Consider the following 144,179-nt stretch of genomic DNA (forward strand, 5'->3'; position numbering starts at 1 on the left):
CTTCTTCTCCTTCTCCTTCTCCTTCTCCTTCTCCTTCTCCTTCTCCTTCTCCTTCTCCTTCTCCTTCTCCTTCTCCTTCTTCTGTCACTCTTAGCCGAGTAAGATTGCCTTCCATAAACACGGTTTTAACCAGGGGTCCGTAAGTGACTGTGGAGGCCAATTCTGGATCCACACGTCCTTCCACAGTGGGGACATTGGTTTCCAGGAGTTGATCACGGTGTGGATTTGTCAAGCGTGCCTTCCTCTTAGCACAGCATCTCTCATGTATATATATAAACACACCATTCCTCCAATATTGTCCCACATTCTCCCAACAGATGAAAAACCTCAATCTGTTAGTAGTGTAAAAATGTGGGTGGAAAATGAGTATTACCAGTGAAATTGGGGGAGTTAGTTTAAGAAGCCAGGCCTTCCAAACCAGAAGACTAGATGTCGGGAAAGATTTGTTTCTTACTTCTTAGCATATGTCCCCCTGTCTGAACCACCTTAGAATTCTAAAGAAACACACAAAGCAGATCCCACAAATCTGAAGTCTGCCCATCAATGGTGTTGTGAATAGATGATTGGACTTGGTCCAGAGAGACACAGGTTCAAATCCTCCCTCATCCATAAAGTTTACTGGGTGACCCGGGATTCGTGGCTTACTCTTAAACTAACCTCATGTCACAGGGATACAGTGAGGATAATATTCTAATATAGGCTGCCTTGAGCTCTGAAGAAGTGGGTTACATGTGTAACTAAGACTATGTACGCACTATAGCTTTAGAGCACATTCAAAGCATATTATACAATCATAATGTGCAATGCAGGAATTCTTTCCCTCAAATAGTTCCAGGAACTATAGTTTGTGAAATATTGCTGGAAATTGTAACTCCCTGAGGGTTAAACTGCAGCGCCCAGAATTCTTTGATGAAAAGAATGTGCTTTGAAAAGGTATATTGTGCACACAGTCTAATAATAATAATACTAATAATACTAATAATAATACAGTCCCTAGTTGTTCACAGAACACAGTCTCTAAACAGCTCATATCCTTTGGCATATGCTTTTTACATCTTCTTTTAAAAAAACCCTGGGGCATCGTTTTAGTCATTCCCCAAAGCGTGCTGTTTCAACTGTGTGGTTTAATCAGGTCCCTTTCCACTAGGACAAGGGTGAATTGTAATCAAGGCAAACTGCTATAAGGTCACTCTCCTTGCCTTGGTTTCCTGCGTTTAGAACCTACTATCTGAAACAATTTGTTTAATCTCCGCCTCTTTGGTATTCCAACCAATTTATAAAGCAGCTTTTGGGACATGACGCAAAACGGCAGTTTTAAAGCCACAGATCCTTCTAGTAAATCTGTAAGATTAAGCACCTCACACCCGCAAGAGTGTGTTCCTTGGGATGACAGAATTATGGCCCCGGGATAAATCTGATTTCATAATCCTGCTTAGTCTACATTGATCTGGATAAACAGAGGCCCATCAGCTGAGAGGTTAGCATGACTTAGGCAAAAGGGAGTTTTTAACTGTGAACACATTTTCTTCACAAAAGGGATGGGAAAGTGGCAAAGGATGTCAACCTAAATGTGAGTTAAATGCAAGTGTTTCTCCCTTCTCAGTCATTCTCAACAGTCTTCTTAGTGTCAAAATTACAGGAAATAATTTTGCGACTGTGCAGAGAAGGACCCTCCTTCCTCAAATTAAGAGATAAATAAAAGAAAGCAGGTGAAACGAGATTTTGAAGGGAGACAGCAGAGTTGAAGGGGTCCCGTGCTGTTTGGTGATGCACCCATCAACACAGCCATTATAGATTAGCTCTCATGGCAGGAGGATGCAGTTTCTCAGACACATATATCCAGTGCCCCCCCCCCCCCCGAAAAATAGATGCTGGTACTCACCATGAAATTGTTACAGTAAATGTCATACTTTTTAACCAGGAAAATAGAGGTGCTTATAGTCACCATGAAGTGTGGGGTTCTGGTTGTATTGCAGTATAACAAGAACTATTCACAAAATACACATCTACCAATATGATGGTTTCTATGCATCAATGTCTAACAGACAAAGCTGCTGAAATACATTACTGGAAGCCCCTTCAAATGTTGCATTCAAATGTTGAATGTAAAATAATAATAATAATAATAATAATAATAATAATAATAATAATAATTTATTCAAGCCTTCTGGGAGTCACTGATGCTTGAAAGAAAGGATGTTAATTTAGGTTATCAGCTCTGGAGATTTTCAGAATCTCCGGCACAAAATCATACCGCAGATGCCTTTTAATTTTGAAAGCAAGAAAGACAGTGGTGTCGGACCCAATATATATCTACTTTAAAGGTAAAGGTAAAGGGACCCCTGACCATTAGGTCCAGTCGTGACCGACTCTGGGATTGCGGCGCTCATCTCGCATTATTGGCCAAGGGAGCCGGCGTACAGCTTCCAGGTCATGTGCCCAGCATGACAAAGCCGCTTCTGGCAAACCAGAGCAGCACACAGAAACACCGTTTACCTTCCCGCTGTAGCGGTACCTATTTATCTACTTGCACTTTGACATGCTTTCGAACTGCTAGGTTGGCAGGAGCTGGGACCGAGCAACGGGAGCTCACCCCGTCGCGGGGATTCGAACCGCCAACCTTCTGATCAGCAAGCCCTAGGCTCTGTGGTTTAACCCACAGCACCACCTGGGTCCCTATATCTATTTTAAAAATTGCATAATGGCAAAAGTGTTAAGCATGACTCAGTCACACTTAATATGCATTTGCTGATTTCTCTCCCCCCCCCCCGGCAGCTCTGAACAGAAGCAATATGGGGCATATGCTCATACAAGGCTTTAGCTTATTGTTATGTTTCTATTTTATATTCCATTTTCTCTTTTACTTCTATTTCGGTAGCTTCTTCCACTTGGTGGCAAAAGTACTGGAAAATGACTCTCCGCCAACAGATTCCACCCACCATTACTCCCACAAGCAGATCTCATAAGAAGATGAAACACATTCTTCTTGCTAGCTTGCAGAACAAAAAAATCAAACAAAATAGGAGACAGAACCTTAGTGAAGAGAAGAGAACAGAATAGTAATGCAGGCTGCTGAAATATGAGCTATTATCAAAAATATTTGGTTTTGTGGGGATCCTTTAAAAATGAAAAATCTTTTCATTATTTTTTTTAAAAAAACCAGAAATTAGTTTTCTGGATTTACACTGCAACTGTATACCAGCTGTATGCTTGCGGGTCTCACAGTATGTTAGAACTGGGTAGAAGACAACTTGTTTAGGCTTATAGACAGATGCTGGAAACCTGCAATTAGCTATGGTGTTGTGTGGCAATGTCCCTCCCTCCCCAGAAATAAGGAACAAGACACAGTGAAATAGGTTTAAGTGGGTGAAAAGGCCACAACTTTATTGGTTTCGGATGTTGAGCAGTATTGGCATTGGCATTGGCATTGGACCCTAACCCGTGTGTTACAGTCCGGGAGAAATTAACCACCAGAAAGGAGCCCAGTGATGTACATCTACCGAGACACCTCCTGTGGCCACCGTTGGGGGGTGCTATAAGGCCCTGACCTCCGTAGGCTCAGGACAAAGCTACCGCCCCCGGAAACACTTTAACGGGATTAAATCTCCAATTTCGGGCAGAGGATGATGTAATCTGCCCCCCCTTCTTTATTTATGCGAACTTCCAATGCCTAACCGCCAAACCAAGTTGTGACGAATTGCTATGAGGTAGGCAAAAAAACCAGTTTGGCTAATCCAAGCGGAAAAAGTCCTCCCCGGCCAACCAAGGCGACCAACCGAGGTCCATAGCAGCGTCGACCTAACCTGCCTAACCTAAAGGGCAGGTGGGTGGGTGATCTGATCGCTCCAGGTGCCGGGGTAAAGAGAGGCAGCGTTCCCGCCTCCGGCCCAATTTAAACGCGAGGAGACCCCGCCTCCCGGGCGACCCTATTGGCCGGCCGAGGTATGACGGAGGCGGGAATCCCCATCTTGCGAGAGGGCTGCGCACACAGCCCCCTCGCGAGAGTTGAGACGGGCCAAGCCCACAACACCACCTCCGCGAAAAGGCGGAAGTAGTTTTCTCAGTGCATGCTCATCCTCCTGGGGAGGGAGGGCATAACTTAGTAGTAGAGCATCTTATTTGCAAGCTGAAGTTCTTAGGTTCAACACCTCTATGTAGGGCTGGGGGTCCCCTGTCTGAAACTATGTGAACCAGGAAATACTGCATTGCAGGTACTTTAGCTACATCATGGTGTCACGAAGGCACAAATCAGTGTCTGAATGCAAGACTTTTAAAAGCGTTGGTCCCAGTACAGTGGGTGGCATTCAGATTCTACCTTAGGGACGCAGGGGTGCTGTGGTCTAAACCACAGAGCCTCTTGGTCTTGCTGATCAGAAGGTTGGCGGTTTGAATCCCCATGAAGGGGTGAGCCCCCGTTGTTCAGTCCCAGCTCCTGCCAACCTAGCAGTTCAAAAGCAGACCAGTGCAAGTAGATAAATAGGTACCGCTGCTGCAGGAAGGTAAACTACACTTCCGTGTGCTCTGGTTTCCATGGTTTAGTCATGCTGGCCACACGACCAGGAAAGCTATCTGGTGGACAAACGCTGGCTCCCTTGACCTAAAGCGAGATGAGCGCCGCAACCTCATAGTCGCCTTTGACTGGACTTAACCATCCAGGGGTCCTTAACCTTTACCTTACCTTCTACCTCAGGCTGCAAAAAGGCAGTTTACATTCTATATTTAAGTGCTGAATTCAAGTCCTGAAAATGGGTCTACTTGCATTACTGAATGCTCCCCCCCTCATTTTGAACCATGCAGAAGTACCTGGAGAAGATTGACGAAGCAGCTCATGTCAATCAATGTTTGATAAGCCAACAGAAGCAGATCCAGGCTCCTCATTCTTATCTCAAAGTCCCTGCCTGAATCAGACTCCCCTGTTGCAAGATTTGGTTTTATGGATGGTGAAAAATGATTTCCTGACGTCTTAAAAAACATGCTCTTTTTCCTGTTTTGATGGAGGAGAAAAACCCCATGTATTTCATTAAAATGGAAACTTTTGTCCCAGTGCTATGCAGTGTATCACTTGATCAAGATTTCTTTTTTGGAAAAAAAAATCTTAGCCAAGATGTTTTCCCCAACAGAAACATCTTGTGTTTGGGAAGGAGGAGGTGGGGTTGAGGAAAGGAAGGTTGCAATTAAGAAATTCCAGTCTCTTCTCTCTGAAAGTAAGAATTAAACACAAATGAAAGGCCAGGTAATGGTTGATGGAACATTCAAGCATGAATCACAAATGCAGCACGCACCCCAACCAAACATGGTGGGCTTGCTGATGTGCAAAGTTGCTCCGTGGCACAAAATTGCAGCTGGTAGCATGGAGAGCTATGAATTCACTGTAGTAACTGATTGAGTATGTACAAGCATGAAGTCCCTAATGGAGCTGGATGGTTCAAACATAAAGGGTTTGCAAAAATATTTCTTAGGTCAGAAAGCATGGCTATCATATCCTTCATAAAGCAGGGGTGGCCAACATGTAGCTCTCCAGATGTTGCTCCAGACTACAATTCCCATCAGACCCAGCTAGCACGTCCAATGGTCAGGGATGTTGGGACTGGAAGTCCAACATCTAGAGGACTACACAGGTTCATCACTCCTGATGCAAATCAACAGTAGACAACAGGACAGCACAGCAGCTTCACTTTCAGGATACTTCTTGCAGAAGATGCTGCTGTTCAGATATGTTTCCTGCTGTAGCTGTTCCTTTCGGAAGAAGCTACCTGAGAAGATAGGTCCACTTTTGACCCACATCCCATCATTTGTTCCACTCCGATAGGAGACTTCGCAGTCAAGCAGAGAATTACTGCAATAACGGCCTCCTGCTTTTATTGCTCTTGACCCCAAAGTAATAAGCAGTGGGTGAAGAACAAACGCTGTTTTCTGGGTACCACTTCAGTCAAGTAGAGTGGGGAGCAATGACACCACCTTCTTAAGGCGTGAGATTATTAAACTCCAAATTAGACAACATCAACATTTTGGTAAGCAGCTCTTGAGATGATTAACTTTTGTCACTCACCACTAACGTCTATTATCGGAAGATGTGACCCTGCAAAAATTAAAATCCACTACACATCCCAGATGTGTCTGTTTGTAGCTGAGGGAGGGGTAGGAGGAGAAGGTGCCTAATCAGCTGAAGGTTAATTTCTGGTTAAACTGGGTCTGGACTGGAAAACTATGGCAGTTCAAGATTTACATACTAATGCACCGTCTGGGTTTCCAAAATATGACTGACTTTGTTGCTCCAGTTCTGTCTCACCTTATATGTGATAAAGGTGGAGGTAAGGCTATACTGTATCACATTTCTCTTGGGCCATTAGTAACCCATGACTGAGAACACTGAGTGAGGAAGTTACAGAATTTCACAGCTAGAGTCTTCTTTTAAGGAATTGCTTGTCTTTCTGGTTTACCCCACCATGTTTTTTTTTTTAAAGATTTCACAATTCCAAATGTTAATCTGTTTTTTAAAAAAGTATTTGTTGTTGTTAAAGAGAGCCAGTGTGGTGTAGTGGTTAAGAGCGGTAGACTCGTAATCTGGGGAACTGGGTTCGCGTCTCCGCTCCTCCACATGCAGCTGCTGGGTGACCTTGGGCTAGTCACACTTCTCTGAAGTCTCTCAGCCCCACCCACCTCACAGGGTGTCTGTTGTGGGGGAGGAGGGGAAAGGAGATTGTTAGCCGCTTTGAGACTCCTTCGGGTAGTGATAAAGCGGGATATCAAATCCAAACTCCTCTTCTTAAATTCCCATTTATGCTTGAGTGCATCTGACATATTTAAGCAGTGTCTATATGTGAGAGAGTGAAGTGAGTGGAATTGAACTCCAATGAAATTCTCGGCTGCAGTGGGATCCCACCATGGAGGTAGACTATAAATTGGAGGCAACAGCAGTGGGTATTCCTCTTGTAATTTTTTTTTTTAATGTAACATTCTTCAAGGTTAAGAGAGTTTGTGTGTTCACAGACAGCATGGATGTGTGAAGTAAACAGCATGAGACTGGTGTTCCATGTTGACAATTGCTAGCATTAAAAAAATAGTAATGCTGACAATGTGAGAAACTTTTGTGTGAAAGTTTCTGTCATAGCTGCCAAGTTATCCCTTTTTTTAAGGGATTTTCCCTTATGCTGAATAGGCTTCCTCGCGAGAAAAGGGAAAACTTGGCAGCTATGGTTTCTGTTTCCTTGGCTAATTGAATATGAAAGGGAGTGCTAATTAAAGGTGCTTTCATATCAAATCCCTAGATTCTGTTGGAACCAGCTAAGCACTCAACAGATCTGTCAATTTCAGGTTCTTTCATCTTCTCATTTCCCCTCTTCTGTTCTCCACATTTCCACATTCCTCACAAAAACTCAGCATTGTTTTAGAACAGGTTTCTCCTAACATACACTCATATATTCAATTTTGCATAATATATACATTTTTATGGAACAATTTCTTTTATTATAATGCATCTGTGTATGGTATTTTCACTAATATATGCATACTCATGCAAACTAACACACAGTTGTGGGGAACCTTTTCAACTGTAGGGTCGCCATATTTTGAAGAGCAAGAAAGAAGACACATTTGCCAACTTCTATTTTTAACTATGGATTGCTAAGACGACTCTACTGTAGGGACCCAGGTGGCGCTGTGGGTTAAACCACAGAGTCTAGGGCTTGCCGATCAGAAGATCGGCGGTTGAAATCCCCACAACAGGGTGAGCTCCCATTGCTCGGTCCCAGCTCCTGCCCACCTAGCAGTTCGAAAGCACATCAAAGTGCAAGTAGATAAATAGGGACCGCTCCGGCGGGAAGGTAAACGGCGTTTCTGTGCGCTGCTCTGGTTTGCCAGAAGCAGCTTTGTTATGCTGGCCACATGACCTGGAAGCTGTCTGCGGACAAACGCCGGCTCCCTCGGCCTATAGAGCGAGATGAGCGCCGCAACCCCAGAGTCGGACATGACTGGACCTGATGGTCAGGGGCCTCTTTACCTTTACCTTTACTTTTAACTATGGATCGCTAAGACGACTCTACCCATGAAAAAGAGGATATGTCCTGGAAAAAGAGGACATATGACAACCCTTATCAGGATCTGTCTCACAGGCTAAATATGACAGGTGGGTGATGCCACCCATCTGTCAATTGCATGGCATCGTTGTTACATCACATGATTGACAGGGGGATGGGATACCTGCCTGTCAAAATCTCTAGGACTTTGTGAGCCATCCTACTTAACAGGGGAGCATGGGAGTGTCACAAAGGACTCTGCAAGTTTTCTCACTTTATGCACATCCTTTGCTTGGAGATAGGGGTGGAAAGGCGCGCCAATTTCAGTCCTCTTATTTTCTCATTTTGCTAATCTTAAATCCATTTTTCCACATTTCAGTAGTTATTTCTCTCTGTGTGTTTTATTTTTTTTAAAAAAATCGTCATAAAATAATAGATTTGGATCCCTGTATTATACAACGAAAAGGGCAATTAACCTTTACATTTTGCCGATTCATTCGGATGCGTTATAAGAAGCTCTGATTACATATCCAAAAAAATGTTCCTCCACCTTTAACAGTTGCATGATAGTGATTATCAAGTGATTTTAATATTTGTTAATGGAAGTTTTGTTTTGTTTTGTTTTAAAGAGAAGCATATAAATGATCAGCGCTACCTCAACTGTTTGCATGAGTTGGCTTGAAAGCTTGGGTGAATGCCTAAATCAGAATACAGAGAAGTTAAACATCCAAGAGGGTAGCAGGAACCAATAGTCTCTCTCTCTCTCTCTCTCTCTAAAAAAAGTATCAAAGAAAACCATTTTAATGCTCATATTTCCTCATCCTTTCTCTTCCCCACTACTTTAGTGATTAACATCTTTTTTCCTAAAGTGAAAGCTTGACAGCAAATAAAGGGGGCAATGAATGTTTGGGACGACGTGCAACATTAACAGCCTTGTAAAAATTAAATGACGCATTACTTGCACATTATTGCTGAACTGGCACTGCACACTTTTGCATAATGCACATGCCTTCCACTTTATTCAACGTTTTCCAGTCAAGAAACAGCTTCTGATTCTTGCAAAAGTTTCCAGTGAAATTGTGCACTTCTATAACTTTTCTCTAGCACACTATTTTTCCTCTCTTGTGTCTCTCTCTAAATCTTTAAAATGGATACCAACTCTGGCCATTAGGAGCAGAGTTGATCTATTTATAACACAACATAGACTACTAGCCAAATAGCAGCAGTAATTTGATAATCATAGCAAGTAAATCTAAAAGATTAGGAGATCAAACTGTCCGAAGGGAAGAAGATCTAAATTAGCTAAAATGCAGGTGGGTAAAGATGAACAAGAATAAACATTTTTGACTAGTGGTATGCTTAATGTTCACATACCTTTTTTTCCCTATCACTGAGAATTTCCGAGACCTGCAAAAAAGCATGTTCACTGCAAGTGATTATCGCACTTTGTTGCAACATCACAGATCGGTATAATCATGGTTACAACAAAGTGATGTTGCAGCAAGGATCTCACACTCCTTCACACTCAGTATTGGCTATGTGACAACATCATGAAGCCAGTTCGGAGCAAAGACAGTGCTTGCTCTGAATGGGCAAAAACGTTTTCATGCCTGTTCAGAGCCCTCCCCACAAAAAGTTTCTGAAGGGGCTGCTTTTCATAGGAGACAACAGTGTTCTTAGAAAGTCTTTCCCCAATTTCAACTCTGACTTTATTTTTACCATTAATCACCCGACAGAGTGCAGATAACAAAATTTAAAACAAGGGGCAAAGGGAAAGGGCACAGAGATCTCATTTTTGAACTTTCAATTAGATGACTTTATTTTACCATTAGTCACCCGACAGAGTGCAGATAACAAAATTTAAAACAAGGGGGCAAGGGCACAGGGATCTCATTTTTTGAACTTTCAATTAGATGCAGAACTGGATGAGAACATACCTTTCTTGGTGTGGCCTAAATATACCCTTGAACCAAATACCTTTGAAGATTTACCTTAAAGATGGGAGGAATGTGATCGTTTTAACTACGACAAGTGTGTCCGTGTTAGATATTTGTAAGTCCTGCAGTGCTTTGTGTCATTTTTCTATCCACGTCTTTCCATGTAATGTAAACCACCTGGAGCTGAGTGTGTGGGATGGAGCATTAAATGCTATAGAAAGGCTGCTCTGTCCCACAGAGGAAAGAGAAGCCGGGTGGTGTAGGAGGCAGGAGGAGTGTGCAGTTTATCACACATGCAGGTTGGAGGGGAAAGAGTCGAGATTTCCAGCTCTGAAATGGTGTTTGCTTATCTTCATGAGAACCGATAACTGTACCGTACTGAGAATGCGAAATCTAGAGGCTACATTTCGTTACGACTCCTTTCTCTTGTGTGGCTTGGAATAATAGAATCTCCCTTCCTCAGGAACAGGAATGTAGGAGAGGCTCGGAAAAGAGGCAGAAAGCAGAGGTAGAGACCGAGAAGGGTCACCTGCATAGCCCTACCCAAAGGAGGCTCAAAGTAAGCCATAGGCAAATCTGTCAATTTTCTGCCCGTGTCACCTTGGCACATCCTTACCCATAATTCTGTTCTCCTCCGTGCCTGCATCTAATCTGTGGGATTTCAACACAAGCTCCTCTCAAAACATTTATTTAAATCGGCGTTTAAAATGTATTCAAGTGTGGATGTTTTCTGGGGTTTTAGCAGTTCTAGGGGGGGGGGGGAAGGTGCCAGTATTCCCCATCAATACTTTTAAACACTTTTTAACAACAACCAACAACAACAACAACAACAATTTATTATTTATACCCCGCCCATCTGGCCGGGTTCCCCCAGCCACTCTGGGACGGCTTCCAACAAAATATTAAAATACAGAAATCGAAGAAGAAGAAGAAGAAGAAGAAGAAGAAGAAGAAGAAGAAGAAGAAGAAGAAGAAGAAGAAGAAGAAGAAGAAGAAGAAGAAGAGGTGCTGGTATTTTGTACCCTTGTGTACCCCCTTGTTCAGTTAGCACTTAATATTTTGAAGGGGAATGGGTGATCAGGGCTTTGCTCTCGAGATGATGGAGGCGTCCCAGAGCAGTCGAGTTCTCCACTGTGAGAAAGGGCAGTCCGCTTAGATGCATTTCCAAAAAAGAACTTTTTAATCATGAGCATGCTAATTCCACCTTTTGGAAATTAACAGAAGTAACATGCTTCCTATAGGATGGATGAATCAGCTGAGCTGCCTCATTCAAGGCCGCCTGCAATGCCCAGCTGTCTGCAGAAAAGGGAGCTGAGGAGGTGTTTCTGCAGCACATGGTGGAATCATAGAATCGTAGAGTTGGAAGAGACCACAAGGGCCATCCAGTCCAACCCCCTGCCAAGCAGGAAACACCATCAAAGCATTCCTGACAGATGGCTGTCAAACCTCTGCTTAAAGACCTCCAAAGAAGGAGACTCGTTACTGACAGAGGCCAAGAGTTGACCAGACAGTAGTCTTAGGAGTGTGTTTAACACTCAAGTACTAGGCCAGGCATCCCCAAACTGCGGCCCTCCAGATGTTTTGGCCTACAACTCCCATGATCCCTAGCTAACAGGACCAGTGGTCGGGGAAGATGGGAATTGTAGTCCAAAACATCTGGAGGGCCGAAGTTTGGGGATGCCTGTCCTAGGCAGTCTTTCCATGTCACTGTATAGCATAACCCAGACCCTCCAAGTGTCCCTATTTTCCTGGATTTACAAAAACCAACCCAGTTTCTGATTTGATCCTGAAATGTCCCACTTTTCCTCAGGATTTCCCTATTTCCATCAGAGAAACGTTGGATGATATGGAGTTATGTGACCCCCCCCCCCCGAGCCAAGGGTTTAAGTAATTATACAACCTTTAGAAGTCCTCTGAAAGCAGCCCTGTATAGGGAAGTTTTAAATGTTTTATTATGTTTTTATATATGTTGGAAGCCATTCTGAGTGACAGCAACAACCTAGTCAGATGGGTAGGGTATAAATAATAAAGTTGTTGTTGTTGTTGTTGTTGTTATAGAATAAGATGTCCCTATTTTCATCAGAAAAATGTCTGGAAATGGGACTTCCTTCTGAGTGGACTTAGTTACGATCGCAGCCCTAAGTCTCAGTATTTCACAGAATGAAGAAAAAGTGCTAGGGGGGAAAGGCTAAGGATTTACTGTGTGCTGATACACATGACAGAAGCCACTTGTATAATTAGTGAAATGAAAGTCTGGTTTAGATAGTGGTTCGCCACCCCCACCCCATTTCACATTTGGCAGTCAAACAAATTCTGGCATGGGAGAAGCCTTTATTTTAAGTTGCTATTCAAAATCCTTTCTTTTTAGAGGGCTTTTGCTAGAACATGTATCAGCTGGAAATGATGTGGCTATTTTTAGGAGTCATTTATTTCTTCTTGAAATAAGAAGGGGTGGGGGAAATAGCTGCACATGCTATTTGCAATCATCCTTGATCACAGGGATGATATAAGAAGGCACTTGGTGTATAGCACGTTGCCATCCGAGTGCCTTTGGCAATTTCTGCACTTAGCTCATTGATTATTTCCTTCCACCAAGAATGGACCGACTTCTCCCCAGAAGGCTTTGAACATTCTATCCTTCTGTGGTGTTCAGGTCTCCTGAATGGACACTCCACTGTTTTTCAATCAGGTAGGTTTCCCCCCCTCTTTTTCATTTTATTCACCAATCCTGTCAATGCTTTCTCCTGTTGCTACTGCATCGTCCATCTGCATACAAACCTTCTCTAAATCTTCCTTTACAAAAAATGCATATAAATGTACAACTTTGCAGAGATAGTTCCGTGCAATACCAATCACTGCATTTGTGGGTCTCTCAGGCGACTTCCACCATCACTTCCTAGGAGCCTCACAGCTCAACCCTACACAGGAGTAAACGTAAGTCTCATGAGTTCAACAGGACCTACTCCCAGGTAAGGGTACATAGAATTGTAGCCTTTGCTTTTTAAAACAAACAAACAAACAAACTCAAAAACAAAAGAAGAGGGCATGAGGTCTCATGGTTAGGAAAATAAATCTGGAAAAACAAGATAGCAGCGGAGCATGCTTCCCAAAATGGGGGGAAATGGTGGAAAGGCTGTTGTCATCTAAAACTGCACTCAGCACCACAAGTGCTGCTGAAGGAAAGGAGTTTTGGGGAGCTGCCTGTGGCATTTGGGGGATCATTCCTAAAGCACAGCACCATCGGACTACAGTAGTGACAATTTTGGGGGACAGGTGTATTTCTTTGGTCATTCCCCTTTAGAAGAAGGAGATTATGAAAGTGATTTCCCCCTTGGGTCACTGCATAGAGGTGTGTGGGACCTTTGGTCCTCCAGATGTTGCTAAACAACAACTCCCATCACCCCTGGCCATCAGCCATGCTTGCCGGGCCTGATGGGTGTTCTCATTCGGCAACGTCTGGAAAGCCAAAGGTTTTCCACAAAGGAGATTGCTCTGTGTTTTTTTTTTAAAATGTAAAACCTCTTTTGGGGAACGAGATGTGTGGCTTTCAAAAGCACCTTCCCCAGCTCCACGTCAATGCGGCCAGGGCAATCCACCATTCCTGTGTACTATTTATTTTGTAAACCCTGCATATACAATAGTAACCATATGTGCTAGATAGTATGGCACGTCTGTGTGCTTAGAATAAGCTGCCAAGTGCACAGGTGTGTCAGGCTAGCTGATGGAGATTTAACCTGAAGCCTAACATCTGAAACTTGGGACCATAGCTGTCAAGTTCTCCCTTTATTTAAAGAGAAATTCCCTTATGCTGAATAGGCTTCCTCATGAGAAAAGGGAAAACTTGACAGCTATGCTCAGTACTGACATAGCCACCTTAAATATTGGGGCCAGAGAAAGCAGTAGGCCATGCTGTTGACCTAAATTATGCTCACCAGGTTCTCTCCTTAACCTGTGCTACTAACTTTAGCCTTTCATAAACTAATAGACCCACCTTAGGCTCTGTCTCACCCAAAAGGGATCACATATATATCTTAATTCGCTCTGGAGGTCCATTCTGAAGCTGAAACCATTCTTAATCTGAGGTACCACTTTAGCTAATGGGGCCTCCTGCTGCCGCCGTGCGATTTCTGTTCTCATCCTGAGGTAAAGTTCTTAACCCAAGGTACTACTTTCAGGTTAGCGGAGTCTGTAACCCAAAGTGTTTGTAACCCGAGGTCACACACACACACACACACACACTTCTCTGAGGACCAATCCACTTCCTTTGTTTCTTGATGAGGTGGCCTCATCACATTACATGTCTCTATGCTCCAATTCCGCTATTACCCAACATCTCCCTAAGGGAATACCATTCTCCTTTCAGCTACAAGTCCTTAAAATGCCCAGTCCACACATTGCTTGCCTGCCTTTTACTTCAAAGATTTATATTGGGATTGCCAGATTGAATACCAGGTTGGCTTATGGTGCCTTTAATAGCTGTGCCTCAGGAAGAATCTCTGAAAATTGCCCTTTACACACACACACACACACACACACACACACACACAGAGAGAGAGAGAGAGAGAGAGAGAGAATGGAACATTTGTCTTTTCGAAGCATCTGTTAAATACAGACACACACACATTTGTAGGGCATGGTAGCCATATGACATACTTTACAAAGGACACTCCTCTATTTAGGGGTTGTCCAATCTAAGTCCAGTTTAAAGACAGAGAACCATCCATAAGACTGGAGGGCAGAAGTTGCCCATTAACAATGAACACACAAACAAGAGGTCTATGTTTCCAGGGTCACCTTCTCCCTCACCATGATGAGTTGCATTCAATTTCCATTTAAATTATCATCATCTGTGCATATAAAGAACATCAATAATGTGTTTTATTATGCACTTGGGAGTATGCCCTCTTCAGCTCAATGAAATATGCATTTGATCAGGATATAAGGCTGCAATCCTAGTAACGTTTATTAGACGTAGGGTGAAAAAGAGGTTGGGGGTTCCTGTGCCTTTAATACTTGTGCAGAAGAGGAAAGCTACACCGACTGAAATCCCCCTTTTGTGCAACCATTAAAAGTGCAGGATACTTTTAATAGTTAAAAACTGGCTACCCTTACCTAAAGTCCAACCGACATATCTGAGACACGCAGCTTTGTAAACATACTGCCATGGATATTGCAAAGACCATAGTTATGAAACTGAAATTCAGACACACCCCTCTTTCTGACCAATCCAACAGCCTCCACTCATCGCCACCCACCCACCCCGATTCCTTCCGGTACTTCACCTGGGACAAAGGCAAGCTGAAACATTTTACCTTTGCTCATGCTGTCCTCCTAAGGAGGGGAAAGTCCATTAGCAGCAACGGAGCAGTTTATTCCTGTCAGAGCCAGACTTTTTAATAGGTGTTTGAATGTTAACTGTTGCTTGCTGTCAACAGAAGGCCCTTCGTAAAGACTCATTAGGCACCAAGTGGCTGGCTCTCAGTGTAGCTGCAGGGCGTGAGCACAGAGCCTGATCTCGGTTTGTGCGCCGAGAAGCAGAGGAACGGCATTAGCAGTAAAGAGCCTGGTGCCCCTTGAAGGCCCTTCAGGATGGAACCAAATGTTTTATTGCAGAATATTTCCTAGAAAACCATTCCTGGATTGCGAAAATTACAGTTTAACTAGAGAGTGGGCTAGAAAGAGTTTTGATTAAATGCACTGCTGCTTCTCTCTCTCTCTCTCTCTCTCTCTCTCTCTCTCTCTCTCTCTCTCTCTCTCTCTCTCTCCCCCCCCCCTCTCCCTCTCCCTCTCCCTCTCCCTCTCCCTCTCCCTCTCCCCTCCCATTCAGTTTGGGTGAAAAGGCTTCAGAACTGCAACATAGACAAGGGCAACCCCCCCCCCCGTGCCATAGAGAATTGAGGATTTGCTTTTACCTTCACTGAACATTTGCTTTTACCTTCACTGAACATAGGAAAGAGGGAATATTAATAACAGCAACAACAGTAATAGGCTCTGTGGGATTCACTGGGCTGGACTCTTAAAAAGTGTGTTTTAAGGTGCTTTACATATTGTTATATGGGACCCAGGTGGCGCTGTGGTTAAACCACTGAGCCTAGGGCTTGCTGATCAGAAGGTCGGCGGTTCGAATCCCTGTGACGGGGTGAGCTCCCGTTGCTCGGTCCCAGCTCCTGCCAACCTAACAGTTCGAAAGCACGTCAAAATGCAAGTAGATAAATAGGAACCGCTACAGCAGGAAGGTAAACGGCGTTTCCATGTGCTGTTCTGGTTTGCCAGAAGCGGCTTTGTCATGCTGGCCACATGACCTGGAAGCTATACGCCGGCTCCCTCGACCAATAATGCGAGATGAGCGCGCAACCCCAGAGTCGGTCACGACTGGACCTAATGGTCAGGGGTCCCTTTACCTTTACCTTTACATATTGTTATAGAATTGGGGGGGGGCATTTAGAAATTACTACATGGTAGGATTTTGATTAAATTGGGATAGGGATGAAAGTACAAACTGCAGAACTGTGCCAGGCAAGGAATGCCTGGGCTGGCTTATGCAAACTAGCCTGGCCACCCTAGCAAAGGGCAAATCTGTTAACGTGACAAAAAGGGGTTGATGGGCCTTCTGAGAGGAATCCTTTGGCCTGGGGAGACAGGTGTTGTCAGGGTGATGGGGTATGTGTTTTAAAGTGACAGCAAATGAGAGTTTTGAGCAAGGTGTTCTGGGAAGAAGGAGGAAGATGGGGATTCATCTTGGGCAGGCTGGCTGCAGGCTGGCTGGGAGGGATGCCTTGCACTGCTGTGGGGGACGAGCCCCTCTTGAAATGACCGTGCTGTAAGATCTGGACTCCCCCCCCCCCCCGGTGCAGACTGAAGGTGTAAGTAGGTGACTAAACCATATTTCTTAAAGCTACAACAGTCTCTGCTGTGTCTCAGTTCTCCAAAGGAACACAGACCCTGGGTGGGTGCCTGGAACCTCATAAACTATTGCTACCACTCAGCAGAGAGGGAGGGGTGGAGGCACCCAACTTTTGTAGCAATAAGTTATTGCAGAAGTTCTTTCACATTATCATTTCCATATTGCAGATGAGGGAAGGGGAAAGTGATACTGTCAGAATGGCTTACTGAAGGTCACTTGTTGAGTTCCTAGGCATGGTTAGCCCCTACACGGCTAGATCTCTGCAACAATGCTGTTGCCGAATCACAGGATTGAGCAGGGTCTAAAGCAGGCACCCCCAAACTGCGGCCCTCCAGATGTTTTGGCCTACAACTCCCATGATCCCTAGCTAACAGGACCAGTGGTCAGGGATGATGGGAATTGTAGTCTAAAACATCTGGAGGGCCGAAGTTTGGGGGTGCCTGGTCCAAAGAGAACTAGACGCCAGCAACCTCCATCCACAGAAATACTCCAATAAAACAAGAAGCAACCCAAAGCCCAGACAAAGGAACCCTGAATCCAATCAGTTAATTAGGGGCAGAAAGCATGACAGAGATGAAGAAAGGCAGGGGAAAGGCCAGGCCAATGCAGAAGAACCCCATCCCCATGCTTTCCGGTGGTGGCACCAAGGTCCCTAGCACAGAGCCCGCTAAAATCAAATTAAGGACCTCGGAGCCACTGCCCCGTGTATTCCGCTTCCCCTAATGAGTCCGTTATGAACTCCAGGCGAAACATGTCTTTGTGGTCAAAGCAGCAAAGCAGTGAAGGCAACACTCAAAACCACCATGTTTCCAAATTAAGGGCTTCAAAGCTGCTGCACTGTGTTTTCCCCCTCCCCTAATGAGCCCAATGTGAAGTATACAGCACAAAGAAGCGGAACCCCAGGCTCAGTGCCCCTCCGCAGCCAAGGCAGCCAAGGCTGGGGAGGCCAAGCCAGAAACCGCTGCTATCCCATGCCTTGCTGTCAGGCTCTTCAGAACACACCATGTACCAGCGACAGACGGCGAGGAAAGCACAGGCCAATCATTATAATTATAATTTTATTATTTATATGCCGCCCATCTGGCTGGGGTTGCCCAAACCACTCTTGGCGGCTGCCAACAAAATATTAAAAACACAGTGAAACATCAGTCATTAAAACCTTCCCTGAACAGGGCTGCCTTCAGATGCCTTCAGATGTTTATCTGCGTGACATCTGATGGGGAAGGCATTGCACAGGGTGGGTGCCACTACTTAGAAGGCTAACCCAATAGGGCTGACTGATTTTGCCATGCTGCAGTGATCCCAGAGATGTCAAGGAAAAAGGAAGACCTGGGGGAGGGGCAAATCATTACCGGGACGTGGCCCCCCAAGCCTATTGGCAAAAAAAGAAGAAGCCACATAGTCAGAAGCAGATGTCCCCTCCCCTCAGAAGATAGCCAGACGTGACTTCCTTCTTCATAGGGATGGAGCAAACCCACCTTCAGCTAATGATGTGTATAAAAAGCACTATCTGGGTTTTAAGATCCTGAGGAAATGCAGCCAATGGGAAAATGAATTATGTGATCTGTAATCATTGTGCAAGTATTAGGGATTCCCATGCTCTTTTGTGCTGCTAAGACACTGCTCTAGCTTCTTTCTGTTGTAACCCCCTTGGCCACAGACGATACCCATGAAATCCGAGCTCACTAGAAATGTTCCATAGATATGGTCAACAGAGAAATACATTTGTGTAACTGGAGGCACAAACAGTTCTGTCTTATGCCACCGATACACAGCACCCCACTGAAAAACTGAAATCGCTGCAAGGCATCTGAAATGGCAAGAGATCTCGTGCTCCACTGTTGTCTCTAGCAGACTTTACTTTCATGCTTAAACAGCCAATGATGCTTTCCATGGATAGATATAGCTCTTGTTGGATGGAACCATTCAAACTGCAAGGTGAAGCATTGCTGTTCAAAGGGCTGTACCATGAAAAGAAGGGTTGTACCATGCAGATCTCCAAGTGTCCCTATTTTCCAGGGATGCAGATTCTTATTGGCAGATTCCCAGGAAGTGGTATTCAGAAGCATAGTTCCTTTGACCATGACACCTTTACCTAACTGCAAGCCTTACTGGATACCGTGGGACTTATTTCCACATGAACATGCACAGAGTTGTACCGCAAACCAGAAACCAATGCTCAAGTGGGAGGTGAAGGCAGAGATGGAACAAGCTAAGTGAGGCTTTCAGAAGAAGGCAAATGGTTTTTATGATGGAAGGGAGAAGGCAACTCAGAAAGCAATGATGATGATGATGATGCCCCAAGTTTTTAGGACCTGAGGAGAATCTCCCCTAGTAGGGAAGGAGCTGTACAGGCAGGGTTTTTGTGTGTTTTTTTAGCAGAAACTTGGGAGAACTGAGTTCCTTTACCTTTTTAAAATTAAATATATTTTTGTCACATATACACCCAATGCCTGAGCTGAAAATCTACCCATATCTTTAATCAATAAAGTTGTGGCCATTTCTAATCCAGATCATTGTCTGCTTGAGTTTATTAATCTCACCTTACATTTAACCATTGCCCGGGGTAGGGTATGGCACTGCAACTGGGCCCACAACAAACAAACAAGCAAGCAAACAAACAAACTTTGTGGTGAGTTCCCCAACCTTTCCCCCTCCAGAAAAAAAAGCACTGTGTACAGGAATCTGCTACCTAAGGAATGAGGTGGCATTCCCTTCCAATGAGCCTATAATGCAGCCCAAACTCCATAATCTACCATTTTATACAACCCCAAACACAGGGATAATATGCACAAGTATTAGCAGACACTCAACATACTCGTTTTGTTTCCTATCCTTGAGTAAAACAAGTCTGTCTTCACTTTAATCAAACAGAAAGCACTCGGAAAGGAGCTAATCGCAGCTACCCAGTGGTGGTTTGCACAGAATTATATTAAAGTGCCAGAGCTACAAGACTAATATACTTCTAAACATGTTTCGTTTTATTAGACTTAGCACAAGGGTTTGTACGGTTCCAATGATCTTTAATGGAGATTAGTCTAAATGGAAAATGTGTTTTTTATTTAAGCAACTAAAACACAACAGGCACTGCCGCGCTGGGGATTGCTGAGAGCACTGCTTCGGCATTCCGAGGCCAAAGCGAGAGCAATTTATGCATTCTGCAAAGGGTTATAACCCCTTTGGAATACAAGGCCTGGTGTGTCCGTATGGCAGTTATGGAATGGAGACTGTAATTCAGTTCCAATGTGCGTATTATTCACTATGTATCATCAACCCAGGTCTGACATAATTGACCATGAGAGACAATGCTTCAGTAGGATCCAGAACTAATGAAACTGTAATCTGCTTGGTCATTTCATCGGATTTCCTCCCACACTATTAGATCACACTATCTCCGATAGTCGGTTGATAGAAATAAAATGCATATAATAGTAATAATAATAATAATAATAATAATAATAATAATAATAATATTGTTTATACCCCACCTATCTGGGTGGGTTTCCCCAGCCACCCAAGGCAGCTTCCAGCACATATAAAAACATAATAAGATATCAAACATTAAAAACTTCTCGATAAAGGGGTGCCTTCGGATGTCTTCTAAAAGTTGTATACTGTAGCTCTTTTTTTCCTTGACATGTGTGTGTGGGGGGGGGGGGGAAGGCTTACAAACCTCCAATGAAGGAGAGTCCACAACCTCCAGAGGGAGACTGTTCTAATGTTGAACAGCTCTGACAGTCAGAAGGTTCTTCCTGATATTTAGATATTTGGAATCTCCTTGCGCATGTAATTGTGCAATGTATTGGTGCAACCATCTCCTTGGTAGCAGAAAAGTAAATGAGCACTGATGAGCAACCAAAATGGTCAAAGGCCTGGAAATGATGCCTTATGAGGAACGGCTTAGGGAGCTGGGTATGTTTAGCCTGGGGAAGAGAAGATTAAGGGGTGATATGATAGCTATGTTCAAATATATAAAAGGATGTCATATAGAGGAGGGAGAAAGGTTGTTTTCTGCTGCTCCAGAGAAGCGGACACGGAGCAATGGATTCAAGCTACAAGAAAGAAGATTCCACCTAAACATTAGGAAGAACTTCCTGGCAGTAAGAGCTGTTCGACAGTGGAATTTGCTGCCAAGGAGTGTGGTGGAGTCTCCTTCTTTGGAGGTCTTTAAGCGGAGGCTTGACAGCCATCTGTCAGGAATGCTTTGGTGGTGTTTCCTGCTTGGCAGGGGGTTGGACTGGATGGCCCTTGTGGTCTCTTCCAACTCTATGATTCTATGATGGGTTATCTCCAGGTGCACCTGCCTCCAGATCCTTGATTATCTCCAAGTTTGCATACAGCATTCAGTGCCGAATGTGATGAGTCAGGATTCTAGCTCCTCAGAATGGCTAGGATGCTCTAGTGTAAACCCTTATTTGTGAGCACAAGGTATCATTTCTGCTAAAACTAGGTTTCTAGAGTAGAAAGGACAACTAACGTAACTTGCTGGGAACATTGATTTTATTGTTAAAAGGCATCATAAATATCCGAGTGAACAATGAGGAACCTTGCCCGGAATTCTTAAAACATTTTCCACTGGTCTTCATTCTTGTTTGCGTATTAGATGTCAGCTTTTATATTTCTCTGTTCAGTACAGAGCTCCTAAATGCCTATCCAAGGGTAATACATCATTATTATTATTTTGTGAAAAGTCCCAACGCATAGAGACTCGTCGTACTATCACAGAAGTGTTGATTCAATCAAAGCTGAGCAATCAGATTGACTTGGAAAAAGTAGCTTATTGAACATGCGAGATTACTTAAATTTGTGGGGTTTGAGCCAATAGCTTATGAAAGTTGCATCCTGATTAGATGCCACACCTCCGAAATAGTGAGTACAAGTCCACCCCACCCACTCGTTGCTTGTTTTGATATGATCTTTTGAAAAAGGGGGTGGGACCTAAAAGGAATATTTACTTGTTACATAAAAACACAGCGCAGTGATTATTTTTGTGCAGCAGGGATCTGCTAGCTTCTCAAGAATCACAATGATCCTTTTTAAAAAGTTTGAATGCGTTGCTAGTGAGGAGCCACGGTATAGCCATGTTTTTAAATATTTTGGATTATTCATTTATATAATTTTCATGGAAGGGATATGGGTGGCTCTGTGGTCTAAACAACTGAGCCTCTTGGGCTTGCCAATCAGAAGGTTTGAATCCCCATGACAGAGGGAGCTCCCGTTGCTCGGTCCCAGCTCCTGCCAACCTAGCAGTTCGAAAGCACGCCAGTGCAAGTAGATAAATAGCTACTGCTCCGGCGGGAAGGTAAATGACGTTTCTGTGTGTTGCACCGGTTTCGCCAGAAGCGGCTTAGTCATGCTGGCCACATGACCCAGAAAAACTGTATGCAGACAAACGCCGGCTCCCTCAGCCTGTAAAGTGAGATGAGCGCCACAACCCCAGAGTCATCTGCGACTGGACTTCACTGTCAGGGGTCCTTTACCTTTTGCCTATTCTTTTCATATTTACCAAGAGCGCAAGAATGAGCAATGCACGTGAAAATGTTTGTGCTTATACAAAATTCATGGAAATTTATTTTAAAATGTGGAGTTCCGCTCAAAATCTTTGGGGGACGTAATTTCTACTTTATGACTTGGAATGTAAATTTTAAATGGTGGAAGAATCTCTACCTATGCAGCTGAGAAGCTAAGACAGAGGCTGCTTCATCGCAAAGATCCTTTAGTGCTGCAGATGTACATTTCCAATCAGCTAGAATTAAACCAGTGGCTTCACCCATGACTTAGGTGGATGCAATCTAATGGGCAGAATCTGTAGAGGAACTTTGTTGAATGGAATTTACTTGTGCGTACAGAGAAAGGGGGGGGAGGAACCAAATATCCCAGGACTACAACTCCCATCATCCCTGACCATTGGCTATGCTGACAGGGGCTGATGGGAGTTGGAGCCTAACCATCAGTGTCACAAGCTCCTTTTTTCCCCTGTCCCAAATCCCTCTCTAGGGTTTACTCACAAGTAAGTCTGCTACAGATCCTGCTCATTTGATTGCAGCAATAGTGGCAATATCCCTGATGAATAGCTAATTGTCTCTTAATTACACTCCTCCTGTTCTCAGCAGCAGTTGGGGCTTTAATTACTGCTATCCTTTTTTTTCTTCCCCTCCCTTTTTTCTGTTGCGATCACGAAAGAGAGATACAAAGGGGAAATGTTATTTATTAGCATTATTAGTATCACCTCTGAAAAATGAATGGCAATTCTGAGAAGGGGGGTAGAGCACAAGCATCCACTGGTTACAATCTAAACAGATATTCTGTGTGAAAAGACAGGAAATGGGGAAACTGTTCCAACTTTCTTCAAAGAGTCCTCTGCAGTTACTTTCATTCCTACATTTGCAAGCTGATTTGACTCTCTAGAGTGTAGCCTGCCTTCTTCACTCTTCCTCCCCTGGTTAGCAGTCCCACAGCCAACTGCATCACTGTGCTTAGAGGATCAACAGCCTGGCTGGGTTTCTTTAGTTTGGAAAAAAATGGCCTACATCCCTCTGAGTAAGAGCTGCTTCAAAAAAACAAACCAACCAAGCTCTAACATTGCGTATCGTTCTCTTACTAGCATTCCCTAATTGCTTCTAGGGATTGTGAATGATACCTCTGGCCAGATTGCTTTTAGTTGTTTGAAGCATTAAAGTTTTCAAACTATATGAAGCCTTTCAGCCAGGAAGCACAGAGCAAAATCTTAAACTTCAATCGAAAGTGCAGTTAAATATCAAAGTTCAGTTATTCAAGCGTAGCCTGCAATCCTAAACCCACTTACCTAATAATAATAATAATAATAATTTATTATTTATTCCTTGCCCATCTGGCTGGGTTTCCCCAGCCACTCTGAGTGGCTTCCAACAGAAGTACAATAATTTATTAAACATTAAAAGCTTCCCTAAACAGGGCTGCCTTCAGGTGTCCTCTAAAAGTCTGGTAGTTGTTTTTCTCTTTGACATCTGGTGGGAGGGCGTTCCACAGGACGGGTGCCACTACCGAGAAGGCCCTCTGCCTGGTTCCCTGTAACTTGGCTTCTTGCAGCGAGGGAACCGCCAGAAGGCCCTCGGCACTGGACCTCAGTGTCCGGGCAGAACGAAACATGCATGCACACGAAAGCTCATACCAATGACAAACTTAGCTGGTCTCTAAGGTGCTACTGGAAGGAATTTTTTTATTTTGTTATGACTACGCAAGACCAACACGGCTACCTACCTGTAACCACTTACCTAGGAGTAAGCCCCACTAAGCCTCTGAGGAGGCTTTATGAAGGCTTGTATAGGCAGTGTTTTTTTCCTGGGGTATGCAGGGGTACGCATATCCTTAAACATTTTGTGAATCTAAGTTTGGCCTCATTGAGGGGCAGTATTTCAATATAAGTAGGAAATGAGAGTACCCCTAAACATTTTTTAAGGAAACAAGCACTGTGTGTAGGATTGTTCAAAGCTTGCTCAAAGATAAAAGTAATTGAGGTAGATTTAACGAGACTGTCTCAGTGACCAGATGACTCAGGTTTGTTCCTGTTGTTTTTTAAAAGATTTTTTGAACGTTCTGAAAATATACTTTTTGCTAATTCAAGCCTACTTCTATTCCCACAGGCATGTGACCCATCAATAACTTTCAATGTAGTCTAATTATTATAATGCAAGTTCTTTATTAAAGAGTGCCTAGAGTATATTCAGATAAATGGACTCCATCGCGTCTTCAGAATGTTACTTATGTAGCGGATCCTGGACTTCTGCCATTTATTTCATGAGCTAGAGCTATGCAGTCTTTACAACATCAACGTAAGACTTTTATTGGAGCCGTGAAAAGGTTGTTGTCTACAGCCTTGTGATGTGCTATAATTCTTTATACAGTTAATTCCCTTCCCAAACACAGCTTATTGAAGTGTTTCTGGAGCAGGTACCAACTGGGCATGTTAAATGCACCTGGTAATGATGTAAACAGAATGAATTAGGAACTATTAGGACTCCCAACATGGCACAGGATACCTGGTCCTCAATGTCTTTCCCTCTATATTCATAAAAAGTCAGATAAAGATGTGTCCCCGTCTATGGTTTCCTTGTGATAAGCCATGGGTGTGTGTGGCATACCTGCCAAGTTCCATCCTGAGAAATAAGGGACTGGACCGGAAGTAGCAGACCGGAAGTAGTGCTGCCGCCATTTTGGAACTGGGCGGAGCATGCTCAGAAGTGACTTTTGATGCTGCTCTGCCCTGTTCCAAAATGGCTGCCACACCAGAAGTTGCGCTGCAGCCATTTTTGAAACTGGGCAAAGCAGCATCAAAAGTCGCTTCTGAGCATGCTCCGCCCAGTTCCAAAATGGCCGCCGCGCCAGAATAAACCGGGGAAAAACAAAAAAAACAGTTTTTTTGGCTGGGAACAGCTGGAAAAACGGGGGTTTCCCGGGGAATACGGGAGACTTGGCAGCTATGGTGTGTGGTCTACCAGAAGAATGTTGCTTGGGCCCTGGCAGTGGTACATATGGTGGTCCCCTCCCCATTTTATCCGCACAAGAACCTCATGAGGTAGGGTAGGCTGAGAAATAGTGACTGGCCAAAGGTGATCCATTGAGCTTCATGATATGAATCTGATCTCCCATATGATAGTTCAACACTTGGACCACTGTGCCACACTGGCAGTCCTGTGTGTTCCTGCAGGTAATCTTGTGAGGCCCAATGAATAACTTGGACAGGGCCATAATACTAAATGGGCCCTCTGCAAAGCTGACCAAGTGGTAATGTTCTGTGAGGATTAGCCAGGGGCTAAATATGAAAAAGCAGAGACATCACCTTGCCGACAAAGGTCCGTATAGTTAAAGCTATGGTTTCCCCAGTAGTGATGTATGGAAGTGAGAGCTGGACCATAAAGAAGGCTGATCGCCGAAGAATTGATGCTTTTGAATTATGGTGCTGGAGGAGACTCTTGAGAGTCCCATGGACTGCGAGAAGATCAAACCTATCCATTCTTAAGGAAATCAGCCCTGAGTGCTCACTGGAAGGAAAGATCCTGAAGCTGAGGCTCCAATACTTTGGCCACCTCATGAGAAGAGAAGACTCCCTGGAAAAGACCCTGATGTTGGGCAAGATTGAGGGCACTAGGAGAAGGGGACAACAGAGGATGAGATGGTTGGACAGTGTTCTCAAAGCTACCAACATGAGTTTGACCAAACTGTGGGAGGCAGTGGAAGACAGGAGTGCCTGGCGTGCTATGGTCCATGGGGTCACGAAGAGTCGGACACGACTAAACAACAATTATGGAAGAATCCAACAATGAAGTTGCTTTTCTTAACCTGTCTCAAAGGACAGATGGAAGGAATGAAGTTATGACTGAGACGCAAGTGGGGGCTGGTGCCCATTGGTACAGAAAGCAGGAAGGCCAAAAATAGGTGGAGGTGAAGCCAGTGAGAGATGGAAGAAACTAATTCTAGTTTTGTCTCCATTCTCCTCACTTTTGAGTTCTACAAGGGCGATGCTGAGATTAAAGAGGAGGAAGCTTGCATGTAATGCAACCAGCACCCCACGGACTGGTTGGAAGATAGAAGGCAGACAGGTGGGGGCTGGTTGAGGGCAGACTGTGGTTGGTGGGGCAGTGCCCCATGCTCCCTATGGGATGAGGCTGTGCTGGACATGAGGAAGAAACAAGTGAAGAGTCACTCTTTCCTCACAATTGCTAGGCATTTTGTTGTTGTTCCCTGTCTTGTTCCAAAGTGTCCTTCAACTCAAAGCTCAATCCCAAGTTATGAGGCTACTATAAAGCTTCAGAAAATGGACTATATGGTGGTGGAGTAAATGAGGGTTGTCGTGTGAGCTGGGTTCATGATGACGCCATCGTACAACAACTGCCAGTGGCAAAGTCTACTTGGTGCCACGCAAGCCACACCCTCCCTCCACTTCAGTGGATTATATGAACTAGCTCTGCCTCACAAATGGAGATGATCAAAACTTATTCCTGACATTATTCTTTTCTGCCCCATGAGTCATTTGAAGACAGGTGGGAGAACTTCAGAAGCAGCCCATTTGTGGTATCCCTGCAAACAACCTATCTCTTGACTAGCTTCTCTTTGGTCATGTTTCATCTGTGATTACGTGGTATGGTTAAAAAAACACACAATGCCACTCAATCTGCCAGCTCTTCTGTTGTTCTGATGCCCGCTTGGTTTTCTTGGAAGAAGAAAAAATCAATTTTTCTTTAAACATGTAAGAACTAATGGTGCTGCTGAGCACAGCTAACCAACGCCAGCTAGTCACTCTTAGGTATTAATTAAGATGTTATGTGGGTTCATTAGACGGAACACTGGGAGATAAATCCATTTCTGAGGACAGTGAAATCAATGGTGGCCTCGAAGCTACGTCAAAGTGTGGGCCTGGGGATATGGAACTTTCCAAGGGTCAAGACAAGGTCTTTGCAGTTCCACTTTCTCTTCTAGTTGCTTTCATTGATTAATTATTTCCCCCTCTTCAAGGACGTTAATTCTGAAGTAGGGATGAAGAGTTCATTCCATTTACAGTTTTCATGTGTCCTTTCATAAGTCTGTTCCATCCTGCTTCCACATTGATCTGTCTGAAAAATGTTGTTTAAATCCGAATTGAACATAAGTTGGACTAGATGTCCTAAGCGACCTCTCTACGTCTACCCAACCCCAAGCAATTTATCTTGGGAAAGGGGCATATAAAGAATGGACTAACCATTATGTGCCTGGATGGCTCAGTTGGTTAGAGCGCGGTGCTGATAATGCCAAGGTTGCAGGTTCAATCCCTGTATCGGACAGCTGCATATTCCTGCATTGCAGAGGGTTGAGACTAGATCAGTGGTTCCCAACCTTTTTTTGGCCATGCCCCACCTAAGCATCTCTAAAATCCTAATCCCCCGATTTATAATTCTTATTATTCAAAAAGTGAACTCCTATTCATGTGGAGGAAGCCCAAAAGGCCATGAACTGTTAATAACTCATTCTCGAATTGCTCCCCTTAAAAATCAAATTGCCCCCCTCCTGTGGGGCATGCGCCCCATGTTGGGAACCACAGGACTAGATGATCCTCAGAACCCCTTCCAACTCTACAGTTCTATGATTTGTAAAGCAGACCCATGAAGCTGCTAATTAGCGAAACAGAAACTTCAGGAGCACCTAATTGTGAGTCTCCTCCATCTTGACTGGTTAGGTGGCTCTCCGTATGAGGCAGGTATTCCCATATGCTCCATGAGGGGAATGGAAACCAGGTGTAAAGATATGGAAAGGGGCTGGTTCAGAACCATAATGAGGAAGATAGAGCAGGGAGGGGAGAGAAATGAGACAGATAGCCAATAGCACAAGTAACTGGTTTAATTTCCAGTCAGTGTGTTATGCACATGCTGCGCAACTGCAGCTTACAAAATGAGAATGCTCATCTGCAATATTTCCCACCCCCCAATTTCCCCTTTTCCAATACGATTTTCTTTTCTTTTTATATCTTGCGTGCGTCGTCGTTAGCGCTGCCTTTGTAGTGGTACAGGCTCGTCTTTCCTACAGGCGCGACGTTGCCAGGGAGAGGCACCCGGCACTGCGTGGTAATTAAAGCCTTTGTAGATCATGCATATTTTAATTATGACTTGTTTTAATGTTGAAAGTATTGACTCAAGCTGCCCACATGAGACACAGCCACACATTCCATGAGGGCCGGCAGTGACGGCCAACACATTCCTCAAGAGCCCCAAATATTAAACAGACATTTGCTCGTTTTGAGCCTTGTCTGTTTCTAAGCATGTATAAATCAAGCTGTGTAATGGGTGTGCGGAGAGAAAAGCCTCCCATATGTTGGAAAGTTGAACCAAAGCACTAAGAGTGGCAAAGAGCGGTGGCGACACTAGAAGAGGGGGAGAAAACCCACACGCTGTTTTGTACGGAATATGAGCGCACCTTGTCTTTATTAAGGGACAAGCAGAGGCTGGCTTTCCACTAACTTCCAGCTCGATTCCCCACGGGGATCCAAAAAGTTCTCGAGTTTCGACCTGCACAATGGCAACATTCTAAGCTCTGTTGAGGTTGGGGAAGGTTTGGGGGTTTTTTTGGTTAATGAAAAGGGGTGTCAAATAACACAGACGTGCCCTAGACAAAACAAGATGTGTAGACAGGATGGAAACATCTCAATCTGACCATTACCTGATAGAGAAGGAATATGTGTCTACTTAAAAATAAAAATAAAAATACAAAAGTTCCAGGAATGGAAAATTCCCTGCCTATGCTTCCTACTCTTTTTTTGTTATGCTGACCAAGGTGGGGAGGATTAGATTTCAGCTGCCAAAAGAAATATCGTCTGTATGCTACTCATTCTCGAGAAGGAGAACGCAGACACACAGACCTTTTCCAATTCCCGTCTTTCGTATTTTTCTCTCACGTAATGCCAGTCAGCCAATGGCAGGCACCACAAACCGGGTTCCCAACTGAATGAAGTATTGCAGGGGCCCAGGTAATCAATCACATGACACGTGCATTCACAACATTTGAGTGGCAATGTCCACCAATTTTGCGGTGTCCTGGCCCCCTCAAATATTTTATCATTAATCATTAATCAACAGAAAGTGAAAGCAAATAAGGTGCCTTGCATAATGGCTTTTGGCAAAGCTAGCTACTTTTTTCAAACTCTGTGTAAGAATTATTCTTTACATATTTTAGGGAGAATTCAAAATATTTTATTAGAAATTGCAAAAGAAAATTCTGAGAAAGCCTAAATCCCCCATAGAAAAATCGTGTGTGTGTGTGTGTGTGTGTATTACAAATAAACAAAAATGTGAAGTAGTTTAATTAACTTCTCTTTGTACAATAAAAAAGAGCTACTTGAATGAGATGTGGGCCTAGGGTACACTTGACAAATAGGCTACCAAGCTATGATGCAGCACACAAATCAATTATTTTGCAATTCTTTAATTTACTGAATTGCACATTAATCCAAAAGTCAGTCACCTTGAACAATTCCAAATTAATGCGCCTAAATCATAGGACTACAAGGTCCTGAGGCATGTTTTAACTCAAATAATCTGACTTCATGGCTTCAGTGATAAACCAACTTTGAAATCCTTATCAACAGGTATCTTCCACTTTCAGTATTGATGCTGAATATTGTTAAGCATTCTTTTTTAAAAATAGAAGGACACAAAATTCTATTGTTTGCAAAAAAGGAAATTGTAAAGGAGATGAGTAATATCAGCATTATCTACTAAAAGAAAATGTGAAGTAGTTTTACTAACTTCTCTTTGTACAACCAGAAGAGATGTGGGCTTTGGGTGCACTTGGCAAATAGACTACCAAGCTATGCTGGAGCAAACAAATCAATTATTTTGCAATTCTTTAATTTGCTGAATTGCACATTGATCCAAAAGACAGTCACCTTGAACAATTCCAAATTAATGGAATTTTTGTTGTTGTTGTTGTTGAATAGGACGTCTCTGTTTTCAACGGAGAAATGCTGGAGGATATGAGATCGCATGATTGGTTACACCAGCAAACCACCTCAGCTTTGTAAACCAACATGAAGTTTGATTGAAGTAAAGCAGGGGTCAGCAACCTTTTTCAGCCATGGGCCGGTCCACCGTCCCTCAGACCATGTGATGGGCCGGACTATATATTGGGTGTGTGTGAGGTGAACATATTCCTATGCCCCACAAATAACCCAGAGATGCATTTTAAATAAAAGCACACATTCTACTCATGTAAAAACATGCTGACCGTCCGCAGGCCAGATTGAGAAGGCGATTGGGCCGCATCTGGCCCACGGGCCTTAGGATGCCTACCCCTGAAGTAAAGGTTTCACCGAGCATTCAGTCTGCATGGCCAATAACCTTCCTCAGGCTAGAGGCCGTGTGTGTTCCTTTAGCAGGTTCCAGCTTCCACACAGGAAGAGTACCATGCTCAGGCTGCACCTGTGGCGTTTTCTTATTAAGGTGGCCTGAATGCCCTGCCTCCATGTCTTGAAACAGCAGGTAAGGGTTTTGGGGGACTGCAAGGGCTAAGTCCAACCCCTGCTGACCATCAAGGCCACCCCAAGACATTTGCTGCTTGGGGCAGCAATCAGGTGAGTGGCCTGTCACTTGAATCTTAATTTCAACTCTGGGGATGTCAAAGCATCCTCCATTGCACCTGAGTGGAGCTAAGGAGATTCCACAAGCTCAGGGGGTGCATGACAGGCTGTGTGGCACACATTGCTCTGAAACCCAACGGAGGTGAAATGACAGGATGCTCAGAGACTGTGATTTCATGGTGTGTTGAAGCTGAACAGAAGCATTGGTTGGTTTGATTACAGCGGTACCTTGGTTCTCAAACTTAATCCTTAAGTCCGTCCAAAACCAAAGCATTCCAAAAGCAAGGCTTGTTCTCCCGTAGAAAGTAATGCAAAATGGATTAATCCGTTTCAGACCTTTAAGAACAACCCCTAAGACAGCAATTTAACATGAATTTTACTATCTAACAAGACCATTGGTCCATAAAATGAAAGCAATACACAATGTACTGCAGACACACATCAATCAATCAGTAGCTGAACTGGGTTCCACACAGTCACAAAAACAAAACAAAAAGAGCCGCAAAAACAAAAACGCAAAATAAATAGCACAAACAGATAGACGTCAGCGTAACACTCAAAACGGAAGTGTGGCACTCAAAACGGAAGTGTAACACTCAAAACGGAGCACGTTCGGCTTCCGGAAAAAGTTCACAAACCGGAACACTTACTTCCGGGTTCAGGGCCAGCCCTATGGCCAGGCTAGGTGGCACAGGGCGCCACGCAGCTGCGCCCACCCGCCTGCCCGCCGCTCCGCCACACAGCAGCGCCCTGGGCAGCCCGTCCGCCCGACGCGCTGGGAAACGGGGCGGGGGGGGGCACCGGAGGGACCCGTCGCACCACGGCACCAGGGCGCCAGAGGTGCTTAAGATGACCTTGTCCGGGTTTGCAGTGTTTGGTTCCAAGTTGTTTTGAGTACCAAGGCATTTGAGAACTAAGGTACCACTGTATTTAAATCTATATGCTGCTTTTTCGTTAAAAATTATGTTCAGAGTGGCTCGAAACAGAATAACCAACAATTATGCTAAATCATCTCAAAACATAACCGTTTTGTTTTGTTTTGTTTATATGCCACCTTTATCTTACAACGATCTCAACGTGGTGTACCTGGTTCTCCTCCCCCCCCTCCCCATTTCATCCTCACAACAACAATCCAACAAATAACTTGGTCTGATTATTATCATTACATTTTAAAGTCATCACAAAATTATCGGCCATTAAAACAGATCAGTTAATGACAAATATAATACACATTCCAATAGGGCTACCATAGGCATAATCCTAGGCATGTTTTATCATTTATGTTTTGGATTTTGGTGGAAGCGCAGTGCCTTGAAGCCATGCTGATTTGTCACCTCTTTGCTTTAATCAGCTAAGTCGGGTCCTCCATCATGGAGGGCACATGTTGTGGTGAGATCACCAGAAACTGCCTCCCTGTTGTGGGGCGGGACCGTTTGGATGGCCACAACACCCCGTTGGTTGCCCCTCTGTTGCTGGGGCAGAAATTTGGTCAGTTGGGTTGGCTATTGGCTGCTGTGGGGCTACTTAAGCTGCTGCATGGTGCTGGAGAGTTTTACTTTCTTGTGATGTGCAGCGGATCACCCGCCCTCCTCTCCCTATATTTGGGTTGTTCTTATGGCCTTGCTATGCCTGTCTAGGGGCCGTCTGTTTTTGGAGCAGGGGCCTGGTAGGAATTTTGGCATTTGGCCGATTGGCTGGTGCCACTTGGTTTTTGCCTACCGGGTAGCAAATTGTCACAACTTTGTAAGGTTGGCAGTTAGGTATTGGTTCAATGATTTGGGGAGGGGACGTGGTTGGCTGTGCCTGCCCTTCCATTGCTGCTGCTGCTGCTGGGGAATTCCGTTAAAGGAATCCAGGGTCTCGCCTTGCTTTTGTCCGAACCCTGTCAAGGGGCTAGGGCCACGTCAGAGCCCCTGGGAGCATATGGGGTGAGTTGTGAGATCGAAGCACTTCTCGCTCCCCCTTCTCTTGCTTTCTCTTGCTTTCCCTTACTGACATATGGTGATGCCCAGTGACAGTCCTGTTCCTGCCACCGTGCAGGTTCAGGTAGTCTGGAACCAATGCCTAAGCAACCACTCACATGCTGTGATCAATAAAGTTGTGGCCTAAATTTAATGCCAAAAACCTTAAACTAAATTCTTTGTCTATTGCGTCTTCATTTGGGGGTGGTTTTAGGGGGTTCTTCACACACAATGATGAAATCCATTCCACCACCATCCTTCCCACTGTAAGCACCCAGGACAGACATGAGAAAGAGCTTGTGTGTTATGTGCAATTTGGAGCAAAGAAGTAACTAGAGAGGGTTGGAAAAAAATTGATGCACACCAAGAGTTTTGCCCTGTCACGAAACATATACAGTAATAACAAGAACCTAGAAAAGCAATGTAAGATAATATTCTGCTTTTCCATAAATCCGTCAGTAGGCATGGCTGGGATCAGCTGTCTGGGAATGTCTGTCTGGATAAAAACGTCAGCATATGCTTTGAAACCTGTTTGGTGGAAATAAATACTGTAAATACTTTTATGTGTTTCTAATTATCTTTTTCCCCCTTAATTTACAGTCAAACCTCGGTTCCCAAATGCCTCCGTTTTGGACCGTTTCGGCTCCCAAACGCTGAAAACCTGGAAGTAAGTGTTCCGGTTTTCAAACATTTTTCGGAAGTCGAACATCTGACGCGGCTTTCACTTGAGTGCAGGAAGCTCCTGCACCTAAACATTCCACCTAAACATTAGGAAGAACTTCCTGACAGTAAGAGCTGTTCGACAGTGGGATTTGCTGCCAAGGAGTGTGGTGGAGTCTCCTTCTTTGGAGGTCTTTAAGCAGAGGCTTGACAGCCATCTGTCAGGAATGCTTTGGTGGTGTTTCCTGCTTGGCAGGGGGTTGGACTGGATGGCCCTTGTGGTCTCTTCCAGCTCTATGATTCTATGATTCAATCGGAAGCCGCCCCTCAGTTGTTAAACATTTTGGAAGCTGAATGGGCTTCTGGAATGGATTACAGTACTTTCGACAACCAAGGTTTGACTGTATTTTGAAGATTTATATATCACTTCACACCATAGCTGTGGTTCACCATTAATGAGCCATAAGCACAAAACAAGCTCTTAGCGTGTTGGGAAATGTATTGTTTTTAGCAGGTATGCAGTGCTTTTTTTTTCTTTAAAAAATGTTTAGGGGTACTCTCATTTTGACTTAAGGAAATCACCATTTTATAGTTCAAATCAGGAAAAATAAATACAATTAATGGACAAAAGTACAAAGGTTCACAAAATGTTTAGGGGTATGCGTACCCCTGCGTCCCCCCAGAAAAAAAAAGCACTGGCGGTATGTCTGAACTTAGTGTCTGAAGGTTCTTGCGTTCCCCCTTCTGGAGCCGACCTGGCACTGATTAACTGTTCCATTTAATGCACCACCCTACTTAATAGTAGCTTAACCCCTTCCTTTTGCCTGCTCTGGAAATTTCCACTCCAACCTAGGGCAAACAGAGGAAAGAAAGAGGAATAAAAAAGAGAGCTCTTTTGAGATGACTTTTCCCTTTAGTGACTTTTCAATAGGTAACACCAAACCAGGTATTTGTATTATGAATGGTTGTTGGATTTTTGTTTTTCTTGACCCAGGAAATCTTTCTCTTTTTCACAGGGTGTTGAAATCCTAGCCTGAATGTGCTCCAGTGACTTTTGTGAATGTTTCAGCACACGGTTTTTTTAACGGGGTGGGCATGGCGGCAAGCAAGCGGGCTGCCTGTCACCTGATTCTCAAGATGCCAGGAGCGACCTAAGCAGATTCCTGGAGCTAGATTACAGCTGCAAATTGGGGTAAATGTTTAACTGGGGACTTTGGAGGCTGTGGCTTTGGAGATGTCTGATCCTTAACGCAACCCTTGTTTTCTTGTACAGTTTCATGATTGCAGGCGTGGAGGTAGCAAAGGGACAATGGTAAGTGGCTTCATATTTGATATCGCTGCTCCTATTACATATATAAATTTGACGCCGATACCAGTGTTTTCCTGAGTGGCATTCTCTATAAAGAAACAGCAGAACATCAAAACTTTGTCAATATTCTCCCGGGGAAAAGAAGGCAATGTTTTAGCACAGAGAAAAGGGCAAGCACCTTGATTGACATGAAAGGTTTTGGAGGGCGTTGTTGATTTGATTTACCTGGCATCTGTAGTGGTTTGTCTCTTGGACCAGGCTGGTTGAAAGCTCTGAAGTTGAGCTCTTGCCATTAGGAGGATCTCTCTCACCTGCAAATCGACTTTGCTCTTACAAGGAAGCTGCTGTAATCCTGGACATTTTATGGTGGGAAACAGATGCATACTGAGGAAACCTGCCTCTTAAATACATAGGATTGATTCTGAAGGAATGTGTTTCCTCTACGCACAGATACTCTTGGAGTAAATCAGTTGAGAACTGCTTGAATATGAAATCCACATGGGTTTTTGAAAGGTTCATAATCAGGAGCAAGCAGGAAATCTAATCTAATGCAATGAAAACAATAATAGAGACTGTGATGTGATGCTAAAACAAGGGCTTCATGTGAGTGAGATCCTAATGGCAATGTTAACATTTTCCATATGTGTTCCTCTGTAGGTATTTTTCCATGGGGGAAAATGTTCCATTGCAATGGGCGCCTAATGTTTTCTTTCTTTCTTTCTTTCTTTCTTTCTTTCTTTCTTTCTTTCTTTCTTTCTTTCTTTCTTTCTCTCTCTCTCTCTCTCTCTCTCTCTCTCTCTCTCTCTCTCTCTCTCTCTCTCTTTTTCTTTCTTTCTTTCTTGCTGAGGGGTGGGCAGGACAGTTAACAACCCATACAGGCAAGCCTCAGTGCAGAAACTCTCCTCGAGAAATATTTGTGGAGAGTTAGTGGAGACCCCTATTCCTCAGAGTTACAATTCCTGATTCTCCATCCCTCTTCCCAGGGAAGTCTGAGCATTGTAACTCTGTGAGAGGAATAAGGGCCTCCTCATGATGCTCAGCACTGTTAACAAACTATAGTTCCTGGGATACTTGACAGGGAGGATCAATGACTGTTTAAAGTGGCATGATACTACTTTAAATCTATAGAGCAGATGAGGCCTATTTCTAGTGTTGCCTGCCTTCTATGAATCAGCACAATGAATCAGTCTTTTTTTTGCCATTTTGCCTTCTATGAATGGCTGCCCAGAAATCTTTGGGCACCTGAGCAAGGCCAGTCCTACCATGAGGCAAAGTGATGCAGCTTCCTCAGGCGGCAAATTCTGAGGGATGGACAATGACTAGAAAGATGTGCCATGTGGCAATCTGAGGTGAGCCATCTTGGGTGGCCACAGGGAGCAGGAGATCACAATCTGGCTTCAGTGTCCGTGGCTTCCAACTTGGCTTTGGGTCAGCCAAAGACACAGCCAAAACCAAAGCTAGGGAGAGCAGTAACAACGCCTCCTGGAAAGTCCAATTTTCACATATGCTCTCAGTGAAAAAGGGGGTGTCCCTCAAAGCAGCTGCATTGCTACTGGTCTCCTTCCAACCTAGATCTGTGTTGGGAGCCATTAGTCGGACATCTTGCCTCAGGCACAGGGCCAGCTCAATATATTTTGGCACCTGAGGCAAACTACAAAATGGCATCCTCTCAGGGAAGAAGGGGTGAGTGAAGATCTACCTCAGGAACAAGGGGAGGAGAGTAAAGCTCTACACTGGAATCTGATGTCTCTGTAGATCCTGCTGCCTGAGGTGGTCTCCTCACCTTTCCTCATGAGTGGACTGTCCCTGCCGGTGGTGGTGTGGAGGTTGGGGCTTCTGAGTGACAGAGGAAAGGGTTTCTGGACAGGCCTGAGCCTCAGCACCTCTCTTCTTAAACATGCATTTCAAACTTGAATTGCTCTGTAGGTCAGAAGGGGTGGGTGGGAACTGAACAAATAGCTATCTGCCCATTTAAAGCGATGTCTTCAACAGTCGTTGTTGGGTTTGAAAAGCCCATTAGGTTTCAGGATCTTCACTCCCATTTGTTCCATCCTGGGTAATTGCTGTTGGTGTGGGAAAATAAGAAAAGTTCTTTGTAGGTCATCACTTGGCAGCTAAAGAGGTCAAGTACAGCTCAAAGCTAACATGGTAATCAGCATGATTTTGGGCAAAGTGGGGCAGAAACGCCTTTCTCCTCATGCATTCTTTCTGTTTGTGAGCGTGAGCAACACAGAAGATGAGTTCTACTGATAAGAACTTGCCTGCTGTGACAATGACGGCTGAAGCTTTATGTCAAGGGTGGATTCGGATAAATCTGCTATGAATTCACATATAAAACCCAAAGGGGTAATTTCGAAAGCAATTTTTCCTTCAGAATTAAAGTAACTGTTAACAGCGAGTTTTTCCTCCAGCTCTTTAGAATTCTTAAAAGTCAATTAATATAGCTCAACCATCAATCTGTATTCTAGGTGAGTTGTTGGGTAAATTAAACGTGACTTAAGATAAAGATGGTATCATACTCCTATCATTCATTAGTGCCTTAAATGGGTTCCTCTTCTACTCTTTTATACCTGTTAGCACTCCACTTTCTATGAAAAGATTCAGGGCAGCAGTGAAAATCATTACTCTTCTACCTACTTTTCAGAAAGAAAATATTCCTTTAAAGCCAATTCTGTCCAGTGTGACTCTGTCCTGGGGGTGGGGTGGGAACACCATTTTCTGCAGTGCTTCAGGCTACGAAATGTCTTGGAACAGCCCTGCTTCAAAGCAGAGACTTTTAGGTAGGCTTGACCTTCTAAGTCCTTTTTGTTTCTTCATGAACCGTCTCTTTTCTGGGCCACCACAGTCTCACTTCATTCAGTCTCACTTCATTCACATTTTCCACTGTAGACAGGGCAAGCTTATAGAAATCTACTCAGAAGCAGATTGCACTGGTTTCAGTGGTGCTTACTTCCAGGAAATGGGTTTGGGCCAACTTAACCGTTTTCTGCTGTTGACCTTTCCTCTTTTCCCTATCCGTGATCTGGGATTCACATTCGGCAGAATGAGGTGCTAATTGAGTGGCGAAATAAGAGTGCTGAGGTGATAAAATTGGCTGGATCAGTTCAGGTAGTGGTTGGGGGGGGGGAATCACCTTTTAACATTCTTCATTTTTTTAAAAGGAAAAAAAATAAGAAACTAGTACAGCAAAGAACAAACTGGGATAGGACATTTCTCCCTGTTTGGTTGGTGTCAGAGGGTCTTCGTGGCTACTCTAGAGTAACTCTGCTTGAGTCCTGTTTGTCTTTAAAGACTTTTATTGTGCATGGTATTTACAGTGCAGAGATCGCTTAAAACATGACCTCTCAGTCCAAACCAGAATCCGGCAATGGCGTACGTCTGTTCCTATGCCAGCAAAGTAGTCGGGGCACCCCAAAACGCCTCCCCCTTGACCTGCGTCACAATGCTCTCCTTAACTCTTGCGTCGGAAGGAGCGATGCCCTCTCAGCCTCCTCCTGGCCAAAGTGGTGCAAAGGCTCTCCAGCATCCCAGAGCCCTTGCCTACATCTCTCCTCCCCTGGGCTTTCCCATCGCTGCTCTCTCCCTCCGAGTCTCTCCCTTCCCCCCTGGCTGCTTCAAACCCACTGCACTGGACGTTAGGATGATGGGGGCTGGCTCCCTGTAGGGAGTCACCCTTACAGTTGGCCTCTTCCTCTCCCATCTTGCAGCAAGCATAATAGTGGGAAAGCAATACAACAGCTTTCTCCATCTGTACTCCAGTCCATTCTATCATCTTAGGATTCTGCCTTCTGAGTCTGCATAGACTAGACTGGTGTCAACTTGCAAGTGATCTGAACAGAAATGTTTAAAAGCAGCTTCAACTGCCCCATCTTTTTCATTGATATGCACAATAGGCCTTTCTGAACCCAGTTAGGTGGAACCCACTGAATTCAGTGGGTCTTACTTTTGAGGAAGTGTCTCTTGGGCTGTTGAGATCCATAGCAATGTCACTTCCAAGAGGCATCTAGGCGAAAGTGCCTTGACCTGGCTGTTAACCCAAAGTCCATAAAAGCCAGTGATCACCAATAAAAAGTAGCCTCTGAAGCACTTCTTAATAGATGAGCCGTACGCAGAACAGTCCATGCCAAAAGAGCGGGATTTCACACTTGCCTGTCTGCCTGGGGGTATATTTAGCAATTTGAATGCTCGTGATTTGATGAACAGTTGCTGCCTCATGGAACAGATGGCTTGCGAAATGATCTCTAGGAAGGCTATATAAGGTCAAACGCCAAATGTCCTTTCTCACATTTAATAGCACCGACATGAATGCTGAGTTTGGAAAATGGTGCTTGTAAGGATGAGGTGCCAAAACTTTCTCAGCTTTGGAAACAATGCAGTCCCGCTCTGGCATTTCATTTTTAATAGCTTGTTGCCATGTTTTTTATCACACTGTGGTAAGTAGGCTGGATCTGGCAAGTGGGTAAGAGACTACCAGCTGACTAGACCTGATCTGGGATGCCATCTGTATACAGAAGCCTCTTTTAGGGGGTGAATTCTCTTCTCTGGACTTTGATACAGGAGTCTACCACATCTCTTCATTCTCTGGTGAAGAACAATTCCCCACCATGTGTTCTGGTGAACATGAGAAAACGAAATCATCTTGATTTTTTTTTTTTAGTTTTAAACTCTTTCTTGCCCTCTTCAAATGAAGCTTTCCTGACAAGCTCCTCAACTTAAAATAGTCATCTTGATGTAGTCACAAGCAATCTTTCCCCTAGAGGAAATAATCATTCTTGATCAAAAATGTCATTTTTTGAGGGAGGGGGAAAGAAGTAGGCTCCATCACATAATTTATGAACAGAATCATCTGACACTTGATAGTAACAGAGAATTCTAACTTCTAGTGAAATTACTGGCTGCCAGTAAAAGATAATTCTTATGCAATCATTCCAGCAAAAGAAAAAAGGGAGGGGGGGGTGCAGGGAGAAAAAATGAAATGAAATATTCTGCATGTAATCTATTAGTCTATTGTACTTTCTTTCTTTCTTTCAAAGTAATTGTGCAATAATGATAGTTCAGTAGCTGTCAAGCGTTGATCATGGGCGTACCCAGGATCAAAACTAGGGGGGGGGCAAGGGGAGGGGCCAAGGCACGGAAGGGGAGGGGCCACAAAGTGGGCGGGAACAGCGAACTCGCGCTCCGCTGGGCTGTGCCCCTCCCTAGAAGCAGGGCTGGTGGGCGGAGGCAGAGCCCAGCCCAGCGGAGCGCGAGTTCAGCGTTCCCGCCCGCCGCGCCGCGCTCCCTGGTTCCCCGCCGCGCTTGGCCTTGCCTGAGGGCGCGCCGGGGAGCTGGAGGGAGGGTGCGGCGCGGTGCGGCGGGAATGGCGAACTCGCGCTCCGCCGGGCTGTGCTCCGCCTCTGCCCACCAGCCCTGCTTCTAGAGTAGGGCAGCTGCCCTAACTTGCCGAATGGTGGGTACGCCCTTGGCGTTGATGATGTTTATTTGCTATGCAAATTAAAATTAAGTCAACTCAAAAATGGTTCTAAATTGTTGCAATTCTTGTCAATAGACTTGGTCTTTGGGGCTTTGAAATCCTGAATCACAGCCTATGTTCTGGAAACGGGGCTCCCGCAGGACTTGACATGAAATCATAGAATTGTAGAAATGGAAGGGACCCTGAGGACCATCTAGTCCAACCCCCTGAAACGCAGCTGCCCCATACAGGGATTGAAACTGCAACCTTGGCATTATTAACACCACACTGCAACCAACTGAGCTATCCATGCACTGAAATGAAAGTTACTTAAAATGAATGGAGATTATGCAGCTGTAACGTTTGTTGGGGTCATCCCTTTAACTGCTGGGAAAAAATATTGTTAAGGTTGGCAGGATTTTATTGTTATTTGGCTTTTTTGTACTTTATAACTTATAGAGGCACCCACAATGCATGATCCCAATCAGCCTTGTTAAGGGGTCGAGAGATTGAGATAGAACAGCTGGCTGTGCTGTGGACAGTCAAAGGGATTTTTAAGGGATTTACTCATCATCATAGAAATCACATACTGTCTTGTCTTTCTCATTTAGTCTAATAGAGGAGGGATCTATTCCTTGCTGCTGCTCTTTCCCTCGGGCAAAAATGCCATTATAATAGCTGTGCCAGTTTCGCTCCTGTTGCTGTGGCAGAGCTGATCGGAATATTTTGCAGCAAAAGAAGCTTCTGCTGAAAGCGTTTGCGCTCATTAAAATAAACCAACGCTGACAGTGTACACACTTACACATTTAGAGCACAAAGCAGTAGTTTATTTGACATACACAATGCAGAATTCTTTGCAGTCATCCTCAATGTGCTGCTTTTAATCCAGACATATTCTAGATCAGGCATGCCCAAACTTCGTCCCTCCAGATGTTTTGGACTACAATTCCCATCTTCCCCGACCACTGGTCCTGTTAGCTAGGGATCATGGGAGTTGTAGGCCAAAACATCTGGAGGGCCGCAGTTTGGGGATGCCTGATCTTCAGCCCACAAGGGTGGGTGTGGTTATTCGAAATGTGTTTCGATATCCTCCTCTCGGTGAGGTTTTCCATGCCTTCTCCATGCCCTCAAACACAATAGAGAAGTAGTTGTTGTGGTTTTGTTGTACACCCCCACCCACAACAACACTGGGCAGGTATGACTGCACCCCCTAAAGCTGGGGCCACTTCCATCTGTTATCAGTGAAGTCAATATGGGCTACTGAGTGGGCACTTCTGGAGAACCACAGCCAATTGCAGATCTCTAACAGGTGGCGCTGTGGGTTAAGCCACAGAGCCTAGGGCTTGCCGATCAGAAGGTCGGCGGTTCGAATCCCCGCGACGGGGTGAGCTCCCGTTGCTTGGTCCCAGCTCCTGCCAACCTAGCAGTTTGAAAGCACATCAAAGTGCAAGTAGATAAATAGGCACCTCTCCGGTGGGAAGGTAAACAGTGTTTCGGTGCGCTGCTCCGGTTCGCCAGAAGCAGCTTTCTCATGCTGGCCACATGACCCGGAAGCTGTACGCCGGCTCCCTCGGCCAGTAAAGCGAGATGAGCGCCGCAACCCCAGAGTCATCCGTGACTGGACCTAATGGACAGGGGTCCCTTTACCCTTTACCTTTAATGCATGTTGGGGGTGAGGGGGAAGGCTTCTTTGTCATGCTAATACATTGCATTTTTACAGAAGCATATAGCACATTGTATGCATGCTATCTAATGGAAGAGGTGGAATGGCTTTTAGATCTGAAATTCTGTGGTCATTCACAAATCTGCTCACAACAAACCTGCTCACAAATCACACAGTAAAGCCAGTGTTGTGTTGTGGATAAATAATATCAGACTAGGACTGTAGGGGCTGAGGTTCAAATCCCTACTGTCGTCAAGTTCGCTGAGTGATCTCAGGCCAATCATTATCTCTATGTCTAATCAACCTCATAGGGCTGTTGTGAAAATACAAATGTCACATCTGCTTTGGCCCTTAGCTGCAGGGTTGTCGATATTTCAATAGGTTCCATAAAGTTTGGACCAAATACCCTATCAGCAAAGCCTCTGTTGAAAAGCAGGGCCATCTTCTTCGCAGCCTCTTTCTCACCGCAGATCAACTTATGCTTTCACAAATAGAAAGTAGATATACACCACACACACACACGATTGCAGAGCAATGCAAATAAGTGAACATGGCTAGTTAACTTAGTGGAAAATTTCCTCTTGATACCAGATACTGCAAATAGAGCAACCGATTGTTAAAACAGATCCCCTGCAACATCTGTCAGTGAAGCTTGTCAAACACATTTTGCTCAGAGCTTGAAACAAGGCAATGGAAAATAGGAATTAAATCAGAAGGAAATTATATATATAAAACCGAAGAAATTTTAAAAATCTTTCAAAAATATTATGAAATTTTATATCAAAAAGAAGAAAATTCCCCCCAACAAATTGACGATTTTCTAAAGAAATATAAATTACCAAAGATCTCAAAAGAAAAATTAAGCCAATTAAACAATGAAATAACAATCTTGGAAATAACAAATGCAATTAAAGATATGAAAAAAGGGAAAACCCCAGGCCCGGATGGGCTCCCAATAGAATTTTATAAGGAGCTACAAGAAGCATTATTAAATCCGTTAAAAGATTTAATGAATTTGATTCTCCAGAGAGGTAGTATACCTCAATCATGGAAAGAAGCTCAGATAACATTAATACCGAAGCCACAAGCAGATTTGGATATCCCAGGCAACTATAGACCAATTTCACTCCTAAATAGTGATTATAAAATTTTTACTAAAATAATAGCGAAAAGATTAAATAATATTCTTGAAGAAATTATTCATAAAGATCAGGTAGGGTTCATAAAGGGAAGATATGCTAAAGATAATATCAGAACAGTGGTAAATATCCTGGAATGTTTAGAGGACAGAAGAGATAAAAAAGCAGCCCTTCTTTCCATTGATGCGGAAAAAGCCTTCGATAGGGTATCATGGCTTTTTATGACAAAAACATTAGATAGTTTAAATTTAGGAAAGAAAATGGATAACGCAATCAAGGCAATATATAAAACGCAAGAAGCCAGAATATCTATAAATGGCAAATTAACAGACAAATTTAACATTATGAGGGGCACCAGACAGGGATGCCCCCTATCTCCAATTCTTTTTATAATTACTTTAGAAATTCTATTAAAAAATATAAGAGAAGAAGAGAAAATTAAAGGAATTGTAATTGGAAGGAAAAAATTTAAAGTAAAAGCGTTTGCCGATGATGTAATAGTAACTACTGAAGACCCTGTCGAGGGCATCCCCGCAGCAATGGAAAAGATAAGAGAATTTGGAGACCTAGCTGGCTTTAAAATAAATCTTGAAAAATCAAAACTCTTAGTGAAAAATTTGGAGGGGAAAGAAAAAATAGAACTTCAAGAAAAAACTGGACTAAAAATAGTAAAAAAAAATAAAATACCTGGGAATTCAAACAACTGTAAAAGGAATCGACTTAATACAAGAAAATTATAAGGAGATTTGGAAAACAATCAAACAAAAGCTAGAGGTATGGAACAAGTTGAAATTGTCTATATTGGGGAGAATATCAGCAATTAAAATGTTTGTGACCTCAAAGATGAATTATTTGTTTCAAAATTTACCTATATTAGGGGATCAGAAAAAAATATTCAAAGATTGGAAAAAGGACATCGCTAAATTTGTTTGGAACGGAAAGAAACCTAGAGTAAGATACAAAATTATGATAGATTCTAGACAGAGAGGGGGGTATGGTCTACCAGATTTAGAAAGTTACCATGACGCGGCAGCGATATGGTGGATTAAAGAATGGATTCAACTTAAAGATACTGACCTATTAGACCTGGAGGGACAAGGGCTGGGATTCGGCTGGCATCATTATATGTTAAAGGAAAAAATAGTTAAAAGGAATACTTTCATGTATAACATCATTCGAAAATCGCTATACTTAACATGGCAGAAATATAGAAGATATTTCGAGCCCAATACACCCTGGTGGATTTCACCATTAGAGGTAGTTGCGGTGAGGAGAAGGAACATGGAATCAAATTGGCCGACATACAAAGAGTTATTAATTCAAAAAGACGGGAATTGGCAGTTAAAAGAATATTCGGAAATAAAGGGATTATTAAACACTTGGCTAGAATATTTTCAAATAAATCAAAGGCTACAAATTGACAGAAAAATAGGATTTAATAAAGAACCATCCAAATTAGAAGAAATATTATTGGTGAATAAAGATAAATTTATATCAAATTTATATCAAATCATTTTAAAATGGAAAACAGAGGAGGAAATGACCAAAGATTATATGATAAAATGGAGCCAAGATATAGGACAACCAATAATAATGAAGGATTGGGAAAGTCTTTGGAAAAGAGATCTTTATTTCACACCAAATTACGATTTGAGAGAAAATATATTAAAGATGCAAAGCAGATGGTATATTACACCAATTAAAATGGCCAGATTCTACCCGGGGTCAAGCAACATCTGCTGGAAATGCAACCAAGAAGTAGGAACTAACATACATATGTGGTGGAATTGTAAGATAATCAGGGTGTATTGGGATTCGATTTATAAGGAATTAAAGAAAATGTTGAAGTACTCATTTAAGAAATGCCCGAAACTATTCCTTTTGGGGATGATGCCCAATGATATCAAACCCAGTGATAGATGCTGTGTCAGCTATGCGGTAGCCGCTGCGAGAATACTAATTGCAAAAAACTGGAAAACCACAAGCGCCCCCAGCAAAGAAGAATGGCAAGGAAAACTTCTTAACTATTATAATTTGGCGATAAAACACGATGAAATCAGTAGTAAAAAAAACAAAGAATCCAAAAGTAATTGGAAACCATTTCTAAATTATTTGCAAAAAAAGTTAGAAATTCCACAAATTTTTTTGGATATTTAAAGGGCTCTTTAATAAATAAAGCTAGCAAACAAGGATATAAAGAAAATTTAAATGAAATTATGTAACATCATAAAACCGTAAAGTAAGGTATGCAGAACAACCAAAAGGAATAGTGGGATGAGTTTAGAAACGGTTGTGAAGTCAACGGGTGGGTTAGGGGGGGGAGGGATTTGAGGGGATATAATCGGGTGAGAACGGAATAAGAACAATGTAACTATTAGATGTATTACTCATTTTATGGTATTGACTGTATATAATAAAGTTTTCTATAATAATAAAAAATTAAAAAAAAAAAAATAGGAAGATTAAACACAGATTAGACCAACCTGCTTTGTGCAATTTAGTCTCCTTGATTGCATATGTTTACCTTACCATAACAATCGCATCAGTTTAATAAAGCTCATTCATATGAACCTAATTTATATTTTGAGCCGGGTGATGCTCATATTAATATTTTTAGTTAGGCCATGCTTTGCATTGGAAAACTCCATCCTAGCTATTCTCATTTCTTCTTATCTATGGCAGTTAATTTCAATAAGTAAGAAATCACTATCCACCCATCTGGTCTATACTGAAGCTGAGTATATACCGATGGAAAAGCGTCTCCCCATTCATGTTAATGAATAACATTTATAGAATGTGGATTAGATCTGAAGGCTAGGAGGACCAGGCAGTTTATTTATATGGAGCTGCTGCTACTGAAAAGAAAGATATCTTAGCTTCAAGAAATAGTGGCTTTGATAACTTGAAGTATTTTTTGTCAGTTGCGACTGGTGTGCCAGTTGAAATCCTTCAAAGACATAGATTGACGGGCCACTATTATCTGTGTCCTGGGAGCTTCTTGTTTAGATTATTTCAGTGTGTGTTGTACATAAGGCTGTCTTTGAAGACTGTTTGGAAATGTCAGAATATATCAGTACAATAATAATTAACTGGGCCTAAGTGTTTGGTGCATCTCACTCTAGTTTTGGAAGAGCTACATCATCTGCCAGTCCATTTCCGGACAAGATTAAGAACCTAAGCAGGTTGGAACCAGGATAGCTTAAAGACTGCTTCTTCCCACGTGAATCTGCTCAGTTACTGAGATCAACCTCAGAGGCCCTACTTGGTGTCCCTATTCCCCACCAGCCCCTCCATTTGGAGCAAGGCAGAGAGGGGTCCTTTTCAGTTGTGGTTCATAGGAATTTAGGCCTTTGGTCTATCTAGCTCAGTATTGTCTACAGTGACCAGCAGTGGATTGCCAGGATTCCACACAAGGAGTCTCTCCTACAGTAGGATCTCCTGCATGCAAGGCAGATTCTCTGCCAGTGAGCTATGGTTTCACACAGTCATCTGATTGGCCATTCTGATAAAAAGGATGCTGGGGTATATGGGCCTTTGGTTTGATCCAGAATACTTTTATTGTATTATGATCACCTATGGCCCTCTCCCAGAAGGAGCATCTCCACCCGCATCGTTCAGCCCAGACACTGAGGTCCAGCTCCGAGGGCCTTCTGGCGGCTCCCTCACTACGAGAAGTGAGGTTACAGGGAACCAGGCAGAGGGCCTTCTCGGTAGTGGTACCTGCCCTGTGGAACGCCCTCCCATCAGATGTCAAGGTAATATACAACTATCTGACTTTTAGAAGAGATCTGAAGGCAGCCCTGTTTAGGGAAGGTTTTTAATGTTTGATGTTTGATTGTGTTTTTGATATTCTGTTGGAAGCCACCCAGAGTGGCTGGGGAGGCCTGGTCAGATGGGCGGGGTATAAGTAAATAATAATAATAATAATTATTGTTATTATTATTTATTACTATTATTCAGTCTTTCAAGGTTCGATCATCTTTGGAACTCCTCCCCAGTAAGGACACTGTCCATATTTCTTCATTTGGGTATCAGGTGAAAACATTTTAATTTGCTCAAGGTTTCTTGAATTTCCTTTTTTTCCTTTTTGACTTTTAGCTATTTAGGCTAAAAGGATTGCTGAGGATGAAACAATGTTTTGAGATTCACTGTTGCTCATCAGCTTCTCAGCATGTGATAAGCTTTCATTCTCCGGCTGTGAAGGCCTCTCTTTTCCAGGCTCTAAAGAGATCTGCACATAATAATGTATGTGTCAATGTTGTGTTTATCGTGGCTTGCTTGCTATTATGGTGCTGAAAGGATAGCGCCTGCTCCTAAAATCTGTCAGGGTATAGACTCGGGAGTAGCTAAACATCCTGCTTATTTGTTGATAGAACTAAATGGAGCCTGTATTATAGCTCCAGAGGAGTGAAATTTACTTTACACATTCTTATGCCAATGTGTTTTTTTGGAGGGCATCCGAGGACATAGCCTTGCCTAATATGTTGCAATATTTGGTTAGAGAATGCTGCTTCACCTATATGAGAGCAGAAGTTCCCAGAGGTTTCTTGGTTAAGCATGTATGCATTATTTTAAAATTCAATGAAATTTCTAGCTTTGTGGATTTTTTCTTTTTCTTGTTTTTCCCCCCTTTTTTATTCAATTGGAAATTTAAGTATATGTAAAGCCATGATAAATGTTAAAGGAATAAGGAATGGATATAGAAATGGAAAATACAATGAACATAGAAACGGAAAAACTTAATAAAAATCATTGCAGAGAAAAAGAAAAGAAACAAAGGTGCAGTTTTTTCAGAAACAAAATCTTCTATGAGCTTTCCCTGTCGTGGGCTTTGATTCGAAAGACCAATGTATTGGTTAAGAAAAATAATAATGCAATGCAAACTTCTTGGGCTTGCACCACTTTAGAATGAAGAAGAAGGATTTGCTCCTGCAGATCAAAAATACCCTTCTTCCTTTTTTGCTAGCTTTTCATGGGTAAGCTTTTGCTCACTGTTTTAACTTGCAGCATTTAAACATGCAGTTTCAGTAATATCAGAATTAATTCTGTAACCTATGTGTCATCATTCAGATTAGCACTGCCGTTGTATAGTTAGTGTGGGAAACCTATGGCCCTCCATATGTGGTGGTATCCCTGACCGTTGGCCACGAGGGCTGGGGCTGGTTGGTGATGGAGTCCAAGAAGTCTCCCACTTCTGAACTGAAGTACCGTTCCTTCCCAAAGTTCATCACTACTAAGATCCGTTGACTTTATTGGTGGCTGGATTGGGCCTTAATACTTTACTGGAAAATTGAGCTTTAAAAGGGCTCACCGCCGACAGAATGTAAACGACAAAGGGGTCATGCAAATAAGCCTGTAAAGAAACTCAAATTGACACACAGTTTAAAAATAACGCGTGTAAAAATAGGAATACAAGTAATATGAAAGGTTAGGATCTAATTGATTCATACAAAAGGTCTCAGTGGTGCCTACAAATATTGGTGTAATCTTTTTCCAAAGCTGTTGAGCAGAAATAGCCTATTATGCAACTCAGTGGAAAGCCATTCCATCTCACTGAACGTGTAAAATGTTCCGTCCTTCACCCCTTCTTGGTTTTTTTAGCTGTTGACGCTGTTCACCCGAGACTATGCTACATCTTTATCACTTAGTGGCTGCATCTACCATGCCTTTGACCACAGAACTGAATTGATAATATTTGTGCATTAAAACAGTTATCCTTTCCCAGGTGTTAATCTTTGCTCGAGGCTGTAGACTGATAAATGGTTTGTACAAAATGAATGCCAACGCCTACACTTGGCACAAATATAAAGCAAATTGACATTAGATTTTAGGTGTTAAATGTCAATAACATTTCACCCCTTCACAATCCACAGTGTGTATACACGAAGTTTCGACTGACTGATAATAAAATTGCGCAGATAGAAAAGGCAATCAAACCCATTGTTTACAAGGCTGCTACAACAGAATGATGAATAGGAGATGTGAGCTGGGAGTTTTATTTAATGTGGTCAATGAGTCCTTGGACATGGAGAGAAAACCAAACGCAGTGGGATGTGTGTGGCCACATGATGCTTTTATCCTTGAATGGCACACTTGACTCCTGAGCTAAAGTAGCAGTGAGTTTTCATGCCTGTTGTAGCTTAAGGAGAGGTGGACAAAGGGACCAATTCAACAAATGGGACTTACTCATAGTTACCTGGTAAACTTGAATTCTACCTTGCCTGAAAATCATAGTTGAGGTGGAAAACAACAACAGAAAACCCACAAAATATCATAAAATGACAATATAGTACAGAATAAAAATAGTTAAAACAAGACCGGTGAAACATCAATCAAAACAACCAACTAAGATCAATTCTGACACAAGCTTACGGGGAAAAGGCCTGACTTTTTTTTAAGTATTAGACAGCAAATAATTAGAAATTGACCTTATTTGGGCATGGAGTTCTGGAGTCTGAAAATAGCTGTTGAGAAGGTGGGAGAATGAGTTCAGATGCATATAGAATCACAAACAAGGCAGGGGGTGTCAGTAATAACCACCATCTGCTCATCATTTAAAGGTCACCTAGATAGTAATTTATTATTATTATTATTATTATTATTATTATTATTATTATTAACCAACCTCTGGTATTAAAGGAGGCCAATTATACCTATAGCTCTTTTACCAATCCATGTTTTCTTCCTTCCTTTAGAAAAAGGAACATAGTTTGAATGAAATATAGGAGACAAATAAATGGCAGTACAGTGCCTTCTGTTCAGAAGGAAAATGACAGGAAGATAGTTATTTGGATCAAGGGAAGAAACAGTTTGTTTCCCTCTGTTTGAGACCTTTCGTATGTTGTGCCTGTGGTTTCTTTCTTTCTTTCTTTCTTTCTTTCTTTCTTTCTTTCTTTCTTTCTTTCTTTCTTTCTTTCTTTGGTTACCTGTTACACTGAGAGAGAGAAATAAAAGGAAGCCAAGTTAAAATTTGTTATATATTACAGCCATCCCCAGAGTTTCACAGCCCTCTCTTCTCAAGTGAAACCTTGGATTAAAAATGGCCATCGTAATATCTATTTTTACAATAGGTGTTAAATAAGCCTGCCTGACTCATCATAGGTATGGTGTGGACACATGGGCATGCAAAATTGCTTATCTTGGAAGACATTTTAAGAGTTAGCTAAATTTTTCAGAACAATTACAAATACATGGGATTTCCCCCCCCCCCATTCATTTAAACGTTGAAACAATAAATTTGAAATGACCGGTGGCAACAACTTGGTGACGAATGCCACTGATCCAAACCTATAATCAACTGAAAATCTTATCCCCTTTCACATCTGAACAACAGGTTCTGAGAGAACATGAACCTGATAGTCCCTGCCTGTCTCAGGAGTGGTTTTTATCACCTGATCATGCCTGAAGCCTAGACATTCAAGAATCCATCTCTGACAACCTTATTCGCTTGCTGCTGAAGCTGGCAGAGATCACTTCTGCTAATAGTATTCAGTTCTTCTGCTTGTCTAAACTAAAGGTCTTTCAAACATTAGTCCCATCTTCTGGCACCGACACTTTCGGAGGCATACACCCCATGCAAGGCAGCTTGTGAAAATCAAAACCACAATGAAATGTATCAATAAAGTACAGACAGGCAGGACATATCGAAATAGTCATCAACGCAGACTCTTACCTAAAGCTGTTCAGCAAAAGTCTGCTGGTGTAGGAAAGTCTCCACCAGCTGACAAAAAATGTGAAAGAGTCATGTGAACAGCAAAGGACAAGGTGTTCCACAATCTTGGTGTGTCCCCCGCCCCCTGGGGAAATAAATTAAAAGCAAGGATTTTCTGGCACCAAAAGGATATTAAGGGGGGCACCAGGCAAGCCTTCAAGTATTGTGCAATTAAGTGGACTTGCCTACACGTTCCTTGTGGGCGGAAGCCTACAAAAAACTAATAAGTACCAACCAGTTGGAACTGTAGAGAACCGGGTTCGAATCCTTGTTCCTTTTGTAGGAGGAGAGAAGACGTTATGCCTGAGAATGTATAGTCAGTGGTGCTGAAGTTGTTACTTGACATGGGTTTGTTTCTGTTAAGACGGTTATATTATTCACTGTTACGTTGTTATGCCTGCTGTTTTACAGACTTTTTACTGTGAATTTTACTACTAACGTTAACTCAGCGAGGCTGCTCTCAGTTTCAATGCATTTTTCATAAACATGTTTTAATATGTTTTGGGGGTTTGGTTGTTTACTTTAAAAATTGAATTAACTTTTTATTTTCTGAAGTACTATTGTGTGATATATTTGCATTGCTCCTGCTTGTTAGGTTTTCATATCCTATACAGTGGTACCTTGGGTTACAAACACCTCGGGTTACAAACACTTTGGGTTACAGACTCTGCGAACCCAGAAGTAGTACCTCGGGTTAAGAACTTTACCTCAGGATGAGAACAGAAATCGTGCGCTGGTGTCCCCATTAGCTAAAGTGGTACCTCAGGTTAAGAACCGTTTCAGGTTAAGAACGGACCTCCGGAACGAATTAAGTTCATAACCAGAGGTACCACTGTGTGTGTGTGTGTGTGTGTGTGTGTGTGTGTGTGTGTGTGTGAAGGAAGATATTTTAGTGTTTCATTGTGGGTCTGCAAGCAGAGAGGTGACAAGCGGTGGATTTCTTTCTTTCTTAAAGGAGTCCTCAGGAAAATGTGTACAGTGGAACCTCGGTTTACGAACACCTCGGTTTATGGATTTTCGGTTTACGAACGCCGCGAACCCATCTGGAACGGATTAATTCACTTTCCATTACTTTCAATGGGAAAGTTCGCTTCGGTTTATGAACGCTTCAGTTTATGAACAGACTTCCGGAACCAATTACACCCATGCTTTGGGTTAAGTACACTTCAGGTTGAGTACTCCGCGGACCCGTCTGGAACGGATTAATCCACTTTCCATTACTTTCAATGGGAAAGTTCGCTTCAGTTTATGAACGCTTCAGTTTAAGTACTCCGCGGACCGTCTGGAACAGATTAATCCACTTTACATTACTTTCAATGGGAAAGTTCGCTTCAGTTTATGAACAGACTTCCGGAACCAATTGTGTTCATAAACCGAGGTACCTCTGTATGCACATTTGTTCACATTTCCAGTACTGTATATACATTTCATAATTTTGCCCTCCAAGTCATGGAAGGTTGCAAACATCGCAAAGGTGAAGTGCCAAAGTGGGCAGGACTTTTCCCCCCAAGTGAGCAAGCATAATGTGTGGAAAAGTTTATTACATGGGTTTACATGACACATGTCTCTGACACGGTTTTTTAATGTGAGCCTCCAGTGAAGTTGGCTAAGGGAAGAAAGAGAGGAAGCTGCCTGGAGGCTCATCCTACTGTGCCAGGATGCAACATATGAAAAAAGAAGAGATGGCAAGCAGCTGTATTCTGGCCACTGAGGGAGAATACAAACTTCAGAGACCCATCTCCTCTTCCTTCCCATCTTCTATCCCTCTGCAGAAGCATCTCCCCACCCCCCACCCCTTTCTCCCTGCAGCTTGAGTTTGCTCCAACATTTTCAGAATCTAGTCCAGTCGCTGTCACTCAACGCACCTCTCTTGCATAGCTTAAGAATCCTGCATTACCTGAGATTATAGGGACAAAATGTTCCATTTGGTGGGTTTACAGCATCCATGAAATGCTGTGCAAACAGTTTACTCTGGTTTCACGAGGAGGGCTGAGGAAGAAGGAAGAATGAAAAGCTTGTGAGCGGATCTGAACTGCGACAGACAAACAGTTCAGATTCGTGGTTGTCTTCCAAGCACACCCATAGACTCATAGAGAACCATACTGTGGTGAATTTATTCCATTTATTCAAAATGGAGTAGAATAGGAAAGTTGCAAGCAATAGATCAGCCCAATTAACCGAGAGAAGTTCCCTAAGGCAGGAGGGATCCGCTGCCTCCCAACTTCTGGACACATTTACAGGCTCATACTGTGGCTCTGCAACAAAGGACTGGGAAGAATTCTTCCTCCTTGCCACATGACCCCACCAGGTCAGTGCTCACCCCAGAGCACATGCCAGACCTCCCTCCATTTTGCACCCTTAACCTTTGGTTGTAACAATGTCAAATGGCTGCTGCTCGACATGGCTAGAGGCTCTATGAGAAGGTGATACATTCCCACCACAGATGGGAGACCCTCCAAGTGCCCCCCATTTTATGGGGACTGTCCCGGATTTACAGAAGCCATCTTGGTTTCTGATTTGATCCTGGACTGTCCTGCTTTTCCTTAAGACGTCCCTATTTTCACCGTAGAAACGTTGGAGGGTATGGTAGGATGTCCCTATTTTCATCGGAGAAATGTTGGAGGGTATCTCCATATGTGACTCCCCCCCCCCTGAAACAAGGAGATAAATAACTATACAACTTTTAGAAGACATCTGAAGGCAGCTCTGCCTAGAGAAGTTTTTTTTATGTTTAATTATGTTGGAAGCCACCCAGAGTGGTTGGGGCAACCTAGTCAGATGGGCGGGGGTATTATTATTATTATTATTATTATTATTATTATTATTATTATTATTATTAAATACCGGTAGGATGTCCCTCTATTCATCAGAGAAAAGTCAGAAGGTATGTTATTCCATGTTACAGGTAGGTAGCCGTGTTGGTCTGAGTCGAAGCAAAATAAAAAAATTCCTTCAGTAGCACCTTAAAGACCAACTAAGTTTATATTTTGGTATGAGCTTTCGTGTGCATGTGTGTATCTGAGGAAGTGTGCATGCACACGAAAGCTCATACCAAAATATAAACTTAGTTGGTCTTTAAGGTGCTACTGAAGGAATTTTTTTATTTTGTTATTCCATGTGTTATAGATACTGGCAGCAGAGCACAGCTGGTGGTGGTGCTTCTGGGCTCTGGCATATACAAAGTGCCTCTAAACAGTAAAGGTAAAGGGGCCCCTGACCATCAGGTCCAGCCGTGTCTATAGGCCGAGGGAGCCGGCGTTTGTCCGCAGACAGCTTCCGGGTCATGTGGCCAGCATGACAAAGCTGCTTCTGGCGAACCAGAGCAGCACACGAAAATGCCATTTACCTTCCCGCCAGAGCGGTCCCTATTTATCTACTTGCACTTTGACGTGCTTTCGAACTGCTAGGTGGGCAGGAGCTGGGAGCTCACCCCGTTGCAGGGATTCGAACCACCGACCTTCTGATCAGCAAGCCCTAGACTCTGTGGTTTAACCCACAGCGCCACCTGGGTCCCTATAGGTAAAGGGGCCCCTGACCATCAGGTCCAGTTGTGTCCGACTCTGGGGTTGTGGCACTCATCTCGCTCTATAGGCCGAGGGAGCCGGCGTTTGTCCACAGACAGCTTCTGGGTCATGTGGCCAGCATGACAAAGCTGCTTCTGGCGAACCAGAGCAGCGCACGGAAACACCGTTTACCTTCCCGCCTCTAAACAGTAATCTGAGCTTTTTCATGATATAGTTTCCTTGTTCTGAAACTTCATCAGCTTTCCTTCTGAGCTGGTTTTTATGTAGCAGCATTTCAGTTAAGCAAGTGGGTGATATATCTTCTTCCTTCCAGCTACCTGAACTGCAGCAATGAATAAAACTGAGTCTGTACTCCAATGAAGTTGCACGTTTTCAAGGTGGCCTAGGTCTCTTTATCATTTTCCTTGCTCCGGAGGTTATTGTTATTACTTCCATTATGCGGCAGGGAAAATTAGGCTAACTGCTTCAAGGCTATTCGTCATCAGGTATCTGAACCCAGCTGTAGGGTTCACCAGCTGACCACACTGGTGCTCTTCAAGTCTACTCCTTGAATAGGTCATTTTTTCAGGAATACTTTCAGAGTGTTTCCAGGCATGTGATGTTTGTTTAACAATATGAAAGAGGGAGGGATTGTACCTACTAGCAAAATACAAGGGGGAAAAAACCAGCTTGTTTGTCATGCCAGAGACCAGGGCTATGAATTCCCATATGCATGCTGCAGCAGGTAACATTCAGTTTCTCTTCTTACAAGTAATTATTGTTTTGTTTCTGTAAATACAGCAAATGTGGCATTAAAGCTGTTTGAATTTGTGTCACGGTGTTAAATACTTACCCTTTGCAAATGAAATGTTTCTCGGGAATCTGGAAAGGCTGTACTTTCTCTATATTTCCTGAAGACATTTACTCAGTGTGCCATTAGAAAGAGGAAGCTTAAAAGGTGTAAATAGCCTATGTTGTGATTTTTTTGCAAAATGAATCCATGTAATTTGCAAATAGATAAATAGGAGAGGCATTCATGTATGGCAAATGCAAAAGAGGCAGCCATTTTAGTCTGTTTTTATATATATAAAAAGTTAACGTGGCACTTCAAAGATGAACATATTTATTGTGGCATTTAGTTATTGCATCAGACCTATGCTACAGAAACATATGCACCTTATATTGTTGAGAAATTGAGTTTTCCTTTTCAGGTTGTAGGAAGAATTAGCTGTTGTGTGGACAAACAGTTTAAATTAAATTAGTAAAAAAATATCACTGAGCTCTTAGTTTGTATCCAGTGCTGTTTAACTTTTCTCAGCTGTTGAGCAGAAGTACAACATAAACACACCTCTCATAAAGTTTATTTTGAATGCTTACAGGTTTTAGATATAGTTGTGAAGTATCTGACACCCAAAACCTGCTTGCTGCTGTATCTACTGGTGTTGTGGGAAATTGTGGAGAGTATTTCTACCTGTTTTCCACAATGCCATGCATGAGTTTAAACTCTCTTCATTCACCATCTCCCTCTCTCCTTGACTTTTCTCATGTCATGTTCTAAATGCCCTTGTCTGTCTGGTGACCAACACAGTAATTTCTTGTGAATGTTCATAAAGTGTATACACCTCAATAGAAAGAGAGGCATTTGTTAGTTGTAAATTTTAGAACGGTAGCTCTTTTTGCCAAATGAAAAAACAACAACAGGCAAACAAAAATGGTCCTTTGGCAAATTGATTGTGGTATTTAGCAATTGCATCAGGCCTGCATGATAGAAATAAACACACATTAAATTTTACAGTGCTCTTATTTTGTCCCACTGTGAATTTTGACATCAGAAAATCAGCAGTAGGACCTCTACTAGGCTGACCTGTACTGGTAGTTTGATTATATCTTCATTTCAAACATCCAATGGTTTCGCTAGCTCAGGGGTAGGCAACCTAAGGCTCATGGGCCGGATGCGGCCCAATCGCCTTCTCAATCCGGCCCACGGACGGTCTGGGAATCAGCATATTCTTACATGGGTAGAATGTGTCCTTTTATTTAAAACGCATCTCTGGGTTATTTGTGGGGCCTGCCTGGTGTTTTTACATGAGTAGAATGTGTGCTTTTTTATTTAAAATGCATCTCTGGGTTATTTGTAGGGCATAGGAATTTGTTCATTTCCCCCCAAAATATAGTCCAGCCCCCCACAAGGTCTGAGGGATGGTGGACTGGCCCACAGCTGAAAAAGGTTGCTGACCCCTGCTCTAGCTGCTACAAGACACCATGTATTAAATCATCTTGACTTTCATGGTGCCTATAATGGTGAAACTATTTACCTCCTTTCACACCTGGGCAACACTTCATCTTCATTCTGCTGCTTTTCATTCTCAATGAAAACCAGACTGATTTTTCTGCAGTTTCATGAATCTCAACTAGTTCTTTTCAAAGCCAAGCTTTCTGATTGGCTGTCCATTTATTCCATGATAAGTTGTTTCACAGATCAAAGTATGAAAACATGCCTGTTTGTTTTAGACTTTAGGTTAATGTGAGAGGGTCCTCCGTATTTTTGTGTGTGTTAGAGGAAAGGGTACGAGGCAGCTGTTCTCTATTCATTCCTCCCCTCCAGACAGTTCATGAATAAATGTTCTTTTCAGTGCAATATTTGGACTGTCTCTCGTTTTATTTATGTGGGAGCAGAAGGGTGGCGCAGTTTCCATAGCAATAATCCAAAATGGAATTGGAACCTTTTGAGCAACTTGCGGAATGTGGTTGTACAGGTGTTGCAACAGCTCTAAGTATTTTAATTACTATGAAAAATAGCAGTGCCAGAGCAGCTGGCGGTGATTTATAGAGTCTCTCCTGATGGGACAATGCTATTTCTGTAAGGGTGGCAATTCTTAATGGGACGTAAAGTGTTTGGTAAAATAATTTATACTGAATGACTGCTTTGGGGCTTGGTTTTAAATCAAGCCATAATGCCTGATACCTGGAGTTATGGATGAGGACAATGGACACCAAACAATGTTTATGAAAACTGAATTGTAGGCTCCAATACTACAAAGTGTCAAAAATCAGCCCCACAGCTTGCCCTGAAATGGAGACTTTGGGGATTGAGCCTCTACATTATAGCCAGTTGGGGGTGGGATCAGGGCCGGATTTAGGTTTGATGAGGCCCTAAGCTACTGAAGGTAATGGGGCCCTTTATATGTACAGCTGTCCTTGGTCAACAACAAATTGTCGCTGTTTTTTGTGTTGAATATATGCTATATGGTAATTTATGGACCTAATGGGTATCTAAAGCCATTTGCACATAGGAAAATATGTATTTTATCAAAGCAATTGTTGAACTGAAATACAATTAAGAAGAAGTATATTAATAGTGAAATAATTACAGTATTAAGCTCTAACTTAAAATGATTTTTTATTCATAACAAACTTAATAATGCAAACACATTGGCATTTGGCAGTAACAAAAGTTCCTTTAGAAACACAATTTACAAAGACTCATAATCTAGTCTCTAGAAACTTGCTATAACATGTTCCATTTTATTTGTTTTTTATCTTATATTTTGGAAATGTACATCCAGTTTTTTTCCCTTCAATTTTTTTGGAGTCCCCCAAGAGAGTGGGGCCCTAAGCTATAGCTTGGTTACCTTATATGTAAATTTGGCACTGGATGGGATATAGTCAGACCTGTCTGGCATTCAAGACCTCCTCAAACATCAATAGCAGACCATAGCATATCACTAGAGCACATAATGTGCCATGGCCTAATCTCTTCATATTCAGAGATGATTAACCTTTACATGAGAGGGGGCGGAACCTGTGGCCCTTCATATTTTGCTCGGCTACAACTCCCTACTACAACTTATGCTGGCCGAGGTTGTACACCAAACCTTAGTACAGGCATCCCCAAACTGCGGCCTTCCAGATGTTTTGGCCTACAACTCCCATGATCCCTAGCTAACAGAACCAGTGGTTGGGGAAGATGGGAACTGTAGTCCAAAACATCTGGAGGGCCGAAGTTTGGGGATGCCTGCCTTAGTACAATGTTCCTCAACCAGTGTGCCTCCAGATGTTTTGGGACTACAACTCCCATCATCCCTAGCTAGTAAGACCAGTGGTCAGGAATGATGGGAGTTGTAGTCCCAAAACATCTGGAGGCACACTGGTTGAGAAACACTGCCTTAGTACATCCAGGTCAGGTCTTTATCAAAGCAAAGGACAAATAATAAAGTTAAATTAACTAACATCTTATTAGGTCTGAATAAACCATTGGTCTAATAATCAAAGAATGATACTTTCAACTTGTAACAAGTCTCATTGAGACAATGAAGCTTTTTGCCTTATTTTACAGCTGCCCACCCCCTTTGTGGACAATACAACTTCATTCTTGCCCAGGAATCTGTGCTCTTTCCTTTGACTCATTCTGCCATTAAGAAAAAGTACCAGTGAGCTGAACAATGGTCAATTTTTCCTTTATTATTGAATGGGAAGTGTACTTGGAAGTTAGTGAAGAATTCATAAACAGTTCAGGGTGTGTGATAGGAAGAATGCCCTCATAATAGTTTTTGATGGGTAAGAACAAAGAGATCCGAGTTCCTGGTTTGAAAAACACCCAAAGTTTCAGCGGCTGTCATTGGGACATAATGGGACATAATAACGTCAACCTGTTGCTCACTTGTTGACACTTGTGCTGATGCGCTGTGCAGGTTGGCTTGCAAAGAAGCATAGAGATTTCTGTGCCCTTATGGAATGTTTGCAAACAATGAGTTGCAAGATAACTTCATCCATTTAGTATTTGTTGGAAGCAAAGATCCCCCCCTTTTCTGCTTTCCTCAGGATGCTTCGTGACGTCACCACCTGCAGCTTGTTTTTCGCTTCTTGTAACATTACTGGCCCTTTTCCAAATTGTTTTCTCTTATCTGTGCTTCCTGCACAGAGTGCAAACTCCAATAAACACGACAGTTGTCCTCTGAAGCAGAGAGGTTCAAGTGTCACAAGCGCTCCTTGTGTTCTCTATCTTAGTCCTTCCATGGCGATAGACCACTTGATACTTTGACACACTCTGTTTCTGAAGAACGTAGCCTTTTCAAACCTGCCTTTGGTATCTGATCCAGCTTGCCAAACAAACCCCACAAGCCATGTTTCAATATGGTTTATTTAAAACTAATTAAAATATTCAGTCTCTCTAGAGGTGATCCTTCACTTCGAGGACATAGAAAGGGGAGCTATGCCTTCTCACTGTTATGTAAATTCAGCAGTCAATTTCTCCTACCTAAAGGTAAAAGGACCCCTGACCATTAGGTTCAGTCGCGGATGACTCTGGGGTTGCGGCGCTTATCTCGCTTTACTGGCCGAGGGAGCTGGCGTACAGCTTCTGGGTCATGTGGCCAGCATGACTAAGCCCGAACCAGAGCAGTACATGGAAACGCCTTTTACCTTCCTGCTGAAGTAGTACCTATTTATCTACTTGCACTTTGACATGCTTTCGAATTGCTAGGATGGCAAGAGCAGGGACCGAGCAACAGGAGCTCACCCTGTCGCGGGGATTCGAACTGCCAACCTTCTGATCGGCAAGCCCTAGGCTCTGTGGTTTAACCCACAGCGCCACCCACGTCCCTTTCTCCTACTTAGTGAGATCTTAATTAATGTTATAAGTATGTATGTAGGTGTAAGACTCCTGACAGTTTCCGGTGCAGTCTTTGCATCAGCACTAGCTAGGACTGCACATTTAAGCATGAGGCAGAAGCAGCAAAGAGACTAAGTTCATAATTTGGGGTGGCTCTGATTACCTTCATGAACTGAGCCACAGATAGCTTCCGTTTATTGCCTAAATGTGATCAATTTGTAGTAGAAATGTGGCTGGGAACATCAAGGAGTTCCGTTGCCAGGATTTAGGGGCCCTTCAAACAAAGTAATCCCAGTGTGCCCTGTTAACTTAAAATAAGAGAGGTTTCTCATCACACTATTGTGACCTATCATAGAATTGTAGAGTTGGAAGGGTCATCTAGTCCAACCCCCTGCAATGCAATGCAGGAATCTCAACTCAAGCATCCATGAGAAGATGCCCAGCCAACCTCTGCTTAGAAACCGAGTAAGAGCAGTGGTGGGTCCTTGGGGGAGTAGGCAATTTTCTGGTTTTGGGGTCCCAGCAAATTCTTAATCTCTGCTACCAGGAGCATCATAGCCCAGGGAAGACAAGGTTTGGAGCCCAAGATAACCCCTGCATTCAGGGACAGCCAGGAGATGATCCCGTGGAAGCTGGCTGTATGTATGAAAAGCCTCAATATTTTCTGTGACCTGGCTGTTGAATACCTGAGTTAGGCTGCTGAACTATGTGTGGAATGGCCATTTTATGACCCAGCGTCTAGTCCAGGCATCCCCAAACTTTGGCCCTCAAGATGTTTTGGACTACAATTCCCATCTCCCCTGACCACTGGTCCTGTTAGCTAGGGATCATGGGAGTTGTAGGCCAAAACATCTGGAGGGCCGCAGTTTGGGGGTGCCTGGTCTAGTCCATTCAAACTGGGTGAATGACATGATAATCTTGATAGGACATTGGATGTGTTGGATTGTTGTAGGCCCAGCCTTTCTTTAAAAACAAAACGAAACGAAACAGGAAGCACCATTTCAAGTCAGGCTAGAGATTCTTCAATTCACATACAGCACATAAGAGTTTAAAAAAATATTTTCTTAAAGGTGTGTATTCCTGGCATAAATTCATATCACTTTGGTGGGACTGTGTTCCAGCAAAACACTTTTAAAACTGTTAATCTGTAATAAATTGTATAGGCTGCAAAACATTAGACTGTAACACATGAACTTCTCAGAGATGAACTGTATCTATAAGGAAGGCCAAGAAACTTTTTTGTTTCCCCAAACATTCTTCAGGAGTTGCTTAATGGCAATAAAACCACTTCAAGGCCGGTTCAGACTGATTTTTCTTGTGCCTGTTATTTCTAATGCTTTATTTAGATATCCCAGTTAAAGTCCTTTGCGATAAGATCTGCTCACTCGTTTCATCATGTTTGCCTTGGAGGAATAAAGAGAGTCTCTGACTGACATAACAACACCATAAAGCAAACCTATTCCAATCCAAAATTAATTAGGGGTGGAGCAGCTGACTTGGTCACCTCCTATTTGCTCACTACAAAGCCAGCAAATGTACACTGCAAGGCTCAGCAAAGAGATTGTTTTTTTATATATAAAAGAAATAAGTTGGCATTATTAATTATTACATGGGTATCTTGCTTTTCTCTCTCTGCAAGCAGCTCAAGGCTGTGAATATATACAATTATTACATTTCCACATGCCCTCACAATAACCTTTGCTTGAGGTAGGTTAGGCTGAGATAGATATTGAAAGGATCAAGGCCAGTCAGTGGAGGGATTTGAATCCAGGTCTTCCTGGCCAAGAGCCAATTGCCACATCTCACTGGCTGTGGTGCCAGGCAAGAATTCCATAATATTGATGGAGCACAGTCCTATGAGTGCCTGTTTGTTCAGGATTAAGTTCCATTAAACTACAATGTAATACTACTACTACTACTACTACTACTACTACTACTAATTTATACTCTAGCCACTCTGGGTGGCTTCCAACAGAAATATTAAAATACACTAATTTCTTAAAGATTAAAAGCTTCCCTAAACAGGGTTGCCTTCAGATGTCTTCTAAAAGTTTGGCAGTTGTTTTTCTCTTTGACATCTGGTGGGAGGGCGTTCCACAGGGCGGGTGCCACTACCAAAAAGGCCCTATGCCTGGTTCCCTGTAACTTGGCTTCTCACTGCGAGGGAACCACCAGAAGGCCCTCGGCACTGGACCTCAGTGTCCGGGCAGAATGATGGGGGTGGAGGCGCTCCTTCAGGTATACTAGACCGAGGCTGTTTAGGGCTTTAAAGGTCAGCACCAACACTTTGAATTGTGCTTGGAAAGGTACTGGGAGCAAATGTAGGTCTTTCAGGACCGGTGTTATGTGGTCTTGGCAGCCGCTCCCAGTCACCAGTCTAGTTGCTGCATTCTGGATAGTTGTCGTTTCCGGGTCACCTTCGAAGGTAGCCCCACATAGAGTGCATTGCAGTAGTCCAAGCAAGAGACATGTATAGGATTGCAGTCAAAGTGTGTCCATCCCCATGAAACGAATCATAGTCTCAATCCAATGCTGCCCTCTCTATATTTGTAAACATATAGAGCATGGTATTGTAAAGGTGATATCGGCAGGCTTTAGAAACTACTATGTCGTTCACATGCCTCTGCAGAAAAAGCAGAGAAATGTTTTTAGAATGGAAAGTGAAGGTAGTTATTACAGCGGTACCTTGGTTCTCAAACTTAATCCATGCCAGAAGTCCATCCCAAAACCAAAGCGTTCCAAAACCAAGGTGCGCTCTCCCATAGAAAGTAATGCAAAATGGATTAATCCATTCCAGACTTTTAAAAACAACCCCTAAGCTGCAATTAAACATGGATTTTACTATCTAACGAGACCATTGATCCATAAAATGAAAGCAATAAACAATGTACTGCAGTCACACAATCAATCAATCAGTAGCTGAACTGGGTTCCACGGATCCACAAAAAAAGAGAGAGCTGCAAAAACAAAAACGCAAAATAAATAGCAAAAACAGACAGACCTCAGGGTAACACTCAAAACAGAAGTGTGGCACTCGAAACAGAAGTGTGACACTCAAATTGGAAGCGTAACCTCAAAACAGAGCGTATTCGACTTCTGAAAAATGTTCTCAAACCGGAACACTTGCTTCTGGGTTTGCAGTGTTTCGGTTCCAAGTTGTTTGAGTACCAAGGCATTTGAGAACCAAGGTACCACTGTATTCAAGAAAGGTTACCTACAAACTCCAGCATATCACCTGTAGTTCCACACAGAACTGCTAAGTATAGACATAACAAGGCTGACATCACTCTCTATGGAAAATGTTACGAATACTCAGCACATTAAGCAAGAATCAAAGCGAACAGAACCTGATCTTTGACCATGGAACTTAGAGAGCATTTGGCTTGCACATTTGCAAACGAAGAATGAAAACAGTTTAGGATTTTGAACAAACCTTCAGCTGCACAGTGTTTGATGGTAAAAAAAGAAAGAAAAGTTTTATGACCTTTCAGACTGTGAAATGCGTGTGTATACCTACGGCTCCAGGCTCCGCTATGCGAATTAATGTAAAATGATTTGTTTTGCCATTGGGGGTTAAGAGATGAAACTTCGAAGCAAATTCTTAGTTTAATATCATGCAGAGCAATTGCTTAAGTAATATAAAAGATCTTGGTTCAGCGACTGTGGACATGGTACAATATCGTTTGACCAATCCTAGCAGTACCATTGAGAAAATGATTTGCTATTATTTCCTTCTCTTATCTCTGAGGCTGAAGTAGCTGGATCCCATCATTTGACAAAGGAATATGTGGACATACCTGTGTATATTTTTCAGATGAAACCAACATACTGTAATAGAATCTATCTAAAACTTATGAGAGCACTGTTTGTTAGACTTTCTCTGAACATTGTGTTGCCAAGAAATGCAGGGACTTTTTTTGGCAGAAATATATTAATCAGACCTCCTTGAGAATGTGTTCAGAAATATTAAAATGGCAGATGGATGAAGAGTCAGATAAGGACAAGCAGGACAAGTAATTGAGATTTTATTCATTGTGAATGCTTCTCCTTAAATTTTGCACTTCTTTCCTGCCTGGGAAAGCTGGGCTCTATGGCTTGGAGGAAAGTGTATTGTGTGTGCCACCTTGAAAAAAGCGAAGTGGAACACTGCATCCATTGTGACAGCTTTGGGAAAGGAGAGCAGCAGCAAGACATTCAGGAAGAGATGTCAGAAGGACATAATGGATAGGATGGGAAGCCGTAAGTCATTAGAATACAGATGGGGTGGGTTGGAAACATTCATGCCGAGATGTTCCAGCAATTTGTCTGAATGGGATGACCCAACTGGAAACTATACAAGATACACCCCTACCCATGCCATTGTATTACTCAAATATGGATAAGTAAAATGTAGTTCTAACATCATGAGTAGCATAGTAAAATAATCCTTGTGGGTTTTGTTTTTTGTTTTTCTGAGCAACTGTAAAACTGCCCAGGAAATTTTTGATTGAACAAATGCTTTGAATAAATAAATATACCGCAAGCATATTACGCAAGCAGTTTTCCATTAGCAGTGTGTTATGCATACTGAGTCTATAGTTTATTCTTTGCCTTAAAACTTTCAAATTCCATTAGCCCTCCTCCCAAACAAAACTGCTGTTTTTGAGATATCTACTGCCTTCCTTCCTCTCTTCCTAAGCCATCTAGCCCAGAAAGACTCGGCTGGGGAGTCCATATGACACATTCCCTTTCTTTAGCCCCCTTTGCCCAATCCCTGATGGGAAGGACTTGTAAGGTGCCATTTCTCTCTTGCAGTGTCTTCTCTCTCTTGCAGGGTGACCTCTTCCATGAGTTGTGTAGGGTGACACGCACCTGCCAGGTGAAAAGTGGCACCCGCTTTTGGTGCAGGAAACCCTGCCTCCTCTGTGATTTTCCTTGGGAGAGGATGCTTGGCAATTTGAAAGGAAGATAAAAAGGATTTCTCTCCAGGCAGATAGTTGTAATATTGGAGATCAGTGCAGAAAACAGGGCATCGTTACAAAGGTCTCTGGGGGTAGGGTGCCCAGTAGTATCTTGGGCACTGCTTTGACATTTGCTTGCACCTCTCTTCCCTGGGTCAGGAAGCAGTGTGGCTGCTCCAAAAGCCGGTTGCAAGCTTGCCCCATGAAAACAAAACCTGCATCCTCTGCTTGGCTTGTAGGGCAGAGAGCAAGGCATCAGTGATTGTGTGCAGTGCATCTCTCCTCTGAGTGTTTTGGCTGATTGAGATTCAATAGGCTATGGCAAAGGTTTTCAACCTATTCAGGTCCATGGTTCCCTTAACCAACTGCATTCTTTCTGTGGCACCCCTGTGGGGCTCAGGAGCCCAGTTATGTCACCCCTTGTCTGCAGAGCCGGCAGCCCCTCACTCCTTTTCGAAGGATTGTGGTCGTTCCGAGAGGTTTGGTGAGTATCGGGAGGAGGGATGCCACAATTTGGTGATATTAAGAGAAGGAGAGGTGGGTCTCATTAGATCTTATAAGATGGGCTTTCAAGGCCATGCTTGCGGGAGAATTTAGGTGGACTTTAAGTACATGTTCCAGGAAGGAGTTCACCCCTTTTCAGACACCCTCCCTTGTTGAGGGTTCCCTCGGCCTCCTCTCCAATCCCCTCTCCTTGGGAGTCCCCTGGGCAGCCGCAGCTGCTGTCCCTGGTCTCTGAGCTACCCCCTTCTCCTCACTGCCCCACAGGGGCCTGGGAAGCACCCCTTGGCCAGCCCCAGAGGCACCATTCACCTGGAGAGCTTGTAGCCAGGGTTGCTACAACAAACAGCTGTGCAAGCCTTTGGGAGGCAGAGACCTGAGAGAGCATCAGAGGAAGGGAGGGGATGGAAGAGGGGCAGAGGCCAGTGCTGCCCGCGGCACCCTTGACCATTCAAGTCACCCCAGCATGCCACAGCACACTGGTTGAAAACCACTGGGCTACGGGGATGTCATTGGACCAGACCCATGATCTATTTGTAAGAAGTCTCATTGGGTAGGACAGCTGTGCCTTGCAAGGGAAGAGGGGAAGTGTTGGTGTAGCCAAAAAAACCACAACTGGGTTTGCATTGAGGCCAGACGGTTGCAGAGTCCGGGTTTTGTGCCAAATTTTCATGGCTGTTTTTGGTGTGGGGAGGGGAGTCTGCCTCCCCATATGTTCTCTGAAAGCCTCCTTTTTAAATCAACAAACTTGGCATTCTCCTATTTGTTGCTGTTCCATGCCACTTTGGCTCACCTCTCCCCTGAAATCTTCTTGCTATGTGATCCAACCAATCAGGGATCACACCATCAGAATTATGATGTCACAGCTGCACATGGCTGCTCGGATTTGACTAAGGCGTCACAGAGACAAATAAGAGTGATAGCACTGCTTCTTGCCTTGAATGGGAATACATTTCTTTTTATCAGTTTCAATCCCTCTACCCCCTTTCAAATGATCACTGAAATGTGACACATATATTTGTGTGAGTTTCTGCACTGGGAAAATTACACACAGAGAGGGAGGGAGGGAGGGAGGGAGGGAGGGAGGGAGGGAGAAGGAGAGGGAGAGAGATGCATTCTGGATTCAGCTCGGCCCTGGTCCAGTCCTATTTCATCTTTTGTGGTGTAAGAAGAGTCTTGTAGACTAGTTCTAGGACAGCGTTAATCAGAAGCAGTAGAAACATTGAAACTTTCCTTTGGGAAGGTCACATGTTCAAGCAGAGCCTGACACAAAACAAACACAGATTATTTTAATTGTCTGCCTCCTAAAAGGCTGGCACATTGTATATTTTTAGAGAGCCAAATTTATTTATTTGTTTCAAACACTTGTCTGTCTCATCCTCTGTCATGCTGATGCTTGAAGTGTTGCCCAAAATACATAACTACAAAATCAATTAAAACTCAATCCATGTTTCATTTTGTTTTGAAGGGGGGGATGCATAAAGCATACACTTTTTTAAAAAAAATAAACAACAACAAAAACAAACCAAAACAAACCCTGAAGCAAACAAAAAATAATAATACCAGCAAAAGTTAAAACATACGAAATCAACCAGAACATCAGAACCAAATTTAGGGAGAAGATCCCATTTTCAGAAGAAAAAAATGGTTAGGAGGATTTAGCAAAGCCACAACAATGATTCAGAGATGAACTGACCTTTTTACACGCAACTTTCTCTGTCTCTGTGTCTCTCTCGGTTTTGTTTTGCTTTCTTGGAAGTATCTAACACTTTAATGCGGAAGCACAAGTCTGAATGGCTGCCAGGGTTATTGTGAAGAGCCCGTTTGTCCTAAATGCTCAATGAGCTGTGGGAGCCAAGGTTGCTTAGCACCCCATAGAATCAAGACCTCAAAGATAAAAAAGGCTAGCTTGAGCTGTAGCTTTCTGGGGTGTGGTGTGGACATAAATAAGAAAATTAAGGAGAGCGCAGTTTTGTTCCACTTCAGTAATTGCCGTGGCTCTTTAGCTAGCAAGCTCTAGCTGGTACTCTGTGGATGCAGCTTGCCCTCTTGGCCAACAAACTGGTGAGTGTATTCGGGACCCTCAGAACTGAGACACGAGAGGCTGCATCGAAATGGCAGGCTTTGTAGCTGGGCTGAATTAAGGTTTTAGACCCCTTTGTGGATTTTGCACTGGTGAGATTGGGGGAAACTGCCCATATGGATTAATTTCCCACCTTCCCACAATAACCAAAAGCCAAGGGAGAATAAAATTGGGATTGAGTATGTTTTACGTCATGCCATTTTGTTCCGGTTTGGAACTCGTGCAGCACCCGAGCTCCGTTTCAGAACTGCAAACGGCAAGAGAGCTACCATGTGTGCAGATGATAATGATATGTTTGTTTTGCATGTGATAAGAGAGTGCGGGGACAGATAAAGTGGGGCTTGGAATCACATGCTGCTCCTGATCTATTCAAGGGATTGCTCCTGAGTGGAGAGAAAGCTTTCAATGTCAAGTCAGGGCTGCTCTCACTAGTCTCCAACTGTAGGTGCTCCAAAGAGGAGAAAATTGCATTGGTAAGAACTTTGGTCCATAGAAGCACAACATGACAAGGTTCTTGGGGACCACAGGCTGGTAGACTGGGAGAAGAAAGAGGAAATGGGGCCTGGAAATCTTGGGAAAGAGCCGCAGTGGTGCAGAGGTACCATTGTGGAAGGACGGAGAAGCATGACATTTCACAGACTTGTGGAATTGTAGAGTTGGAAGGGGCCCTGTGGATCATCTAGTCCAACCCCCTGCAATATAGGAATATGCAGCTGCCCCATAAGGGGATCGAACTTGCAACCATGGCATTATCAGCACCACACTCCAAGCAACTGCGCTATTGGTGGACAAGTACCTGGTGACAAGGGATGTGTTGTGGTAGCAAGGAGATTCAGATCAGAATCTTGGATCTTCTAAGAGTGATCCCTTGTACCAGTGCTCTTCTGCTGGGCTTAGTAATCCCCTTGGGTCCAACTTGTATTATTGGTTCTTCTTCTCTTTGCTGTGCCCCACCCAGTTATTGTGACAGAGCCCTGCTCTTCCCTTTCCTGATATCACCCTTGATTGCCTTTATCATACAACAAGTCAGAGTAGAGCCCCTGCCTTAATCTTCTTGATCTCTTTCTCCACACTTTGGTCCCTGAACATCTCACCAGCTTCCATGGCCTGCCCATTCCTGCCTTCTCTGGATTCTGTCCTCAACCTACCATTTGACCTCTGATTTTTGTTCCACCCCCCTCTATCCAGAAAGCTCAACTGTCCTCCCCACACTGCCCCAATCCCCAATTACGTGACATTGAATCTCTTGGTCCGATGAACACAGGCACAGGCTCACAGTGTGCCTCTATTGGCTAATTTTTGGGTGCCTGGTCTTTCCAGTATACTGCTTCCACCATTATTTATAGCATGCTGTTAGTGCTTTTGTACCAGTTTAGTCTTCCTGTGTCACAAACTAGCTTTTACATCTACAGTGATGCATTTTCTGTTATTGTCTGAATAAACTTGTTTTCTTTTGTTCCTTCCACTGTGAGGACTTACAAACTTTCACATGCTTACAGCCGGCTCTTAGACCTCTGAATCAGGGCACTGTGTACATAATCTTGAGAGTGTAGGGCAGACAAATGGAAGAGGGAGAAAAGAGTTTGGATGTAAGTTCTAGGAAGAACTAATTACAGTGGAATTCCCCAAGCATGTAACTGGTGCCTACTGACATTTTAATAATAAGAACATGAAAATAGGATCCACATTAATTCCAGCTCACACTCTTCAGCATCTTAGAGAACATCAATTAAATTTCCCTCGTCTCTAACCTAATCCAAACGTCACTACAACATGATCATATGCCTTTTTATATATATAAAAGGGGGGGGAGGAGAGAAGAAACTTCAGTGGCTTGTGGCATTTCCAAGGAAAAGTTTTCTAGCATCAATGGAATAATGTGCGTAGAGTGTGTCACATATATCCAGTGGGGTCCCCCCCCCTAAAAAAAAAGTTTAGGAGTACTCTCATTTTGACTCAGATAGAAAATCACCATTTTATAGTTCAAATCAGGAAAAATAAATACAGTAAATGGACAAAAGTACAAAGGTGCACAAAATGTTTAGGGGTATGTGTACCCCTTCATCCCCCCCCCCCAGAAAAAAGCACTGCATATAACTTTTATGTAAAATAACTTACTGCCATACTAATGTAATGGGGACTTTGACATTTCCAAAACCCCATCATTGATTTTATATTATATATGGATCTGTTCAACAGCAAAGAACTTTCCTTTTGTAATTGTGAAGCTTTGTTTTGCCTCCTCCTGCAGCCTCCTTATTTGCTCTTGAGTTGTTCTATTAAATGATAACTTTCCAGCAGCTCCTGTATGGTACCTTCATTACTTCTACTCATGCCTCTGAAACACACTTTCATTGCGATGATCTGTAAGAGAGGGGTCATTTTGCATTGCCGCTATGACAATGCTAGCGCATTAAGATCCCACTTTGGGGTAAAGGTTATTTTAGATTATCCAGGCTTCTACATCATTGTTCTGTTTGATTCTCAGTTTGACAGATGCTGCATACTTTATATAATGCATCTCATTGTTTTTAATGTGAGCTGCCTTGGGAACATATTATATACCCAGAAAAGCCGTATGCAGTTTGCATTCTGAAATTAATAAATATGCCAGAATGAATCATTTCTACAGAACAATTCCCGATCTACTTGGTGCTTTGTGAAAGAATTGCCCCACCTGATTGGGGCTGCCAGTTTTAACATCACTTGCTTGTGGGTTGATGGAGAGGATGACCTCTCAAGTTGCATTGTCAGTACAGAGAGTGGCAATTTCTTGTTCAGTGACAGTGTGTGTGTGTGTGGTCTTGATTGAGCAGGCAACCCCACAAATTGGATATGAAGGTTGGTTGGGCTTCATATTTTTAAAAAAGTTAACAACAAGTAGGCAAAAATCCCTGTTGGTCTCATTCCATAATCTTATGAATCTTTCGTTACATAATGGAAATTATAGCCTCCTCTAAGTTATATTTCTTTCCAAAAATAACACCCTGAAATCACATCCATGCCTCTGCTAGCACTGGAAGTAAATGTTGTACAAAATGGGAAGAATTAAAAAAACCGAATGAAATTTTAAATAATTTAGAATATGTTCTTTAAAAAGCTTACACATTTTATTAGTTTTTTTCAACAAAAGCCTAAAGCTTGTTTTCATTGCTATTGTGATGATGATGATGGTGGAATAGGATGTCCCTATTTTCATTGGAGAAATGTTGGAGGGTAAGCTGTTCAAGATTGGCCAGGACCCTGAAAAGGAGCAATCCCCTTAGGAGTCATTTTCCTGCAGCAGGTCCTTCTTACACCCTCTGTCCCAAACAACCGAGTGCCTATTATATACATGTTCTGCATAACTAATATCCAATGTATGCATTTTCTAAATTATAGAAGTTTCGGTTATACAAACACGCTACGAAACAAATGCCTTTTAGCTGCTATGCCCATTCACTGTTGAATCATCTAAGCACTGCTGGTTGAAATGTCAACAAAACAGCCTATTAATTATAATTTTAAAAACTACTTGAGAATTCAGGCCACGTTAACAGAAAACAGGCTACATTAACAGGAAGTGGTCAGACCTGATCCTCTGATTGTTGGTGAGATGCCTTTTACCTGTTATTCAATGTGCTGTTACATTACATCATGTCTTGCTTAGAACCACAAGAAACTCATTTAGTCTTCTCTGCCAGCAAGAGCTGGAAATGGGGATTGGAGTTTTCTGTGTTCCAAAAGCTGCATGTAACCCATGAGGTTCCTTGGGGAAAGAAATCTGGAGGGAAACAATCAAGTTCTCTACTTCTGGCAAAGGGGTGAAAATGTACATAGACATACTAGGGATGTGTGGAATGATTAAGTTCTGCCCCCCAAAGTTTTGGCAGGAAGAATGAATCCACCCAACTCTGCACAAACTCCAGACTGGGGTTGAGACATTCCACAATCCATTTCAGCCATCCACAGAGAGGCCAGCTGCCTGGCATATTAGATGCTTTGGGGCAGAAGATATCAGTCCTGTATACCTGAAGGAGCGTCTCCACCCTCATCATTCAGCCTCATCACAGCCTCATCATTCAGCCTCATCACTGAGATCCAGCACCAAGGGCCTTCTGGCGGTTCCCTCATTACGAGAAGTGAGGTTACAGGGAACTAGACAGAGGGCCTTCTCGGTAGTGGCACCCGCCCTGTGGAACGCCCTCCCATCAGAGGTCAGAGAGAAGAACAGCTACCAGATTTTTAGAAGACATCTGAAGGCAGCCCTGTTTAGGGAAGTTTAGGGAATGTTTAATAGATTATTTTATTTTTCTGTTGGAAGCCACCCAGATGGGCGGGGTATAAATAATAAGTTGTTGTTGTTGTTGTTGTTGTTGTTGTTGTTGTTAAGCTTGCTTGGCTATGGATGGTCCATTGACCACCCACCCATCTGCTCCAAAGCCTCTGGCATACTAAGAGAGAGTTCAGTGTGGTGTAGTGGTTAGAGTGTCAGACTAGGACCTGGGAGACCAGGGTTCAAATCCCCACCTGGCCATGAAGCTCACTGGGTGACCTTGGGCCAGTTACTGACTCTTATCCTAACCTACTTCACAGGGTCATTGTGGGGATTAAATAACGAGTGGGGAAACCAGGCATGCCACCTTTAGCTCCCTTGAGAAAAAAGTGGGATATAAATGCAGTAAGTGAATTAATAAATATTGCCAGATCTTTGGTGTAGACTTGACATTCAGGAATGGCGGGTAGGTGAGATGTAGTTGTGTCCACCTGTCTTGAACCCGCTGGAAAGTAGCAGGTCGTGAGTCTGCTCCACAAATGCTTCCACCCCAAACAGAAGCCATGTTCTGACCCAGACTGTTGTTGGGGACACAGCACTAGGCTTTGATTCAAACAAACACATGAACGAAATCTTTGCCATGCATTATCATAAAGAACTTGCATAAAGTTTGCATAAGATTTACATTATTATGATCCGGCAAGCTTCCTTGCAAGTAATCTGGAAATGGTAGCTAGGTGGCGAACAAGGAGCCTCTAGCAGATACCCTCAGAAAACGTTCCCAAGAGATTTCATGGATGAAACCTTGAGACCTACACAGGTTCAAGTTTATGGTGTAAATGTGCCTTTAGCCTCACAATGAGCAAGAACATATGGAGATACCTTCTGCTGAATCCAACCATATATTTGGTTGTATGAACTCATGATTTGGTTAAGGGTTGATGAGGTCTACAGTTGGTGTGGCATAAAAGTCACTCACACAGATATGGCAGGATAAACCTTTAGGAAACAGTGTTTCCGACTCTTGGTATTGACAAAATCCTGAAAATATAATGGTGATCAGAATATCTACCTAATAGATATCTAGATGTGGTGGAGAGTAACTTTAGCCATGAAGCTCCCTAGGGGATCATGGGCCATTCATTGTTTTCTCAAGGAATCCTAAACATACCTACAAGGGAGCAAGCACCCTTTAATTCAGTAGGGTTTTGCAAGTAAAGATGCTTAGGGTCATATGCTGTCAGTCTCCACTTCTGACCTTAATTGGTAGAAATTGGTAGCTACATCTTCATGTCCCATCTAATTTAGGAGGTCAAATCAGTTGAGAGCAATGGTCCCTTCTGCCTTCGGAGGCCATGGATCTGACTGCCAAAGGAACCAGCTGCAGTCAACTTCTGTGGACTCCCCCATCCTTCTGTCAATCATCATTGGCCAAGTACCACCTCCTCCTTTTTTTACAGGATCTGGTTTCAGTTAGATGAATTACTGTAGGCTGTTCTAGTGCGGATGACAGCACCGTTGCATGACATTCAAGTCTGCATAACAGCCTCCTGCTCTGTGCTATTTATGTCTGTCTTTCAAATGTTTAATAAACACTTTTATATTGACATATTAAGGCGTCTCTATTGAGACCAATCCAAGTAGTATTTTGCTCCTACTAAACATAGATTCCAGCTCGTTTCAAGCATATTTATATTCCCATGTTCAAACTATTGTACTTTACTTTGATCTATTTTTAAAGCACAGAAGAATAAGGCAAAATTTCAAAATGAAGGGGCAACTGAGTCCTCTGTTTCCCTTTCCTTCCCAAATCATTCCACTGGTTCTTTATACATGCAGTATAAGGACCTCCTTAAATGGAAGGAATTACACAAATGGTCCATACATGTATGGAGAAGAGAGCAAGAAAAACTCACTATAGAAGGATATAGGGTGCAAACCATTTTTACATTCCACTAACTTTCAAGTATTTTATTGTCTAATATTCTGTTGGGAGCTGCGCAGAGTGGTTGGGGAAACCAGCCAGATGGGCGGGGTATAAATATATTATTATTATTATTATTATTATTATTATTATTATTATTATTATTAAATATTATTAAATATTATTATTATTATTATTATCGTCGTCATTATCTCACTTGTCTTGTTTTCTACAAAATCTAGCATTCTTGTGTGGGCTTCTTTCCTAATCTTAATTTTTTAAGATTATCTATATTCCCAAAGCAAGAATAACATGATTACACTCCCAGCTTCCAATGGAAAAAAGTGCTATTTAAAGCCTCTGTATACACCATACATATGCCACAGTGTATGTAGGGTTCTAAGCAAAGTCCTACTGCAAAGAAAGGCAGGGAGGGGGAAAAATGTGTGTGTGTATGTGTGTGTTGCAATAATTCATTTCCAATGTTATTGTAGCTCTCCATGTAAAGCCACCATATCTTTACATGGTGACAAGGACACAGCTGTCAGATTGTGTTCAACCAGAATCTGCACAGGGTAAACAGTGGGTGGTGCAAGTGGTAGGTCTTTCATTCATGAGCATCTATGGTATCTGTATCTTCCATCATCTATTTTCCCATTCATGAGCATCTATATTTTTGTTAGATATGAAGCGTTGGTTCCATAGTTATTGGATTTCCAATAACTGGAATGCGTCCAGTGAATCTTGCATAGCAAGCTGGTCATCTGGGGCAGCAGTGGCAAACAATATGCATCTAAAAATGAAAATTACGATTATGCACGGAGATAAGAGGCTTTGTCAAGAGGAGTGTCTAGACAGAGCCGCAAGTGAAGGTGGAAACACAGGAGATAAGCATCTGTCAAGGATGCTTTACATCAGGGGTGGGGAATCTCTAGGTCTCTCTGGCCCTTGGGACTTTCTCCAGACTATGCCCCCTACCAGACCACACTCTCTCTTTCAAGGCCACAGCCTTTGCCTCACACTTTCTTGAGTGTTTGCCTGGCTCGAATGTGTCATTGAATTCTGATAATGCATCTTGCTTGATTGTTGGAGGATAGACAGGGGAGTCGACATGTGTCAAAACTAGCCTACAGTGGTGTTGTTGTTGTTGTTTAGTCGTTTAGCCATGTCCGACTCTTCGTGACCCCATGGACCAGAGCACGCCAGGCACTCCTGTCTTCCACTGCTTCCTGCAGATTGGTCAGACTCATGTTGGTAGCTTCGAGAACAGTCCAACCATCTCATCCTCTGTCATCCCCTTCTCCTTGTGCCCTCAATCTTTCCCATCATCAGGGTCTTTTCCAAGGATTCTTCTCTTCTCATGAGGTGGCCAAAGTATTGGAGCCTCAGCTTCACGATCTGTCCTTCCAGTGAGCACTCAGGGCTGATTTCCTTCAGAATGGATAGGTTTGATCTTCTTGCAGTCCATGGGACTCTCAAGAGTCTCCTCTGGCATCATAATTCAAAAGCATCAATTCTTCGGCGATCAGCCTTCTTTATAGTCCAGCTCTCACTTCCATACATCACTACTGGGAAAACCATAGGTTTAACTATACGGACCTTTGTTGGCAAGGTGATGTCTCTGCTTTTTAAGATGCTGTCTAGGTTTGTCATTGCTTTTCTCCCAAGAAGCAGGTGTATTTTAATTTCATGACTGCTGTCACCATCTGCAGTGATCATGGAACCCAAGAAAGTAAAATCTCTCACTGCCTCCATTTCTTCCCCTTCTATTTGCCCGGAGGTGCTGGGACCAGTGGCCATGATCTAGGTTTTTTTGATGTTGAGCTTCAGACCATATTTTGCACTCTCCTCTTTCACCCTCATTAAAAGGTTCTTTAATTCCTCCTCACTTTCTGCCATCAAGGTTGTGTCATCAGCATATCTGAGGTTGTTGATATTTCTTCTGGCGATCTTAATTCCGGCTTGGGAGTCATCCAGTCCAGCCTTTCGCATGATGAACTCTGCATATAAGTTAAATAATCAGGGAGACAATATCGTACTCCTTTCCCAATTTTGAACCAATCAGTTATTCCATATCCAGTTCTAACTGTAGCTTCTTTTCCCACATAGAGATTTCTCAGGCGACAGATGAGGTGAACAGGCACTCCCATTTCTTTAAGAGCTTGCCATAGTTTGCTGTGGTCGACTTTGTACTGTTTGCCTACAGTACAAAAGTAAAATTTATATTCATTGCTCTCCCTGCTTTTGCCTCTGGCCTCACCCCCCCCCCCCCATTGGCATGTGGTCACTATAAGGTTTCCCACAAGAGAAAGTGGTCCTTTCACTTGAAAAGTTTCTATCAATCTATTTAACACATAGGCTACGAAATTGTGTTCTGCATTGAGTAGAGATGCCTATCTCAGTGCAGAAGTTCACATTTAGTGGCTTTTCTAGCTCTGTAATTTTTATTTTTTTCGTGCAAGGACAGGGAGCTTGACAACTTTTTAGGCAATTTATTATCTCTGTTCATCTTAGGCATGTAAACTGTTGGATGAATTCAGAGATAGATGAGCAGAACTTTGCTCAAGCAACAGGGGTTTTCCCAGTACAGCCCTGAGACCTCCCAAAAATCCATCTCAGGGGGTTGATGGAGTCTCTGGAATAGCATGTGACGGGGATAGAGGACTTCAGTGCAAGACATCTCTGAATTCAAGTCTGCATATTTCACCTCTCCATAAGTTCAAGGTGTCATTTACTAAAACCAAATGAAATGACCAAAAGGGACAAAGCTATAGATCCAGTCTTGTTGAATCAGATGCTAAGCCCCAGTTCAACATCCCTCATAAAAATCCGTGCGACCAAATGCCATTTCAAAGAGATGCTTTTCCTAAAGCCCAGGAGAAATTCCACAATTTGAACATTGTCATTCTAGTGTAGAGTTTTCTTTACCTTTTACAGCTAATATGAGTCCCACTGGAAGTAAACATTGACCAACTGGGTGCAAAGCTTGAGACTTCTAAGTTCATTGGGCACCCTCAGAAGAGGAAGGAGCCCATTAAAGTCAATGGACCCTAAGTGGCACTGAGCTCTTAGGTCCACTGATCTCAGTGGGATGTCAGCAGGCTCCATGAAAGCAGAGGTTTATCTCTTCATGCGCAGAACAGAGTGTGTATCTGTGTACACATATCTGAAGTCTTTGGATCACAGTCGCTGGTTCCATAGAGACCTGAGGAAGTGAAAACTAAAATCACAATTCACATATAGCCAATCAGAGAAAGGGCTTCATTTGAGATGTTGCCTGCTGAAACAAATTTATTTTTCTTGAAAATGAGTAACTAGTGGATTTCAAAACAGGTCAAAATGTTCCAACTCTTCACATTTCTTTGTCTCAGAACAGAAAGTGTCGCAAGGTTACACAATTTCACTGGGAAAGGATAAAACAAAAAGCAAAAAGCACTAAAGCTCATTCCAAACCCTCACTGATGAGTAGTGTGAAAGTGTGATTCGACTACTAAACCAAAGCTTGAGTTGAATTCATTGCATGCTTGGGAGATTACAGAGGGAAAGCCCCCCATTTCAAGCAAAGACAGGCTGTTTTCTTTTTTTTATTTAATCAGATTCTCAGAAGAGAAATACTTTGGAACACAGGTTTCGTGCTGCTTGCTTCACTTTTTCCCTGTGACCAGATTCTTGAAAAATTCAAATTCCCCACTTTCTGCAGTGACTAGACAATGGCATCACAACATAGCTGCCAAGTTATCCCCTTTTTTAAGGGATTTTCCCTTATGCTGAATAGGCTTCCTCGCGAGAAAAGGGAAAACTTGGCAGCTATGCATCACAATGGCTCTTTACAGGAACTGCAGGTCTGTGTCAAGGCCTTTTCCAATGACCATGCTTCCATGACCAAGACCTGTTTCTGTTTTCAAGACAGCATAGCAGCTTGGTTGTACACGGACTCTCCCAATTCTAAACTGGTGATTTGAGGGCAACATCTTAATGCTGCTGCAGACCCTACAGCAGCACCCAGGTCAGGATCAGAGCGGAAGAGTGTGGCAAACAATATTTCCCTGTTCCGTTAGATCATGGGTGAAGAAGGCAATGTCCTTCAACTCCCAGTGCACCCAGACCAGTCATTTAATTTCATGTCCGTGCCACAAACAACAAATCTTCACGAGCCTTCCCTTCGTGTAGTCTTCCTCCTTTCGGAACAGAGGACTCAATTTCAGTAGACAGTTCTCTTGTTTGAAGGGGCTATCTGGTCCAAATCCAGTTTAAAGAAGGGAGGGTAGGGACACGGGTGGCACTGTGGGTTAAACCACAGAGCCTAGGGCCTGTCGATCAGAAGGTCAGCAGTTCGAATCCCCGCGACGGGGTGAGCTCCCGTTGTTCGGTCCCAGCTCCTGCCCACCTAGCAGTTCGAAAGCACGTCAAAGTGCAAGTAGATAAATAGGTACCGCTACAGTGGGAAGGTAAACGGCGTTTCCGTGTGCTGCTCTGGTTCGCCAGAAGCGGCTTTGTCATGCTGGCCACATGACCTGGAAGCTGTACGCCGGCTCCCTCAGCCAATAATGCGAGATGAGCGTCGCAGCCCCAGAGTTGGTCACAACTGGACCTAATGGTCAGGGGTCCCTTTATCTTTACCTTTAAGAAGGGAGGGCGGGGATCACGGTGTGATCCACCAGTCGTATGCAGGTAGACAGGCTGCCTGTCCACAGTCCTCCCTACAGTGGGATGTACTGAATTTCTCTTTTCTCTTTTGTGTTTTATGCTGTAATTTTATGTTGCAAACTGCCCTGTGATCTTTGGGTGAAGGGCAGTATGCAAACAACACCACCAACAATAATATTTTAATCCTTACGATTAAATCCTTACGACTGTTTCTAAACTTGCATCTATACCAGTGCCGGATTTACGTATAAGCAAGCTATAGCTTAGGAACCCACTCTCTTGGGGGGGGGGGGCGGCAAAAAAATTAAAGGAAAAAACACCTGGATGTACATTTCCAAAATATAAGATAAAAAAAAACAAATAAAATGAAACCTACATACATCAACAGTGGCAAATGGCTTTAGATACCTATTAGGTCCATAAATTACCATATAGCATATATTCAACACAAAAAACAGTGGCAATTTGTTGTTGACAAAGGACAGCTGGACATATAAAGGGCCCCATTACCTTCTGTAGCTTAGGGCCTCATCAAACCTAAATCTGGCCTTGATCTATACATATCGATCAGCATATGCATATGTTTTGGAAATGCCATAGAATCAATCATAACATCTTAGAGTTGGAAGGGACCTTGAGGGTCATCTAGTTCAACCCCCTGCAACGCAGGAATCTCAGCTAAAGCATCCATGACAGATGGCCATCCAACCTACGCTTAAAAACCTCCAAGGAAGGAGAGTCCACAACCTCCCCAGGGAGATATATGCCCTCTTTTCTCCTTTTTTGTGTGTGATACATTTCCTCTATTTTCATGATGCATAGATGCCTACCCTATATATCCCATAATACCAGATTTATTGTGAGCAGACGGTGCAGAAGCTGCTGGTGAGGCATCACAGAGCTGCCATTTCAACACTGGAATTGCAGTTATTTATGTGGACACTGCAGGGTCAGGGCTATGTGGGTGCACCAGCAGAGCCAATTTTCCATTGCTACTAGCGCAGCTGCAAAGTCCAAACTTGCCACCAGCCTGCAGCAACACTGGTGTTAAGAGAGCAGCTCTGGGTAATAATAATAATAATAATAATAATAATAATAATAATAATATATTATTTATACCCCGCCCATCAGGCTGGGTTTCCCCAGCCACTCTGGGCGGCTTCCAACAGAAAAATAAAACACAATAATCTATTAAACATTAAAAGCCTCCCTGAACAGGGCTGCCTTCAGATGTCTTCTAAAAGTCTGGTAGTTGTTTTCCTCTTTGACATCTGTTGGGAGGGCGTTCCACAGGGCAGGCGCCACCACTGAGAAGGCCCTCTGCCTAGTTCCCTGCAACTTGGCTTCTCGCAACGAGGGGACCGCCAGAAGGCCCTCGGTGCTGGACCTCTGTGTCCGGGCAGAATGATGGAATGCAGTTATCACCCCACTGCATTGGCCACTCCTGAAAGGTTTATCCTAAAGAGACCACAACTCAGGCATCTGTTTAGGCAGAGCAAGCCTTATGCAAAATGGCGTGTCAGGCAAGGAGAAGCTTTGATACCCCCCCTCAGTTGCTGAGTAACCTCAATATTGCTTCTCATGACATTGATGCAAGATTTCCCCATCATATACTTAGGCCACATCTGCCAGAATGGATCTGATCAGTTTGTTGACTGTGCACCATGTTGTAAAAACGGGTTCTCCAATCATGGAGAGCACGCGTTGCGGGAGGGGAATCAGGATGACCTTGGGTTGCTAGGCAGATTAGGCAAGATGGCCACTGGCATGACTGGGCATTTTGGTGCTGTTGCTGGGTAGAAAAGCTTGTTGCAGGTTGGAGTAAGGGTCGGCCCCTAGCCTATATAAACCCACTGTGTGACTATATTGGTTTCACTTTTGCCAAGCGCTTCGGATCTCCTGCCCACCCACCTCCTTTTTTAAGGGTGTTTTGCGATTTGACATTGTTGTGCTGTCATGGGGTCGCCTGCCTTGGGACAGGGGCCCGGTAGGAATTTTGCCATCTGGCTGATTGGCTGTTGCCATTTGGTTTTTGCCTACTGCATAGCAAATCGTCACAACTTGTAAGGTTGGTGGTTAGGCATTGGTTAAAATTGGCTGGTAAGAGGAGTATGGAAAGGCTGGAAAGCTACGCTAAATTGCTGCTGCTTATAGAGGTATTCTGTTAAAGGAATCCTGGGACTCGAAGGGCTCTCGTTAGTTAGGGGATTGGGCCTAACACAGAGCAAATTGAGCCTCGGGGAACATTTGAGGGAGGACAAAAGAAGGGCCTGAGGTACCCGGCTCCGTCCTCCCTCAGGGAATGTTTACCTACTGACTTCCACAAAATGCCTAGAGGAAGTCAGTGCAGAATCTGTCCCAGGGCAGGGGACAGATGAGTTAACCAATGCCTAAGCAACCACTCGCATTTGATTCTAATTTAATAAAGTTGTGGCCAAAATAATGCCAAAAACCTTAAACTTAATTAACGTGTGTGTGTGAATTTATTGGGGGGAATCCAGTGACCTCGACACGCAATGAACCCCAACACAACACTGTCCAGTCATAAGTGCTGTCAGATCTAAAAATACTATAAATATGAACTGGTAATATTATTTATTTCAGATGTTGCGTGATTTGGCGGGTCCTCCTTGGACCCAAACACCCAAGGCAGTTGGCAATATCCTGCAAGATTTCTCCGATGAAAATAGAGACACTCTATTCTATAACAACAAAGACCACAACAATTTTATTATTTATACCTCACCCATTTGACTGGCTTGCTCCAGCCACTTTGGGCGGCTTTCAACATATATAAAAAAAACCTCCCCTACCCAGGCACCTTCTAAAGGGTGTAAAGTTTCTTATCTCCTTGGCTCAGGGTTCCCATAACGCCAAACATACCCTCCAACATTTCTCCAGTGAAAATAGGGGAAAGCGGGACATACTGGGATCAAATCAGAAACTGTGATGGCTTCTGCAAATCCAGGACTGTCCCTGGAAAATAGGGACACTTGGAGGGTCCGAGTTGACACTCGTGTACTTAAGGGCTCCTCCAGATGTTCTTCCTGTTGCGCATTCATGATGCTCTTTATTCCATTGGGGTTGTGCCACATGATCCTGCTTTCAATACTGTTCGCCCCTGCAAAATTATGGGGTGGTCACACTGTTTCATTTCCAACCGGTTGATAACCTGCGGAAATCACATAACTTTTTTAAACAAAGTAAAATGTTTTGGTTTATTTTGGTCCTTCTTTAGCTCCTCTGGAGAACAATAATGTGGTAGCGTTGAAGCAACATAGCATAGCAGAGTAAGGCAGAATAAATCCACTACTAATGCAATATCACTGTGCCAAGAACATGTTGCAGAATAGAGCCACAAAAAGGCAGCAGTCTGGAGAGGCCTTTGGTCTCTTTCATTCTTGAAAAGCCCATCATAAATACTTATTTTGAGATTTTTCTTTCCATATTATTGCCCGCCTTGTCCTTCCCTTCCAAGACCATTATTCCTTTTAGCTGTGGCTCAAGCCAGCATTACATTTGTTTGCAGTTCTCACATGAGCTGTTGTCTGACCTAGTCAATACCAGAGGTGGGGTGGTGGGGGGTGGCGAGGAGAAACAAATTATAACCCCTGAGCATGTTTTTAAATGGGAGATTGCTGGCCTTTGGTTGCAATGCACTTCCTCTTCACACCTCTTAATGTGCAGCTCCTTAAATCACCACGGCACTTTCCAATTGCTGTTTGTTTTTCAAAGACAGCGTATTAAAATGTCGGTTCATGAGAGAGCCATGGATGAAGAAGAAAAAAGAGGGGGGGGAAATGGCGAGGGGTGTTTTAAAGCTGCAGTTACAGCAAGTCATATGAATATTTCCAATAACTGTGTTCCAAGAAGTATTTTTGGAAGCATGAATGTTGTGTTTTTTAATGAAGGCCATATTCTGAGGATACGACACCATATGTCACAATCATTCTTCGACCAGAAAAGTAAAAGGAAAGTATGCTAGGCTTTAAAGTGTTTTGGAAAACTGTCTTTGCACGGCTGTCATTACTTGCCTGGCGGAGGGATTCTTTGTTTTTTAGCACATCCTAAATGAGATGTACTATATGCCTCACAGGACAGAGCCTTTCCAATTTGCTGCTTGGGTAGAAAAATGATAGCTCACTTGTAATTTTCATGGGTGACACTTAGGGCAGCTAATCTGTGGCTGATGTAGTAGAACAGGTCATGAAACAGGTCATTAAACAACCTATGGCCTTTTAAACTGTGTGTGGAGTTATTGTTTTCGTTTGTTACTGTGTGTCAGAGTTTGTTGTGACTACTCTTGAGTAATGACCTTCCACATGCTTGTCTTTCAGACGTTTTTATTGGTGCACATTATTTACAGTGTAACGGACTGCTCATTTCATGTCTACCCGCTTGAGTCAGATTCCTGCACTACCCCCCTCCGTGTTCGGGACCAGCATAAAAGCCTCGGAACTGAGAAGCGCCTCCCTTTCTTCCTCCTCCTCAATTCTGGCGTCGAGGGGACGGGTCTTCTGTCTGACCTATTCCTGCCCACTCTTTCCTCCTCCCTTTCTTCCTGCCTATGGAGCAGGGGCTCTTTGATGTTGCCAGAGCCCTGGCACTCCCTCTCCGTTTCCTGACTCACCTCTTCAGACCCCTCGCTCTCATGACTGCTGGGAAACGGGCTGCTTCTGATGAGGGGGGAGGGTTCTCTATAATCCCTCCCCCTTACACTATGTCAGGTATTTTTGTGTTTTTATCTTGTAAACTGTCCTGTGCTCCTTGGATGAAGGGCGGTATATGTATTTAATCAATCAATCTGTTGTGAACTCCCATCATCAATGGCTTTGGGGCCATGCTCCCGAGCCTGATGGGAGCTACAAGAGCAGACAGAGCTGCCAGACAAGAAAGCATAGCCAAGGCATCCCCAAACTTCGGCCCTCCAGATGTTTTGGACTAGAATTCCCATCATCCCTGACCACTGGTCCTGTTAGCTAGGGATCATGGGAGTTGTAGGCCAAAACATCTGGAGGGCTGCAGTTTGGGGATGCCTGGCATAGCCTCTTGTGGCTGTTTTCTCCACCCTGGGCCCCTGAAATGTTTGCCATATGGGCTGGATATGCTGGATGGAGCTGAATGAATGAGGTGGTACATAGAGTGTACCACTTCAAATTACATGTAGGGGGGCGCCACTTCTGAACATCTCCATTTGCAACACCCTCCCATCCAACCCCCCACCAAAGACTTCTGCAAATGGAAATCTAGCACACAATGGAGAAAGGTTCTAGCCCAGGCTTTTGTCTGCTGTGTTGCTTTTCAATTCATAGGTAGGAAAAACATAGGGGAGCACTAAGAAATTCAACATCTTGCCTGTAACCTGTGGTGATGCTGTACATTTTGCCTTCTTATTCAACAGTATGCGTAGAATTTCCCAGTCTGCAGCAGTGCACACTCCTCATCCATGCTAAGCACGCACACTGACACTGATATATATGCTTTGGTATTTACTTAGAGGCAAAAATATGAAATCTTTTCTCTTTGGTTTCATCTGCAGGTTATAAATGAAGAGAACAAGAGCGAGACCAGCTGGTGATTGGCATCTTTAGTTGCATCTTCTGAATTAATCGCACAGCACAGATTAAAGAAGCATGGCTGAGCCTGGCGAGAAGCTTTTAAGTGTGGAAACGAATAAACTCAGACATGCACACAGCTACCAAGACACAACTTCGATTGGGATTAAAAGAATGCAAAAACGATTTCTCCAGAAAGACGGAAGCTGCAATGTGTACTTCAAGCACATCTTTGGGGAGTGGGAGAGCTATGTGGCCGACATTTTCACCACATTAGTGGACATTCAATGGCGCCATATGTTTGTGATCTTCTCATTGTCCTACATCCTCTCCTGGTTGTTCTTTGGCTTGGTCTTTTGGTTGATTGCACTCCATCACGGTGATTTATCACTCGATGAAGGAACGACCCCTTGTGTTGCCAGTGTCCATAGTTTCACAGGGGCATTCTTATTCTCTCTTGAAACCCAAACGACTATAGGCTATGGATCCCGTTGTGTCACCGAAGAGTGCTCTGTCGCAATCCTGATAGTTATCATACAGTCCGTGTTAGGCTGCATCATTGACACATTCATCATCGGTGCTGCCTTGGCCAAAATGGCCACTGCCCGGAAGCGAGCTCAGACCATCCGCTTCAGCTATCACGCCACGGTAGGCTTAAGAGACGGCAAGCTCTGTCTGATGTGGCGGATAGGTGATTTCCGCCCTAATCATATGGTAGAAGGCATAGTGAGAGCCCAGCTCTTGCGGTATGTGGAAGACAGAGTTGGAAGGATGACAATGGAATACAAGGACTTAAAACTGTTAAATGACCAGATCATTGTTGCAACCCCAGTGACCATTATCCACGAAATTAACCAGGACAGCCCATTGTATGATCTGGACAGGAAGGCTCTTGCTAAAGACAACTTTGAGATCCTGGTTACATTTGTTTATACTGGAGATTCAACGGGGACATCCCATCAGTCAAGGAGTTCATATGTGCCTCGAGAAATCCTCTGGGGGCACCGGTTCAATGACGTCCTGCAAATGAAGAAGAAGTACTACAAAGTCAACTGCCTCCAATTTGAGGAAACCACCGAGGTTTATGCTCCTTATTGTAGTGCCAAGCACCTAGACAGGAAGGAGCAAGAATACACCACTTTGGAAAAAGCAGTGGATGGAGAACCTGGAACATCGTCATCTTCTTCCTCTTCGTCAGCACCAGCACCAAGATTAGGACTAAGAGCCCGGTCCTTTAGTGCTGAAGCTTTAATCATCCACTCTGAAATTTCTGAAGAGTCAGCCAAAACTTCTCACCAAGCCAATGTTATGGAGGTGCCGTATGAGAGAGCGCTGGTGACTTTAAGTAGAATCTCAATGGAATCCCAGATCTAACAGTCCGTTGCAATGGCTGCTCTTGACTTTGCAGCAGTTTTCAAGGCGCACAAGTTATGGACCTGGTATCCTCAAATCATAAAACAGAAGAACAGACTCGTTGACACCTCAGTCTAGCTGGTATTCTTGTTTTAGTAGATAAGAAATAGATATTATTCATCTCCTTTAAAAAAAATCCTTTTATTGCAAACAATAGAATTTTGTGCCCTTGTAATTTTTTTTAAAAAGAATGCTTAACAATATTCGGCATCGATACTGAAAGTGGAGGATACCTGTAGATAAGAATTTCAAAGTTGCTTTATCACTGAAGCCATGGAGTCAGATTATTTGAGTTAAAACTGCATCAGGACCTTGTAGTCCTATGATTTAGGTGCATTAATTTTGATTTGTTCAAGGTGACTGTCTTTTGAATTAATGTACAATTCAGTACTGTAAATTAAAGAATTGCAACACAATTGATTTGTGTGCTGCAGCATAGCTTGGTAGTCTATTTGCCAAGTGTACCCTAGGCCCACATCTCATTTAAGTAGCTCTTTTGATTGTACAAAGAGAAGTTAATTAAACTACTTCACATTTTCATTTATTTGTAATATACAAATATATATATATATATACATACATACATACATACATACATACATACATACATACACTAGATTTTTCTATGGGGGATTTAGGCTTTCTCAGAATTTTCTTTTTGCAATTTCTAATAAAATACTTTGCTTTCCCCATAAAATATGTAAAGAATAATTCTTACACTGTTTGAAAAAAGTAGCTAGCTTTGCCAAAGCCATTATGCCTTATTTGCTTTCACTTTCTGTTGATCAATGATTTATTTGCTACTAGACACTGCAAAGATGTAAGGCCTATCACATTCAACTTTATGGCTTGTTTTCATTTAGTTACTTTCATTTCTTTTCAACTAATCATTTCATGTTGAAAATGTGTTTTAAAATTGTTCTGCATATCTGGAAAGAGGATTTGTAACTTAGAGATAATGATGTGATAGCTGGTGTATTATTATTTTCAAAATAATAATAATATATAAATATATTTCTTCCAACTATTTTCGATCCTCTCTCACTTTGTTCTTCATTCTTAAGCACACAGATAGATCAGACCAATTTTCTAAAAAAATTTGTCTGAAAATTGCATCCTTGAACTTTTAAGTTGATGGATCTCACTTTTCACGCAGTGCATCCTCACCCTAAGTTCAGATGACCCCTATTGTCATAATTGGACCTTGTTGCCTAAACAGTTTTCCGAGTCTGCCTTGGTTCCGTGGTCTGTTGTATTCTTCCTTAGGTTGTAAGTTCTGCAACTGGCAGCCCATGGACTGTTCTGCAACTGGCAGCCCATGGACCATGTCATACTGTCAGGAGCTGGATTGAGGCCCCCGCCTTTCCTGAACCTCCCCGAGAACAGGAGGACAGTATCAATATGGAACAGTGGTTTGCAGAAGGACATAGTTTAGAGACTGCAGAGGGGGAAAGCTGGGAGAAGAACAGGAGGAGGAAGAAACATCGGGGGAGGGACAGCTGACAGACTCAGTGTCTTTGGAGAGTATTCCTGAGCCCCCCTCTCCCAGGACTGGGCATGCATTGAGAGTAGTAGAGCAGAAAGCTCAGAGGCAGAAATCCCAGATCAGCCGGTACAGGGATGATGTAGGATAAGAGAGAGACAGAGGGGGAGCAGTGGAGGAAGCCGCTTGGGCACCTGGGGTAGCATGTAAGGGGCAGGCCGAGCTGCCCATAGGGGCGGGACACACTGCAGGGCCCCTGGAGTCTGCCTGCCTCCTCCCACTCAGCCACCCTACAGCTGGGGGGGAGGCAATGGGCGGACCGTTTGGGCAGCGCAGAGCCTACGCGTGCCCAAGCCACCGTGACTCTCCCAGGAGAGAAGCGTGGCTCAGGTGCACTGCAGGCCCGGCGGTGAGTGTCACCTGGCATTTTGTCACCTCCCTCAGTGGTGACACCCGGGGTGGCCCGCATCTACCACACACCCTTCCTCCACCCCTGAGAGGGGGTTGGGCTTCTCAGAGCAACACCATCATTGAATAGGGACTACATTCCTTTCTCTCTCTCTCTGTGAATACTGAATGAATTATGTGGTGAGGATTCTTTGTGTTTATCTGCTTTTTTGGCTGCCACCTGGGGAGGGATAGGATTCCCTGAACATTGACACATACTTGCTTTATAACAAGAACCACATATAGAGGAATATATATGTAGAGATGCCTTGCACTGAAACAGGCTATTGGCTAATTGTTTGCTCTGATTGATGGAAGCTCTCCAGGACTTCAGACAGAGATCTTTTCCATCAAATTGTAGATTCCTAATTTTAAAATTGAATTTTAACATTGTATTTAATCTGCATTTTAATTGAATTGTTTCTTTTATGCTTGCTTTGATATTCTTGTTGTAGCCACCCTGAGCCCGGTCTTGACAGGGAAGGGTGGGGTATGAATAAAATTATTATTATTATTATTATTATTATTATTATTATTATTATTATTAACACCACAAGTTTCTTTTAACAGGACATGCCAGAACTAAACCCGAGACCTCTTTTCATTCAAGCCTTGTTCAAGGTAAATACAGTATAATAATAAAATATTATTATGGCAGCCAGGAGTCTAGGGGGCAGATCCAGAGCAATGGCTTAAGGGTGTGACTAACTTGGGAATATTAACTAACCTTACTGCCTTCTGGTCCCACCAGCCTCTACTTTCTTGCCAAATCTCTACATCATGGGTACAAGAAATAATAATACCACAAAAAAAAGGTAAACGCAGACGGTAAAGGATGCTAGAAAACTAATTTGAGAAGCACATTGCTAAAAAACATTAAGACCAGCAACAGGAAGTTCTTTAAATACATTGGTGGCAGGAGACCATCTAAAGAAGCAGCTGAACTCTTGAATGACAAGGGAGTGAAATGTGTGCTAAAGAGCACAAGGAGATTGCAGAGAAGTTGAATTAATCCTTTGCATCTGTTTTCACAGTAGAATATATAGGGCAGATGGTACCTGAACTAACTTTTGCAGGATTGGAGTCTCAGGAACTGAGGTAGATAGCAGTGATGAGAGATGAGATCCTAGACCTAAAACAAAAACTGGAAAATTGCTGGGTCCACGTGGAATCCACCCAAGACCAGCCCAGAAATCATTAAACCATTGGATGTCCTCCAGGAAGCTCTGAACATGTTACATTCCTTTTTCCCATGTGAGCTTAAATCCTTGAAGAATTTTGCTTCATCTCTCGGTGGATTCCAGTATCATGTACCACACTGAAATCAGAAGAATGAATTCAAAGTATTGCCCCTACTCGATAAGTCCTGAAACACTGGTCTGGATTTCTGCTGTCAAGACCAATTCTTCCTCAATTTTGAAGCACCCCTTTAAAAAAGTGTGGGGTTGAACTGGATGACCCTTTGATGATGACCCTTTGAGTCACTTTCAAATCTACAATCCTACGATTCACAAGAGGTCAAATGGCATTGACTCTTAAGCATTGACTCTTCTACGGAGTGGAGAGAAAGTCCCGGAGTTTCCCAAAGAATCTTGCCAGACTGCATGAACATACCGTGTACGGTTTCTGTACATTTCCAAAATATGTTTTCACTTCAGGGTTCTTCACCATAGCATGGATCCCACACAGGTTCAGAGAGTGCACACACTGCAGGGAGAAAACAATGCCTGAGGATTTTCATTCTGAATTCCAGTTCTTATGCTCTGTTATTTCCCAGGCATATTTATTTGAAGCACTGTCACACTTTTGGCCCCCTACAGTTTTGCAACTATACCTTGCAATCCTGGCTTAGAAGCCCCACAGCTGCAAAACAATTTACTTCCACAATACAACCAAAGAGTAGCAGCAAGAAAGGAACTCTGTGGCACAGTCTGCAAAGCAGGCACAATTTGGAAAGTTGCTAGTTCAAATATACACAGAGTTGGGTTTTTTAAAAAAACTGGAATGGAATGGAACTAGAGCTGCCATAAACTATAATCCTAGGGGCACATGGGGGCTGCTTGCTAGAGGTTTATGGAATAAAATACTTGCAAATCTGTGATGATGCTGATCATGCTCCCACCCAAAAGAAGTCTCTGTTGAACTGTGGGAAGAAGGATGAAAATGAATAGTGAAAATGAGTAGTGGTGCATTTTTAATTTAACTGAAGGGTTCCATTGCGCTAGCTGGTGTATGGAGGTATGTGGGTAAACTCTTTTGTGCTTTGCAGGCTATGGTGCAATATCCTTCTGTTCCATTGAAACTTATGGGGTACGAGAAAAGATGGATTAGATAACTGCTAACTGCATTCACTAATTACCATATTATGGGTAAAAGACAAAACAGAAAACTGTCTTCTCAAAAGCAGAAGTGTGAGATGATAGCTCTCAGTTTTTATTTATTTTTTAAACGCGTATTCCATCCCCCCTACAAATAAACTAAAAGCATCTTACAAAAAACAAGATATACAGGATTACATGGGTAAGATAGTATGTTAATGACTAACTTCAAATTAACATCGCATCTTTACAATACACAACAAATAGGCAAAAAAGGTTTTTTGTTTTTTTTTAAAGGATGTTGTGCCAGAGCCTGTTCAAGCAATTTCTCAAGTAACTAGTGGCAGTGATAGGGAGAAAGAGAGACCTGCCTCCCTATCTGTCTCTTTTGATGGATGTTTTTAAATGTGAATGGGCAATAATAGAATCTAAATGATGTGGAAAGTAGCAAGGACCTTTTCTCACCAGCACATTAACTGTTCTAAGGGAATTCTAAGGCAATTCTGCCTGCCTCATATTCTCGAGACATGGAGAGAGTTTGTCAGTCCCACCCTAGAGCTCCATGGCATTGAGGAAGTACCCCCTCATCTCCCAGAAGATGCCTCATTGTGTTCATTCCCATTTTCAGCAATCTACCCAAAAGAGGGTGAAAGGCCCCGGAGCCCTGACCACTCTGCCAAGGCCAGTGTGATGTCGATGGGTGTGGGGAGACCAAGAGTCCAATGCCAATCAGGATCTAAATGGGTGTTGGGATCCTACACGGCTCCAAACGATATAGGCAAGTGATAAAACCTACATTGAACCGAGGGCAGACAGGAAGCTTCAATCTAGGACACAATGGGGGACGGGGGGACAACAGTGTATAGCCATGGTCTAAAGCTGAGTGGGTGTACTGGCAGTGTAAGGGGGAGGGATTACAGAGAACCCCCCCCCCCATCAGAAGCAGCCCGTCTCCAAGCAGTCATGAGAGCGAGGGGTCTGAAGGGGTGAGTCAGGAAACGGAGAGGGAGTGCCAGGGCTCTGGCAACACTAAAGAGCCCCTGCTCCATAGGCAGGAAGAGAGGGAGGCGGAAAGAGTGGGCAGGAATAGGTCAGACAGAAGACCCGTCCCTCCGTCGCCGGAATTGAGAAAGAGGAGGAAAGGGAGGCGCTTCTCAGTTCCGAGGCTTTTATGCTGGTCGCGAACGCGGAAGGAATTAGTGCAGGAATCTGACTCGAGCGGGTAGACATGAAATGAGCTATCCGTTACACTGTAAATAATGTGCACCAATAAAAACGTCTGAAAGACAAGCATGTGGATGGTCGTTACTCAAGAGTAGTCACAACAAACCCTGACAGGCAGGAACACTGGATTGGCTCTGCCACTGCTCCCGGGTTGCCAAAAAAGAGGACAGTCCAAGCCACTGCTGGCCCGAGCTGGCAAAAGAGGTGCACAGGTGAGCGGGGCTGCCACCACTGTGCCTGCGCACATCTTTCCCCAGCTTGGGCTGGCAGTGGCTGTGGCATGCAGAGCAGCCCAAGCCTGAGCCCGAACCGCCCGAGCCCGAAAAACCTGGACATATCCTTTAAAATGTAAACATCTGCCCAGGGTATGTCTGGGTTTTCCTGGACGTATGCCAAGCCTATCCTGCACAGGCCCAGTCTTCCTTTCTCTGTCCCAATAAGCTGCATGCCGCTGCTGCTGGGAAGATAATGTTTTGACTCTGCTCCACACAGCAAGCCTGTTCTGTCCTCAAGGGCTTTGGAGCCTTTGAACAGAATGCTTGAGGAGCACAAATACCTTTGAGGAGGAAGCAGTGGGAGCTTCGTACATCCCTAACATCCGACGCAATAATGTTTAGAGCCACACTTTGAAACCTAGGCCCCTTGAAGTGTCAGAATCATCAACCTGTTCGTTGCTTCGCATCTAACCGTTGCTGACATTCAAGTTTGCTCAAAACTCTTGTGCAATGGAATTCTGGGCTTCTTGAAAGCCCCAAATCCTCATGAGGAAGATGAGGCAAGGAACAAACCAATCTGGCTTGCGATACTTCATTTTTTCCTAGTGTTAGCTTCACTTTTCTGGGCAAAGAAGCAGGGGATCTCTGAGTTCTATACAGTTCCATGGAGGTTGTGGTTGTTTTGTTTTGTTGTTCCGTTTGATTTTTCTTAAAGGTAAATACTTTTCCACGAATCCCAATTTCCATACTGGTGTGTCCCACCATGGCAAAAGAGCAGGAAGAGAAACAAAACATGCAAAAGACCCGTTCTCCTAACCTGGGCTCTCTTGCAGCCACTTAATGGTGGGATATTGTGAGTCATCAGCCCGCCACCTTGTGGACATTTAAAAAACACGGGATTCAACACGCACAGAATGGTTCGGTGTGTTTGATTTATGCTTTGGGGGTGAGGCATTCAGAGAATCATTGCTGGGAAGCACTTACTAGTGGAAAAAATGGCTCACTCTGATTCTTGCTTCACACCCCAGGGAAAGTTTTTGCTCTTTAGGGTCCTGATGGCCTCATTATCCGAGTACTGTACATACTGAAGATAGAACAAAGGTGCAGACCAGCCTGCCACCCAAACGCACGTTCAAAGCCTTCTCCTCCTCCAGGGAGTTCTTCAAATATGTCATTGCATTGTCCAATGCAGGACTTAAGCGTGCAGAAGCTCATGGAAACCAAGAGGCTTAAGCAGATTTAACCCCTATGGACTGACCTCTAAGGGGCAAATAGTGTGCACTCCAAATTATGAGGTGACTCAGGGTGATTCAAGACAGACTCAGGTCTCGCTATGAACAAGGCATGTCGGGGCAGACTGGGGACTCTCCTACTTTCCAAGTAACTCTGCGGCATCAGTTCTTCCAACCTCCACCCAAAACACTGATATTTCCTTTTCTTTTCTGAGAAACGTATCCAAGTTACCTGAGGAAACTCTCAGAGCTCATGAGAGGAGCCAGTGGAGAGCAGGGAGGTGTGGTGGAGAACGGAGGGTCTTTCGTTTTGATGGGTGGGCCTAGTTTTTAATCACAATTACATTATTTTCTGAGGACACTCCAATCACCGTGATTTGGGGGGAAGGATGGTGAAATAAAGTTATTCATCATGTGGGTCCTCTGAGTCTGGCTGTGAGAACAGAATACAGTGGTACCTCAGTTTAAGTACACAATTGGTACTTCACCTGAGGCGTACTTAACCTGAAGCAAACTTTCCCATTGAAAGCAATGGAAAGTGGATTAATCCATTCCAGACGGGTTCGTGGAGTACTCTGTGGGTGGGGAAACTGGGGGAAGAAAATGTGGCTTCCATCCCTGCCCCCAGTGTGAAATCTGCCCTTGCAATAGCATTGCTGCACTTCTCTTTCTGGAATTTGGCAGGCTTTATCCCCTTGGAAGGAGATGGATTTTCCAGTGGATAAAACAGACAATCCTGTTGAGGCCCTTTCCCCACTATGGAATGGTGAGACTCATCGGACCATCAACACCATCGCCCCTGAGTACCCTCTCAAGCCCATTAGAGCCCATTTGGTTCCTTGGTATATGAGGAGCTGCAGTCAAGGAAATGGACTAGGAGATAATTTTGCAGGGCCATCTCAGGTAGGTCGGGCGCCCTGGCGCTGAGGTGTGGAGATCGCTCTGGCACCCCCGCCCTCGCAGTGCGCAGCATGACTTCCGTGCGGCTTCGCTGCGCAGCGCCCCCCCTGCCGGCCCCGTGCCACCTAGAGGGACTGCACCTAGAGCCGGGCCTCTAATTTTGGTATCTGATCTATCTATACAAACCCACTGATTCCCACAGTAGCTTAATACACTCTCTGTAGCCGGGACATAGAGCCTGTCGCCCTCCACATGTTGTTAGACTACAACAGGCATCCCCAAACTGTGGCCCTCCAGATGTTTTGGCCTACAACTCCCATGATCCCTAGCTAACAGGACCAGTGGTCAGGGATCATGGGAATTATAGTCCAAAACATCTGGAGGGCCGAAGTTTGGGGATGCCGGGACTACAACTCCCATGATCCCTGACAATTAGCCCTGAAGACTGATGGGAACTGGAGTCCAATGACATCCCAAGGGCTGTGGTTTCACTATCGCTGCTATATATCAAACTACTGGTTGGACTGGATGGCCCTTGTGGTCTCTTCCAACTCTATGATTCTATGATTCTATACTGGTGCAAATGGCTTGTACAAAAGGTAAGGTAAAGGTAAAGGCACCCCTGACCATTAGGTCCAGTCATGACCGGCTTTGGGGTTGCGGCGCTCATTTCGTGTTATTGGCTGAGGGAGCCGGTGTATAGCGTCTAGGTCATGTGGCCATCATGACAAAGCTGCTTCTGGTGAACCAGAGCAGCACATGGAAATGCTGTTTACCTTCCCGCTGTAGCAGTACCTATTTATCTACTTGCACTTTTGACATGCTTTCGAACTGCTAGGTTGGCAGGAGCTGGGACCGAGCAATGGGAGCTCACCCCATCGCGGGGATTCGAACCGCCGACCTTCTGATTGGCAAGCCCTAGGCTCAGTGGTTTAACCCACAGCGCCACCTGCGTCCCGTATAAAAGGTAGTCACTATGAATAGTAGTTATATTATTTATAGATTAATTAATATTAATCATGGCTGTATATGGCAAGCAGTCACTGGCTTTGTATACAAACTGTATGTAGGGAACATTTATTGCATAAATTCAGACCCTTGCTATTGAGCCAGTAACCAATTGTGCCGTGTTATTCAACCTGGGAAACAGAACTTGATGAAAAATCTGATAATCAGTTTGGTTCAATTGCTCACTGTCAACACACAGCACATTAAACTTAGCTAAGTAGGTGATGCCATGAATGCCAAGTCTTGAATTCCCTGACATGATAGCATATCATTTCCATTCCTATTATACATATATAGAAGCAGAAGGTTGTCAGGGGTTGTTTGTTTGGCCAGGCTCAATGTATAAGCAAGTTAATACCGGTTGCACTCTACAAGGAACATCTCAAAGACAGCAACAATCTATTTGTGGCACAACATAGTGACACCAAGGGAGTATCCATTACAAGAAACTAAATGCTGCCAGTCTGCTTACACTTGCACGCTGCGATAAAAGAGGAATGATGTTTCAATACTTTTAATCAAACCTTTTAACAAAGCCAAATGAGGTTGTTTACAATGATTTCCAGCTCAATAGCATGCATGCTGAGCTCCTATTGCGCATTCAAGCCACAAGCCATGGAAAAATAATAACGGTTCTGAGCATGCTTTATACACATTTGTGAACTATACGGTCATATGCACACATGTTTGTGCATTGGCCAAGGCCAAACACAGCTTTAAGCTTCCTCAAGACTGCTGAAATCACAATCATGGGAATAGAGGATGTCCATACACCCAACTCCTACTTAAAGGTAAAGGTAAAGGGACCTATGAAGTTGCAGATGACTCTGGAGTTGTGGCGCTCATCTCGCTTTACTGGCCAAGGGAGCCAGCGTACAGCTTCCAGGTCATGTGGCCAGAATGACTAAGGCATTTCTGGCAAACCAGAGCAGCACACGGAAACACTGTTTACCTTCCTGTCGAAGCGGTACCTATTTATCTACTTGCACTTCATGTGCTTTCGAACTGCTAGGTTGGCAGGAGCAGGGACCAAGCAACGGGAGCTCACCCCATCGCCGGGATTCGAACCGCCAACCTTCTGATTGGCAAGCCCTAGGCTCTGTGGTTTAGACCACAGCACCACCCACGTCCCAACTCCTACTTAGCAGGTGTTAAATGACTACTATTTAAGAAGACAAGATGAAATAGAATATGAGGAAAAACAAAAGCCATTTGATGTCAGTAGAATGCCCTCTTCCACTTTGGTCTTCTGACACATGGAATTTCCTCACAGTCCAAGCTGGTCCTCTGGGACATACTCCAAAAAGGGTCTCATGGTCTCTTCTGAACTAAATAATCCACTTGGTAAAAAGTCTGTCTGGGAGAGCACATCCCAGCAGTGGTGCTGAGGGATTATTTCTTAGCCTCTAGGCCACTAACCCATGGGGCCTCTCAAGGTCAAATTTATCCCTGATAGGGTATTTAACATTGACATAAAGACACAGAGAGAGGTCACTGGCCTGAGTTGTTGCCAATATGTGAGTGCCTTTCTTCTTTTAATTTGAATCTAGGGAGGCAGTAAAGATTCTGAATCAGTGTCTGCAATCGGTGGAGGATTAGATACGGGCTAAAACATTCAACAGCAGAGGTGCTTTGGGTCAACAGGAAAGCTAATCTGGGATTAAGTGTACACAGCCTGTTTTGGACCAGTTTTGAACCATGTCAGTGCTCCTAGAATTGGTTTTGTTCCTGGACATTCAGGTGGTGTTGTGAGTAGCAGCATGCCCTTGCATCGTCCACAAGTGCCATCTTTTTCTAGAAAGAATTCCTAGTACAACATCCAGACTGGATGACTCCCCTGAAAAGTGAACTGAAAGTCCAGCATCTACAGAATGCTGCAGCTCATGTCATGAGATGTCCTTTAATTAATCAATTTGGATCATCCAGTCAAATGTGACTATGGGGTGTGGCACTCATCTTGCTTTTCAGGGCCGAGGGAGCCGGCATTTGTCCACAGACAGCTTTCTGTTCATGTGGCCAACATGACTAAACTGCTTCTGGTGCAACGGGACACTGTGACGGAAGCCAGAGAGCACGGAAACGCCGTTCCCCCCCCATTGGTACCTATTTATTTACTCACACTGGTATGCTTTCGAACTGCTGTGTTGGCAGAAGCTGGGACAGAGCAACGGGAGCTCACCCCAGAGCATGGATTCGAACCGCAGACCTTCTGATCAGCAAGCCCAAGACCTTTATACCACAGTGCCACCTGCGTCCCTTTTATCATAACTATTACTATTACTGTTACACACCCCACTTGGCTTGATGCCCCGTGTGTGGGAACTGTTTGCAACGCTCTAAATCTGGCACTGCCGAAAGATGTTTAAAGGGACCCAAGGCTTTCTGTCATACTCAGAATTTGCTCCCTAGTAATGATGCTTAGGAGGAGATTTGCAGAGAACTCATCAGCTGAAAACCATTTGAATTTTAGAGAGCACATTTTACATTTCCATTCATCTGGAAAACAAACTCCTAATGAATCATTATGCCAATCTAAAATGGCCACTTATGTGAAAGGTGAATGGAAATCTGATCAAAAAGTTGTTGCAATTCAGCTGCATTGCCTTCACCTTTGTAGATGAATATGTTAGCATTTTGCGGTCTTTAAAATGGAAAAGTTTCAGGTACCAAAGATCAATTGGGCAACGGAAAACAGACTTTAGAAAGCTATTTTCAGTGAAAAGCGAATGAATAAGAAGTGTTCTTTAAAAAATCATTTTCTTCCTGTTTTTTTTTACTTCTTGCTTCTGAATCTGCTACCTTCATATAGTAGCATCCGAAAATGCCGAAACTTACCACTTCATGCTTGTGAGTATAGCTGCAGAGCCGGCAGGTTGAGATACGCTTTGTATCTTTCACAGCAAAGCCATTCTGCTAAGAATGTTCTTCAACCTTAAGTACAGGAAAAATCGTGAATAATAATAATAATAATCCTTGATCTTTTATCCTGTTTGAATACTTAGTAAGAATATGACATTATCCTTTGCCCATTCAACCTTTGTAACCCATAAGTTGCTAATAGGATTTGGGTATTACCCCAATTAATGCAAGACGATCAAAGCTGACTTTTAAACTATTGAAGGTGATTATAATTTCTGGCTCATGCCTGCTGGCTGCAGCAGGAAGAAGGATGATCAGGAACATGGTACTAGTTAATCTCTAAAATGGATTCCATAGTATGCAGGAGTTGGTCTGCTATGGAATAAGCATGAGAAACACAACTTGTCCCCCATAGTTAATACATCCACAGAAGTGAGCTCTGAACTTTTATGCCAAATACGCTCTGGAATGTGGTGCCAACCCAAGAGATAAGGGAAAGCCCTTCAGCTTGGTAATCTTGTACCTTCTAGGGCAGTGATGGTGAACCTATGACACGCGTGTCAGACGTGACACGCAGAGCCCTCACGGCTGGCACGCGCCCCATCGGCCCATTCGCGCTGTTGTTGTTGTTTCCCCCCCATTTGTTCTCCCACTCCTCCTCACGCTACAGCTTGTCTCCGCTGTTAAAACCCAGATTTTTTTGTTGTTGTTGTTGCTGGTAGCCAGAGATTGGTTTTTAACCCCTTCTGTGCTGTTTTTCTGGCGCTTTGGCAGACGATGATTGGTGTAACAGCGTTTGTTTTTTAACCCGTTCTGTGCTGGGGTTTTTTGGCGCTTTGGCAGACTATGTCAGTGCTGCGTGTTAGTTCCAGTGAAGGTATCATTCGTCATTTATTTCTGTTCTCTTTCCCCTCAAAAAAGCGCAGCAGCTTTGGGGCACCCCCCCCCCCCGCCCAAAAGCAAAGCAAATTTGGCACACCCCACCCAAAAAACCTCCACAACTTTGGTCAGCAGCTCCCCCCAAAAAGCTCAACAACTCTGGGCACTTTGTGATAAATAAGAGGTTTTTGGTTTGGTTTGGTTAAATAATTAGTTTTTGGTTCATTAAATACAGTTATATATTACAATTATACATTTTTGTTATTTAAACTACAAATATCGCAAAATTATGGGTTTTTTTCTCGAAGTGACACAACACCCGAGTTATGCTCGGTTTTTTGGCAAATTTTGACACACCAAGCTCAAAAGGTTGCCCATCACTGTTCTAGGGAATGATAGGGCTCTCAGCATCAGCTTCTTACACCCTGCTGCAGTACAGTATAGCAATTTATTTATCTGTCACATTTATACCCCACCTTTTTCTCCAAGGGGCTCAAGGTGGTGTACATAGATCTCCCCCTCATTTAACCCTCACAATAACTCTGCGTTGTAGAGTAGACCGAGCAGCAGTGACTGGCCCAAGGTTACCCAGTGGCTAGCTCAGCTGGTTAGAGTATGGTGTCGAGAACACCAAGGTCGCAGGTTTGATCCCCCTATGGGCCACCTGCATATTCCTGCATTGCTGGGGGGTTGGACTAGGTGATACATGGACCCCTACAGTTCTATGATTCTTTGATTCTATGACCTTGTGCCATTGCTGCCTGAAATGCAGGGCTGCCGTGCAATGGCCAACTGGTTTCGGGTGGTCATATGGAAATAATAATAATAATAATAATAATAATAATACCGTAATATTATTATTATTAATAATAATAATAATAATAGATAAGTCGTCCATCTGGCTGGGTTTCCCCAGTCACTCTGGCCAGCTTACAACATATCTAAAAACATAATAAAAAACACCAGTCCTTAAAAACTTCCCTAAACTGGGCTGCCTTCAGATGTCTTCTAAAAGTCAGATACTGTAGTTTATTTCCTTGACATCTGAACAATGGGGGTGGAGACGCTCCTTCAGGACAACAGAATGCGGCAGCTAGACTGGTGACTGGGAGCGGCCACCAAGACCACATAACACCGGTCCTGGAAGGCCTACATTAGCTCCCAGTATGTTTCTGAGCACAATTCAAAGTGTTGGTGCTGACCTTTAAAGCCCTAAACGGCCTCGGCCCATTATACCTGAAGGAGCATCTCCACCCCCAATGTTCTGCAACAAACACTGAGGTCCAGCTCCGAGGACCTTCTGGCGGTTCCCTACCTGCGAGAAGTGAGGTTGCAGGGAACCAGGCAGAGGGCCTTCTCGGTAGTGGCACCTGCCCTGTGGAACCCGCCCATCAGATATCAAGGAGATAAACAACTATCCGACTTTTAGAATATATCTGAAGGCAGCTCTGTTTAGGGAAGTTTTGAATGTTTGACATTTTATTGTGATTTTAATATTCCGTTGGGAGACGCCCAGAGTAGAGTAGTCTGTTACTTGCAGCGCTTTATCATGTTGCATTTTGACCGCAGTGTACGCAGCAGGAATCTATGGTTGGCTATGGCTCCCTGCACTTTGTATATCAGTCAAGAAAAGTTTTGCATTACTCTTGCGTGTGCTGAGTAACAAACAAACACCAAAAACCCTATACTTTTGGAATACATCAGGGATTATAGCAGAGGTGGAGGAAGGGGCGTGCGGGTTTGCCATAGGCAGAGAACTCTGCTTTGATTCAAATTCAAACAAAGTGCGCACAAATAATAATAATAATAATAAAAAGCTTGCAAACCAGGAAAAGACAATTACGGTTGTGTTCACCTCCACTCTACATCTTCATTTTCATGAAACCTTTCTGAGTAGTAGAACTAGCATCTGGGGGTTTTAAGGAAGAGGATGAAAGCACATTCACACACTGGGCCATGTGTAAATTGCTGGCTCTTAACCCTATTCCTTCCAGGAATTGTCAGCTCACTTATGTCAGCTCAGGAGAGGGGGAAGGGTACGTTCCCACCACTCCAGCAACTTTTATTAACCGTTAGCTTGGTTTCCCTTGGTACACGCGAAACAAAACCAATCATTTCCTTTTATAAAAAGTATTAGACCCACTGACTTTCAGTAGGTCTGGAACAATAAGTGCTCACACAGTCTCCTCGCTTCCCAGTCTTTGAAGATAATGCATTTAGCACCCATTAGGACACACTGTCCCTCCAAACCATCTCAGCAAAGGCTTTTATTGGAAGGTACGTAGATGCCATCTTTCACTTATGGTTGTCATCTTTTTACTGCCCTGGCTTCTGTGCCTTTTTTACTGCCCTGGCTTCCACTGCTCCCTATGCCAAGGCAGTTTCTCTTTCCTTTTCTTGCCGTTTTCTTTTTCTAATCCAATTTCCATTAATGGGAGGGAATTAATTAAGACAGTTTGTAGGGTTGACAGAGTTTAGGGCCCGTTGTTTGGGCATGTCTGGCAAATGAAGAGGGTTATTTATGACCTTCCAAATCCTGTTCCACTGCTAACACTCCATTTCTCATTGCAGGCATCTACAAATGGTGCTTATTTATTTGCTTATGTATTTATAATCTACACTTTCATACAAAATATATCATGGCAGTGTACAACATATAAGAATGAAATCAGCCCAAGGGATTCATTAAATCGTCAATAAATACTGAATGGTTGAAAAAGAGAAAATCCATAGTGCATAGGCCTGTCAAAACAATATGGTGGAGAGTTGCACAGGGCAGGGTCTGCCACACTCAAAGCTTGGTCCCTGGTGAAAGCTTCTGCCAACCTTGCAGTTTGAAAGCATTCTAGTACAAGTAGATAAATAGGTACAGGACTGCCCAGGACTGCAAGGGGTGCTGGGCACCCGGGTGGTAAATTCTGGGGGGCACCCGGCGCTAGCTGCTGAAACTGCCTAAGCTCTTAACCATCTCAGGACTATTTAATTGCTCATCTTCTAACATTGGGTATGCCATCAAATGCCAACAGTGCCCTTCAGCTCTCTATATTGGACAAACAGGCCAAACCCTACGCCAAAGGATAAATGGACATAAATCTGACATCAGGAATCACAAGACAGAGAAACCAGTAGGAGAACACTTCAATCTCCCAGGACATTCTATGCAAGATCTCAAAGTAGCTGTTTTATTGCAGAAAAATTTCAGAAACAGACTGGAAAGAGAAGTTGCTGAATTGCAACTCATTACTAAGCTTAAAACCATGGAGAGACCTGGTCTGAATAAGGACATTGGATTCTTATCTCATTATACATGATAAAGCTTTGTTTAGCACCTCACCCCTTGCTTTTTCCTGCAAGACCAATTGCAGTCGTTAACAGTCATCAACAGGTTTACCACTCCTATCAGCCAACCATGCATTCCCACCACCCTTCTGAGTAATACCCCCACCCCCACCCTCTGACTATTCATAAGGATCTGGTGACTTCTGTTTCAGTGTATCTGAAGAAGTGTGCATGCACACGAAAGCTCATACCTATGACAAACTTAGTTGGTCTCTTAGGTGCTACTGGAAGGATTTATTTTTATTTTTGTTTTGACTGCGTCAGACCAACACGGCTACCTACCTGTAACTAAGCTCTTAACTATCTACCTGTTATGAAATAATACATAATTTTGAGCAAGCTAGAAAAACAAAATACATATATACCTAGGTACTACCAAAATGTATACCTACTGTTTCACTAAAGGACTTTCAACTTTGTGCACTCATTTACCAAAGATGCGCCACGCCAGTGGTGGCGCTTGTCATTCACAACGGCGGCGCTTGTCAGACTCAACGATGGCGCTTGTCATTCTCAACAGCGCCGTGCACACGAAATTAACTCTGACATCAAAATATTATGTTACGTATTGAGCTGCTATGCGGTAGTGGGGTCAGGGGCACCTTTGACATGACTGATGTTTCTCCTAAGTAGGTGCCTAAACAATACTTATAAGTTTAAGAGTGGTGGTGTTAATCTGGGGGCTGAACTAAATTTGGGGGTGTTGGGCGGATCTTTGCACCCTGGCAGCGCACATGCTAAAGACAGCGCTGAATAGGTACCGCTGTGGCCTGCAGGTAAACGGCATTTCCGTGCACTCTGGTTTCCGTCGCGGTGTCCAGTTGCACCAGAAGTGGTTTAGTCATGCTGGCCAAGTGACCCGGAAAGCTGTCTGTGGACAAACGCCGGCTCCCTTGGCCTGAAAAGTGAGATGAGTACCACACCTCATAGTCGCCTTTGACTGGACTTAACTGTCCAGGGGTCCTTTACCTTTTACCTTACCCTAGTGAAAACCAACCAAAGCTCTGGGATGTGGGGAACCACCAGAAGTGCCTCATGAGAGGGCTTGGTGATTGAGTTGGAGCATATAGAATCAGATGGTCCTTAAAGGATGTCCTTCTGACTCAATTTCTTTGGGCCAAGTAAATTAGCACAAGTGCCTTGAACCTGCCCTGGCAGAGCTCTCCACTCTGTTGCTCTGTTCTGCACTTATTCAGCTTCCAACAGCCCCTGAAATGATGTTAGGGTTGCTTCATTACTTTTCCGTGTGCTACTTTTTCTAATGGCATCATATTTACTAATTGCAGATTCCAAATGCCTATCCTTATGTAGCTGAAACAGCACTAGCCATGCACGAGAGGAAGACATCAGCAGACTTGGGGAAACCCAAAGTTTTTCAGAAGCACCAATAATAATAATAATCCCCACCTCTATGCAAATAATCCTAAAGTATTAAACAAACAAACAAGTACTGGATGAAGACTCGGCACACTTAAAGGGCACACAGTGTTGATTGTCAGGGAGAGAAAATGGAAAATTCAGGGTGTCGGTGGTGGAATAGAGTGTACAGCTGAAACTTTGAACAGCAGCATCCCATGCGACAACGTTTTGTTCTAGGTCCCACTTATTTCAATGCCAATTAGAGTAGCAAACTGAAGGATAAGAAGGGAATTCCTGTCTATATCTGCTATAGCTGTACACTCGAACTCAGAATGCAAGGGAGAAACATGCTAAGAGGAAGGCAGGCTTGGCAAATCCACATTGTGATCAACTCCCACCTGGGAACCAATGTCTCCACTATGGAAGGACGTGTGGGTCCTGAATTGGCCTCCACAGTCACTTACGGACTCATTGTTAAAACCGTGTTTATGGAAGACAATCTTACTCGGCTACGAGTGAACGCCAAAGAAGAAGACCGCAGGGGTGGGGGATAAATTTGATTCAGTTGTATTTATAGGTGTGCCTACCTGATTCACACTTTTCAAAATAATACACAGCTTGAAGCACAGCCATTTTTTTGTATAAAAATGTGCATTTCTGAATTTCGCAAGCTGTACGGAAATGTGCAAACTATTGAAAACAGCATACAGGAATAAGGGGGGAAAGTGCATACAGTATTAGGCAAAACATGGCATACAAAGCTGTGTGTATATTAGGATAACTTTGCAGGAACATGCAGATGAATTTCCATGGGGACTTTTTTTGAAAGAAAAAATTCAAACTGGTATGGAAATGGGAAGAATTTTGGAGTGAAAAAACGAGAAACTGAAATTGAAAGATTCGCCCATCTCTACTGTACAGTAAATTGGACAATGAGTTTTAAAACAAAAGCAATGAGAAAACAGAATTCATTTTAAAGAATACAGTGGGTGCAACTCTTCCTATATTCTAGGATGTGAATGGATGGATGGCAAGATACAGAGCCAATAAGTGGAGGAAAACAAACCTTCACCTTTCAGTAAGAGTTAACTTTTCAACTGTATCTCACCCCTTCTTTCTCAGTCAAGTAAATGCAACAGGAAGAGGGTTTTTGTTTTGTTTTCATGTAACATCAACTTCCTTGTGTGTTGGTCATTAAGGAAACATTTGTCTTCAAACAGATGGCTTTGCTAAGCATTTGACAACAGTTAGCATCTGAATCTGCAATCTTCAAACTGCTCTTGGGCTTGTAAATCTTGGGAAGTAAGGGGCACACAACATTCACTTCCATGCTAGAGGAGGAAGAGAATAAAAATGCTTGGCAAGAGCCTTTATTTATCTGTTGGCATTTGTATCCTCTCCTTCCTTCAAGGAGCCCAGAGTAACATCTGAAGCCTGACAACAAGCCTACCAGGCAAGGAGTTGCCCGAGGTCACCCAGGACACCCTCACACCATGCATGAAAACCATCTTTAAATTAGTTTTTATTGAAGATTTTCTTGTGTTGCAAAATATGGGAAAGTAAATATAGCATCTCCGCATTCGATTCAGAGACGCTTTTTTGCAGTTCATTAACTGTTCCATTGCATAGTGTTAGTATGGGGATTGTGTCAGCATCTCATCGGTAGGTCCCTTATTTATATATTTATTTATCTTTATTGGCATTGCAAGGGTTTGGGGGGTGGGTGGGCCCAGAGCTTGGTTGGATGTGTTCAGTTGGTTGCAGTGTTGCTGGGAGCAGGTGGCGCCGTGGTCTAAACCACTGAGCCTCTTGGGCTTGCCGATCGGAAGGTAGGCGGTTCGAATCCGAGCTCCCGTTGCTCTGTCCCAGTTCCTGCCAACCTAGCAGTTCAAAAGCACACCAGTGCAAGTAGATAAATAGGTACCACTCCGGCGGGAAGGTAAACAGCATTTTCGTGCGCTCTGGTTTCCGTCGCAGTGTCCCGTTGCGCCAGAAGCGGTTTAGTCATGCTGGCCACATGCCCCGGAAAGCTGTCTGTGGACAAATGCCGGCTCCCTCGCCCTGAAGTGAGATGAGCGCCGCAACCCCATAGTCGCCTTTAACTGGACTTAACTGTCCAGGGGTCCTTTACCTACATTACCTTTTACCTTTAGTGTAGCTTGCTTCTATATGTGTGGAGTGGGTGGGTTGTTGAGTCATATGCCACTTCAACAAGTTCTGGGGACCATAGTTTGCTAAAGGAGCTGGGAATTGTTACTCTGTGAATGGCCTCCTAACAACTCTCAGAAAGCATGGCCAACGGTCGGGGTGGTTCCATGGTGTGTGGATGTGGCTCTTGTAAGCTCCAGTGTGCTGAATTTCAAGCTATATTTCCCACATCAACATATGCTTGAGCTTGCTTTTTCCCGTCCTCCCTCCCAGTTCCTCTCCCGACCCCCGATTGTCATGTCTTTCTCCAAACTGATTTATGTGAGGCACACTGAGAGCCCTTTTGGCTAAAGGGTGAGGAACGAATGCTGTAAATGAACAAATACCTGATGTCATGGTCCGGTCGGCGGGCGGTTGAAGCCCTGGCTGAGGACGTCAGGACCAGAAGCAAGATGGTGGTGTAGAAGCAGGAGCAGGTGCAGGGCTGAGGGTCCAGCAGCAGGCAGTCACAGGGTCAAGGAGCAAGGCAGAGGCGAAGGTCTGGGAGTCAAGGAGCAAGGCGTTGGCAAGGCAAAGGTCCAAGGGTCAAGGAGCAAGGCGTCAGCAAGGCAGAGGTCCAAGGGTCGAGGATCAAGGCGTCGGCAAGGCGAGGGTCCAAGGAACAAGGCGTCAGCAAGGCAAGGGGTCCAAGGAGCAAGAGGCCAGAGGCAACCAGGCAGGGATAGCGTGGCATTCTCCTGACACCTGATCTGAGGATGCCATGGAAGGAACCTGGGAATGATGCTCTGCATTGAGAGCATGTGCTGTTCTACTGAACAGCATTTCCGTTTCCATGAAAGCGTGTGCTGTTCGCTTCCCTAAAGGAATAAATATACCCTCCAGTTGTGCACACCTGTGAGGCGGAGCTAAGGGATTCTCCCAAGTACGTTTTATTGGCCTCAAAAAGAAAAAAGGGGACCTTTCTCTCTTTCCTCTGCTGCCATGTGGGCCAATGATTTATGTATTGTTTATTTATCAGATTTGTACACTGCCCTTCATGACATGGTGCACTTTGGACTCTCAAATTTCAGCAGATCCCTGAACAATGCTAAAATTGGATGCCCCCACATATTGCATTCCGTTCTACATCATGGCTGCAGCACTCCCTGTAATGCCAGCACCCAGTGCGGCCGAACTGGTCGCATTACCCTAAAACAGGCACCCCCAAACTCAGCCCTCCAGATGTTTTGGGACTACAACTCCCATCATCCTTAGCTAACAGGACCAGTGGTCAGGGATGATGGGAATTGTAGTCCCAAAAACATCTGGAGGGCCGAGTTTGGGGGTGCCTGCCCTAAAACTACCTCTGATGATAACCACAGAATCGTTTCCAACGTAATATATAAAAGATAATACGGAATAAAACCTAACAATAGAATAGAATACCGTCAAAGAACAATACTGTACATTGAGTTAAGAAAGACCCAAAGCAAAGTCATAGCTCAGTGGCAGAACATCTGGTTTGCATGTAGAACAGGCATCCCCAGACTTTGGCCCTCCAGATGTTTTGGACTACAATTCCCATCACCCCTGACCACTGGTCCTGTTAGCTAGGGATCATGGGAGTTGTAGGCCAAAACATCTGGAGGGCCGCAGTTTGGGGATGCCTGATGTAGAAGGTCACAGGTCCCATTCCTAGCATCTCCAGAAATATCCAGCCTGCAACACTGGTGACCCATTGACAGTCAGTGTGAAGAATATTGAGATGAATCAATGGTCTGATTCAGCATAAAACAGCTTCCTATTATCCTGATAGCCTCCTAATAGCAACCATTAACACAAAATATTAGAAATATAAGATGGCCAAGTGCCTAAAGGCTAGAGAATTAACTATCACCACAAAGCATGACCCAGAAAAGAATTACCGCAAGACGCTTGATCTTTGGCATCTGTTTGCTTGCATGAGATTAATTCAACAAAACTGCGCCTTTATTATCTTGAGTCTGACTCAAGTTGTGCCTCCTACTCTCCTGCTGAAATGTGGGGCTATGGATTTAAATAATCTGCTACCACTATTGCAAGTGCAAACCACAAACCACATGCACACAACTTCGTTCCGATGTAAATTAACTACACAAATGCTTCTGACTGCTAAAATCAATTTTCCTCCCACCTTCAAACATTAAGATTTACCAAGCATATATTTAATTTAGATATTTAACAGAAAACAATGACTCATAAAAAGTCCAGGGTAGATCTCATATATATATATATATATATATATATATATATATATATATATATATATATATAATATTTGTACCTTATCAACCCATTAATAGATTTGGTAATCCTTGCAGAGTTTTCAAAATTGCCTTTTTCATAACTTGCTCATTTTCCTTGATCAATGTGCTTGGGGTCTGCCAGCTCATTTTTCGTTTTAATTGTGCAAAAAGGGGGAGCCAATTCCCACATGTCTTCTCACATTTTCAAAACCTTAACCAGATCTTCTCTTCCCACCTGGTCTCCATATGTGAGAATGGCTAATATTTCAGTCCGGGGTGAACGTAGCATCTGACGGTGTTAGTAATTATAATCTGCCAGATCCATGGTATTCAGATTTGTGACCTTTCCCACTTAACAAGCTATCCTTCCCGAGATTTCCCACCGCAGAATAGGAGGCCGGGGACCAAGCATCTCACCTGACAGCACCAAGAATGGTTACTGTTTTCAAAGAGCAACAACTGTGTGTTGTGCTTAAAAAGTGACCACCTGCAACAGTCCCTAACCATCACAGCCACGGCATGAACATAGCAGCCAACAAGCCATGCCTTTAAGCTTGCTTTGGTTCCTTTGGGACATTTGGCAGATCATGGCACCATTGTTTTCTTTATCAGATGTTTTAGACCAGGCGGTAAAAAATAAATAAAAGGCAGGATATTGGAATAGTTATACCCTTTAAAATCACAATCGCACTTACCTAACTATGGTGTGAACAATCTGTAAAGGAAAGCTGGTCATTACAGTAGTGAGCATGCAGGCCTAGCGACCTTCAGATAAACCATATTCATCTTGGGCAGTTTTACACCAGCAAAGTTTAGTGTAAGTTTTGTACAGCAATAAAGATTTACATGATGCCGGCGGCTTGAGATCGCCATAGATTCCAGCTCACAACACAAAGCACGTTGAGGGCAGTGTCAAAAGGGCTGCATTGCTATCTTATTTCTGGAAAAGCATGCTTCTTTAAAACAAAACATTCACTGTTAACTTCCCCTCTTCTGTCTACGCTCCATAGCCTTTTCCTCTCTTTGCTTCATTTCAGGTTCCTCAGAATCCTTGTCCTGTGGTCTCTCCATTCCACTCTTTCCCTATCCTAAAGTTCATTCTCAGTTTTCTCTAGTCTTAAATCTCTGTAGCCAAAGTAACTTGAAGAGTGTTTAGGGCAAGTTCGTATATTACATTATCCACTGGAGTGACACTGGTTTCCTGAGAAATGTATTTTGTGACATATGCCATTTCCTCCCTTGTGATTGCCTCCCTTTAAAAATATGGTCGGTAATGCAATAGCTTCGTTTTCAGACTGAATGTCAGGCGTACAGCCCTTTTGTGTTAGCATCTGTCAGAACTCTTCCACAACTGCAATCTCTCCTTATGCTCCCTCAAATATAGATTACTTACTGCACCAAACCAGAAACAGCTGTCCATTTAATCAGGCAAACGAATGGGAGTCACCAGGGGGTTCCTTCTAGACCTGATGCCATTGCCTTTTATTTAGAATGTCCACCAAATGTGATCAGCCAATCCGACAAGCCCGTGGAAATAGGACCCTCCCTCATGGTTGGATTCTCCAAAAACAAATGTGTGGAATAAAAGATGCACTTACTGATGACCTACAAGACCTGAAAAATGAGGTGTATTTGTGGGACGACGACAATGACGATTAGTGACCTGAATATATACTTCTGCTTATGTTCACATCAGCATTTCCAAACTGAAGTACAGTGGAACCTCGTGTTACGTACCGTACCGTCCACCTTGCGAATGCTGCAGGTTATGAGCTCCACTAACCCGGAAGTAGATGCCCCTTGTTGCGAACTTTGCCCCGGGGTGCGAGTGGAAGTCACGCGCCAGCAGCGCGGCAGGCTCCGTTAGTGAAAGTGCGCCTCATGTTATGAGCGGTTTGGGGTTACAAACGGATCTTCGGGATGGATTAAGTACGTAACCAGAGGTGCTACTGTTTACATTCCACCCAAGATGTATTCTTGATCTTCTATTGTGTGTACAGTGATACCTCATGTTGTGAACGGGATCCATTCCGGTGGCCCGTTCGCAACATGAAAGGGCCACAACATGAAGTGCCACATCTGTGGATGCAAAGCGCAATTTAGCACTTCTGCACATGCACACAGGTCAGGGATGCGCCGAACCTGGAAGTAATCCGTTCCGGGACTTCTGGGTTCGGTGTGTCCGTAACCTGAAAAGACGCAACCTGAAACAGATGTATCCTGAGGTACGACTGCACTGACCTTTAGACTTTCTTTCCTGAAGGCCTATTTCTTAAGTCCAAATCATTTAGAACCATAGAGTTGGAAGGTACCCTAAGCACCATCTAGTCCAGGCATCCCCAAACTGCAGCCCTCCAGATGTTTTGGCTTACAACTCCCATGATCCCTAGCTAACCAGTGGTCGGGGAAGATTGGAATTGTAGTCCAAAACATCTGGAGGGCCGAAGTTTGGGGATGCCCGATCTAGTCCAACTCCCTGCAATGCAGGAATATGTAGCTGTCCCATGAGGGAATCGAACCTGCAACCTTGGTGTTATCAGCACCAGACTCTAAGCAACTGAGCTATCCAGGCCCTCATTAGACCCTAAAAGAAACAATACTACACAGAATTAAAACAGCACCACATCTGTTTATAGCAACAAAATGCACAGATGAGAAGAAATGGCTATAGACACATTACATGAGAGGCACACATTGGCTTATGCACACAAAATAATTCTGTATGTTTCCAACTACAATTCTGCAAATTTCCCAGGAGGGGAGAAGAGAGAAATGAGTAGACATTTTCCCCATTTTCAGAAATACATACTGATAGAAACTCCATATTCAATTAAACATTTAGTGATATGATGACATGAGTAGGTGTGGAACTCTAAAATACCCTGCGTAAGATGATTCCACCTCTAGTTTGAAGATGGACATAGGATGATGGAGGCTATAAGGAACAGAATTTGTGCCTTTCATGCTCAGTGTCTTAGTACCTGATTGGAATAACTGTGGCCATGGATTTATTTATTTCTGGACAAATTAGCTGGTGACAGGGCCATTTCAGGTGGGTGGGAGGGAAAGAAAATAAACTTTGGTGCTTGAGATGAAGTCACTTTAATAACTTGATCGCACAGCTTGATTGTTTGAACGGTGTTTTGTGATATTTTAGGGACAATAGTTACACAACCACGATTTTAACTGTTACTAATTTGCTGCATTTACTTAACAGAAGCTCAGCTTTTCTTTGTCTCCATTCCTCCCAGGAATTCAGATTTTCACATACGTTCACTCCTCCACAAATACAAGACCCTCCTTGCTCTGTTAATGCCTCATTCACTCACTCTCTGCCTACATCACTTTGCTGCCATTTAGCCTCTCCCCCCTGAGCTCCCTTCAATTCCCCCCACCAACACTCCCAATTATCTCTCTCTGCAACCCACACAGCTTCCCCCACACCATCTTCTCCCAGGTTTTCGCTCCGGTTTCTCCATCCCCAACCCCCGCCCCCAGAATCCAACCTCAGGTGCAATTCTCTACCAGCCCCTCATGACTTCTCTTCGCCCCATAGACTTTGCTTTTAAAAGAGCAAATGAGCAGTCCTTGATTCTACTCCCACAGGGACCCTTCCTCCCCAACCATCCTCTTCCATCCCTTTTTTCCTGCGCTCTCCCCAGTCCACTTCCCAAGTGTTGCCTCCTTTTCTTTGGCGCCTGCTCTGCACCTTTTTAAAAGCACGAAATCCAGCAGGGTGCCATTCTCCCTATTCCTGCGATTGCTGGATTTCTGCTTAAACCTCTTGTGGGGGGGGGGGAAGGGAAAGAACCATGAACTTGCCTTTGATCCTTCACACAACCCGCCAACCCCTCACTAGACACACAGCTCTCTTCTCCAGAGCACCTGCTTTAATGCCTCTGTTCCTCTCCACGCCAACCAGCTCTGCCTCATATTTTGGCGTAAACCCACCTGCAAAAACCCCTCACGTCCAAGCTTGTAAAAAGGCAAGCAAGACCTGTGCGCTGCTCTTTAGGGTGAGCAAGTCTCTTACTTCCTGGCTCCTCCAGACGTCTCCCCCCCCAAAAAAGTGACTGAATGCACTTTCTTTCTTTCTCTTTCTTTCTCCCCCCTTTCCCCTCTCTCGGGCACCGCGCCCTCCTCCCGACCCTGCCGCACTTCCTCAGCGCGGAGAACCATAGAGTCAGACGGGAGCCCCAAAGGTCCTCTAGTCCAACCCCCTGCGATGCAGCAATCTCCACTGAAGCATCCATGGTAGAAGTCCCCTCTCGGCCTCTCCCACGTCCCGCCACGCGTCCATCTCCTCCGCCACCGGCCGCTCCACGGCTCCTCCTCCCGCAGGGCCAGAAATGCTCCGAGGGTGCAGCGGGGCCACCCCCCTCCCTACCAGCGAGCTACCCCTTTCCCACCCGCCCCGGGGCTGGGACGCGCATTACCCCCGGGGGTCGGTCATCATGCAACCCCTTTTCCCACCCACCCGCGTTTTAATTCCCTCCGAGCCGCAGCAGGACTCCGGAGCTGCTGGACGAGGAGCTCGGCGCCGCGGATGGAAGTCCCGGGGAGCAGCTCCGTCGCCTCCGCTCCCCTCTCTCCTACTGCCGGAGCGGAGCCACTGCCCCGGAGCCCCAGGCGCTCCCGGCCCCGCCCCCCGGCGCTCATTGGCCCGAGGAGGCCCCCGTGGGCGGAGACTGGCGAGCCGGTATTAAAAATCACATGGGCAGCGCTCAAAAGAGAGGCAGTAGCTTATTCCGTTGTATCACTTGCCAGCGGCAGGCTGGGGCTAGGGAGAGCTTGGGGATGGTTTTCCTTTTTTGCTCACCACTGGATCTAACACCCTTTTTAACCATATAATTTTTGCCTAGCTTAAAATTCACCGACAGGTAAGGAAGCCTTTCTCTCTCTCTCTCTTTTGACCTTCGGGGAGCGGGGTGGCGTGGAACCTCTCAATCGAGAGGAATATTGCGAACTGTTGCTCTTCTGAGTCATAATGTAACCCTATAGCCCCCACAGATCAATAGGCTTGAGGGTCTTCAAAGAAAGAAGTCAGAAATGGTTTGTTGCTTGCTTGCTTGCAATAGGGAGGTTTCCCCGGACGTCCAAAAATGGAAACATTTTATAAACTTGCTTTCAGCTACCAGGTTCAGTAGCTGCTGAAATTGTTGCAGGTAGATTTTATCTTGAATTGCTGGCGGTTCTTCTGTGCTCTTAACTTTCACTGCATCTAGTTGGCTTTGCAATGGACTGTTTTGGATGGAGTTTAGCAAAAAATAATAAATAAAAAAATAAAATGCTGCCAGCTCTACTGAGCTCTGGATTATTTTTGCTATTTCCTTTTTCTTTCTTTCTTTTTTTTGCCTCTGGTTTGCAACTAGGCTGTGACTCAGGAATAGTTCACAGCATCAAGACCTCTTAGGTCCTCCTGAAGCTCTGAAACATATTTCAAAACAGCCGAAAATACCACATGTCGACCTTTTCCCAAGATGCTCCGAAGCAACTTGTGGATTGTTTGTACCCAACCCCTCTTTAATATTTTTTTGGGGGGGAGGGGAGAGGGGGTATTATTCCATACCAAAAGCGGGCATCGAAAGAAAAGATCAGCATGTCTTACGTTTGGGCAGAGATTGCATCACTTTAGTTTGATTCATCAGGGTCGCCCCTCCCCCCCGGGGGGCAAAATATAAGAAATAAATAAAGAACAAATCATTTTGGCTCTGGGCTGTAGCCTGTTACAGACGTTGCCATCTGAAAATAGTTTGTGCTGTAGCAGGAATGTTTAGAGCTTGAAGCAGCTTCTGCAGCTGAAAAAACTATTGTGAGGAAAACCTCTTCCTTATCACCCTTCTCCCCCCTCCCAATATTTCCGCTTCCCATATTCTTTCATTCTCTCACTGTGCATAATTTCTGTATTCTGCCCCTTACCCTTTTTTTTGCACTCCTTTCTTTTTCCATCTTAAGCAGCTTGTCAACGACACCCCCCCTCTCTTGGTGATTGTTACTTTGTCATCATCTAGAAATATGTTGCCATCTTCTCAGATCAAAAGGCTCTCATCCTTCCCGCTTTCCCCTCACACACTTCCTTCTACAAACTTTCTTCTTGCTGTTGGCATTGTTTTTTTAAAAACCGCCCTCATTGCTTTGGTCCTCTGTCACAGTGAAGTATTGGAGGGGCAGCCCTGTGCACTGTTGTGCCTTAACAATAAAATTTTAAAAAATTAAAAATTAAACTGAGAATATTAATAGTCTGTCAGTAAGGGGAAGACAGACTAGACTCCTGAACCACTTGAAGGGGAGGGCATGGCTCTGATTATTGATTTGAGCTCTAGCTCACAGCCATTCTGTTTACTCAGGGCACAGGAAGGTAGTAGTTAGGTTCACTTAGCAACATGTGCCTTGAGCAGCCTCAGCAGAGGTGTGCAGAGACAACTGGGGAATAACTGCTGCTTGCTCATTAACTATTTCTCTCCCCCTGCTCGCTCAACCTTGTTAACATCTCTGAGCAGCCTGAGCGTGCTGCTTTTTTTTTCTTTTTAAGAATGCTTCTCACCTATTCCATCATTGCAATGTTCAAACAAACGTGAATGCGTTTAAATTCAGAAAGCTGCTTGTGCCCCAAAGCTTCCTCCCAGTTCCTAGACACAGTTTGCTCAGATTCAGAGCCCATTATTTGGGGTGGAAGTGGGGGGAAATTCATGCAACACATACATGCAGAACACATCTACAGAGGCAGTGGGGAGTAAACGTAATGCATTGCACTTATTTGTGGGCTATGTTCAGGTTGCACGAGGCTAGCTCAATATACATCAGTGTTTTGATAACCTTAGCAGTGGCACTGGAATTGAAGCTTCATTCTGAAAGATGCTGATCCCGATTCTATTTACGGTTTTGGAGGAGCCAGCTCTGTAGTTCTCCAGCATGTGGACTCGCAGTCAGCTTACTCCACCCCCACCCACCCCTTTCTTCAAGTAGAGTGTGGGAAGACTGCTGGTAGGCAAGAGAAGTAGCAACAGCTTGGAAGGGGAGAAAATCCTGCAGACTTTTACCCACCTCTCAGTACTGTGGACTTGTTGTATAGGAATAGAGCAGGTGTTGGTAACATGGGTTTGATAAATTGTCGCTGGGTGAAGGAAGTGCACCGTCAGAAATGATGCTGGACATTCTCTTTGGATAGTGAGTGGCGTCTTCATTTACGAAGGAAGGTGTGTGTGTGTGTGTGTGTGTGTGTGTGTGTGTTAGACAGCTGAAAGGGAGGGAGAGTTCAGAATTTTCTGAGACTTTGGCACTGCCCTTTTAATGGTGGGGCTACATGCTCATAAAGCATTTCACAGGGCCTGACCTCTGCCCTGTCCAAATTCTACACCTGTGCTGTAGGCCTGCTGCTGCTGTATCAGTTCTGTTGTCTCTGTGGCTCCCACAAAATCCATGTGTGTGTTAGATGCTTGCACAGTTCTTCTAAACACCCCCAGAACCTGATCCTGCTTGGATAAATAGCAGGGATTTTGCCATTCACTTTGTGGACATTCGATTTCTGCAGCTACTAATGTGCCATTGTCAACCTTGTTTGGAGATTCATTGTGAAGGTTAACCTGTCGCTCTGCCTGCTCCCTGTTTGTATCCTAGTTACAGTGGGAGCAGAAGTGGGCAATTTGTGTTGTGAAAAGAGAGGGTAGTTATCCTATAACGAAGGCTGTAATAAGTGCTCTGTGTGGCATGCCAAAGTTTTGTTGCATGATGTACTTCTAGTCTATAAACACTTGAAAGAGTTGTAACCCCAGGCTCTTTGTTTAAGAATCATTTTAACCAACCTGCACATAAGGGGTTTGCTTCCAGAGGCAGAGTGCCCATAGTGGTGAAACTCTATTAGCTAATAATACCATGCAAATGTACAACATATGGAACAATGACTATTACTGGTGGTGGAAATCTGCCAGTAATAGGTACTTGGTGCTATTTCTAGGGTTCTAATTTGAGCAGGCATTTCATAGGAAGCTGGTATTACGTTGGAGTGATGCTTGGAATTTGATCAAATGCCCAAAGGTCAAGGTAGTTTTCCAAAGTCTCATGTAGACCTTCTTTCAGTATCTCTCTCTCTCTCTCTCTCTCTCTCTCTCTCTCTCTCTCTCTCTCTCTCTCTCTCTCCCTCCCCTCCCCCTTAAACTGGCTTGTTTTCCTCCTTTAAATCTGAGGAAAAGATCAGCCCAAACAGTATGCCTACGAATGTAATTTGAACATGGGCATGGAGCATGATCACAATAATAGGATGTGGTTTCTGACATGGAATAATCTGCAGACCAATAAAGCTATCTTTCAGTTAACTGTTTTTGTTTGTGTATAAACAGAAATCTGGTTCTTTCTTAAATTGATAGTCTAGACTACGCTTATGCATAAACAGTAAAATAGTGCAAATTGAACACTGAAAGTAGTTTTGCCTAAGGGGTTAGATATTGGCGTAGCTATTGTTTAACTAAAAAACAAAGCATTAGTAGCTGGAAAAATTGAACTTTTGCCTTGCAAACAAATGATCAGATAGGTATAAATTAACTAGAAAACTAGTGCACATTTGAATAACCCTTGATTGTTGAAAGCTGCCAAAATACGTAGCACAATAATAAGTTTGACTAATTTTAAGAAGATGTCACCCATTATACACTGCATTCAGCACCCAGGGACAGACCTATCCTACACCCAGCCTAGACTTTCCATCTGTAATTATTATGGGAAGATCTGCTTTTGTTATCTGGGAAAGTACCTAACATATAAGGTTACCTTATGCAGGTGTGACCTGGAGAATTAGACAAAAGTTTATATAGCATCATCTGGAACCATGCTTTGAGAGTCACTTGACCTTTGAAAATTCTTCTACCGGTATATTTGAATTGCTATTCTAGACTTTTAAGTGTAGTGTTATTTGATGTTTGTTTGAGTTTGAATTTTTGCTGTGGGGTGACCTGTGGCTTTGACCCACTGAAGGTGCGCGTTGAATTTCGTATGATGCAAGGCAAGTGCTCCTCTTCATTTTAAGAGTAAAATGTCAACAAGACTACTGTTGTGTCACCTGCTGCATTTTAAATTGATCTTAGGAGGAGTCACTGAATATGCTTGATGTGGTTAAGACTTCATGGCTGCAGTCTTATGCACACGTGCCTTACAGCAAGCCTCTTTTCAAATAAGCAAGCAGCATTCTGGGTTAGATTTTTTTTATTTAAAAAAACCAAACAAACCCAGCAACAAACAAACACATAGGGACATAAGCCAGTCCTGACTATATGGCAGCTCCTTCACATTGCAAATTCAAGAAGTTCCAACCATGCTGTCCAGGCAGCCGAGCTGCAGAAATCTGGATGGCAGCAAAATGGATGGATGCAACAAAAGAGATCTAGACAAGGAAGCAGGCTTTGAAATGCATAGGCAATGTGAATGCAGGATCAGGGCCATTGTTTTACTCCTATATTAAATGCCCTTGGAACTTGTATACAAGTTGAATGCTAGACTGTATATTTTGGTTCAGGCCTCAACCTGTGCTTGCTTAATTTATTAGTTAAAACAAAACAAAACACAAGCACCATACTGATCCCCCACAATAAAGGTGAACCTGGATCTCACTCACAGTTCCATGAGGTTCGTTTCTGTATATTTGCTCTAGTACCAAAACACACATCTTGCAACGATCACTATGTCAATGTCCAGCATCAAGATACTTTAGATTCACTAGCAACATATGGCTTTGTGGACTGAATTCTGCGGGGAAAAGCGAAAGCAAAATTCAGTGCTTAGTTTCCAATCAACTTTCATTTAATAAGAGAAGGGATGTCAAATACTGCAAAAGGGTAAACTTGAATTGGATACAAATGCATTATAGAATTATCGAGTTGGAAGGGACCTCAAGGGTCAGATAGTTCCTGCAATGCAAGAATCTCAAAAACACGGTTTCCCATCCTATATTGAAACCATACCGGGCCCTGCTTAGCTTTGCAAATGTGCTAGCAGTTTTATTGCTGCACCACTATCTTATGTTAAAACTGGTATAAATCACATCAAGGATTCTCAGATCTAGGACTCTCAAAATGGTTGGCTTAAAACAAATCAACAAGATACCAAGCTATTGGCAATTCATACTGGTGGCAGTGTAATACCAGAGTTTAAAGTGAGTCCCCTTTATACCCTTAAGAAATGTTTTATGCAGCCAGAAACCAGAATTGGACAAGTGAGCCCCAATATCAAAATGCTGGACAGTTTAAGGAGTGTTACCTTGTTTCCTTATTTTTGCAGAGTGACTAAATGAGACATGCCCTGACCCTGGCAAAAATGTGTTTCTGGCCATTGTATACTGTGTTAGATTAAATTCACGATACCATCTTTGGCTGAAGTTGTCATCCTATATCGGCTGAATCTACTGGGATCGCTCAGTCGCTAGAGCATGAGCCTCATAATCTCAGGGTCATGGGTTCGAGCCTCACTTTGGGCAAAATATTCCTTCATTGCAGGGGATTGGACTAGGTGATGCTTTCTTAGTTGTGTGATTTCCCACGGCTATTCTGAGTTGCCACTGAACAAGATGGTGTGCCTCTGGAATGAACGAAGCTGGGAGCAGGATCCGTACAAGGTCACATGGGGGCAGTCAGAAAAATAGAAATGCAATCCCAACAGTTGCTGACACAACTTTCTCTCTCTTTTATTACAGGCCATGTCTCCTTGTGGCAGATGATTGGCTGCTAAGTTGGCTGCTAAGTTGGCCGCGACGATCGGAAGGCTCTTTGGCGCAGTCAAGGTCTGACGGAGGCCCCGGCTTCTCCCTTTTTTCCTCTGAGTGTGTTCCCCGAGAGCATTCAAAACTGTTTCTCCAAAGGGTTCTGCAGAAACTCAGACTGTTTTCTAAAGCAGAAGCACCACAGTCCACAGCGGAAGCGATGGGCAGCGTGCGAACCAACCGCTACAGCATTGTTTCCTCGGAAGAGGACGGCATGAAGCTGGCCACCATGGCTGTTGCCAATGGCTTTGGGAATGGCAAGAGCAAAGTACACACCAGGCAGCAGTGCAGGAGCCGGTTCGTCAAGAAAGATGGCCACTGCAACGTTCAGTTCATAAACGTGGGAGAAAAAGGACAGCGGTACCTAGCAGACATATTTACCACCTGCGTAGACATCCGCTGGAGGTGGATGTTGCTCATCTTCTGCCTGGCTTTCATCCTCTCCTGGTTGTTTTTTGGTTGTGTGTTTTGGTTGATTGCCTTATTGCACGGGGACCTCGATAAAAAGGAAGGACTCTGTGTCTCTGAAGTTCGCAGCTTCACTGCGGCCTTCCTTTTCTCCATCGAAACGCAGACGACGATTGGCTACGGCTTTAGGTGCGTCACAGACGAGTGCCCCATCGCAGTCTTTATGGTGGTTTTCCAGTCGATAGTCGGCTGCATCATTGATGCCTTCATCATTGGTGCTGTGATGGCTAAGATGGCCAAACCGAAGAAGAGGAATGAAACTCTCATCTTCAGCGACAATGCGGTGATAGCTATGCGGGATGGAAAGCTGTGCTTGATGTGGCGGGTTGGGAATCTACGCAAAAGCCACTTGGTGGAAGCTCATGTGAGAGCCCAGCTCCTCAAGTCCCGAATCACCACTGAAGGAGAATACATCCCGCTAGACCAAATTGACATCAACGTTGGGTTTGACAGCGGGATAGACCGCATATTTTTGGTGTCGCCTATTACAATTGTCCACGAAATAGATGAAGAGAGCCCATTGTATGACTTGAGTAAGCAAGATTTGGACAACACAGACTTTGAAATTGTAGTAATATTAGAAGGCATGGTGGAAGCTACTGCCATGACTACCCAGTGCCGTAGCTCCTATCTGGCAAACGAAATCCTCTGGGGCCACCGTTATGAGCCTGTACTGTTTGAAGAGAAGAACTACTACAAAGTGGATTATTCTAGGTTCCACAAAACGTACGAAGTGCCGAACACACCCCTCTGTAGTGCCAGAGACTTAGCGGAAAAGAAATACATCCTCTCGAACGCAAACTCATTTTGCTACGAGAACGAAGTGGCCCTCACGGGCAAAGAGGAAGAAGATAGTGACAATGGAGTGCCTGAGAGCACAAGTACGGACACACAGCCAGACATGGAGCACCACAGCCAAGCTGGTGTCCCCCTAGAGCCTAGGCCTTTAAGGCGGGAATCTGAAATATGACTGATGGAAATGTTTTCCGCTCTGGTTAAAGTATATCTGTCAGTAACGGGCAGGCTACATGCAGGAGTGGCCGCAAACAGTTTTTCAGATGACGGTACTGTCGAACAGAGATAGGCATGCAGGCCAAAAGGTCCTCCTAGGCTGGTTTTTTAAAACGCTGTCTTCATGGGAGGTACAGCAAAAGCGTGAATTGGAACATGAAGCACTATGTCTGTGCGTGACTAGAAAGCACATATATGTTGTAGAATAAATTATGTATATATATTTTTTACAAAACTTGAACTTGCAGGCAAGCTTTGGTTGAGTTGTATTGTTTGTCGTCTATTTTTCTCTCTCTGTCTCCCAAAATGCTTCTCTCTTGGGAACAAGAATGTTTTTAATGGCATAACAAAGGCAAGAGACTGCCTTACTATTTTTTTTTTTAAAATGTTGCTGCTAACTACACGAACACAAATTGTAATTATTTTTTGTCGCAGTGTAGTATTTGTTTTTTCTTTGATAGATCCTTTTTTAAAAAAAACAAAAAACAAAAACGCAAAACAAAAACAGGAAAGGGGGAAGGAAATTCTCAGTGTTGAACTTGTTAGTTTCAAAGCTCTCTGACTGGTGATGCTGGGGAATCTGAACTTTTGATGAGGCCAGTAGATTGGTGGCTAGAATCAATTTCTCTTCGTACTATCCAGTTACATAAGGAGTATTATGTAACACAATGCCATGCAGTAGCCTACAGCAAGATATATATATTTTTAATTTGTGTTTGGGAATGGAATGGGAGTCAACCCCCCACCCCCACCCCCCAATCCAAAATGTGTTTTATTTCAAAGCTACCTAAGTGAATACCAAAGAGAAAAAATGCACACATTTGCACAGTTTTTTACTTAAACAGAGCAGGTTGCTTTCACACCATCTCCCCCCCCCCAAGGTCCTTATGCATGTAGTATTTTTTTTTAATGCACCTTATTCTAAAATAAAAGACTCCCCTTTTTTGCCCCACCCTTTTCTGGGCAAATAAACTTCTGATCTTAAAAGAGGAGGAGGAGACGAAACCCACTGAGTGAAAGGGAGCAAACATATGTTATTTCCTGTTTGCAAAACAGCAAGACTGTGGCAGAAAGTCAGCTAAGAAAGTCACGCATTCCAGACCAGTTTTTAGAACACAGAACCCTGTTAGAAGTGGAGCAGCATTTTGCAGGGACTACAATCCTAGAGGCAGCTGGGAAAAAGCGCCTATTGAACTCAATATGTCTTACTTCTGAGTGGACATGTATAGGATTGTATTGTGAGCCATCAAACGGAACCAAGGCCATAGTTACGGTCCATTTGACGTTTAATCCAGCTTTGCTACACGTTGGCAAAACCATCATTTCAGCCATAGAGATAAACTTGAGCATATGTAATAGGCTGCCATGCATAAATCAACTGGCTGCTCCCAGGAGAGAGGAATAATCTGATGCAAGGAGATCAATGATTTTGTTTTCGATGGGACAGCTTGCCAGGGTGACGGGGGCGGGGCGGGGAAGTATGCTTAAAAAATTCTAGATTGTTGTTTATCGGGGGGGGGGGGCAGGGGGGCAGGTGAGTTTGAAGGGAACAATACTGTAAAAGAGTTCCCTCTTTTTGTTTTCCGACGACTTGATAAAGCCACAATGGGATGATCGGCAGACATAGCAATATATCTCCACCGAAATCTTTAAACAGCTATTGCGACCGACTGCTGAACCGTGGCTTTAATGGCATTTTGGGGCCCCTTGCCAAGAATGCTTTAAAAATTCTCCCTGCCTCGTAAGATCAAGTGTACCGTTTCAGCGGCACCCATAGGTTATAGACGTAAGAGTCCTCCCAGCAGGTGGAAGGGGAAGATGGTAACCGAGGGAATGAACCTTAAACTCTTTTACAGTATTGGATCTCCCTGTATGCCATTAAAAAATAGCTTGTTCTGGGTCTAATGCTGTTCCTAATAAATACCTGCAAAAGCTTTCCAGGCCACAGTTGCCCTGTCAGGAGGAGACAAATTCAGTAATGTGGTATTTCCCAGTTAGAATGAACTTTGCAGAGTTGGTGGGTTCTAAACTGCAGAAATTGGAGATGGCGTTATATACCATAGTCAGGTTTGTTTGTTTTTCCTCTGAAGTCAGATATTGTTTATGTACCATGTACTGAGGCTAATTCTGAAGAGTGAAAAAAGGAGGGGGGGGGTTTAAAGAACTAAATATGCATGACAACCTGACTGGAGTCTCCGGGTCAGGGAAACAATGAAAGCAATTGAACATGACTCGTGCTGCTATTGTGATATATTTTGCAAAGGAAAATAAAGAGCAAACCAAAGAGTATTTAGTGACATGTCAAACAAAGAAGGGAGGAAACTATTCAAAAATGCACAAAGTTCCCACTTGCAAGACTTGAGACATTAAAGGGAAAGGTGGGTTGAGAAAGTGTTGAATATATTTGTTTTAAAAACAAATACACAGAGAAAGGGATTTTGGGTTTTTTTCTTTAAAATAAAATAAAAATAGATCTAATATTTCTTTTCTTCTCCTGGTGCAGAGTTGAATTTTCTTTCCCCAAGAAGCAGGGTTTTGTTTTTTTAATGAAAATGTACATTTTTTTAAAAAAATAAAGTTTATCAAGTATTTTCATATTTAAAGCCAAATGTAAATAGAGAAGTCCATTGAAAAAGAAAACGATAGGAGAAAAGGCCAAGATGGCATCAGTTAGAACCTATGATGCTACAGGTTAGCATGGTTTTTAGCAAATAATTGCAAGCCTTATGGGATTTCTAATGCTATGAGGGGTTTTTTTTTTGTTATTTATTTAGGCATGGATGTTTAACTTGATTGTGTTTGTCCTTGCTATTGGCTTTTTTTCTTTTCTTTTTACTTGCATTCAGATTGCTACAGACTTGATGAGAGTGGTTAATCTATTGCAGTCTTTGTTGGGGATATGTTTCTCTTCCTCAAATAACCCTTTGTCTTTACCTGTTTGCTTCTGCATGTGAAAAACAACGAAGCTTTCCTTTATGTATATATCATGGTACCTACTGGCCCTTAATTGTCCTCATAATGTTTTTTTTAAAAACAAACAAACAAACAAGCTCAACATGCCTTGGGAGGCTCAGCCTAGGTTCCATGACCATTGTGAAGCTAAGGAAAGGTTATTTTTAAGCAGCTGATCACAAGGGACAATTGTGCAAAGTGTTGAGCAAGTATAGATTTGTGGTGCAATCGCTTGCCACTTACATGGATGGGAAATTTCCCCACTGACCTTACTGGAATGTAGACTGCATGCAGACCTGAGTGCTCTCAAGCCACAAATACGAGCTTTGAGACAAGAAGTACGGTAATTTTCCTCTTCCCTAGAAATACTTGAATGGGGGTGGGGGTGGGGTGGGGCGGGGGCTTCTCTTGTATGTAACTAACAGTGCAATCCTGGGCAGGTCTACTACTCAGAAGTAAGTTCCATTGCTTCAATGGGGACTTACTCCTAAGGAAGTGGGCATACGATACCGGGGTGCAGCCTTATTATCTCGCTCGTGCAACAAAGGCTATGGGTTGCTGTTGTTTCTCAACCAAGACCTGGTGTGCAAGGTTTTAAAATGAATAAAAATGTGTGTATTCTTTGGGTACATGGTTCATTCACAGTCGACCCCCCCCCCCTTTTCATAGCTATTTATTCTATTGCACGTGCATTTGGCAAAGACAAAGGGTTCTGAATCTGATATTTTTGCTCTCTTATTTTTGTTCTCCTTTTATTTGTTGGGGTGGGGTTACAAAGTAAAAACCGATAAGTACTGTAATGTCTTCTTTTTTAAAAAAAAACAACGACAAAAACCTGGCTGCTGTTGTTGATCATTTTTAAGATAGGAGAGTGCTGCGCAGTTGCCACCCCACAGGCAACTGGAGAGACCTCTCTCTTCTCCATAAATGGATTTTCTGTCCTGCAGCTGTTTGTAAGGTGAACAAAACCAACAGGCATTTGACAATCGTTCTCCTTTACTTATTTTCCTGTTTGCAGCCTTTTGTATCAAAGTCTTCCTAATGTACTGCACAAATCATGGACTGTACAAAGTTTTTATATATATATATTATGTCTTATTTTATTATTTCTAAAAAAATAAAAAATAAAAGTATTCTTGCATATTTGTCGCTGAATCTCTTTACAAGCAGTAACACAGCAGCTTGATTGCATAAGCATGCTCTGCCCGTCTGAGTGCAATGTGCAGCTAGCTACCCTCTTTTGGGATGTGTCCCAATCGCTGTAGCAGATTCTCAGCCTGTATGAGATTATGCATTCTAAGCCTATACGTGGGATAATGATCAGGCCCCATCTCATTTATGACAACAAGAACAGTGGGAATCTTGATCACACCATTTGGGGCAGGGGGTATCTTGTGCCACAAAATTAATTTGCTCTTTATTTCTCTAGTAAGAGTCACTGTCAGGCCTTCACAAGAGAGAGAGAGAGAGAGAGAGAGAGAGAGAGAGAGAGAGAGAGTGTACAGTGGTACCTCTGGTTACGAACTTAATTCATTCCGGAGGTCCGTTCTTAACCTGAAACTGTTTTTAAACTGAGGTACCACTTTAGCTAATGGGGCCTTCTGCTGCCACCGCGCCACCGCGCAATTTCTGTTCTCATCCTGGGGCAAAGTTCTTAACCCGAGGTACTACTTCCGGGTTAGCGGAGTCTGTAACCCGAAGTGTTTGGAACCTGAGATAACACACACACACACACACACACACACACACACACACACGATAAAACTGTGTGGTCTTAGTGTCATCTTTTTTTAAATGGACTCATTTACAGTTGAAGCTTCGCTGTGTTTGTGAACAAAAACCTTATTCAGCTTTGCATATTAAATGTTCAGAAGCCTGATTGAAACCTGATGGGTGGTATTCAATTTTTGCCATATGCTGAGTAGGGCCATTGAAACTGATAGGCTCAAATTAATCCCACTGATTTCAGTGGGTCTACTACTCTGGGTTTCCCTTAGCTGAACACCAACCTATCTGCCTCTTCCTCTCCATTGCAGGGGAACATTTTATATAGATAACATTTCCAAGTTGCAACCCTTCCCTCTGCTGATGCTACACTAATGAAACATTATGCCCTCTCCTATTGGCTGCTACCATGAGCTGCAATTCCTCTTCACATCAGATAAGATGCTGCCTCTTCTTCTAACATGATGCTCTTTCAATCTGAAAATGCCACAATTGGGAGATCATAGAATTGTAGAGTTGGCAGGGACCCTAAGAATCATCTAGTCCAACCTCCTGCAATGTGGGAATATTCCGCTATCCCATGCTGCAGAGGTTTTCAACCTTTCTGAGTCCATGGCTCTCTTGACCAACTACATTCTTTTTGTGGCACCCCTGTGGGGCTCAGGAGCCCAGTTACGTCACCCCTTGCCTGCGGAGCTGGCAGCCTCTCACCCTTTCTCGAACACCCTCCCTTGTGGAGTGTTCCCTCAGCCTCTTCTCTCTCCTTGGGGGTCTTCTGGGCAGCTGCTGCAACCACCCCTGGTCTCTTAGCTGCCCCAAAGAGAAGTGCCTCCTCAGGGGCCTGGGACTTGTCCTGTCCATTCCCAACAGCAAGGGCCGGCTGGGCTCCCTCACCCACTTGCTTGCTTACTCCAAGGCCGCTTCAGCTCCTGACAACCAGCGTCCCCTGACCAGTCCCAGAGGCACCATTCACCTGGGGAACTTGCAGCTAGGCTGCTGCAACAAACAGCTGTGCAAGCCTTTGGGAGGCAGATACATGAGAGGGCATCAGAGGAGGGACAGAGGCCAGCATTGCCCATGGCACCTCTGACCATCATTCAAGGCACCCCAGGGTGCCACGGCACACTGCTCGAAAACCACTCCCATACAAGGATCAAACCAGCAAGCTTGGCATTATCAACTCCATGCCCCAACCAACTGATGATTCCAGGGCATAGGGCAGTTACCTGTAGGAGCTGTTCACATGCAACCCTCTTCAATTATCACCCGCCCATCCATGGTTTCAATATCTGATAACCCAGCAGCCCCACTTCCATACAAATTTCAGAGAGGAAATTGACCATTTGGAGTTCTTGGTGAACGAAGGTGCTTGGTATACTACTAGCATGAGTATAAGCAAATTCAGTATTTATTAATGCCCGGTGGCATTTTGGTTCCAAGATCTCTCCTAGTACTGATCTAGTGTGGCATAGAAACTATGTGCCTGCGGTTCAGGTCTTTCCTCTGCCGCAAAGGAAGCCTAAGGCAATTCTCCCTCCATCTCCCAGTCTCGGCCGCAAAGTGAATTATGATAGTAAGAGTGATCTTATAGGGCTGGGTTCCATAGGGCATTGTCTGACCTACTATTATTAGATGCAGACAACCATAGCACTATCAGTAGTGGAGGCTGTTGCCCGTGGAACTAGCTGGAGCCAATGATAGCCAGAGCCAAGTAATTCTAGTTTTGTCCCCATCCTTCTCCGTGCTGAGTTCTACAAGGGCAATGCTGAGACGCAATGCTGAGACTAAGAAGGAGGAAATTGACAGCCCATGAGACCTCCTGGGCTGGTTGTAAGAAAAATGGCAGACAGTTGGGGCAGACCGCTAATGGCAGACTGTGGTTGCTGCCTCATTTGCCCTAACAGATCTGCTTCCATTGACTTCCAGAGGATGGGGAAATGCTATTTTACAAGCACAGTAGCAGATGGCATGGTAGAGTGGCAGCCCACACCCAACCTGAGAGCTGAGTTGCTGTTGCTTACCAGGGAGGAGATGGGGAGGGAGATGGTATCGAGGTTGGCGTGATGGCAGACCTTCCGGCAAGCGTGCCAGATTGCCTCTGCCATTGTGTCTGCACTATGCTAACCTTCCTGCTGCCTTGCCCCTCTCCATAAGCAACAGCAATTCAGGTCTCAGGAGGTCAGACGAGCACTTGTGATCCTCCACTCTGTCTGCTACTGTTTACAAATACACTCTTAAAGATCTATACTATTGTCTTTTCTGGTGCTGCGAGGTCCTTATTAAGGAGATGCGCAACTGATTCCCTCGCCACCCGATACACGCATTCTAAGGAAAGGCTCTCAGGCATATTTCATGAAGTCAAATTTGCATGCAAAAACTCAACTTTGATATTCCACCAATTATTGATGTTGAGGGGGTGGGGGAATGGAGGTGTCAAAGTATAATTAGCAAGCTAATGCTTAACCATATTGCTTCTAGCATCAATCTGACTTAAGATTCAGTTGTCGAATGCTATCCCTTAGCAGGATAAACTGAACGGGAAAAGCCCAGAGCTCAGACCTTCGCAAGGAATTTCAGATCTTAAATTCACGTGGTATTTTGCTTCATTATCCATGCATTAATCAGGTAAACAACTCAAATATACTACATTTCCCCAAAGACTAATCCCAAACGTTTTGGTATATATATATTTTTTAAAAGCTATAAAATAGAATAATGCATTGCAGCTATGAATCAGACTTAATAGGGAGTCAGTTGCAAAAACCAAAACCACAAAATGAAACACTTTGGTGAATAAATGCTTTTACTACTCTGCTCTATCATGAACATATTATCACAACATCCCTTCTTTTGCAGAGGAGTTTTTCCTGTGGGAGAAAATCTCTAGTGGCTGTAATTTATCTCCATGCCAAATAAAAGTGCTTACCTCATTGGTAGTCCTGCATTAACTGAAGTGGCTTATGTTTGCCCTACATAGTCTTTATTTATTCTTTATATTTATTAGCTGGCTCATAAACTTATTTCTCTGGATGATGCCCACAGAGATATTTGTTACCCCCAGGGCAGATGCATATTTATATATTGCGTCCAAACCAGGTATCAAATGCACCAAGAGCAATCTCTTACATCAATAAAATAACCCACAAAAAGTTATAATGCATAAGAGGTTGGATGCACATAGCACCCTCAGAATAGGCCCTTGAAACCCAGAAATGTAATAATATGCAGCACACATCTTTCCTTCTCGATTTAGTTCTCTGCAGTATGTTTCTACAATGCATATGTGGCATCGGAATCTTTGGAGACCAACAAACCATGAACCATGGTTTGGACATAAAAACAAGACAGGCTATCGCTTGTTCCTTTCTCAGAGTGGCAGGAATAGAGGAGGAACAGACTGGTTACTTTTGAGCACTATGCAACTTGCATGCTGCTCAATTCAATTTAAACCATATTTTATGTTAACCGTGGTTTGATGTGATGTATGAACCAGCTCCCCAACCCTTGATGCGCATGTATGGCTCGAGTGGCTGCAGTGCAGCACATATATGGGTAGACAGAACAAAGACTAGACCTCAGTTGTTTTTGTTTTGATTGGTCAGCGTAAGAATGCAGGAATGCGGATCATAAAGTAGCAATTATTCATATCGCAGTGACTGATCAACGAAAAGTTAAGTCGGTTTGTTCAGGAAGGAAGTAAACTTTTCCCAGCTTTTTGATGTGCAAGCAATATAACTTGAATCGGACATATACATAAATATCGGACATATACATAAATACATATGCTGTGTATTTCAACGCATAGGAGAAACCTATTGAAAAAGGAATCCACAACTTAGCCCCCATTCCTGTTCTATGTGGCTTGCACAGTCTCTAGGTGATAGTCCTTCTCTAAGACACTTTGTAAAATGACAGCATCTCTAAACTGCATTTTCCCCATTAGTAAAAGGGGAAAGAATGCTGTAATGAAGTCATGCTTCCAGGGAACTCCACTGGTATTACGGGAGCTATTCATGTCCCAGCCAGCTGTGCCTTCTCGGGGGAGATTTGAGATGAAGTGAGCTGTGGTGAGCTCTTTCATGCATCTGTGGGCACTTAGCCATAGCAGCTAGGTTTGCAAACACCATGTCTCCTTTATTCCCTGTTCTGAGCTCATGTGGGCATCATCATTCTTTTATTATATCAGACCCCTCCAAGTGTCCCTATTTTCCAGGGACTACCTGATTTGGAGAAGCTGTCGCGGTTTCTGATTTGATCCAGGAATGTCCCAAGTTTCCTTAGGATGACTCTATTTTCATTGGAGAAATGTTGGAGGGTATGGAGTTACCTGACTCCCCCCCCCCCCCGAGCCATCTGAAGGCCATCTTGTACAGTCGTACCTTGGAAGTCGAACGGAATCCATTCCGGAAGTCTGTTGGACTTCCAAAATTTTCAGAAACCAAAGCACGGCTTCTGATTGGCTGCAGGAAGCTCCTGCAGCCAATCGGAAGCTGCAGAAGCCCTGTCGGACATTCGGCTTCCAAAAATAATTTGCAAACTGGAACAGTCACTTCCAGGTTTGCGGCATTCGGGAGCCAAAACGTTCGAGAACTAAGCTGTTCGAAAACTCAGGTATAGGGAAGGTTTTTTTTAAAAAAAGTTTAATGTTTTATTATGTTTTTATATATGTTGGAAGCGACTCAGAGTGGTTGGGCCAAACCAGCAAAATGTGTGCGTATAAATAGTAAAATTATCACTATGGAGTGGGATGTCCCTATTTTCATCGGAGAAATGCTGGAGGGTATGTTATATAATGTAAGCCTACAAGTGTTATCCAAAGAGAAGTTAGAGATTCATAAAGTTGATAAATGCAATGCACAACATTTCTCTGATCTTTCAGTGCACAATCTTATAATTTGTGAAAGGAAGTAAGAAAAAAATGAAATTATAGACCTTTCACAGCATGCGGTTCAAAGAAAAAAGTAATGTTTGCAGAAGTGTATGCCATAAGGGTTAAGAAAAATTAAGTCCAGCTATTGCAGGTATGAGTGTACTCTGCTTTTGTCAATGGTTGTACCAGCTGAAGGGGCAAAACCTTGTTTGCTACCTGCCTTTTCAATGGGGCTTTTGCCAGAAAGGTTCTTGGTCTGTTGTCTTCCATATATTTCTCCACCTTGTTTTACTCATGGTATTAAGAGTTTTCAGAGATCAAGGAGTCCTTGGCACCATTTCTGGTTCTTCAGTTACATCATTCATCAGCCAAGGTATTGAGTATCACATTTTAAGATTGTTGTGCCAAGTGCCAGAACTATAGAAAATGTTAAGAATAGCATCTCCAAGCAAGGATTTGCTTTCTTGCTAGCTGTTTTCCGAGATACAACCCCAATGGGGATTTTTTAACACAAAGGTTAATGTAATTAGGAGCACATGACATCTTTAAACGTCCAATTCGAATCATATTTATTGTTAACTGCTCCCTCACAGCAGTCAAGGCTGCCGCCACCGTTGCGCAGGACAACACCGGCTGACATTCATCCCAAAAGTTGATGGCAGTTGCACTGATGGGGGAAAAAGGGATATTCCAGGATCAAATCAGAAGCCAGGATGGCTTTCATAATTCCAGGACTGTCCCTGGGAATTTGGGATACTTGGAGACTATAAAACGATAAAATATTCTTTTTCCTGCACGATAATTTGATGGTTTGCAATTGATTGCATATGCTACCATAATTATAACAGAATGCACTGATGTTCATGTTTCGTGTGGGTAAAAGTTGAAGAAAATTTTGCTCCTCACAGAAGATGAATGAGGGGTAACTTTGCTCCAGTCTACCCCTCAGCAAAATCACTAGTGGATAGTTTTCTCCTAATTCATTTGTGGGAGGTAAAGGTAAAGGACCCCTGGACAGTTACATCCAGTCAAAGGCAATTATGGGGTTGCGGGGCTCATCTCACTTCAGGCCAAAGATGCCAGCATTTGTCCACTGACAGCTTTCCGGGTCATGTGGCCAGCATGACTAAACCGCTTCTGGTGCAACAGGACACCACGACAGAAGCCAGAAGCCGTTTACCTTCCCGCCGCAGTGGTACCTATTTATTTGCACTGGTGTGCTTTCGAACTGCTAGGTTGGCAGGAGCTGGGACAGAGCAACAGGAGCTCAATCCGTCTTGGGGATTCGAACCGCTGACCTTCTGATCAGCAAGCCCAAGAGGCTCAGTTTGGACCACAGCACGCCAACTCCTTAGAGCCATAGCTAGGGGGTGGTGAGGTGGGTCCCCACCAGGGGTGCAGGTGGTGCCCCCCCCGCAAAATAGGCAAAATATATGTCCATAAATATACATATGGATTATTGCCTCATAAGAAATAGTTTTAAATAGAGGGTGAATTGAATGGGTGGGGTAATAATAATAATAATAATAATAATAATAATAATAATAATAATAATATATTATTTATACCCCGCCCACCTGGCTGGGTTTCCCCAGCCACTCTGGGCGACTGCCAACAGAAAAATGAAATAAAATAATCTATAAAATAAAATAATCTATTAAAAATAAAATAATCTATTAAACATTAAAAGCCTCTCTAAACAGGGCTCCCTGGAGGGAGGGGGGTTGGAGGAGAGGCAGAAAGAAGAGCTAATTTACCTGTGGCTAGGGGGCATAATCTGGGTGGTTCTGCCAGGGACTCAAGATCACCTAGCTACGGCTCTGTTGCTCACTTTATTTGTGGACCAACATAGTAAACAATGAAAATTGGTGGTAGGCAGTAGATAAGTGTTGATGATTTGCAATAACTACTACTACTACTACTACTACTACTACTACTAATAATAATAATCACTACCCCCCCCCAGGTAACAAACCCTGAGGTGATTTCATGTTTCACCAAACTGCAGCTCAGAACTCTTCTGACACCCCCTATCTCATCCACACACCCTCTGTCCCCAGCCCTCCCTCCTCAGTCCTGCTAAGAAAAGGATTAGACCGCAGGGATTAACTGTCACTGTACAGTACTGGGCTGAGGAAAGCAGAGCGCCTAGAGAGGAGATGGCAACACACACACACACACACACACACACACACACACACACACACAGCCTTCCCCTTGGCCTTGGGATAGTAAGGAAGAAAGCATGCATCTGTTTCTCTTGGCTTCTGGTGTACATTCCCCTAAGATTTGAAGGCAAGAAGAGCACCTCTTGAGGCTAGTATATACAGGGATATCAGCTAGGAGTGGCGTGTTTAGGTAGGAGAGAGAGCAAGCTGTTGCCTCCCACAGTGACAGAGAAACTTCGGGTTTCCTTGTGTCTGGGTAGGGGAGAGATTTAACGTGAAGTTTCAAAGGCTTGCTCTTCTTGCTTTCAAATGCACCCAGTTTCAGACTTCAATAACATTGGTCATTGTCTGCCATGACTTTTATTTAAAGCAGGCATCCCCAAACTTCGGCCCTCCAGATGTTTTGGACTACAATTCCCATCTTCCCCGACCACTGGTCCCGTTAGCTAGGGATCATGGGAGTTGTAGGCCAAAACATCTGGAGGGCCGCAGTTTGGGGATGCCTGATTTAAAGCGTCTTTAAAGGACCTGAATCGCCAAGGATACCAAGATGCCCAAGCTCCATTGAAAAATAATACCAGGGCAATATTGTTATGCAACGGGCTAGCTGGCTAAGCAAGGGGGCAGTGTTGCCATGCATGGGTTCTTGGCTTTTTAAAACAAAATACATTGGATATTTCACCTCAGTGCCCTTTACAATGATGTTGCATTAGCATTAGTGTAGCTCAATAAACAAAAGCAATCTGTCTCTTTCTCATTCTGATTTTTGCCCTCTGTGATGAGCTTCTCTGTATGCGGCAATGCATGTGCCCAGTGTTTGCATTTTGAAGAGGTGCAACTGCCAGGTTCATGCTCATTTCATGGGGCACATTTACAATTGCCCATGAGCTTAGCGTGCCTGTATCTCTCACTCTTGAGAGACCTCCAAGCCAATTTTGGGAGTGAGTGGCTAGGAGAGGGGGGGGGAAGGCCCATTACACAGGTGCAAGTCTGTGCACATGGCTTGGTTTCGACTGATGGGACTTTTTGAATCCTACCCAGAGAGTCTAGCTAGATTGGCTATGAAACAGCAAGAAAACTGTAAGCAAATGAAGGGCTCAGCAAAGAGTTCTCTTGCCTGCCACTTCCCCACTTCCTCGATTTTACAGATGTTTGACATTAAACATACACAAACACGCAAACACATTTCCAGTTGCAGGACCTCTGTGTTCCCTGGGAGGTGGGATGGCCTCAGGAATGCCTCCTTCACATGAGATCATAACTCCACATTGATACACAGGCGTTGACATCTGATTAATGTCGGTACTACAGAGCTGTATGAATCAACCTGTAACATAGAGCTTCATCGCCTATGGCAGAATTCCAGATGTTTTCAACTACAACGTTCATTAGCCATGCCAAACATCTGGAGGGCACAAGGTTGGCAGTCCAACCTCCAACTCTTCCTTGATCCAGGATTAAGGTGTCCTTTATTATTTGTTCAAATAATATATTATCATCTTGTTAAGGGGAAGGGGGGGGATTATTTGAAACACGTCAACTTTCATGCAAACCAACCTCTCCTGTTCTTCCCCATTATAAGATGTGTCCAGTTAGTCTTGTTCCTTTTAGAAAATCCTAGCAGCAATCACAGAATTGTGGGGTCATCTTCTCCAACCCCCTACAATGCATAAATCACAGCTAAGGAATCTTAAAAAGGTAAAGGTAAAGGGACCCCTGACCATTAGGTCCAGTCGTGACCAATAATGCGTGCTCATCTCGCATTATTGGCCGAGGGAGCCGGCGTATAGCTTCCAGGTCATATGGGCAGCATGACAAAGCTGCTTCTGGCAAACCAGAGCAGCACACGGAAACGCCGTTTACCTTCCCGCTGTAGCAGTTCCTATTTATCTACTTGCACTTTGATGTGCTTTCGAACTGCTAGGTTGGCAGGAGCTGGGACCGAGCAACGGGAGCTCACCCCGTCACAGGGATTTGAACCGCCGACCTTCTGATCAGCAAGCCCTAGGCTCAGTGGTTTAACCCACAGCGCCACCTGGGTCCCTCTTAGAATCACATAATTATAGAGTTGGAAGGGACCTCAATGCAGAACAGCTCCTGACCACCACAGACCCTTCATAAGCAGTGTGTCGCTCCTAGAAGGCTCTTGTATATAAACCAATCCGTATCCCCAAGGTGCTAATAATTTTGCCTTTATTTTGTTTGCTGGTCAACTTCCAGATATTGCAGACATAATACAAAAGCTGTAATTTACACCTCAGGGATTTGATAGCACTGCTTTTCTTTCTCTTCCCTAGCTTGACTCCTTATGATGTTGCATAACTATTCTGCGTTGTAAAAGGAAGGGTTCTATGTGCTCGGATAAGCGGCGCGATGAATTGTGGGGGAAGATGCCGTGGGCATTCCTAAGCAAAGCACTTTTACCTAAAACAGCACGTCTCTCTTGATGTGAAGCCCATAATAGAATAAAGAAACTAGAGAAATGCAAAAAGCACCCTTCATGTCACAGGCCTTTCACAAATGAAGTTATCTGTGTGATGGATTAACCAACTCTGGTCTTTAGGGTACTTTTTTTTAATTTGAACACTCTAGCCCTTTTGTTACAGCATCTGCATGTTCGCTGAACGGGTGTTGATGGAACGTGGGATTATCTGCATCTCCAAACAACCTATTCATTAAGCGGTCGTCCAGATTTCCTCGCATGAAGCATATGCAACAGTTAATTGCTGCATACATGCAACATTTTAGTCCCGAATCAATGAAGACTTGTTTTTCCTATGTAGTCCACACACAGTCTTGATCTACCTGTGTCTGCAGGCGACCCTCATTGAACTATATCACTCTATTCAACTGTTTTGTTTGTTTTCCCACACATCTACATCTTGTAGGTCCGTAGACTTTATTCTCACACCCTTGCCAGAAGCAGGGTAAAAGGGCACTATCTCAAACCCACTTCCTTGTTTTCAATCTATATGTGTACCCAAGGTTTCTGAGCACCATTTATTTATTTATTCTATATTCTGTATTATTTATTTATTCTATATTCTATATTATTTATTCTATATTTATTTATTTATTCTGTATTCAGCCAGGTACTGAATATAGACTTTTCCCATGCAATGCTTATATTTCACTGTGTTACAAGCTCTGACCCTCCAAGTGTCCATATTTTCCAGGGACAGTCCCGGATTTACAGGCGCCATCCTCATTTCTGATTTGATCTCGGAATGTCCTGCTTTTCCTTAGGATTTCCCTATTTTCATTGGAGAAATGTCGGAGGGTATGGAGTTATGTGACCCCCTGAGCCAAGGAGATAAGCAACTATGCAACCTTTAGAAGACACCTGAAGGGAAGGTTTTTTTTTTTTAAAAAAAAGTTTAATGTTTTCTTATGTTTTTATATATGCTGGAAGCCGCCCAGAGTGGCTGAGGCAACCCAGTTGATGGGCGGGGTATAAATAATAAATTTTTTGTAGTTGTTGAATAGGCCATCCCTATTTTCGTTGGAGAAATGTTAGAGGGTACGCAAGCTATTTTGCCTACAAGTGCCAGATATATGTATAAGCTAAACAAGCTATAGCTTAGGGCCTCACTCTCTTGGTCCCCCCCCCCAAAAAAAAAATTAAAGGAAAGAAAAACCTGGTTGTACATTTCCAAAATATAAGATAAAAAACAAATAAAATAAAACCTACATTACAGCAACAGTTTTTTGTGTTGTGTAGACTCCTATTTTGTTATGTGCAGATGGCTTTAGATACCTATTAGGTCCATAAATTACCATATAGCAAATATTCGACACAAAAAACAGCAACAATTTGTTGTTGACAAAAAAACAGCTGGACATATAAAGGGCCCCATTACCTTCAGTAGCTTAGGGCCTCATCAAACCAAATCCGGCCCTGTTGCTTACTGTAGTCTAGGCATTTTGGGTTACTCCACAGAAAACAAACCAGTTTCTGCTCATTTCAATGAACTGCTGCTGGTGCCTGAGATAAGAGGAGTGTTCTGTATTCTTCCCTTGATTTTCCTCTACCTAAACATATTGGGAACATCCTGCAGTATCTTTCTCAAGCCATGGCGGAAACCCTATTGCTCACATTAGCCTCTTGGCACATGGACCGCTGCAGAACATCCCTTGTGGCGCTTCCTTCCCTTAAGATCAACAGGCTTCAGGGACTGAACAAATACTATCCGAACACCAGGAGTTTGACTTGGCACCAAATGAAACCATAAAAAACTCTCTTAGCCCCATTGCTTTTGTGGATATTTGAGCTGGCTGTTTAATTCTCCCCTCCATGTGGATGATCTAATAGGTGCTGGGCCTGAACGTTTTATTGTTCATCCATACTGCCACACTTTGAGCTGGAAGGGACCATCTAGTCCTGCCCCCTGCAATGCATGAATCTTTCTGCCCAAAGCGGGCCTCGAACCCATGACCCTGAAATTGTCTAATGCTCTAGCCCAATCAAAGTTGATTTTTTTATGCCTAGGGCCTTTTTGATTTTCCTTGGGGACATTTCAAGAACATTCTTAAAATAGCTGAGTGAACTGGAAGAGAAGGCGAAAGTGCCCCTAAATAAATGCTCAAAATCTGAATATATATAACAAATGATTTGCTTCTCTTGGGAAGGGTCATCCTAGCTCACCGGAAGAGCATGTGTTTGCATGCAGAAGGTGTCAAGGAAATCTCTGGCATCTCCCGGAAGTGTTGGGAAAGGTGCTGAAATACAGCTTGAAGCCTTGGGGAGCCATTGGCAGTCAGTTTAGGTGAGGGCGGAGCTGTATAAATCCTCTTCCTAGTTGCTAAAAATGAAGTTGTGGCTGCTTGATGCAATCAGGCAATCCCATTTACAAACACGTGGGTTTTCAGGAATCTAAAAGAATCAAACTATGAAAAGCAAAACCAAAAGCAATACAAACAAACAGATGAATTTATTCCATGGAGCATGAAATAAATTCAGCTATTTTTATTCTATTTTTGGTATTGCCAGCACTTGGAAAACAATGCAAGGTGGTGTCTGCTCCACCCCACATACAGAAACCAATCAGACCAGAAACCTTTTGATGGTAAGAGCTGTTTGACAGTGGGACAGACTCCCTCAGAAGCTCCCTCTTTCATGGGAAGTTTTTAAGCAGTGGTTGGATGACCATCAGTCAGATATTGTCTAGCTGTGATTCCTTCATTGCAGGGGGTTGGACTAGATCAGCGTTTCTCAACCACTGTTGGTGTGCCGCGACGTGCGGCGACGAGAAGGGCGATTTGCATTGTCACGTGCCTGGCGGCCGCCAATAAACAACGCTGACCCGCCGGAAAGCAATATTTCTCCTCCTCTTTCCCAAAGCTCAGTGCAAACGAGCCTGGCGGCCGCCAATACACAACACTGACCCGCGGGAAAGCAATATTTGGCAAGTGTTTCTTACAGTCATAATTATAATATAGTAATTATAATATAGGGCGGCACAGAGTTAAATTTTTTAACTTTTTTAATGGTGGTGTGCCTCGTGATTTTTTTCACGGAACAAGTGTGCCATGGCCCAAAAAAGGTTGAGAAACACTGGACTAGATGACCCACTGATTTTGTGAGTGAACAGCTTGCCTCTATTGCATTTGTTCTTTGGAATCAGGTGCCTCGGACTGTTAAAGAGAGACTTTGCAGAAAAATGTAGGGAACATTCTGCTTTTCAGGTTGTTCTAATATAGTTCTATAATTAGTCTCTTCGTGGGCATTAAATTTTTTTCCCTTGCCAGGCAACAGATTTCCCACCCACCCACCCCCAACCAAAAGTATATATTTTATCCTGATAGTGCGAAAAAAAGGTCTGTAGATTAGTAGTTTAAATGCTGGGTGTGGAAGGAATATCAGAACAGTGTTGGGAAATATTAATAGAAACATTAAAGAGATAACTGAAAGTAAAAGATCGGTTGTTTTCTTTCTTTTGCTACGGCGAATGAGCTCGGCCCTCAGAGACAGAACTGCATTTTAACTGCAGGCTGCTGAAGAACAACGCATGCTCTAGACTCTGGGAACCCAACATGAAGAAATACACACACACAAAAAAAAGAAAGATGGGGTGAGAATATGAGTTTGGCATTTCTTTCCTTCTCATCATTAATTATATCAGCTGCTAGCTTTGGAAAGCCAGCCACATCTTGCAGGTATTCATGAGACTCCACTCCACTCTAACTAATGCCTATTAAACATGAAGCCAACAAGCCATTACCTCTTTTCCAGAGCAGTTACCTGCATCTGATGAAGCAGTGGCTCCGTGTTTATCAAGTGCAGTTGAATTTCAAAGAAGTAATCTCACAGCAGAACCATATACTAACAGACCTTCCAAGTTTCCCTATTTTCCAGACACGGTCCTGGATTTACAGATGGCGTCCCAATTTATGATTTGATTCCAGAATGTCCCTCTTTTCCTCAAGACATTCCTCTTTTCTTCGGAGAAATGTTGGAGGGTATGGTTGAACTTCCCTATTTTCTTTGGAGAAATGTTGGAAGGTATGGAGTTATCCCACCCCTGAGCCATCTGAAAGCCGCCATGTATAGGGATTTTTTTTTAAAAAAAGTTTGATGTTTTATTAATGTTTTTATTATGTTGAGTGGCTGGGGCAACCCAGTAAGATGGGTAGAGTATAAATAGTAAAATTATCATCATCATCATCATCATCAATACTATTATGGAATAGGACATCTCTATTTTCATCAGAGAAATGTTGGTGGGTATGTGAGAAGCAAGCAGACAAATTAACTTGATGTGGTTTCAGGATCATAGCTGCCAAGTACCCTGTTTTCCCCGGGAAACCCCCGTATTTTCTTACTGTTTCCCGCAGGTGTCCCAAATGGCAAAATACTCCGTATTTCCCTGGATTACGGAGCTACTGCTGGCGGCCATGATCTTCTGGTGCCGCACCGGCACCGGAAGTCTCTTCTACACACTTCCAGACATGCGTAGAAGTGACTTCCGATGCCACTGTGCCCATTTCCAAAATGTCTGCAGCGCCAGAAGTCGCTTCTATGCATGTCCGGAAGTGCATAGAAGTGACTTCTGGCGCTGCGGACATTTTGGAAATGGGCACAGCGGCATTGGAAGTCGCTTCTACGCATGTCTGGAAGTGCGTAGAAGTGACTTCCGGTGCCACGGACATTTTGGAAATGGGCACAGTGGCATCGGAAGTCGCTTTTACGCATGCCCGGAAGTGCGTAGAAGCGACTTCCAGTGCCGCGGCGCTGCTGATCCCGGATTTTTCAATCCGGAACTTGGCACCTATGTTCAGGATATTTGGAAAACCGCACAGAACCTCCCTGTCATGGCATATGTTAAGTGTCAGGCTTGGGAGATTCTCTACTCCCCTGGTAGAGGGGAGGATCATGGAAGAAGCAAGAAAGTTTGTATTTATGGGTTTCTTCAGTATCGTGGTGCAAGACAAAGAATCCAGTCCTTAACTTCATTATGACGTTGCTCACATTGAGCTCCTCCCTTTCTTTCCTCAACAACAGCTCATGGCTCTACAAGGGGCTTCAGGAGTCAAACATCTTTGAGCCCTTTGCTCTTGGATTCTAAGTGAGTGGCGAGTACGCGGGGTTGGTGGTGCTTCTACGCTTTCCAAGAACATCTCTGCTGGCAATTCTCCCCCTCCCCATCCTCCTAACACCTCCTAACTTGAAAAAAAAATTAAAAAATTCCTCCCAGTAGCAACCAACTAAGTTTGTCATTGGTATGAGCTTTTGTGTGCATGCATACTTCCTAACTTGGCAGCTCTGAGTTCTGCTGCAATTGATTCCTGTCTCCCTCGTCTCTTGAAACTACTTTTTGGAAGGGGGGAGTGATCCCCCCCACTCCCCCTGCTCCTCTGAGGGAAGCTGAGAAAAAGGAGGGGGCAATTCCCAGCCCTCCTCCTTGGTCCAGTCCCTGACATTAAGTCATGTAGCACAGTACAGAGGTACCTGAGTCTGCTGGGCTACGCAGACAAATTTCCCAGCACAGATTGGACAATTGGCTAGTTGCTTCTCTGAGCTCTTGCTCTATACCACGTACAGTACGATAAATTCAATCAAAGGAATAAGTGAGGTTATGTTATTGTCTTCACCCTTTCTCAAAACTCATTTCTTTCTCTCTTTTGAAATCTGCACCCATGGAAATAGCAAGACCCTCTTGGAGTGTTAATGCTGTCTATCCTTCCACAGTAGGCTCAGGTTGTGTGTGTGTGTGTGTGTGTGTGTGTGTGTGTGTGTGTGTGTGTGTAAATAAACCCTATATCATAAAGGCACCACGGTCTCTGCTATGCCTCATTTCCAAAAAGGAAACGCTGTTTGGAACGTTTGCAATCTTGCAGAGATTGGAAGTGGCGGCGGCATGCAGTAATATTCACCGGCCATATTTCATCATGCTGATGTCACTATTTGTGTCACGTGTTTCAGTATTCCCTTGGTGAATGCTGACAATCAATATGAAATACTGGATTTAAGATCCAATGACAGGGTTATAGCACTGACTTTATCTGACCTTATCCTTTAGCTGACTGACAGCCCAAGGCCATTTTCCATATCATCTACATTCAGGAGTTTCCACTGAAAACACTTAACAGAGACTTTTATCACACCAGACCATTGTTCCATGCTATTTTACCTTTGAGAAAAATGAAGAAAAAGATTTTTTTTTTTTTGAATTCCAAAGAAAACATTCTTTTCCTCTGAGGGAAAGGAAAGGTGATGAAATACCGTTCTAGTGATATAGATGAAAGAATAGAGGTTTTTGAAACAAAAAAAGGGAGAAACAAACCCATCCCTAAAGTTCTATAGAAATCTGTTTTTGAGATTGTCTTGATAACAAATCTGGATTAAGCAAATCTTAGAAATTAACGCAAATACAAGCTAGTATTTGGTATATTTTATTCATTTAAAGCTTTTATATACAGTGGTACCTCTACTTACGAATAACTCTACTTACGAATGTTTCTACTTACGAATGAGGCTCCGTCTGCCATCTTGGATGCGGTTTAGATAGTATTTTTTTCTACTTACGCATTTTTAGATAGGGTTGCTTCTACTTACGAATTTTTTCTCCCAATGCATTCCCATGGGATTCGACTTACAATTTTTTTTCGACTTACAAATGTGCGTTCGGAACGCATTAAATTCGTAACTAGAGGTACCACTGTACTGTGACCTAAAACTGGTTTACCTGTAATAAATTCCAATTATAGCAGAATCACAAATATCATAAAATGCAGTTAAAACATTCAATAAAAAAAATTCATTCCATTTATCAACAGTCCAAAGAGAAATTCAAGTGGAAATAACCCTAGGTTCCAAAGATTTTGGAAAACAAAACCAAACTGCCAGTATTCTCGAAACTGTATTATGCACTAGGTGCAGTTTCTGGAGAATTTCCAACGGCAGTCCAGCCCCACAATTCATTACAGTAGTCTATATTTCTGTTACTCAGGTCATTTGGAGGGGGGGGGATTTGCGTGTCCAGTGCAGGAGATCACCCCAGAAGGTGTGGAATGGAAGCAGCTTTAGTCAAGAGAACCGACAGCTTATCTAAGGGCAGAAATGTCTCCGCTGCTGGCTCAAGAGAAACGGAAGGCTTGGCAATGCTTTAGTCAAGTTGAGATCATATACCTTTGCAAAGAAGATAGGAGGTGTGAGACTCCCTACTGCCAGCCATGCTGGGTGACCCTGTTCTGGAACATAAGATCAAAAGGTCTGGCAAGGCTTTGATCAAGCTGAGATCATATGCCTGGATGAAGACTCATCAGTGGCTCTGAGTCGCCTTCCTGACTTTCCTTGTATTTGGGCATACACCCAAATAATTCAAAAAACTAGAACACCTGTTTCACAGGCAGGGGCGTAGCAAGGGGGGGCGAAGGGGGACGGGGCACCCCGGGTTCCACACCGGAGGGGGTGACACTCAGCGCGTGCCCCCACGACACCCAAGCCGAGTAGTGCTTGGCTTGGGAGTCGAGGGTGGGCCACCCCACGATGCAGCGTCGCACGATGCCGGCGTCTGCGTCTGCGCACAGCGTCACACGTCATCTGCATATGCGCACAGCGTCACAACCAACATGTGACCTGATGGATGAATTTATCAGTTTCACATGTTTTTTTGTTTCTCTTTCTTTCCCTCAAATCTTAAGTTCAATTTTTCTGATTTTGCATCAGTTTGCTTTCTTTTATGATTGCCTGGAAATTCATCTACATTTTCACGTGCATTTTACTTAGTAACTACATTTTTGTATGCAATTTTGCCCAAAATGCTCACCTTTTCACACGCAAGTGTTTCTCATATACCTTTTGGTTTGTTTGTTTTTTACTAATGTCAACTTCTCTGTGTGCATTTTACTATAATACATGCTTTGTTATAAGTAGCTTTCGGTTATACAACAGCAGTGCAAAAATAAGAGAACGGTGGATTTTGGAAGGCGCATAGAACCACTGTGCCATAGACTGATGTCCCGTTCTAAAATCTTAGATTGTGCCATTCATTTATTGCAGTCCAGGCACCAGATTTTGTTTGAGAAATCCATCAGAGTGGAAACAGAAAGCATGAATATTTTCACAGACTTTACATTGATTTTTTACCTCCAGCTGCATCAGTAGCTCTTTCTGCCTTGGGGCAACCACAGACAGTTGGTAACTCTATTACAGATTGTAGCCCGGCTGATCTGACTTCCCACAGAATGACTTATGAAATATTTCCTACCATGGAAGAATGAAAACTTGCTTGATGAGAGTGGAATCCAGAATAATCTACTCTAAAGGAGTCAGTAGGCAATATTCCAGTGAGCCATGCACTTGGGAAAGCGCATTATCTAATAAAAGATAATGCGGGTTGCGGAAGGGCTGGAAAGAAGTCCTTTCGGGTTTGGGAGTGGGCAGGGCTGAGTCAGACCTGAGTCTTGGGGGGTGTGGTAGCAAATGCCTGTTCATTCTGTGATTGGCAGGAGGGCCCCTATTTAATCTCAGCGTCTTTCACTTTTGGTCACTCTTGCAAGCGTTTTTGATTCTCCCTCCCACCCACCGCGTGTTTTGAAGGTTTTAGCCTGACATTGCTTTGCCTGTCATGGGGCCGCCTGTTGAAGGGGCCCAGTAAGAATTTTGCCATTTGGCTGATTGGCTGTTGCCATTTGGTTTTTGCCTACTGCTTAGCAAATTGTCACAACTTGTTAGGTTGGCGGTTAGGCTTTTGGTTAATGAATTTGGTTGGAGGAGGGGTGTGGCATCCACATGCCTACCTCCTTCTTAATGCTGCTCCATATAGAAGTATTCCGTTAAAGGAATCCTGGGGTTGTTTCTGACTGTCGGTCGAATAAAGTATATTGATTGATTGATTGATCCTGGGGTTCTTCGCTCTAGTCCTGACATCCCCGCCATAGGCGGGGCTGGGGGGCCATTACAGAGCACGAGCCTTGGGGAACATTCATGGTCGAAAGGGGGGAATGCCTGGGCACAGCTACCTCCTCTCCCATGGGTGTTTACTTGACTTTCCTATACGCATGGGGAAGTCAGAGCTGGTCCTGTCCCAAGTGGGCAGATGGTGATGGTCCTGTCCCATAGTGGGACAGATGGAAATGGTCCTGTCCCAAGCAGGACAGATGGAAATTGGTCCTGTCCCTAAGATGGGGACAGATGGTTTAACCAAAGCCTAAGCCAACACTCAAATATAAATTGTATTTAAATAAAGTTGTGGCCAAAATAATGCCCAAAACCCAAACCTAAAATATTGTGTCTGTAGTGAGTTATTTAGGGGGGGGGGAATTTCTGTCAGCCTTGTCACGCAACTGGAGATACAGTATACTATACATGTATACAGCGAGAGTTACAGCTGGAGAACAGTTGATACCATCAACAGAATAAGCTACACAAGCTTTTTCTCCAGTTGAGAATGTGTGTCTTCTGTATCTTTTAATGTTCCTTGCAAAGATATATAAGGATGTCTTCAGCCTAAAGTGGCAAAATCCAGGACAAGATTTTATGCTTGATTCTGCTAATGGTATAATTGACCCTTATGCAAAGCCCTTGACTGAGGTGTCTGACTTGAACTTGGTTTATGTAGAGCTTAACAAGGATTGTATAGCTTTCTGTAATACCTCCACCTCACCTAGCGAGGTAAAAGGCAGAGGAAATAATTTTTCATTAGTTGTTTTAGAACTGGATGTTTTACAGTTTTACAACTATTTTTCATTAGTTGTTTTAGAACTGGATGTTTTACAGTTTTCCAAGTGTTTGGACTGTGTGCTTTTTTCCAGAAAAGCAAACAAACAAATCAAAACATAAATATACATAGATGTCATATGCTCACAATGATAGGCAACTCTTCTGGTGTGCTTTTTTTTAAAAAGGTAAAGGTAAAAGTTTTTTTCTGGTGTGCTTTATAAGCCCTTTTTTGCATTGTGCACTAAGATGACAGTCCAAATGTGTCAAAAAATGCAGCAATAAATATATAAGGCCAACGTATGAATAATGTTTTACTTCCTTACTTAGCGTGTGAAGTTCAGCTTGAAGGTTCCATTCAAATAAATGAAGATCTAGGTCAGGGGTCAGCAAACTTTTTCAGCAGGGGGCCGGTCCACTGTCCCTCAAACCTTGCGGGGGGCCAGACTATATTTTGAAAAAAATATATGAACGAATTCCTATGCCCCACAAATAACCCAGAGATGCATTTTAAATAAAAGGACACATTCTAGTCATGTAAAAACATGCTGATTCCCGGACCGTCCGCGTGCCGGATTTAGAAGGCAATTGGGCCGCATCCGCCCCCTGGGCCTTAGTTTGGTAACCGCTGATCTAGGTGGAAATGGTTTAAGCACTGGTTTTCCTCCTTGCTCTTCAGATGGTAACAGAAGTCTTCAGTGTGGGCTACAGTGCGGGAAAATCAATATATTCATTCGATGAGCAATGCCTGCTTCTTACTTAGTACGTGCTTCGTCTGTTCTGGGCGAAAAATGAAAACAGGGCTATAGCAATAATCACTGGATGTGAAAAGCATTTAATTCCCTCTCTACTCTTTACAGAAGACCACTTGCATTGTGTTCTTAATCTGAGATGCAGAAAACTCTGCACAATTACGGTACATTTCACCCTCGAAACTCAATTACTTCCTGCAGTCATTATTGTCTGTAGACTGTACCTGGTGAAAAGAAAGGGGGGTTATGGAACAGAGAAAACGTTGCTTTGTTTGAAGAACATGCAGGTTCTATATACCAGTAGATGCCAAATGCAAGGAACTACAGTATATGCATGTCATTTTGTGTGTGCTGTTGAGAGCCATTATTCTCTGATTCCAAGTTGATAGTA

General features: G+C 43.6%; 2 protein-coding genes, 1 long non-coding RNA gene and 1 other non-coding gene across 11 annotated transcripts; 3 read left to right on the forward strand and 1 right to left on the reverse strand.

Annotated features, from left to right (window-relative positions):
* The first annotated feature begins 27,578 nt into the window (after positions 1–27,578).
* TRNAI-GAU (transfer RNA isoleucine (anticodon GAU)) lies at positions 27,579–27,652 on the forward strand. Its single transcript has one exon. It is a non-coding gene; the product is annotated as a tRNA-Ile (tRNA).
* Positions 27,653–34,396: 6,744 nt separating this feature from the next.
* KCNJ16 (potassium inwardly rectifying channel subfamily J member 16) lies at positions 34,397–87,710 on the forward strand. Of its 6 annotated transcripts, none has more exons than XM_035104071.3 (3): positions 34,397–34,503; positions 34,831–34,869; positions 83,835–87,710. In XM_035104071.3, exon 3 carries the CDS (start codon positions 83,929–83,931, stop codon positions 85,222–85,224), a length of 1,296 nt encoding a protein of 431 aa, XP_034959962.3. In that variant the 5' UTR covers positions 34,397–34,503; positions 34,831–34,869; positions 83,835–83,928; the 3' UTR covers positions 85,225–87,710. The 6 variants fall into 6 exon arrangements, with proteins under 6 accessions (XP_034959962.3, XP_088517553.1, XP_088517552.1 ...); XM_088661427.1 differs by lacking the exon at positions 34,397–34,503 and adding an exon at positions 34,586–34,749; XM_088661426.1 differs by lacking the exon at positions 34,397–34,503 and having other exon boundaries at positions 34,739–34,869.
* Positions 49,103–67,181, reverse strand: LOC148686772 (uncharacterized). Of its 2 annotated transcripts, none has more exons than XR_015948005.1 (4): positions 67,083–67,181; positions 52,729–52,820; positions 50,512–50,704; positions 49,103–50,054 (listed from the first exon to the last, which is right to left on the reverse strand). It is a non-coding gene; the product is annotated as an uncharacterized LOC148686772 (long non-coding RNA). The 2 variants fall into 2 exon arrangements; XR_015948006.1 differs by lacking the exon at positions 67,083–67,181 and adding an exon at positions 54,587–54,723.
* A 23,958-nt stretch (positions 87,711–111,668) lies between the features above and the next one.
* On the forward strand, positions 111,669–121,436 carry KCNJ2 (potassium inwardly rectifying channel subfamily J member 2). 2 transcript variants are annotated; one of them, XM_035104075.3, is made up of 2 exons: positions 111,669–111,818; positions 117,617–121,436. In XM_035104075.3, exon 2 carries the CDS (start codon positions 117,843–117,845, stop codon positions 119,118–119,120), a length of 1,278 nt encoding a protein of 425 aa, XP_034959966.1. In that variant the 5' UTR covers positions 111,669–111,818; positions 117,617–117,842; the 3' UTR covers positions 119,121–121,436. The 2 variants fall into 2 exon arrangements, with proteins under 2 accessions (XP_034959966.1, XP_088517556.1); XM_088661430.1 differs by lacking the exon at positions 111,669–111,818 and adding an exon at positions 113,925–114,105.
* The last annotated feature ends 22,743 nt before the right edge of the window (positions 121,437–144,179 follow it).

Source organism: Zootoca vivipara, chromosome 2, assembly GCF_965207765.1.
Source record: "Zootoca vivipara chromosome 2, rZooViv2.hap1.1, whole genome shotgun sequence".
NCBI classification, from domain to species: Eukaryota; Metazoa; Chordata; class Lepidosauria; order Squamata; family Lacertidae; genus Zootoca; species Zootoca vivipara.

Bases quoted from the DNA above. Each gene is read 5' to 3' on its own strand.
- KCNJ16 (XM_035104071.3), top strand. From the start codon at position 83,929: ATGGCTGAGCCTGGCGAGAAGCTTTTAAGTGTGGAAACGAATAAACTC.
- KCNJ2 (XM_035104075.3), top strand. From the start codon at position 117,843: ATGGGCAGCGTGCGAACCAACCGCTACAGCATTGTTTCCTCGGAAGAG.